The sequence below is a fragment of the Benincasa hispida genome, chromosome 4, assembly GCF_009727055.1.
Source record: "Benincasa hispida cultivar B227 chromosome 4, ASM972705v1, whole genome shotgun sequence".
Lineage (NCBI taxonomy): Eukaryota > Viridiplantae > Streptophyta > Magnoliopsida > Cucurbitales > Cucurbitaceae > Benincasa > Benincasa hispida.
In genome coordinates, this window is record NC_052352.1 from 56706527 (window position 1) to 56850643 (window position 144117).

Consider the following 144117-nt stretch of genomic DNA (forward strand, 5'->3'; position numbering starts at 1 on the left):
AATTAATTTTATATAAAATTAATTATAATTAAATAAAGAATTCAATTAATTAATTTAATTTAATATCAAATATTATATTACACCAATTCCAAACATGAATCCCTATTCATGTAATCAATATTTAAATCATATTCAAATATTTTTCAACTTTTCAATTTCGTTTAATTTGATAAATAAACCTATAATTATATCATATATAATAACAATTCCCTCAAATCGAATTTGAACATTTCAAATTTTCTCATCACACTATTCTAAGGTTTAGTCCATTTATGAGCTAGTAGGGGGACCAATGAACCTATAGATCATGAGCTCTAACGATCCGAGATTAATTGACTAAACTCTTTTAACCGAATTAATCAACATTCGTTAACTACCGGGTCACTCCATTAAAGTCTAATGCACTCTTCTCATTGTAGATATATTTCTGTCCATTTGATTTAACCATGATCAGTAAGTCAATCCTTCACAAGTTGTTTGTATTAACAGTTGGGTCAAAATTACCATTTTACCCCTGTAATACATCTTGCTCTTTAAGCCTCCACCGATCCACCAATGAACAATTTGTTGGGATTGATGTCCTAATTCTCCTGGTAGTCTCATAGTTTTGTAAACACTCTGTAAACATATTGTTATTAATAAAATAAGTGTTATTTTATAAGCATTTACTCAATCCAATAAACTAATATCCAAGGTTATTTTATGTAATTTAAGTATGTATATGGAGACATACAAGTGGATCATGCCTTAGGTAATAACCTAAATGGTCTGTAGTATAAGGATAATGGAGGGATACCTTATCCTAGTGACACTATGAATACAACCCGCTTTGTAGATGTTACAAGTGTTGTAAAGTGCTACAAATGGGCTGATCCTGACCATTCATGTTAAGACATGCGAGCGAGGGTATCCTATACAAAGAGTTTGTATAAGACCGGACCACGAAATGATTAGTCTCTTTATGTAATGCCATTATATAATTGAGACTTACATTTCATTAGGATGACCATAGGTGACATGACCTTAATCCTAAGTGAGTTGAGAACTCTTGCTCATAAGAGCGGTCCTTTGATTTGTATGGGTGAGAGTGGCTAGATTGCCAACTCAACAAGCCTATCATTTTGGGGATTCGTCTGATTGGGGAGTTGGGAACTCAGCTACACAAGACAGAATTCACTTCTTCCCGGAATCAGGGGTACGTAGATAAATTGTTCTCTTAAGGGCTGATTTCGGGTCTTGGACATAGTGGAAAGAGAGGACTCACTCATAGTAGGACTATGACTTATTGTTCATTAGAGGAATCAGTGGTACTTAAGGAGTTAAATGTAACTATAGGGGAAAAATGGTAAATTAGCCCAGCTATACGTACGAGCGATTTGTGAAGGGTCATCACACTGTTGACTGGTTATATCCAATGGACACAAAAATATATCTGTAGTGCGAAGAGTGCAATTGTCGGTCTTTAGTGGAGTGACCAACAGTTAACGGATGGTGGATCTCAGGATTAAAGAATTTAGTCAGTTATTCGCGTATCGTTGAAGCTTCAAGCTACATGTCCATAAGGCTCCTTTGGTAGATCAATAGGTTCAAGTTGAGAATCAGGTTTTGGATTAATTTGAAGTGTTCAAATTAACAAGAGGAAATTAATTATATGCGATATAATTCAATTAATTCAATTATATGTGATATAGTTGATATGATGTATTAGATACATTAATTGGAGGAATTAATATAAATATGATTTATATTAAATACCATAACATAGAAAAAAAAACTATGGTTTATATGTTTCATATGATGAAATATTAAAACTATAGGTTATAAATATAATATGATACCTGGTTATCATATTTATTTATAATATATTAATTATATGATAATTATTTAATCTTTTTCTTTAATAAACAACTTGAGTGGGAGGTTATACACGGTTATGATAACTGTGAGATAAAAGGAAAATGGTTTTCCAAAATCAGATGATTATTCATTTTTTGTCGTTTGACAAAAGAATTAACTATCGAGTAAAAGTGTTTTACTAAACGATAGTGTCTCACAACCTAAACAATCAAGTATCGAGTTTACTATACAATAGTTACTCAATACTACACGATCGAGTAGCAAGTTTATACGATAGGCTTCTTCTTACTAAACGATCGAGTATCTGGTTGAAGGAAATTGGTCAAGAGGATTTTCATGAGTAGCGGAATAATCATTCCAAATTCCAATTGTATTTGAACATAAACAATTACAGCACACAAATAGAAACATACAGGCTATGCACAAAACAAAATTACAACATGCTTTCAACAAGATCAAGGGGAAAATTATCATACCTTTAAAGACTCATCTTCAAACACCCTCGATCTCGAATGCTCGTACAATCAGCAAGACAGCAATCACGAATGCTCGAACACTATGACTGCAACACAACACGATCACTGCGACCACGAACACAGTGAACGCCCTCCAAAAACCTCAAACTATATCGAGTTGAGTACGACACCACCATAATGACTATCTTGGTATTCTCGGTGTGAGAATCCAGAAGTGTGGGCTCTGGACTTGGTTTGAGAAAGAGACTAGAGGAAGAACAATCGTGTAAATGATTGAGCAAGTGGGAGATGACAAAGGTATATCGTATAGACAATTCCCAATCATTTAACAAATGGTATGTGATTGTTTAGCAAAAGCTCCGCGATCGTTTAGCTAATGGCCAACTTAGTGAATTATCGTGTAGTGTCACTCCATGATCATTTAGTCTCTCTTTAGCTATCATTTAGTGAATCTAATCCACTTGACAGCTATTGTGAGTCTTCTTTAGAATGGAAACTCTTTCAACAACTACTAAATTTAGGAACACGTTTTTCCTTTTATCTCACAGTTACCATGAAACCATCAATAACCTCCCACTCAATTGGTTATTAGAGAAAAATATATAATTATCCAATAATTAATATTATTATAAATATATATGATAACCAACTTACCATATTATATTTATAACCTATAGTTTTAATATTTCATCTCATGAAACATATAAACCATAATTCTTTTTCTATTTCATAGTACTTAATGTAAATCTCATTTACATTAATCCTCCACTTGATGTATCTCATACACCACATCGATCATATCATATAAAATCGAATTTCCTCCTGTCAATTTGAACATTTCAAATCAACACCAAGAACTTATTCTCAACTTGAATCCATTGAGCTACCAAGGGGATCTTATGGACTTGTAGCTCAAAGCTCCAACGGTACGTGAATAACTGACTAACCTAAAGAGTCACGGGATCCACCATCCATTAACTGCCAGGCACTCCACTAAAGACCGACAGTTGAACTCTCCTTACTACATATATATTATGTGTCCATATCAACCAATCAATAGTGTGATAACCCTTCATAGATCGCTCGTAAGTACAGCTGGGCCAATAACCGTTATGCCCCTGTAGTTACATCTAACTCCTTAAGTACCACCGATCCCTCTAATAAACATAAGTCATAGTTCTACTATGACTGAGTCCTCTCTTCCAAAGAGAAGTTGTGGCCACTATGTTCAAGACCCCGAATCAGCCCTTAAGGGAGCAATCTATCTACTTACTCCTGCTTCGGGGAAGGAGTGAATTCCATCTTGTGTAACTGAGTTCCCAGCTCTCAAATCAGACAAGTCCCCAAAAAGGTAGTCATGTTGAGTTGGCAATCTGGCCACTCTCACCCATACTAATCAAAGAACCGCCCTCAAAGGCAAGAGTTCTCAAAACACTCAGGATTGAGGTCATGTCACCTATGGTCATTCGGGTGAGATGTAAGTCTCCAGTATCAACGGTGTTATATATCTCTAGTCATTTTGTGGTTTAGTCTTATACAAACTCTTTGTATAGGATACCCCGTTTGCATGTCTCCACATGAATGGTCAAGATCTACCATCTGTAGTAGTTCACAACACTTGCAAACCTTTACAAAGTGGGTCGTATCCGTAGTGTCACCAAGATCAGGTATCCCTCCTTAATCCTTATACTACAAACCTATTTAGGTTATCACTTAAGGCATGATCTAGACATGCTTAAGTTTACATACAATAACCATGGAGCTGATAGAAAATGATAGAATTCTATCAGTGTCTATCATTAATAGACAATGGTATACTTCTATAACTTCCTTAATTCTTATGTAACAATGACACATTACATTGTATTAATGCAGCAAAAAGAATTTGAAGATGAGGAATATATGGAAAAAATTGATCGTGTTCAGCAAAAGGATAAGGTAAATATATAGACACTATGAAATAAAATAAAGCGATAGGTTGTCTTCTAAAGTATTTTAGAATTTTAGATCTATTGCAGGAAGTTGAGCTTAAAAAAGAAGAAGAATTTGATCTATCTGACAAAGAAAAAAAAAACAAAAAAAGGAGGGAGATCAAAGCTAAAAATGAGAAAAAGGTAAATATAATTAATTAATGATATTTATAAAATACTATCAATGTCTAACACTATATTATTACTTTATTTATTACAACCTGTTGATGAAGGGAAAAAATGTTGTTGAACAAGAAGAGCATGTTGAAGAACAAGTTGTTGAGGAAGAAACTAAAGAAGAAAATGAGAATGAAAAGAAAAAAAAAAAAACTTGAAAATAAAAGAAAACAACCAAAAGAAAAGAAGGTAAATAGTTGCCTATTGTATCACTAGATATATGATATCGTGATAAATAGAATGATAGTGGTCTATCACTGTCTATCATTGATGATAGAGAGTGATAGACGACTATCACTATCTATCAATAGTAGATAGTGATATTTTTTTTATAAATCAATTTGTATATTAATATTATTATGTTCATATATTTTTTTGCTATATAGATCTAAATGGTTGTTGTCAATTATATCTAACTAGATAAGTACATATTAGTTGATATAATGATGGACAGAGTGATAATTGTCTATCACTTTTTATCATTGATAGAGAGTGATAGACCACTATCATTGTCTATCAATAGTATATAGTGAGAGACTTTATGACAAATCAATTTTAATGTTAATATTATGTTCATATATATATTGGTACATAGATACAATAGTTGATTATATCATGATATGTACTTTTCAAATTCCAACATTTAACTTTCTTTCTTGTTACTATTATTTTAGGTTATTGAAGATGAAGGAAAAGGGAAACATACAAAGTTTAAACCAAAAGTATTAGATGATGACAGGAAAATTGTCAATGAGAGGCCCAAGAGAGAAAGGAAACAAACAGCAAAAGCAAAGGAAATGAACAAAGCACCTCCTAAAAGAAGAAAAAGAACGAAACGACTTCATTGATGGATAGTGCTCTAAGCTTCAACTTAAACATCTCTCAACTAAACTCTCAGACTTAATCTCAACCTTCTCAATCTGAATCTCAACCTTCTCAAACTTAATGTTAAAACTTGATTTTAGAATGTTATTGAAAAAGATTACAATACTACTAACAACGAACTATGTTATTTTGTGAATGATATTTTGTGGATGTTTCAATACCAATGACAATGAACATTAATGATAGAACTACATCTATAAGAATTCTAGTTTATACTAATGATGTTATCTACTGTGATTTTATTAGTTTTATAATCTTTTGTATATATGTTGGATAAAATTCTATCAGGTACATGATGAATAAACCACTATCAAATATATGTTCAATGTAATTCTATTAGGTACATCATGAATTCTATCATTGATAGACAGTGATAAAAGTTTATTAATGTCTATTAGTGATAGTCTATTGAAAAGGAAAATGATTGTAAGCTTCAACTCACTTAGGGAAAGAACTGCTTGTTGGAAGTTACTTTTAATTGTAAGTTCAATCCAAGAAAATATGCAATGTTATTCTGTGTCATGGTAGGCCTTTGCTCTCCTCAAGTCCTCTCGACTTCACGAGACATCCCAATATTTATTCAATATCGGCTAGTTTTTGCATTATCTGTTGGACCTGTTTATGTAGTTTTGTTTCTGGTTTATTTTGTGTACGAAGAATGAGGAAATTCAACCACCATTTTTTGCTTGAGCTATTTACAAGAGTTTAAGCAGTCCTTTGGAACATTTTTGCAAGAGTTAGGATGTTGATATTGTGAATTTGCTTATCTCAAACTATTAGTTTTAACTTTTGAAACTTATTTTTGGTTTGACATAAATATATTTAAACATTGATAGACTTCAATAAATATTTAAATATATTATATACTTTTGAAGTCTACCAATTCCATAGTTAACTGATATACATTAATAGACTTCTATCAGTATCTATCAACTCTCAACTCAATTACTATAATGTTGTAATGCTTCTGTTTCCGGTATTTGATGCCAAAACTGAATCAACCATGCATAATCCTAATATTGAAACAACTTTTACATAAAAAAATGAAATCAATATATAACTTTTAATAACCAAAACTGATATACTGCATCATATGGTAAAGAAGAAACACTGACTTTCAAATTGACGATTAGACAAGTTCAGTATCAATATCCATGATCAGTTCATCAAGTATCTTCATTTTCAGAATAGCAGAAAAATAAATTACTCTCTATCAGTGATATACACTAATTAAAAGATATCAGTATATAACACAATGGTACATCAGTGTGTATAAATGATAGACATTGATAGAAATCTATCAGTGTATATCAGTGTGTGTATAAAATGTGTATATCAAGTGTTAGAAAAGAAATATAAACAAAGAAATTCAAGAATTTTATTCATATAAAGATATTGTTCCATTCACTTACAAACTCAATAATAGAACCAATCAAGGGAGAAAATAACTTTCATAAATTCTAATATCAATCCATTTGGCAATACAAGGGAAAAAATGCAACTATAATAATTATATCATTGATTAATTTGGCGAAGTTTGCAAGTCCTAAAATTGTGACCTTTATAATGACAATGATTACATCTTAATGAACTACTTTTAGCTTCATCTATAGATGAAAACCCTTTGTTTTTTAAGTCTTCCTGTTGAACGTTTAAAAATAGGAGGTAATGCTCTAATGCCATCATCTAAAACCCTCCAATTTGAATGGACTCCAACAGGATGAACACAACCCATATATATATCGATGAAAACGTGCTTGAGTAATAATAATTAGATACATAAGAATAATTATCCATGTTAAGCAGTTGAAGAATAGCAAGCACGTGAGAGCATGGAATTTCATCAAAATCCCATGCTTGACAACTACAAGATCCCAAATTAAGTTTTACTAGGAATTGTTTATTATCTTCTATTACTGAGTATTCAACGTTGTCAATAGGATGAAACTAATAAATAAAAATGGTAAAAGAAACTTGTACATTACAAACATATCAAATATAAAAAGTTATAGAAATCTATCAATGTTAGTGATAGACTTCCATCACAGTCTATCAGTAATAGACAATGATAAAAGTCATCATTGTCTATCATTCTATCACTGTCTATCATCTGTGATAGTCTATCACTGTCTATCAATGATAGATACTGATACAAATCTATCACTGTCTATCATACTGAATATCATTCTCTTATCAATTTTATAAAGAACTCTTACCATGAAACTTTTTTATTTTTCATGTTGGTTGTGTAATATATTCTCAGCCTAAGGAATCAAAATTGTTTTCATTGACAAACTAGCTTTCTTTCGATCATGAAACCATTTTTGCAATAAACCTCTAATTGCATCAAGTAAACTTGCAACAGGTAAGTTTCTATTCTCTTTCAAAACAGAATTTACACACTCTAAAGGCTTTCTTGTCATCATTTCATACCTTTTTCTTCGAGAATATGCACGAGACCACATCTCAAATCCTACATTAATAAGGTAACTTCAAATATTTTGAGAAATTGACTCCATAGATATCATATTAAACTCGAAGTCATCAAGAGTATAAGATTTAGCACAGCTATAGTAAAACTGGTCAATCAAAGGATCCTTTAACTTCTTCAAATTTCACAGAACATGTTGAATGCACACACAATACTCAACATTGTTAAACACATTTAAAACACCCTTTGGAATGGTCAAATGTCGATTAGAGACAATGACTAAATATTCTTTATCCCCTAAACTAGTTTGTATATGTTCGAAAAACCATTTCCATGATGCATCATTTTCAGAATCTACAATAGCAAACACAAGGGGGAAGATATTATTGTTACCATCTAGTATGGAAGTTGATAGTAGAGTACCACCAAACTTAGACTTCAAAAACGTGCCATTAATAGATATGGTAGGTCACAGTACCTCCACCCCTCAATAGATGCACCAATAGCCATGAAACAAAATTTAAAACGTCCATTTTCATCAATCTTTAAAGCAATGTACGTTCCTGAAAAAAATGAAAATAATTATATTAGTCACAATGGTAACAAATCAATCATTGTCTATCATTGGTAGATAGGCAGTGATAGATGTCTATCAACTTTTTGATAACTAATATTAACACCAAACTTAGTACAAGCCTTATGAACAATATCTCTAGCAAGGGAGTGATTAGTAGAGATAAACCTAAAATTCTCTTTCAAGCAGTCCCCAATTACAAATGAAGAAGCTTGCCTATGACAACTTTGAGTTGTATTCATTGAATAGTTATAGTCGAAAATATACTTTCTAAGCATCCACAACTCACTCTTCTTGTACCGAGATGCCCGAACATACCATTGATAGCCTTCTTGCAAACATTTCAACTCAAGTGACTTTGAATTTGACCGTGAAGTCCTGAATTGAAAATTCTTATTCGCTACTATTACATAAAAACACTTGGACAGTATCTCTTTACTTCCAAATACATCTTTTCCATCCAAATCACCATTAAAACCATCATTTCGTATAACTTGATCATTTGAAGAACTAGAAGAAGAACCTAAACATAGAAATCTATCACCTCCTTCATCACTAATACCACTACAAAATCCTTCTACAGAATGATGAGTAACATAAGCAACTAAAGGATGGTTGGTCCCTTAATCTTTAGGCAAAGACAAATACCAACTTACATCCTTATCTTGCTTTTTTTTTGGAATACAGATTTGAATATTAGTTTGACCAAAACCCAACAATACCGATAAATCTATTGAAGCATCCAACTAAATTTCACTCAATATCAAACTAACTAAACCATTGAAGTCTATCATTGTTGGGGTTGGTGCCCTAAATCTCGTAGGGTACTATAGTTTGTAAATATATTGAAAAGACTCATTGTCTATTTAATAAAATATTATTTTATTCCATATTTTAGTTGCATTAACCACAAATAAATAAACTAACATCCAAGGTTATCTTGTAACTTAAACATGTATGTAGAGACATACAGGTGGATCATGTTTAAGTGAAAACCTAAATGGTCTATAATAGATGGAAAAGGTTGGGTACCTTATCCTGGTGACACTACGAGTATAGCCCGCTTTGTAGGTATTACAATGTAGGATTGTATCAACAGTAGCGGAAGCACAAGGATCATCTAAGCACTCAAATTCACTAATTTTGGCAAAATGTAAAGCATGCTTTTGCAGAAACAAGTGAGTTTCAAGACATACCTCTTGTAAAACTTCTTCAAAGCTCCTCCACCAGCTGCTATCTTCTCCAAATCTTGTTGTAGACCACCTCAAGATCTTCACCCTATTCTCTTGGTGTTCTAGATTGAGTTGTGGGACTCAAAACAAGCTTGAATCAAGGGTAGAAGGAGAAATGCTCACTGCAGAAAACTAGCTGAAGAACTATTTCTTCAAACCCAATTTTCTCTCAAAATCTCTATAGATTACATGCCCGATTTTCACTCCAATCACTTCATTATATTGTAGATCAACATGCAAAGAAAAGAATTGCATGAGTTGCATGAGTTGCAGCTCATGCTTGGAGAAGACAAGGCCAAAGCAAATGTTTCATGTGTGAGCAACTACAAAGATGGATAATGGAAAAACTCTTTTTTCCATTTAGTATTTTGTTTGTTTGTTTGTTTGTTTGTTTGTTTGTTTGTTTTCTCTTTTAAATTTTATCATAAAATCAAATTTTGATTTTAAGAAAGAAAAATTAATTAATTTCATAAATTAATTATTAAATAAAACTTAATTAATTCAATATCAAATATTAAATTAATTTTAACACATATCCATCTTTATATATTTAAATCATATTTAAATATATATAAATTCTCCTATTCCGTCTAATTCTTAAATTAAAAACGTAATTATATCTCATGTAATTGCTAATTCCCTTAATTCTAATTTGAACATTTCAAATTAACTTATCACACTATTCTAGAGCTAGTCCGTTAGAGCTAGTAGGGGGACCTCGCGCACCTACAGATCATGGGCTCCAACGATCCGAGATTAATTGGCTAAACTCATTAGACCACATTAATCCCCATTTTTTAACTAATGGGTCACTCCACTAAAGCCCATAGTTGCACTCCCCTCACTGTAGATATATTATGTCCACATGATTTAACCATAATCAGCAAGTCAACCCTTCACAGATTGTTCGTAATAACGGCTGGGTAAAATATCTGTTTTACCCCCAAGATTACGTCTTATTCTTCAAGTCCCTACTAATCCTCTAATGAATAACTGGTTTGTTATCCAATTACCAAATCAAACTCTCTCAGCCCAATGAGAGGGTGGGGCCCCTTGTTCAAGATCTGGATTTAGTACTTGAAAGCACAACCTTTCTCCTATCCCTAAATCGAGTAGGCGTGAACTCCATCTTGCACCCTATGTCCCCAGCTATATATCCGGTCTTACCTCTGAAATGGGAGTCTTATAGTCGGCACTATTGAGCCAACCCTCAACTATGCAAATCTAAGGGCAATTCCGAATAAACAAGAGTTCATAGTTACTCAGGATTAAGATCGAGTTACCTAGGTTATCTAGGTGAAATAGTCAGACTTAAACTGTAAACAACGTTATAAAGTAAGAGTGACTTATTTCTTGGTCCTGATCTTATGCAAACTCATTGCATAGGACGCCCCCACGCCTCATGTCATAACATGTACAAATTAGGATCACATCGTATGTAGCACTTTACAACTCTTTGTAACAACTAAAGAGTATGTCGCATCTAATGGTGTTACCAGAATAAGGCACCCAACCTCATTCATGTACCATAGATCATTTTGACTATTTACTCGAACCCGATCCACTCTTATGTCTCCACATAAAGTTCAAGTACTCATACAATAGTCATGGGTCTTAGTTTATTGGATTTAGACTTTCATACAATTTATGAGATCAATAATAAGTATATTGATAATAGAATATGTTTATTATTTTACAAACTGCGAGTTTCTAGGATATAAAACCCAACAATACTCCCACTTGGACTAAAACTCCAGTGGATTAATATATACAAATATATACAATGTTGAGTTTATATGGAGAGAATAAAATGTACAAATACAATAAACTAGGGCATTACAATACCCACAAATTCTCCCACTTGCCCTAGTGATACAAAACTCGTAGACCTAGTCTTACTAGGTAACCCTCGAACACTTTAACCGAGAGGGCCTTCGTAAATGGATCAGCTAAGTTGTCTTGGGAAACAATCTGGGTGACGATAATGTCTCCTCTATGTACAATCTCCCTAATGAGATGGTACTTCCGTTCGATATGCTTTCCCCTATTATGGCTTCGTGGTTCCTTTGAATTTGCAACTGNCTCTATGTACAATCTCCCTAATGAGATGGTACTTCCGTTCGATATGCTTTCCCCTATTATGGCTTCGTGGTTCCTTTGAATTTGCAACTGCTCCACTGTTATCACAATAGAGAGTGACAGGCAGATGCAGATTAGGAACTACTTCCAGATCTATCAGAAACTTTCTGAGGCATACACCTTCTTTTGCTGCTTCACTTACAGTAACATACTCAGCTTCCATTGTGCAGTCTGCAATACAACTCTGTTTGATGCTCCTCTACACCACTGCTCCTCCGTTAAGAGTAAATATTGACCCCGAAGTTGATTTCCTCGAATCAATATCGGTTTGAAAGTCAGAATCAGTGTATCCAGTAAGGATCAGATCCTTAGCACCATACATGAGCATATAATCTATCGTTCTCCGCAGATACTTGAGAATGTTTTTAATAGCAGTCCAATGGTCATGACCAGGATTGGACTGAATTTGTTGACAATTCCTACGACATAGCATATATCGGGACGAGTACACAACATTGCATACATCAAACTCCCAACTATAGATGCATATGGAATTCGATTCATCTTCTCAACTTCTTGAGGTGTTTTAGGACTCTGTTCCTTAGACAGGTGAATTCCATGCCTGAAAGGTAAAGATCCTTTCTTGGAATTTTGCATGTTATACCTAGACAACATCTTGTCTATATAAGATGCTTGAGATAATACCAATGTTTTGTTCTTGCGATTCCGAACTATTTGGATTCCAAGAACATATTGTGCTTCTCCCAAATCTTTTATTTGGAATTGTAAAGCCAACCATCTCTTAACGTCAGCTAGATATTCTACCTCATTCTCAATGAGCAGAATATCATCAACATACAACACCAGAAAAACGACAGTTTTGTTGACGATTTTCTTGTATACACAGGGTTCGTTAACATTTTTTTCAAAGCCATAAGATTTGATCACAGTATCAAATCTCATATTCCAAGATCTAGAAGCTTGTTTTAATCCATAAATGGATCGATTATACTTGCAAACCTTTTGCTCTTGACCCTGCTGTATAAACCCTTATGGTTGAGACATATAGATACTCTCTTCAAGATAGCCATTCAGAAAATTTGTCTTGACATCCATTTGCCATATTTCATAATCATAAAATGTGGCTATGGACAAGAGTATTCTAATAGACTATATCATGGCAACTGAAGATAAGGTTTCTTCAAAATCTAGCCTCTCTCTTTGGGTAAACCTTTTTGCCAACAGTTTAGCTTTGTAGGTATGTACCTTACCAGCTTGATCTCATTTTCTCTTGTAGATTCATTTGCATCTGATGGGTTTTACCCCTTCAGGTTGATCTACAAGATCCCAGACATAATTGAAATACCTAAATTCCATTTCAAGGTCCATGGCTTTAATCCATTGGTCTTTGTTCACATCGTTCATTGCTTGATTAAAAGACAATGAATCCTCTAAACCATCATCTGGTATGATGACTTAAGTTTCAGTTCAACCCATGTACCGGTCAGGCTGTTGCATAATCCTCCCACTACGACGAGGCATTCCCAACTCTTAAGAAGGATGTAGAGTATCAGTTTCATCAACAACTCTTGTTGATGGACCTGCTCTATCAACAACTCTTGTTGAAGGACCTACTCGATCAACAACTCTTGTTGATACGTTTGTCGTTTCTCTGGACATTTCTTCTATTACTATTTTACTGCGAGGTTGATGGTTCTTTATATAATCTTCCTCTAGGAAGGTTGTATTTTTTGATACAAATATCTTATCTTCCTGAGGATCATAAAAGATACCACCTTTAGTTTTTTTCGGGTAGCCTACAAATAGGCACACTTTTGAATGGTGTTCCAACTTTTTAGGATTTTGCACCAACACATGTGTTGGACAACCCCAAATCCTAAAGTAATATAGATTTCCTCTACATCCTCTCCAAAGCTCGTAAGGTGTTTCAGAAACACTGTTCGAGGGAACCATGTTCAAAATATACATCACAGTCTCAACTGCGTGTACCCAAAAAGAATTTGGTAACTGAGTGTAACTCATCATGGAACGAACCATGTCCAACAAAGTTCTATTTCTTCTCTCTGCCACACCGTTCTGCTGAGGTGTGTCAAGGGCTGTGAATTGAGACTAAACTCCATGTTCTATCAAATAGTTCTGGAATTCTATGTCCATATACTTACCACCTCAATCCGATCGAAGCATTTTAATCTTTTTACCTAATTGGTTTTCAACCTTAGCCTTATACTCTTTGAACTTTTCAAAAGCTTCAGACTTTTAGTCCATTAGGTAAACATGCCCATACCTGGAATAATCATCTATAAAACTGATGAAATATTCATACCCTCCTCTTGCTCTAACATTTAGAGGCCCACATAGATCTGAGTGAATCAACTCTAGGGGTTCTTTGGCTCTAAGACCTTTTCCAAAAAAGGATCTTTTTGCCATTTTACCCTCAAGACAGGACTCACATGGTGGTAATGAACTATCTTCCAACTTGTTTAAAAGACTGTTCTTAACCAATCTCTCAATCTTGTTGAGATTTATGCGACCCAGTCTCAAGTGCCAAAGATAGGCATTTGGAGAAATCTTCCTTTTCTTATGAGTCCCAGCAGTTTTAAACATCTCTATGTTCAAAACAGCTTTGACCTCAGTTGGTTTTAACATGTACAAGTTATTTTCTAATTTTGCAGAGCAAATATGTTTATTTCCCATTTTGATGAACACTTCACCATTTTCGAAAAAAACTTTATAATTTTGTTCTAGCAAACAGGAGACAGAAATTAGATTCCTTTTCATAGAAGGAATATAATATACATTTTTCAAATAAATGTACTTATCTTCTATAAATAACTTCATATCTCCCACTGCTTTGGCTAAAACAATCTCCCCGGTCGGACCTTAAAAATTGTTTCACCTTCTGTCAATTGTCTCCAGGAACTTGTTTCCTGTGAGATAGTACATACATGATTAGCAGCATCTGAATCAATTATCCAGATTTGATCATTTCCCAACCTCATTCATGTACCATAAATCATTTTGACTATTTACTCGAACCCAATCCACTCTTATGTCTCCACAGAAAGTTCAGGTATTCATACAATAGTCATGGGTCTTAATTTATTGGATTTAGACTTTCATACAATTTATGAGATCAATAATAAGTATATTGATAATAGAAAATGTTTATTATTTTATAAACTGCGAGTTTTTAGGACATAAAACCCAACATACAATTGTTGTAAACTGCTACAAATGATCTGATCCTAATCATTCATGTATAGACATGTGAGTGGAGATATTCTATACAAAGGAGTTTGTATAAGATCGAACCACAAAATGTTTAGTCTCATTATAAAAACTGTTCATAATAGAGACTTACATTTCACCAAGATGACCATAGGTAACATGACATGAATCCTGAGTGAGTTGTGAACTCCTGCCTGTGAGGGTGGTCCTTTGATTTGTATGGGTGAGAGTGGCCAGATCGCTGACTCAACAAGCCTACCATTTTGGGGATTCGTCTAATTAGGGAGTTGGGAACACAGCTACAGAAGAAGGAATTCACTCCTTCCCCGAGGTCGAGGAAAGTAGATAAATTGCTTCTTTAAGGACTTATTTCGAGGCTTGAACAATGTGGTCGGGTTTAGACATAGTTGGACATCTATTGTTCACTACAGGGATCAGTAGTACTTAAGGAGTTAGATGTAACTATAGAGGTAAAACGATAATTTTGGCCCACCTGTACTTACGAGCAATTTGTCAAGGGTCATCGTAGTGTTGATTATTTATATTCAATAAACATAGAAATATATCTGAAGTGCGAAGAATGCAGCTGTCGATCTTTAGTGAAGTGCCCAACAATTAACGAATGGTGAATAATTTAATTAAAGAGTTTGACTAATTATTCATGTACCATTGGAGCTTCAAGCTACAGGTCCATGAGGTCCCCTTGGTAGCTCAATTAGGATTAAATGATAATCAGTTTTTAGATTAAGTTGAATTGTTCAAATTAATAGAGGGATTTAATTAAATATGATATAATTAAGATATTTTAATTATATGTGATGTAATAATTATGTATTTGATACATTATAGCTTAATTGAGAGGAAGAAAAAATTTAAATAAGAATTAAATATTAATAATATGAATTGGATCCATAATTGTTAAATTTAATACAAATGTGTTTTATATTAAATGCCATATAAGAGAGAAAAGAAATTATAGGTTATATTGTATGTGATACAATATTAAAACTATAGATAATTATGTTATATTTGAAATATAACATATAATTATATATATATATATATATATATATATTAAATATTTTTTTAAAAAAATAAGGAAGGAAGTTCCAACTCCCTTCCTCCTCTATTCTCTCCACCCACATAAGTGGGTGGTTGTTATGTTTGGCATGTTGAAAAAGAGAGTATCTTCTTCTTCATTTTTGATTGATTGAAATACAATAGAAGAGTTCTGTAAGTTTGAGTTATTGGTGAACAATCTCTACTCTTCCTCTTCTCTACTCAAATCTAAATTCACTCATTCCAAAATAGTCAGACCCCACCACTCCTGGGTTCTCGGCCTGAGAATACTGAGGAAACCATTGTGGTTGTGTTCTCATTCTTGAACGAGGTTTTCTTGAAGAAAGTCTTCAACGCATTCGTGTACTATTCGAGGGATTCTTGAAGAAAAGTCTTCAAAGGTAAGGTTTCTAAAACCTAATTATATAGCATGTTGTAATTTATGTGAATGCATATCTTGTCTTTAATTTACTGTAAAATTTATATTCAATGAAAAATGAGATTTGGGACAATCTTTCTTCTGCTCATGGTTCCCTTCAATTGGTATCGAAGATAGGTTAAAGGTTTTCTAATCCCAAGTTCCATTTTTTTGTTGAATCGATTTTACATTGATGGTTGGTTTTACATTTTCTGCATTCTGTTTAAAGTTCATGCGATGAATGGCCTTGAATGTGGTTCCGTTGATGGATGTTTTGGGATAGGATACTTAGCTTTAAGGTTTTAATTTCGTTTACAAATTTGGTTTGTAAAGGTCCCTGTTTTGGGCATTATTTTGCTATAGAGTCTGTATTCATTGTTTCGAGTTGCTCATGTTGTTCTGGGAGAGCTTCAAAGATGAATTTCAGAGCACTGCTTCGATGAAGAAGAAAGCATATCTAGAGGATCATTTAGTTTTGTGCCATACGATCGTGTAGCTTTTGCTAAATGATCGTGTAGCTAAATGCTACAAGATCGTGTAGCTTTTCCTACAAGATCATATAGCAAGTTTCTGCAGCATTTAAAATAAGTTTTCTACACGATCACTGCAGAGAGTTCGTTGAAGGGTAGTTCGATTCGAGCGGTTCAAGGCCTGATTCACCTGTTTCGAACCGGATGACTCTTTTTCATGTAATAGTTAGCCTTTAAATTTCTTTTAGGTGTCCTATCCTGGTCCATCAACTGTTTGTATTAAATATATATGATGTAAGTTTTATTAATTTATATGTCATATTTTATATCATATTGTATGTCATATAGATTTAAAATCTCACCATAGATTATGCATTTATACTCATGCATCATTTTATATTAAGTGTTATAATATATATGAATATGCATGATTTAAATTATATAGCATGCTCATGCATCATATAGTATAAATGTTATGTATATATATGCATGCATTATAGTATATCTATGCATCATTTATACTATAATGGTTATAATATATAGTTGAACGAATGTATGGAAAGTATGTTATAGTATGATTCATTACCTAGTTATATAATTGTTATATATATTAGTAATGAATGAAGATTGCATGAAGCATGACATTACCTTAGGTTAATTTATAAATGTTATGATTAATTGAAGTATGTCAAGCATGCAATGGATGTTTTAATTATTTCATTTATTTATAATTGTTATAACTAAATGAAATTAGAATTAAAATCAATAATTAAGAGTTGCATGCAAACCTTAGGTAATAATCATTTTTAAAATTATTTTCAAACATGATTGAGATAGACCTAAGTTCATATTTTTAATGAGAATAGAAAGCTTAGTTTAATCATTTAATTGATTTAATAGGATTAAATTGATTCTTAATAAAAGATTAAATATATAAAAAAATGTATCTATAAGAGACCTTTTGGCTAAGACGGGTTTGGCTAGGCTAGGGTACTTAAGTTGATGGAAACGTTGCACCGCTACATGGGAACCTACCTGGAAAGGTAAACTAGATAGATTTGTTACATTCATGCAAGTTTGATCAAAGTCTATTAAAAAAGTTTAATGAGACTTCAATCAAAATTGTTTATTCATCAAAGATAAGCGTTGTTTTTTTAGCAAATTAAACGAACACTTAGATAAAATCAGTAGCCAAATTTTTTTCCTAAGTTAATTAACCGTAGGTAAAATACTCAGTGGGAGGAATATGGGGTATATCATACTTCATTTATCCTTCACACGTTTCTCCCTATAAATTCACATAATGAGATCAACACTCGGCCTCGAGGCACCATGGGTGTCCCCCTACGGATGGCATTTGGGTAGGTCAAGAATAAGGTGAATGGATAGAGTGTTTATAGTAAGTGGGAGCAGGACGTGTGATAGCACATCCATCGGTCTCTCTCATTAGGTTAAATAAAGTTTCATGCATCGCCTCGTGGCATCGTGGGTGTCCCCTTAAATGATGGCAGTATTGCATGACGCTTTATTCAATCTCCAGAAATGGATAGGGTTGCTTTGGTTTCATGTCCCAATCAATTTTTCCCTATGGTTGGCTCATTGGGGCAGAACTCTAGAATCTAAAATGAGGGGTTACACTTACAAAAATTGTTAAGATGTTAACAAATTCTAGACCAAACAATGGTGAGTGTTAGTTACAGTGACAAGGTGTTTGTTTCTGTCTAATAGTTAAGAATGTCTTATTTCAGTGAAGGGGCACTTGATCATCCTACGGTGACTTTTGTCTTGGCTCACTGAAACATCATTACAAAATAGATTTAACTTAGGGTACACTAGACTATTTTGCTAAAAATCTAATTGGTTGTCATAAGTGGTTTAATGCAAGTAGACTAAATGTAAATAGTTATTCTTTTTCAGCAAATTCTTTAACATGGCTACCGCTACTTTAAATCTACTCGTTGCAGATAAATTAACAGGAGAGAATTACACCAGTTGGAAAAACACAATCAACATAATACTGATCATCGATGATCTTCATTTTTTCCTGATGGAGGATCGTCCTCCCATTCCAGCTCCCAATGCTCTTCAAAACGTTTGAGAAGCATACGAGCTTTGGACACGGGCAAATGAAAAGGCCTGAGCATATTGGCTAGTCTTAACGAAGTCTTGGCCAAGAAGCATGAGCCCATGCTCACAGCTTGTGAGATCATGGAGTCCCTGAGGGGAATGTTCAGACAACCGTCTGTATAGCTCAGGTATGACGCTCTAAAACACATCTTCAATGCATGTATGCAATAAGAGGCATCTATTAGAGAACATGTTCTCAACATGATGGTCCACTTCAACGTGGTTGAGATGAATGGATCGAGCATCGATAAAGCCAGTCAGGTTATCTTCATTTTGGAATCTTTACCTGAAAGTTTCCTACATTTCCGTAGCAATGCTGTTTTGAACAGGATTGACTACAACCTGACCACTTTGCTCAATGAGCTAAAGACTTTCCAATCCTTGATGAAAAGTAAGGAACAGAAGGGTGAAGCAAATATTGCTTCATCTTCCACAAAGTTCCATAAAGGTTCGACCTCTGGAATTAAGTTTGTACCTTCTTCCTATGGCACCAAAAAGTGGAAGAAGAAGAAGGGTGGAAAGGGAAAGTTGACCCTATAGTTGCTGCTCAAAGGGGTAGAAAACCTATCGAGGCTGCAAAGGAATTTGTTTCTATTGCATCCAATATAGGCATTGGAAGAGGAACTGCCCCAAAAACTTGGCAACAAAGAAGAAGGCCAAGCAAGGTAAATATGATTTACTTGTATTGGAAATTTACTTAGTGGAGAATGACGATTATGCCTGGACTATAGGCTCTAGGGCCACTAACCATGTTTGTTCTTTATTTTAGAGAATTAGTTCTTGGCGGCAACTAGATGCTGGTGAGATGACGATGCGGGTTGGAACTGGGCACGTCGTCTCAGCTATGGCAGTGGGAGGTCTCTGGTTGAATTTATAGAAAAAATTTCTTATTTTCGAAAATGTTTATGTAGTTCTTAATTTTAAAAGGAACCTTGTATCTGTAAAGTGTTTGCTTGAACATTCATATAATATCAACTTTCTTTTTACTAAAGTGTTTATTTCTAAGAATGGTGTTGATATTTGTTCTACAAAACTGGAAAATAATCTTTATCTGCTAAGACCGTTAGCAACTAACGCCCTCCATAACACAAAAATGTTTAAGACTGCAGTAACTCAACATAAAAGACTTAAAATTTATCCTAAAGAAAATGCCCAACTTTGGCACCTAAGATTAGGACACATCAATCTAAATAGGATTGAGAGGTTAGTAAAGATTGGACTTCTAAGCGAGTTAGAAAAAAATTCTTTATCTATGTGTGAGTCATGCCTTGAAGGCAAGATGACTAAGAGACCTTTTACTGGAAAGGGTCATAGGGCCAAAACACTTTTAGAGCTAGTACATTCAGACCTCTGTGGTCTGATGAATGTAAAAGCTTGGGGAGGTTATGAATATTTCATCACCTTTACTGATGATTATTCAAGATATAGGTACGTTTATTTAATGCAACATAAGTCTGAATCTTTTGAAAAGTTCAAAGAATTCAAGGTTGAAGTTGAAAATGCATTAAACAGAATGATTAAAACATTTCGATCCGATCAAGGCGGAGAGTTTATGGATTTAACTTTTCAGAACTATTTGATAAAACATGGAATAGTATCCCAACTCTCAGCACCTGGTACATCTTAGCCAAATGGTGTATCAGAAAGGATAAATCGAACCCTGTTGGACATGGTTCAGTCTATAATGAGTTACGCCTCCTTATCTGACTCGTTTTGGGGTTATGCAGTAGAGACTGCAACGTACATCTTAAACTGCATCCCATCCAAGAGTGTTTCTATACCACCTTTAGCGTTATGGAATGGCTGTAAAGCTAGTTTACATCACTTCAAAATCTGGGGTTTCCTAGCACATGTGCTTGAGGTGAATCCTAAGAAATTGGAACCACGTTCAAGATTGTGCCTATTTGTAGACTACCCCAAAAGTACGAGAGATAGTTACTTCTTTGATTCTAAAGAAAACAAAGTGTTTGTATCAACAAACGCTAACTTTTCTTGAAGAAGACCACATAAGGGAGCACAGGCCTAGAAGTAAGATTGTGTTGAATGAAATTTTCAAAGAAACTACTGAATCTTCAACAATAGTTGTTGAAGTTCCTAGTACCTCAACAAGGGTTATTGAAGTAGGATCATCTAGTAGGTCAAATCCACCTCAAATGTTGAGGGAACCTCGACGTAGTAGGAGGGTTGCAAAGCCACCTTTTCGCTATATGGGTTTAACAAAAATCCTGGGTATGGTAGTTGATGGTGAAGTTGAGGATCCAATGTCTTACAATAAGGCAATGGAGGATATTGACAAAGATGAATGGATCAAAGCGATGGATCTCAAAATAGAATCCATGTACTTTAATTCCGTATGGGATCTTGTAGATCAACCTGATGGGGTTAAAACCTATACGTTGTAAATGGATCTACAAGAGGAAACATGGTGCTTATGGGAAGGTACAAACTTTCAAGGCCAGACTAGTGGCAAAAGGTTACACCCAGGTTGAGAGAGTTGACTATGAGGAGACTTTCTCACCTATTACCATGCTTAAGTCTATTCGGATCCTCCTATTCGTTGCCTCATATTATGACTATGATATTTGACAAATGGATGTCAAGACTGCCTTTTTGAATGGCAATCTTAAGGAGGAGACCATTTACATGGAGTAGCCCGAGAGATTCATAACCTACGGTCAAAAGCAAAAGGTTTGCAAGCTTAATCGGTCCATTTATGGACTGAAGCAAGCTTCTCGATCTTGGAACATAAGGTTTGATACTGCGATCAATTCTTATGGCTTTGATCAAAATGTTGATGAGCCTTGTCTATACAAGAAGATCATCTAGTTAAGTAGTTTTTCTAGTGTTATATATAGATGATATTCTACTCATTGGGAATGATGTAGGTTTACTGACTGAAGTTATCTTAAGGCTTTGAACAAAATGTTGATGTGTCTTGTATATATGTAGATGATATCCTACTCATTGAAAAAAAATTATCTTGAATTGTTTGGGTATTAATTTACTTAATGGGGCCAGGTTTGATTATTTAGAGGGAGATAATTGGTTAATTTGAAGTTAATTATGAATTTAAAATTTTAAAGTTGGTGGATTTATTTTTGAGAAGATAATGAATTAAACTAAGTTGATAAGAGAAGTTTGATTTTCTTTAATGGAAAATTTACCATGAGAAAAGAGTTAGGAGTTTGATACCAAATTGGGGGGAGATCAATATTTAAAAAAAAAAAAAAAAAGAGATAAATATATAATATAAAAAAGGGACAAATTGGCTTTGACTAGTCAACTAAGGTTTGATGGAATTTATCATGTGGTAGGTGGGTTTTGGCTTGACTCAATTACACGTAGCCCAAGAAGGGATGGAAAAAAATCCCTTATTCTTCCTTTCCCCTTTCCTCTTTCGCGCCAGTCTCTCTCCCTCACCCAAAAATTTCAGCCTCCACATTTTTTGTAGAGAGCTCCGGCCACTAGCCCATCCACCGTCACTCGTCGACGCTACTCCATCACTGCTCATCAACCTCTGTCATGCTATCGCAGTTCGTCAACCTCTCTCGCCAACACACTGCCATGTGTGCCACCAATCTAAGTCACACAAATCTGCTCTATCAGCTCCTACAGGTCACACTCGTCGTGCGCCATCGTTTGTCACCATCATCGCTGATCTTGCCTCCACCCTCCATCACCGCCTATTTCAATTTGGTGTTGGGTAAGTCTCTAATTTTGATTTTTGGGTGGCTTTTTAATGGTTTTGATGAACCATTAAATGTTGATCTAAGATTATGTCTACCCAACATGTTTGAGCATTAGATTCAAGGTTCGAAGGGAATTAGAAGTTGGAAATGAACTGCCCAACATTATTAAGGTATTTATTGGTGGATTAAGGTGAGTTTTATGAGTTTGTGAAGTTATTAGCTTGGGGTTGATCACCCATAAATTTGTTGGACTAAAATTTGTTTACTCATATTGTTTCGACTCTGGATCAGAGTTTTGGAGGTTGTCAAAGTTGTTGTCTAGTAGGTGTTGAAGTTGGATTTTGGTGAAATTTGGAACATATTGGTTTGGAGCATTTGAGGTGATTTTTGGACCAACGCACCTTGGGTAAAAAGAAAAAAAAAAGTTATTAGACTTATTTGATTATTTTGTGTTTGAAATTTGGTCTTAATTGTCAATTTTTAAATTTGGTTTATGCCATAGGACTTGACTCAAATCTTATTGAACAAATAGGAGATAAGCTTGCTTGAACATATTTGGGCTTATTATCAAGGTAAGTGATTTACTATTGATTCACCTTCAAATCCCAAGTTGATGTTAAGCTTTGAGTACGCCGAATGCATGCATTTATTTTGATGGAATGATCTGCTATGATTTAATTGATGGATGGATTGTTGGTGGTGTTCTGGAAACCTTCGACCATGTTACTAAGGTTAGGATATCATGTTTATGGATGGTGCAAAATATGAATGTCGAATGTTGCATGATTAGACTGTTGGTGACTGTTAGTGTTCTTATTGAGCTGTGTACATCGCATATTTGTGAACCTTCAAGTTCGCATCTTATGATTATGTTCCAGTGTTCCTAAGGGATCACCACCTATGCCTATGATTGTGACCCTCTAAGATCACTACTTATGAAAGCGTTCCTTCGAGTTCGCCGCTTACGCTTATGCCTATGATACATGATGCACACCTGTGACTCGACAGGGAGGCTAATGGTCACCTAGGTCCAGTAGTGGGTCACTTACTAAGTATTTTTGTACTCACCCTTTCTTATGATATGTTTTTTAGGTTAGAGCAAGGACTAACCAACGAATGATAAGAAGAATCTGTAACCATGCCATTGGGACCAAACAGAAGCTTTCGCACATGTCTTTCACATTTCTCATGCTACAGTCGTTAACAGTCAAATGTTTGGGGTTTTAAATTATGTTTCTTAATTGAATTTTACGTTTTAAGGGGACCCCGATCAAAGATTTCTAGTTATTTTAATTTTTGTAAAAGAAATTTATTTTATGAAATTCTTTTGGTTTTGGTCATAATTTGTAAAGAGTCGTTTGAGAATATTCATGCATGTAGTAACAGTCCAATTTCACTCCTAGAAAGTTGGGTCATTACAGAGAGGACATGATTGTCACACAGATTGCTTTGGAGCACAACATTGCTTATCCGTTAACAAAGGCCCTCACGGCTAAGGAGTTTGCAGGTTACCTATAGAGTATGGGTCTATGGGACAGGCCACGTTTAGACGAGGGCAAGTGGGAGATTTGTACTGGGCACGTGTTATGCCCTAGTTTATTACTTGTGTACTTTGTATTTTGACTATATTGTACACCCCACTAGCTTTAGGTCAAGTGGGAGATTGTTGGGTTTGATGCCCTAAATCTCATAGGGTCCTATAGTTTGTAAATGTATTGAACAAACTCATTGTCTATTTAATAAAATATATGATATTTTATTCCATATTTTAGTTGCATTGACCATAAACCAATAAACCAACATCCAAGGTTATCTTGTAACTTAAATATGTACGTAGAGACATACAGGTGGGTCATGTTTAAGTGATAACCTAAATGGTTTGTAGTAGATGGATAATGTTGGGTACCTTATTCTAGTGACACTACGAGTACGGCCCGCTTTGTAGGTGTTACAATTGTTGTAAACTACTACAAATGATCTGATCCTGATCATTCATGTATAGACATGTGAGCGAGAATATTCTATACAAAGGAGTTTGTGACTAGACCACAAAATGTTTAGTCTCATTATATAACAACGTTCATAATAGAGACTTACATTTCACCAGGATGACCAAGGTAACATGATCTGAATCCTGAGTGAGTTGTGAACTCCTGCTTATAAGGCAGGTCCTTTGATTTGTACGATCTTGAAATAGCGGAAGCTAACTTGAGGGAAGCTCAGGGCAAGTGACAAACAATCGAGGCAAATTTAGCTCTCGTGAGAATGGCCAGATTGCCGACTCAACAAGCCTACCATTTTTGGGAATTTGTCTAATTGGGGAGCTGGGAACACAACTACACAGAAGGAATTCACTCCTTCCCCTACGTTGGGGTAAGTAGATAAATTGCTCCCTTAAGGGCTGATTCTAGGGCTTGAACAATGTGGTGCCACACCCTCTCCTGGCCTGATAGGGGTTTAGTCATTGTTGGACTATGATCTATTATTCATTAGAGGGATTAGTGGTACTTAAGGAGTTAGATGTAACTATAGGGGCAAAATGGTATTTTTGGCCCAACTGTACTTACGAGAATTTGTGAATGGTCATCGTACTATTGATTGGTTATATCTAATAGACACAGAAATATATCTTTAGTGCGAAGAGTGCAGTTGTCGTTCTCTAGTGGAGTGCCCAACAGTTAACGGATGGTGAATAATTTAATTGAAGAGTTTGATTAATTATTCATGTATCGTTGGAGCTTTAAGCTACAGGTCCATGAGGTCCCCTTGATAGCTCAATAGGATTAAATGAGAATCAGTTTTCTAATTAATTTGAATTGTTCAAATTAATAGATGGATTTAATTATATATGATATAATTAAGTTATTTTAATTATATGTGATATAATTATTATCATAATGTATTTGATACATTATAGCTTAATTAAGAGGAAATAAATATTTGAATATGATTCAAATATTAGTAATACGAATTGGATTTGTATTATTAAATTAATAAATGTGATTTATCTTAAATGCCATATAAGAGAGAAAAGAAACTATAGGTTATATTGTATGTGATACAATATTAAAACTATAAGTTATATGTTGTATTTGATATAACGTATAATTTAGTATGTATATATATGTGTATATGTGTGTGTGTGTGTGTGTGTGTGTATATATATATATATATATATAATAATAATAATAATAATAATAATAATTTTTTAGAAAATATATGTATGTAAGTGGGTGGTTGTTATATTTGGCATGTTGAAAAAGAGAGTATCTTCTTCTTCATTTTTGATTAATTGAAATTTAGCAGAAGAGTTTTGTAAGTTTAAGTTGTTGGTGTCTCTACTCTTCCTCCTCTCTACTCAAATCTAAATTCTCTCATTCCAAAATAGTCAGAGCCCACCACTCTTGGGTTCTCTGCTTGAGAATACTGAGGAAACCATTGTGGTTTTGTTCTCATTCTTGAACGAGGTTTTCTTGAAGAAATTCTTCAAGGCGTTCGTGTACTATTCGAGGGATTCTTGAAGAAAAGTCTTCAAAGGTTTTCTAAAACCTAATTATATAGCATGTTGTAATTTATGTAAATGCATATCTTGTCTTTGATTTATTATAAAATTTACATTCAATGGAAAATGGGATTTTGGACGATCTTTCTTCCACTCACGGTTCCCTTCAATATGGAATCCTTCACATATCATCAATAAAAGCTCCAGCAACACTATAATTCTCATAATAAATGTAATGAATCCACTATCCACCATAAAAAACGACTACAAGAATATTAACCATAGTATCAATTTATTGCAATAAAAGGAAAAGAAGATTGTATAAGAAAGATGTTAATATGTATATAGCTTTATAACTTTATATCAATGATAGACAGTGATAGAGCTCTATCACTGTCAATCAGTGCAAAGCTCAATCATTGTCTATCACTGATAGACAGTGATAGAGTGTTATCACTGTCTATAAGTGATAGACAATATAGAGCTTTATCACAGTATATCACTAGTGATAGAGCTCAATCTCTGTTATAGAGAGTGATAGAGCTCCACTATCCATCACTGATAAAAAGTGATAGAACTCTATCACTATCTATCAGTGACAGAGCTCTATCACTTTGTATCATTGATAGACGGTGATAGAGTTAGAGTTGGCAAAATTTCCCGGTGGGTCGGGTCCTCATAGGGACCCGCCCTGATCGAGGCAGGGAATCCCCGGTTTGACCAGAGATGGGGTCAAATCGAGGACCTCTTTAGGGTCCTCGAATCGGAGACAAGACGGGGATGAAGAGGGTTTCCCCGCCCCGTCCCCGACTCTAACCCTGCCTCGATTAGGTTTTTAAATATTTTTTCTATATATATATATATATTAGGTATTTAAGTTTTTACATTTAGCTTGGTTTTTAATTTAGCTCAATCTAAGCCCAACTAAAGTGTCCAAACTCAAACCAAAGATAATTTTACAAAATAAATAAATAAATAAATAAACTCCCCATAGGGAAATAAAAGGGAAACGGGGAATGGGTCCCCGCGAGGACCCGTTTCCCTGACAAGGAATCCCCGTCCCTGTCCCCGCCTTGAAATGGCAAGGATGGAGGCGGGGATGGAGATAAAATCCCCCATCAGGGATGGAGACGGGCAACCGTCCCCCACCTCGCCCCGCCCAGGCCCCATTGCCAACCCTAGATAGAGCTCTATCATTTTCTATCTATCAGTGATAGAGCTCTATCACTTTGTATAACTAATAGACAGTAATAGAGATCTATCACTGTCTATCAGTGGTAGAGGAATGTTCACATTCCATACATATTCACACCAAAAACTATCTATCTGCACAACAACAAATAAAAAATAAGAGTTCTATCACTTTCTATCTATCAGTGATAAATCTCTATCACTTTGTATAACTGATAGACAGTGATAGATGGTGTAGAAATGCTTACATCCATACATATTCAAAGATCCATAAATGAAAAAAATATGATATGATTTAGATTACTGCAATAAAAGGAAAAGAAGATTGTATAAGAAAAATGTTAATATGTAAATAGCTCAGTAACTTTATATCACTGATAGACAGTGATAGAGCTCTATCAATCTCTATCAGTGCAAAGCTCTATCATTGTCTATCACTAATAGACGGTGATAGAGTGTTATCACTGTCTATCAATAATAGATAATGATAGAGCTCAATCACAATATATCACTAGTGATAGAGCTCAATCAATCACAATTATAGAGAGTTATGGAGTTCTATAACTGTCTATCACTGATAGAAAGTGATAGAGCTCTATCACTATCTATCAGTGATAGAGCTTTATCACTTTGTATCATTGATAGATAGTGATAGAGCTCTATCACTTTCTATCAGTGGTAGAAAAATGTTCACATCCTTACATATTCACACCAAAAACTATCTATATGCATAACAAAAAATCCAAAATAAAGAATATAAAAATTATCAAAAGATTGAAAAGAACACAAATACAACAACTAAATTGATAGAATTCTAACATACTGAAAACCTAAAAAAGAACAACAAGAAGAAGAAGGAAGCCTACATCATATGCATGATCTAAAAACCTAGAAAAGAAGAGAAGAGAAAAAGAATAAGAAAGAGTGCAAGACAAAAGAAAAGAAATTGGGAAGAGCGAAGAATCCATTATCAACGATGGACAAAGGATAGAAGAATCCATTATCAACAGGGAAGAAGTCATAGACGGATGCGTGCAAAAAATCAAAGAAGAAAATCAAGAAAGAAACGCAGACCTACAAGCGCAGAAAATAGAAGAGGAAAAAAATCATATCGTGGTCGAGGAAGAAAGTATTCAACGAAGAAGATCGGCGAGGAAGAAGATCACGACGTCAAGGATGAAGATCAACGAGGAAGAAGATGGTGGTGAGGAAGATTGACGATGAAAGATTGGCGACTGAAATTTCAAATGGAGATGAAGATAACGCGCAAATTTCAAATGAAGGTTATTTTAGGGAATTTGAAAAAAAAAAAAAAGGAAACTTGATTTTTTTTTTTTTGCTATAAATTGTAAATAGTTTGATTTTTTCCCCCTATTTATAAGGATAATTATTATATATATAGGGTTGTTTTTAAATATAGAAAAATTTGTTTTTACATATAGAAAAATAAACCAAAATATTTACAAGATATAACAAAATTTTAGAACTATCAACGATAGTCGTTAATAGATACTGATAGACTTCTATCGGTGTCTATCAATATCACTGATAGACACTGATAGAAGTCTATTAGTGTCTATCAGCATCTATCATCGATAGTTGTAAAATTTTACTATATTTTTTAAATATTTTCTACAGTTTTACCATTTGAAATAATTTCCTATATATATACTATATTATATATCAAATATAACACATAACCTATAGTTTTTATATTGTATCAAATACAATATAATCTATAGTTTTATTTCTTTCACTTACTTTGATATTTAATATAAATCACATTTAAACTAAATTCAATTATATAAATCTCATCCATATAAGTATTTGAATCATATTCAAATATTTAATTCCTCTCAATTATAATGCATCAAATACATTATATTAATTATATCACATATAACTAATTTTAATTAATTATATCAGATATAATAATTTTCTCAATTAATTTGAACAATTCAAATTAATCAAAAAATAATTCTCAATAATCCCTGTTGAGCTAAAGATGGGACTTTATGGATATGTAGATTGAAGCTCCAGTGGTACTTGGATAATTAATTAAACTCTTTAATTAAATTACCCAACATCTATTAACTATCGGTGACTCCACTAAAGACCCACAGTTGCACTCTTCACTCTACAGATATATTGTCCATTGGATATAACCAGTCAACATGCGATGACCCTTTAGAAATTGCTCGTAAGTACAGTTGGACCAAAACTACCGTTTTGTCCCTGTAGTTACATCTAGAACTACTAATCCTCTAATGAACAATAAGTCATAGTCCAAGTATGACCAAGTCTCTCTCGGGCCAAAAGAGGGTGTGGCCACATTGTTCAAGCCCTAGAATCAGCCCTTAAGAGAGAAATCTATCTACTTGCCTGGACATAAGGAAAGGAGTGAATTCCGTCTTGTGTAGTTCTGTTCCCATCTCCCCAATCGTACGAATTCCCAAAATGGTAGGCATATTGAGTTGAAAATCTGGCCACTCTCATCCTTACAAATCAAAAGACTACCTTCATAGGTAGGAGTTCACAACTCACTCAAGATTTGGTCATATCACCTATGGTCATCCTGATAGATTGTGCAATGAGGAGACGTAATCGAGGAGACGTAATTGTCAAACAGATAGCCTCAGAGCAAAACATTGTTGATCGGTGTACAAAGGCCCTCATGGCTAAAATGTTTGAAGGTCATCTAATGAGTCTAGAACTACGAGTTATGTAAATCTAGGGCAAGTGAGAGAAGCCATGGGTATGTGAAGCCCTAGTTCATTGTATTTATGTTTTTCTCTCATGCTCAACATGATATGTAAATAACCCACTGGAGTTTTAGTCCAAGTAGGTGTTTGTTGGGTTTTATATCCTAAAACTCGTGGTTTATAAATAATAACAAATTCTATTTTACAATAAAGTTGTTATTGAGGTTTATTTAGTAAAGATGTTATGGAATATGTGAATTGCACTTAAAACCTAAATCCAATAAACTAAGAATCTCTGGCTATAATATGAATACTTGAATTATATGTGGACACATAAAAGTGGATCAAGTTTGAGTAATAGTTAAAATGGTTTATCGTATAAGAATAAGGTTGAGTACCTTATCCTCTAAGAAGTACAGACACAGATACGGATACATGATACGGATATGATACGATACGGCTATACGTTAATTTCTAAAAAACTAAGATACAGATACGTTGAAGATACGATATATATATATATAATGTCTAATTAATTAATATAATACTTATTTTAAGTTAGATTAAAATAGATAAAAAAGAGAGTGAAAACTTAAAAAAAAAATTCCAGTTATGTCAAGTGATTGTTGAGCGACTAGAGTAGACGGTAGGAAAGAAGTAGAAGATGAAGATTGAAGAATGAAATTGAGGATGACGGAGAATCATGATTTAAATAGTGAGAGAGAAGAAAAGAATGAAGATTTAATTACATTACGGGCTTTTTTTTAATTTTTTAAAATTTTTATCATTTTTAATTTATTTTTGTTATGGATTGCTCAATTTAAGTGGACTTTTATGTTTGGAAGTGATTTTAAAATGGTTGAAATTAATTTTGTCATTTTCAAAATCATCGTGAAACATGTTTAATCCTTCAAAACTAATTTTAGTGATATGAAAATTGCATTTAAAAGTGTAAATTTGAAAAACTAAATTAATTTTGAGTAATTAAAAAACATGTTTTCGAGTAATTTTAAAAAGGAAAAAAGTGATTTTTGATGATTTTAAAATCACTCATAAACATGCACTAAAATAAAATGAGTTGTGGGTTGGGTTTTTTAAGTGGTTGGGCTTAAATTTGAAAAAAAAAAAAAATTGACCCACATATCATTTTCACGTATCTGGAAGCAGATACACGTATCTAAAAATTAAAAATAAAAATAAAAAAACCAGATACTTCAAATCACGTATCAGACACATATCTATTACGTATTTGGACGTATCCATATCGTATCCGTATCTGATACCGATTCTCTGCACAATTAGAAGTATCTGTGCTTCCTAGCTTATCCTGAGGACACTATGGATGCGGCCCACTTTGTATTTAATAATAACGATGTGATCCTGAATTGTTCATGTGAAGACATGAGTTTGCATAAGACAGGATCGCGAAATAGTCACTTTTACTTTATTACACAATTTACTGTTAAGACTGACTATTTCAATACAGTGACCTAGATAAGTCGATCTTAATCATGAACTAACTATGAACTCTTGTTTATTCAGAATTATCTTTTAATCTACATAGGTGAGAGTGGCTCGAGTTCGCCGACTCAATAAGCCTCCCATTTTAGGGATAAGATTGGGTAGATAGCTAGGGACATAGTCCTGCAAGATGGAATTCACTCCTATATGATTCTAGGGATAGTAGATAGGTTGTTCTCTTAAGTGCTTACTCCAAGTCTTGGACAAGGGGCACCACCCTCTCATTGACCCATTGACCCAAGAGGGGCTTGGTTTGGTGGTTGGACCACAAACCAACTGTTCATTAGAGAATCAATGGGACCTAAGGAATAAGGAGTAATTACAGGTGTGAGCTCATGATCATTGGAGCTCATGATCTATAGGTCCATTAGGTCCCCAGCTAGCTCATATCGAACTAAACCTTAGAACAATGTGATGAGAGAATTTAAATTATTCAAATTTGGTTTAAGGAAGTAAGCGTTAATTATATGTGATATAATTAACGACTTATTGTTTAATTATGAAATGAACAATATGGAGAGTTTGAAATATTTAAATATGACTTAAATGTTATACATGAATAGGGATTCATGATCACGATTAGTGTTATTAATTAATTTAATATTTGATATTAAATTAATTTTATTAATTAATCATTTAAAATTAATTATTAGAATTAATTTTATTTAAAATTAATTTTACCTAAAGTTTATCATTTTAATAATTTTATAAAAAAATGTATTTAAATCTTGATTTTTTTAGATTCAAAAATCTTGGTTTTCCCACATTTGAACCACTTCAACATCTCAAGTCCCACTAGATTGAGCTTTAATTTGTCGTCACTCGGAGATTGATTTAATTTTGCATGATTTATTCTTTAAATAGAAGAAACATTGCTAAGATTTGGATCCTTTGGTTGACTTGAGAGCTGAAACTCTCTCTCAAAGTTTATAATTTCAACTCTCTCAAAGTTTTATTTTTCCTTCAAATTCATCACAAATTTGGTTCCCACAATCCGTTCTAAGGTCGAAGAATAGCGAAGAAAACTCTAGTAGTGGTCCACAAAATGTTCGTGATAAAAAACATCTAGTGGATCGTTTCAATTTTGAGCTACATCAAGGTTTACTCTTAAAACTCAGTTTTTCCAATTTTGAACTAGCATGCTTAATCCTTAAAATTAATGTAATTGAATGCTTAAGATCCTAATTGCTTCCCCTTGCATGTTCCTAATTCCAACAAAATGAAGATTTGCCTTGTATTTTTTAAAATGGGACTTTTTGATCTTTTGTTAACGACAATAGGAGTGAAACTATCGAAACGAAACCCTTGCAGGCACACAAAATAGCAAAACTCGCTCTCCTCTCTTGTTGTCTTACTCTATTGTTCTCTCTTAGTCTTCTCTCCAATGTATGGGTACTCGTTGCCAGCATGTGCAAATTGGTGCTTGCAGGATCTGGTATGGTCGCAAAAAAGAAAAAGACAGATCTGTAACTTCACTTATCCAGGATGTCAGTAAAATATCAATTAGCAATTTTCATTATTTTTTTTAAAAAAAAAAGGGATATTTTTCATTTTGAACCTCCAAAACAGGTTAGCTTTCTCGTAGAACTTCCCATTTCAAATTTTAATTTTTATATCATAAAATAATCTATCGATTTTTCCATGTTTAAAAAGAACTAAATACATTTTAGAGTAATTCTTATAACAATTTGACAATGTATGGTGAATTAAAAATGTCCAAAACCAAATAATATAGATTGAAAGTGAAAATCTGTCAAAACTGGACCAAATCGAACCAAAACGACACACCCATAAACTTTAGTGTTAAATAAAACCTAGTATCTACCACATTGTTTAAACGAATCAAACCAACTTGGTTCAATAGTTTCGTCTTGCATCTCTACCTTCATTAATCAAAACAAAACAAAACAATGCTATGTACATGAAACAAGCATTTTTTGCTACTTTGGTTGCTGTATAATGGATGGAGCATGCTGATTTATGGTTTAAGAGCTTTGCAATATGACTCCTCTCTCAAACAATCAACTTTATCTCAAACTGAGAGAGAACAGAATAAACACAGTTGAATTAATTCTCATTTTATAATTATTATTATTTCCAAATAATGTTAACAATTAACCTCAACTATGTTCTTTTATTTACACATTCGGAGTTTCACCTTTGGCAGTCTGAGCATCCACAAGCCTTTGCAAAGCAGCGTGACATCTGAAAAGTAAAGGAAGAGAGTTGCAGAAGAACAGCCAGAAGGGATAGAAACTGAATAATAATAATTAGGTCGAATGTTAGAAGTGTACCTCCAAGGAAGGTGATCTAAGAGCATTGAAGGCGATACAATAATTTCTTTGAAGTTCTCTCTGCTTGCAACATAAGCTTTATAATCATCTGTAACAGCTGGGCACCTTAAGCTGTTCAAGAAAGGTAAAGTGAACCTTCTTTCTTCAGGAACTATATGGATTAAAAGGCCTGGAAGATACATCTCTGAGAAATCCTCAGTCGAGTTTTTGTTTTCAGATCCTTCAACAGCTTCTATAATTTGAGATACCAGATCACTAGAATTGGAGAACTCGTCACCTTCAACTGTGATATCATTTGCTTTGATTTGATTCTCTGCAAGGAGAGAGGATTCTTGGCATTCCTTCTTGTCAGCTGCAGGCACGGCAAAATTCTTAAGGGTCATGTACTGCCCATTGGTGAAAACATTGCCAAATGTATAGCTTGAAAGGAAATAAGATGCATTCTTTTTAATTGCTCAAACTGATATTCTCAAATCAAAACTTGTTAATTTAACCAATTTCCTTTACAGATTAACAATTTTATTTCCACCACTAAATTCTTCCCCTACGATAGTTGATTAAATCTATGACTTTTTAACAATAATGCTCGATACCAAACCTTTGTTATCACATGGGAAAACACTACCAACCTCTAGTCTCATTCTGCTGAAAACTTGTGGAGATTCCCTGGTCATCAGCCTCAATTTGCGTAGGATACTTTTCTGATTGAGAATTCGTTCTTTCTGTTCCATCTCTCTGATAATTACTTAGATAAAGGAATCTACGAGCAAGCTGGAAAATTGGGGTTGACTTATCTTTGCTATCTTGTGACAGTGTTTTAATTGCAGCTGAACGAAGACGCATAATTGATCCAACCGAAAGTCTAGATGAAAATTCATTGTTGAACACAATACTGCAGAAATTTCAAAGCATGTGGTGTATAGAGTGGAAAAACAAATATTCATCACTAAAATCACCACGGGAACTGTAAAAGTTTACATTACCTTGTCACGAACTCTGAACAAGCATTCGCTATTATTGAATCAACACATGGAAGTGGCCCATATGCATAAACTTGTAAGCTGGGACACCGACCGTATAGCTGTGTACAGCAACATATGATATTGATAATGAAATAAGTGACTTAAAACTCTGGAAAATAAACAAATGTAAGAATAACACGGGGTTAGGACATTCATTGTAATAATCAAATGAGACTTTAAGAGATACTGAGAGCATCCAATCAATTTGCGGGTGTTTCACAATAAAGAATTAACAAAAATAGCATCCAGAGCAATATGTTTGACAGCCATTAGGAGTGAAGGTAGATCCTGTAGTTTCACTCCAAGGCTGTTAAAGTACACATCTCAGACATAGAGGTAAGCGGCTAAATTAATTGAAATGCAGATCAAATCTGAAAAATAAGTGAAGATGCTACCACCCCCCTCCTACACACACACACACTCTCTCTCTTCTCTATAAGAAGAGTCCAATCTTGCTAAGTGTTTTGGGCATGCTCGCCCAGTGCGTGTTTGCCTATGACCGCATGTCCAAACCATCCTCAACCACCTTATATTCAAGTCTTGTACATAGCTTAGCAAGCTGTTTTCATTTTCATGCTGATTTTCCTTCCAATGACATTTGGCTACTTTTGATGTGCAAGCCAGCTACAGTATAAAATGTTCAAAATGTAATATAGGGGAACCCACAAGTCAAACCGTCCACTAATTATTGTTGCACTCTTTGCAACCAAGCTTTCTTGCAATTGTCAGACCTCAATGCTTTCTTTAATGATGTTTTTAATGTTTTTTCTCTCTCACGTTCAATAAAAACCATTTTCTCTTGAAATGTGAGTGGAGGCTAGATCTTATAGAGAAATTGTCTGCAACTTTCTATTTTTTTTTTTTTTTACACGGATGACTTGATTGTCATATTAGAACAAGTGCCGCACAATCGTCCGTCCCGAGTTTGAAACTTTGTTTTTGTGACAATACCCCTAAAGAAAAAAAGAAAGAAAAAGAAGAGGACAAATAGTACATTTCTGATTATCAAAATTGAAAATTAAGGAATATTACAGGAAAGGTCCTGTGAAGGAGGGCCAATAGAAAACCACAAGAAATTTTTTTTTTTCCAAGCTTTTAAAATAACGAATAGTCTTCCAAATCCTCCAAGGCTCTAATTCCTGTCGTTCCAGATATTCTAAAAAGTCAAAGTGAGGAAAGTCGAACTTAAAATTGCTTCCTTGCTCTTTTACCCCTCACAACACACTGGATCAGATGCCGATCTACTTGCTCAAGGAAAACCCACCAAAGCTAAAAGGAACCCAGTCCAAAATCAGTAAGTTGAAGGGAAATTTGCCAGCCGAATGAAAAATTAATCGAAATCGAGAGAGAGAGAGAGATAGAGAGATAGAGAGAGAGAGAGATTATATCAAGTTAGTAATGTGTAAATGAAACTTGTTTGATACTCAAATCCCCCAACTACCATTTGTTGCATTACTTAATGTCGTGCCTCACTGGATATTATCTGTAGCCTTTTGGTTCCCCTTCGATATCATCGATTGACTTTAGTAGTCCTTCCTAGATGACTTGGAAGTCTTTTACAACATTCTTCATAATTGAGACATAAAACAAAAATTTCACGGAACAGACAAAAAAGAGGCTGACCAGAAACCCTACTTAGAGGTCAAAATACTATCATCCCTTACTGATCCCTAAAAAATGGCACATACATACAGGCAGGAAAAAAAAGGCATAGAAGTTGTAACATACTCTTAGTCCAAGTAATGCTGCAATAGCTCCTCCTAAGGAATGCCCTACAATGCGAACCTGGTAACCATCACACTCGCACCCAGGACCCAGCAATGAAGAAAGAAGGCCGCACGGTTCAGATCCTGCCCCTCAATTCACTCAACAATCATTCCAAATTGGTAAATCATACAGAAAATGTATCATACACCCTTTTGATAATTCTTCTAATGAAAGAACGGGTGCCATCCAAATACAGCATTATGATAACAAAAGTAAAAAAATAAAAAAAATAAAAAAATAAAAAAAGCATTAAATATTTTATGTCCAATTTGCACATCATGTTTATTTTAAAAGGCAATCAGATGCAATCATGCATTTTCAACTGGTTGGACTTGTTAATTTTATCATCCCTGCAAACTTTAAATTGTTGGGCCTGTATTTTCATTTTATATTTTGCCATTAGTACAAATGGCCCTTTATTTTATTTAATATTGTTGAAAATAAGGGGCTGTTATGTTTAGTCCAAAGGGCATTTTAGTTTTTTTACTTTGCCCAATATTTTTCCTTTTCTGTATTAGGATTTTCTACTATCTATATATTTCTTGGTTCTATCTTGTATATGGTGATTTGAGAATAATAAGAAATAGCTCTTCTATCGTGGTTTTTTCACCCTGTTCTAGGGTTTTCCACGTAAATTTTGTGTTTTCTGGTATCAGAGCATGGTGAAGAAATCCTAGCCGTCGTAGAGTTGGCTCCGCATTCTCCACCATCTACCTTAGCCGGCGACGAGACCACTGTCGAAACAGTTAATGCCGCCGCCATTCAAGCTGCTACCGACAAGTAACTTCGGGCAATCCACCTCAATCCGATGCAGGTGTCGCCGTCGCACGGAGTTCGGCCACCGAAAGGAACCGATCCAACAGCGCCATATGCAATCAAGACCAGTGCAATTGCACCTCAATCCGATGCAGGTTTCTTCCTCCAGCGCCCGACAGAGACAAGCCAGGTCTAGGCCCAATCAAAGCCCCAATCACGATCGGAACAATCGCAGCACCAGCGCTCGATTTCCCACCAACCGCAATCGATCCACCCGATCTCCCCGCCATTTTTGCTCCCGTGCCATCTGGTCTATCTCATCCAATCGTCGTTCTCACGAGTGAATCATCTTCTTATTTTGGTGGACAACAACCACCTACATCAGCCATTGTTAGTCCTCCTCAACATGTGCCTTCCAGCCATGGTGCTTTGGGTTTGATGGGTCTGTCTACAATGGTGGTCCAACAACAATTAGTTAGCATTCTAACAACAGATTGCTGCCCTTGGGGCAGCCCTTGGGACCACCACAAACCTTCAATCTAACCCTGTAAACTCAGATCTAATTGATGTATTCAGAGAATCCGGTAGCTGCTTTCCCTACTTTACCTACAACAAAATTTTTATCTGGATCTATGGGAAACTCTACAGGGTTAATTACAGGGGAGAAGTTGAATTACCAGAATTATTTCTCTTGGTCACAGTCCATCAAAATGGCACTCAATGAGTGTCACAATTTTGGGTATCTAACTGGTGAGATACCGAAACTTCGACCTGGAGATCCTCAAGAACATATTTGGAAGGGAGAAGACTCCTTGTTTCACTCGGTGTTAGTTAACAACATGGAATAACAGCGACTGCTCGAGATATTTGGGATGCAGTACCAAAATTGTATTCTAAGAGGCAGAACGCATCACGTTTGTACACCTTGCATAAACAGGTTCATGAGTGCAAACAAGGAACCATGGATGTGACTTCTTATTTCAACAAACTATCTTTACTCTGGCAGGAGATGGATATTCGTGAGATTGTTTGGGATTGACTGTGTGGTGGAGTTCAGGATTCAAAAATTGAGGAAGTTGATCGCATTTATGACTTCCTTGCTGGTCTGAACACCAAATTTGATATAGTTCGCAGTCGAATACTGAGACAAAGATTGATACCTTCTCTCATGGAAGTTTGTTCTGAGGTTCGTTTAGAGGAAGATAGATTAGGTGCTATGAATAATCTCATTGTCACTGGCATTGACTCTGCTGCGTTTGGTGTAAAATCATCTAAGCCTAATGGTGACAAGCAGAATGGTAAACCACCTCCAGTGTGTGAACATTGCAAGAAACCGTAGCATATTAAGGATCAGTGTTGGAAGTTACATGGTCGACTTCCAAATGGCAGACATCGCCCTCTAAATGATAAGTCAAATCCTGGCGGAGCACTTGTGAGTGATTCCACGAATGGTGCATCACAGTCTCAATCTCAGGTGAATAACCAGAATGACCCTCGTAATGTTGGGGTCAGTGCTATTGCCCAATCAGGTACTTCTCAGCCCTTCAATCTTCTCAATATTAATGGTAAGAAACCGTGGATACTAGATTCAGGAGCTACAGATCATTTGACTGGCTTGTCTAATCAGTTTCTCTCATATTTTCCCAATGCTGGTAATGAGAGAATTGAGATTGCAAATGGGTCCTTTGTTCTTGTTGCGGGAAAGAGTCATCTTTCTCTGTTTGAGGGTTTGACTTTACAGAATGTGCTGCATGTCCCAAAAAAATTTTACAATTTATTATCTATCAGTGTAAGATAACAAGAAATTTGGACTGTCAAGTTATTTTCTCACCTGATACTATTTTATTTCAAGACTTAAGCTCGAGGACGACAATTGGCACTGTCCGACACGATAAAGGACTCTATTTCCTTACAGACGATGCTTCCACTAGGAATTGTTATAGGACTAGTTTATTATCTTCTTGTTTTTCAACTTCTGACAAAGATCATATGTTATGCTATTTTCGTCTTGGTCATCCAAATTTTCAATATATGAAGTACTTATTTCCCCATTTATTTCATAATGTTGATATCTCTTCTTAGTCTTGTGATGTGTGTATTCGTGCATAACAGCATTGGATCACCTTTCCATCCCAACCTTACAAACCTTCCTAGTGATTCCGTCTTATCCATAGTGATGTTTGGGGTCCCTCAAACATCACTACTTCGTCCGGGAAACGTTAGTTTGTGACATTTATTGATGATTACACCCATCTTACATGGGTGTTTCTTCTCATTGATAAATCAGAGGTAACTTCTGTTTTCCAACAATTTTATACTACAGTGGAGACTCAGTTTAACACCAAAATTGTCATCCTTCGTAGTGACAATGGCCGTGAGTTGTTTAATAACACTTTCATGATTTCCTGGCATCTAAAGGCATTGTCCATCAAAGCTTTTGTGCTTATACTCCTCAACAAAATGGAGTGGCTGAATGGAAAAATCGCCACCTTATTGAGGTTGCTTGGTCCCTCATGCTTTTTGCTTCTCTTCCCTCTTATTTATGAGGAGATGTCGTCCTGACTGCAGCCCATCTCATCAATCAGATGTCTTCCCGTGTTCTCAAGTTCCAAACACCTCTTGAATGCTTCAAAGAGTCTTACCTAACCACGCGTCCTATTTCTTATGTTGCTCTTCGAGTATTTAGGTGCACTGCTTTTGTCCATAATCATGGTCCCAACCGCACTAAAGTTGCCCCTCATACTCAGAAATGTGTCTTTGTCGAGTATCCTCTTCACCAGCGAGGTTATAAGTGTTTCCATCCATCTTCACAGAAGTAATTTGTTTCTATGGATGTAATGTTTCTTGAGGATAAACCTTTCTTTCCTGTTAGTCCTTTTCAGGGGGAGAATACTAGTGAAGAGACTAATTGATCCACATATTTGTTTCCTACGGACTTTCTCCCTGAACCTATTCTGGGTGCAAATGATACTATCCTACCTACTAAATAAGTGTCATAGATAACATACTACAGGAAGAATCTTAGAAAGGAAATAGTGCCTCCTGTTGCTCCACCGACTACAATCCATGAGTCGAAACCGGCACCAGCTCAAGTCCAAGCATGATCTCAAGTTCAAGGTACTCTTGTTTCTGATGATACTGATGTGTGTGTTGAGGATGATATGTGTGAAGTGGTTGAGAATGACGAAACTGATATGATAGTTCTAGAGAATGACAAAGTTGCAGGTAGGGATGAGTCATCAGGAGAAACACAAGAAGATGAGAGTTTACTGCAGGTAACTGAGTGTAACCACCATCCTCTTACTGATGAGGGGTCAGACAAAACAGGGGGTTAAGATGCCTCTCTTGATATACCCATTGCCTTGAGAAAAGGGATCAGGTTATGTACTAAGTATTCCATGCATAGTTTTTTTATCTTACAGTAATTTGTCTTCTGAGTTCAGGGCATTTACTACTAGCCTGAATACAGTAACAATACAAAACAATATACATATGGTCATGGAAGTTCCTGAATAGAAGGATGCGGTCATGGAAGAGATGAAAGCCCTTGAAAAGAATAATACATGGGATCGTGTGGCTCTTCCTAAAGTGCATAAAACAGGTGGATGCAAGTGGGTGTTTACTGTGAAGTATAAGTCTAAAGGAACTCTGGATAGGTACAAGACCAAATTGGTAACTAAAGGGTTTACTCAGACTTATGGAATAGATTACTCGGAAACTCTCTCCTGTAGCAAAGTTAAACACAGTACGAGTCCTTCTTTCAGTAGCAGTTAACAAAGACTGGCCTCTCCACCAACTCGATGTGAAAAATGCGTTTCTGAATGGTGAATTAAAGGAAGAGGTTTATATGAGCCCACCTCCTCGTTTTGAAGCTCAATTTGACCATCAGGTTTGTAAACTCAGGAAATCCCTGTATGGTTTGAAACAATCTCCAAGAGCTTGGTTTGACAGGTTTACTATATTTGTTAAGTCCCAAGGTTTTACTCAGAGGCACTCTGATCACACCTTGTTCACCAAGAGATCAGTATCGGGGAAAATAGTTGTTCTAATTGTGTACGTAGATGACATTGTTTTGTGAGGAGATGATACTGCTGAGATTACCAAGCTTAAAAAGAAAATGGCTGATGAATTTGAGATTAAGGATCTTGGAAGCTTAAGGTATTTCCTTGGAATGGAGGTGGCAAGATCAAGAGAGGAAATTTCTGTTTCTCAATGGAAATACACACTCGATTTGTTGAAGGAGAAAGGTATGACTGGATGTAGACCTGTTGATACCCCTGTAGAATGCAATACTAAGCTAGGAGATTATGTTGACGAAGTTCCTGTTAATAAAGAGAGATACCAGCGTCTAGTGGAAAAGTTGATTTACTTATCTCATACTAGACAGGATATATCCTATGTTGTCAGTGTAGTTAGTCAGTTTATGCAAGCACTTTACGAGAAACATATGGAGGCTGTAAATTGGATTCTGAGATATTTGAAAACTACTCCAGGTAAAGGCCTGATGTTTAGGAAAACTGACAGGAGATGTATTGAAGCTTACACTAACTCCGATTGGGCAGGATCTATTACAGACAGAAAATTGACTTCAGGGTACTGTAGCTTTGTGTGGGGGCAATCCTGTTACCTGGAGAAGTAAGAAGCAAGGAGTGGTTGTTAGAAGCAGTGTTGAAGCAGAATACATGGCTATAAGTCTGGGAATATGTGAAGAGATATGGTTAAAGAAAGTTCTATCTGATCTTCATCGAGTGATCTTCCTATGAAGCTTTACTATGATAACAAGGCAACTATAAGTATAGCCAGCAATCCGGTGCAACATGATAGAACTAGACATGTGGAGATCGATAGACACTTCATCAAAGAAAATTGGATAGTGGCATATTTGTATTCCGTACATCCCTTCTAGTCAACAAGTTGCTGATATTCTCACTAAAGGATTACTCAAGCAAAGCTTTGAAACTTGTCTAATTGACATCTACGCCCCAACTTGATGGGGAGTGTTGAAAATAAGGGGTTGTTATGTATTAAGGGCATTTTAGTTTTTTTACTTTGCCCTATATTTTCCTTCTTCTACATTAGGGTTTTCTAATATCTATATATTTCTTGGTTCTATCTTGTATATGGTGATTTGAGAATAATAAGAAAGAGTTCTTCTATCGTGGTTTTTTCTCCTTGTTCTAGGGGTTTCCACGTAAATCTTGTATTTTCCTCTTCTTACTTTCAATAAATATAATTAAGGAGGAAATCGACAATATTCAACTAACTATTTGAAGTTTGGGATAAATCTTGACATAAACATACCTTTTTCGTACAAAGAATGTGTTACGAAATCGACAATTAAAGAACACAAAAGGAACGTAGAGATAGAGAAGATCGACACACAGATATACGTGGTTCACTAACAGTGTATTAGCTACGTCCACGGGCAACGAGACCCCCGTACTTGGTTGTTCGAAGCGCCAACAAACAGATTCAAAGCATTTCAACAGAATGATTGACATTATGATATAATTGCTATTAATTCAACAGAATGATACACAAGGTCACTCCTTTTCTTTTATGGAACCAGTTGAGCTATAACTTAGATACTTCTATTTTACCTTAAATTTCTCCAAAAACCCATTGATTAATGGAAGTTACTCGAAGGAATTGCTGATACTTCTTTCTCCATTTTGGAAGTTTCAAAGGCAACTAAAACACAGGTTCAATGTCTCATTAAATCTATTCACAAATAAGAAGAATTCTTAAAACCAAAAGAGATGGTTGTAGGAAACAACACAATCCCCAGGTAAAGATGACAAAATGGGGAAAGAGGATAAGAAATACACCTACTCTCAAATCACCAATTGATCCAAAAACTTAAGTTGATGGGTGAAGCCAAATTTTATGTCACATTATCTAACACTCCCCGTTACTTGTGGACTAGAAATATGAAGAAAATCTAACAAGTGGAATATTAATAGGGGATGAGAAATAACATTGCAAGGGTTTGAACACAGGACCTCCTTGAACCACTTGCTTTGATACCATGTTAAATCACCAATTGACCCAAAAGCTTAAGCTGATGAATGAAGGCAAATTTAATGTCATATCATCTAACAAATAGCGATAACAAAATAACTGTAATAGGACACAATAAAGAAGGCGGAACACTGGTCAAATCAACACTCTTTAATGCGGGTTATACATTCAATTCAAGGCCTTGCAGTTTCTTACAAACCAAATTTACCACAGAAGGCACAACTAGACATAGAGTTGCATCAACAAGTTTTAGCTTGCCCAAAGAAGGGGAGCATAGTCGGTAATTGCTCAAATTGAATTAAAATTGAAAAATAATTTGATTTTAATTAATTGAACAAAAAATAATTAATTAAATAAGAATTCAATTTGATTTTTGATTTTAGTTAATTTTGAATTAATTAAAATTAGAAATTGGAAAATTAAAACACCTTCCAGAACTTGTGAAGTAGGAGGTGATTCTCTTAATCCAACCACCTAGCCCACTTCCTTTGATCAATTTGAAGTGGCATCAGCAGTCTCCATTAGTGCCGACATGAAGAAGAAGGATAAAACTCTTCAATTTTGCTGATTGAAGAGAGATTTTGAGCTGCTGGAAAAGTTTTCTGCAGTGGTGTTCTTCTTACCACAAAAACCCACTCCATTCCCTTCACAAAAATCACATCAATCTTGAGTTCCACCACTCAAATTCAAGGTTGAGAATAGTAGAAAAGATCTCATGGTGGTTCACTGAGGACTTAAAGCTGAGAATTCGTGAAAAGCATCTTGGATTGGAAGATTAATCAAAGGTATCAATTCTGAAACCCTCTACTTTGATAAATGTTATGTTTGCCTGCTTTTATAACTCAAATTAAATGTAATTAGAGTGCTTATTGATTCTGAATACTTCCGTTGCATGCTTATTGTTATAATTCTATAATTAGGATTTTCCATTTTTGTAAATATTTTGTGATATTTTCCTTTTCTATGCTTTGTATACTTGTATATATTCATATCTTAGGGTTTTTGTGAACCTTAGGATTTGAGAATTTAGAACCCATTTGTGATACGTTTAGAGTTTTGTGGAGAGGTGAGTTTACACTTTTGCTCACAGTCGCCGTCTTCGGTTCGTTCGCCCTCGTTAGCCGCCGCCGCCACCGGAAAGAAAAAAAAAAAAAATAGGAAGCTGTTTTTTTTTTTACACCGCCCAGGCAAAAGAGGAGCCCAGCCGCCGATCTACAAAACCTCAAAATCAGGTTGCCATCTGACCAGCGCATGAGGCTCACGTGCCGATTGTTCTTCTTTGTCGTCTGTCCACGCGCCGGTGCGTGTAGGCGCGTGCGCCATCATTTTTTGTTCGTTTTCTGTGGGTTTCTTCAGTGTGGTTGACTCTTCTTGGTGGTGTGTTTGTTTAGGATATATAGATATTCTCACTGCTTGTAAAGACATCTCTTCGGTAAATTAGGGTTTGATTCTCTGCTGTCCGATGTCTATTGTTTTTTAGGAGCATGGAGATGGATGATCACATCACAGAAGAGCCACCGATTAATGCTAATAAGAAGATTTGGTGGCGGGACGATTCAAGGATGCTTCTACAAATCAAGAATTCTATTGACCGTGAAATTGTTGAACTAGTAAATCACTGCGAATCAGTCAAGGAACTATTGGAATATATGGATTTCCTTTATTCAGGGAAAGAGAATATTAATAGAGTGTTTGATGTTTGTAAGACTCTATATCAACCTGATCAAGGAGAAAAATCTCTTACAAGCTACTTTATGGAAGTTAAAAATACATGCGCAGAATTCAATGCCTTGATGCCAATCAGCACGGATCCAAAAGTTCTAATGGCTCAACATGAAAAGTTGTTTATCATGAGCTAGTAAGTCTTACACCTAAATATGAGATGGTCAAAGATAAAGTGTTGTCAAGCTCAAAGATTTGGGGAGACTCGCTCATTTGGTATAGAAGAAGCTCACTAAATCCATGTACTGCAAGTCTACGTATGGTTATTGGTTAATCTATATAATAGTAGCAAAAGTTATTTGAATATGCACATTGAAAGAAGGCCACTGGCCACCTTTTTCCAACTTGGGCTTTACAGTTGTTAATACGTGTATGGGCTTTCTTACCCATTAATTGTATTTCATTTTCCTTTGTATAATTATCTAATTTTCAATTGTAGGGCAGGAAAAAGACCCATATGGTTTTGTTTTGTTTTGTTTTTGGACTCAGGATCTCCTTTAAAATAGTTTAACCCAAGCAATCCTTTTTCACCCTTTTGAGCGTCTAAGGACTCCCATTCTCAGAAGGCTTATTTGGGATAGTGTCGTGTTGGGTAATAAAAACATTCACTGAACAAGAGAAAAACTAGTGTCGTGGTTTGAAAGGAACAATAGATCTTCAGAGATTTAACTCTACTCAAAGTTCTTTCTTGGTATCATCTTAGGTTTTATGCTTCTTACTTCTGAAGTTATTTTGTAATTATGAACTAGCTCAATTTTACACCAATTGGGAGAAGACCGAGAGATCCTTCAAATGTAAACAGTAAAGATATTGGTTAAAACAGAAACATTCACTAGTCTTATCTACTACAGTGGCATCAAGTGAGTCTCAAAACTTCAATACCAACATAAAGAAGGGGGATTTCTAGGTACCACTGACAAAATAAAATGGGAACACTAAAAGTCAGAACGTTTAAAAAGCAGTAATAAAAAAACATCCAACTTACCATCACAATCTCCTTCAATTTGCATATATAAATCCCTGGCAGCCTCAACGATCCCAGAATGGGCATGGTGCGGGAAGGATGATATAATCCTCTGCTTCACACTGGGTTGAATATGATCACAACTGCAAACAAGCAAAGGTTGGAAAAGGTTTCAAATCAAGAAAATATGCGCCCAGGAGAGTGTAAAGCCAGGAGAAAGAAACTTTGGAAAGACATTAGAACTGTATTAAAACAACCAATGGTTATGCTGAATCTACATTGGATACAAAACTAAAAAAAATACAGAGTTTGCAGTAGACCTTTCCATCAATAAGCGATCAGTTTAATCTGGCATGTTATAAACTACGAGAAAAACAGTTGAAACTTTTTTTTTCCATTCGGTTTTTTTTTTTTTTTTTTTTTTTTGGGAAAAAGGAAACAAAACTTTTTATAGAAACATTGAACAGATGCTAGTGCTCAAAAATATAATAACCTTCAAAAGATAAGAGAAACTAAAAAAACAAAAGTGAGGACAAAAAGTAGCTTAAGCTTGTTGCTCCTTTACGAGGTAAACACCTACTTGGAACACAACAGGATTAATCATTCAATTAATTCTTTTAATAAATTGTATGGTAAGCTCTAGGTGATCCAACGATTACCTTCCACATCAAACCCATTTATAACCCTTAACATGCTCCAGTCACATTTTCCCAAACATTTATTTTTTTTTGAAAAGGAAACATATTTCCATAACAATTTCTAAGTACTCTAAATCTTTTTAGTGATAAGTGATGTGTCTTTTTGGTGTTTGGGTGGGTGGATGGCGAGGGGGAGAGAGAGAGAGACTTAATCAGCCCATCTAAATCTTCCTCAGAAAGTGCGCACTCCCTACATAGACCATCAGTTATGAGATCTTCAGGTGTCTCAGTTCCTCTAACGGCAATTACTACACATTTCACATCATGAAGAACCAGAACGAAGTATGCAGCTTCACACTTTGCCTAAAAGGAGATCAGACAGCAAATGGTTAGAAAGATAAGGAGCCGGGCAATAATTATTCAATAATCACAAAATGATATAAAAAAGATTAAAAAGAAAAGAAAAATTAAAATTTTGATAACAATATTCCATATAGGAATGCAAAAACAAAATGAATAGCCATGAGCCAAGCAAAATGATTAATATGCAGCTAACAAGAAGCTATGCCGAATCAGAAACTGGTTTAATATTCTGGCAAACCATCACCGACTCTTCAAAATTTATTGTATCTTTTCACAAAATGCTAGCATCTTAGTTTAATATCCTCGTAGCCCATTGAAAGACCAAAGGTTTCACCATCAATATTTGCATTGGGAAAGGACAAGGCCTTCGATAAATTGTCGTTGTATAAGATCAGGCTTTTGAGGTGTGGTGCCAGCCTACAAACATGTTTAGAAAAATCTTCAAACCACCTTTGTTATAACCTTCTAGAACTATGAAACCAATATTTTATTCTTCCACGATCATCAAGTCTATAAATTTCAGCAATGCACCCCTTTATATTTGAAGTTTTTTCAGCCCAAAGCACATAATCTTCCTCCTTTAATTCTCTGAAAACCTGATACTTCTAGGAATATTTTCCTTATTACCCTGCTGAGTGGAAGGTTTCCCTTGCAATTTTACACACTAGGAATTTTGGGAATTCAAATATCAAACAAGGGGCTGCTGATATTAACGACCAATTTGAGAGGGTCGATTCTCTCCGCTGAAGTTCAACTACTACAAAATATTATCCATGCCCTTCCCCCTTACATAAAAGATACTAAATAGCAAAATACTGATGTAATGGGCTACACAACCCAAGCCCACAACATACTAAATAACTTTAAAAGCCCATAGGACTGACAAAGCCCAAAACTAAATAAAAGCCCAAACAAAATAACTTCGAAATACTTAATTTGGTATCTTTCTCTTCCTTCTTCCATATGTCTTCAGTATTGGTGGTCTAACACTGAGCTGACTGAGGCTAGTTCAATGAAGATTGAGAATGATTTGTAAGCACCGATCAAAAACAATAACCTCAAGAATGAGTATTCAACCTAACTTTGCTTTTCTTTATTGAAACAAGAATAGGGTAGATGAGAGTAGACCGCCATTGATGAATAAAGAAAAATAACCTTTGAAAACATTAAGAGAAAACTTCTAACAGAAATAGAACAGACGTGAGAGTTGAACAACTAGGAGAGAGAACAAAGGGAGAGAGCAGAGTGTGAATATCCAGAAATCATAAAGTCCATTATTTTTTTCTGGAGAGAAATAGATAAAATTTGAACATGTTACATACATCCTTTAATCTTTCTCCTTTAATTCCCTGGAAATCTGCTACTTCTAGGAATATTAATAAGATTATTTATTACACTGCTGAGCTGACCAAGGCTGGTTCAATCGACATTGAGAATGATATGTAAGCACCAATCAATAATGATAATCTCAAGGATAAACTTTATTTTTCTTTATTGATACAAAAACAGGGTAGATCAGAGTGGACCACCATTGATGACTAAAGAAAAATAACCGTTGCAAAACGTTGTTTAGCCCTAAGGGCATTTTAGTCTTTTATTTGGTGTCTACAGTCTAGGGTTTCTGACCAATGGCTATTTATATCCGTACCTATAACCTCCACCACCTATCATTACTAAGGTAGAGAACCTTCGTAATGAATGGATATTTTTTACATATAGCCATCAGACCATATGGATGATGGTAAGCAAGAAGGATAGTCTTCCAAAGGGGACAAATACCTCTCTCCTTACACTCGAGCTAGCTGTTCAATTGTTGGGCTAGATAGGCTTACAGGGAGGGTCAATGTAATTGACTGTCTAGGGATGGAGTTACAAGAGGGGTCCTGCTCCGGTATCGACTGCATTCCTTATCTGTCGTGGAGTTCGGTAGTATTAGCAGTATTAGTCTCAGTAGCATTTCTTATGGCAGCGGCAGAAGCACTGCACTATCAAGAATTAATAAAAAAAACTCTTATCGTGGTTTTTTTCTCCCTGGTCTAGGGTTTTCCACGTAACCTTGGTGTTTTCTCTTCTACCCTTTATTTTTCAATATAGTATCAGAGCACAGTGATGAGTCTGTAGCTGGGATAGAAGAAATTCAGTCGTCAACCCTAGCAGGAGATGGGACTCCGGTGGAAAATTCCCAAAGTACTGAAATCAGGGCTACGTCCGAACACTCAATTTTGATAAAAAGCTTCGATGCTCAGTCTTCACAGCCGATTGGACAGCTTGCAGCCGTATCCCATTCGACCTACCCACGCATTCTTCTGCTCGATTCCTCAAACCAATTGCCAGTCCAGCTGGTCCAATCGAACCAACCAGTCCAGCCGGTCACTTCCTCCATGCCAGCCAAAACGACATTTTCGGGGCTGTATGGGCAGAAACAACCCATGGCTACTACATTTCCAGTCGAGTCAGTGGGTTATGGCGGGACCATTGGGTACAGCAACTAGCTAATTTGCAGCAGCAGATTTCTGCGCTCGGGGCAACTTTTAGATCCACGGCAAATCCTCCGACCGATTTTCATCCAGATGTGTATTCTGGTCTTCCGTTATGTTCAGAAACATCGGTAATTGCTTACCCTACTTTACCTATTACAAACATTATGTCTAGTTCTGTGGGCAATTCTACAGGGATAACCATTAAAGAAAACTTAACGGCTAGAACTTTTTTCTTGGTCTCAATCTATGAAAATGGTCCTCGAGGGACGGCACAAGTTCGGGTATCTAATTGGGGAGATACCAAGATTGAACCCTAGGGACCCTCAAGAAACGTATATGGAAGGGGGAGGATTCCCTCCTCCGCTCGATTTTGATAAACAGTATGGAACCTCAGATCGGAAAGCCCCTACTTTATTCAGCGTCAGCTTGGGGTATTTGGAAAGTTGTCCAAAAACTATATTCGAAGAGACAGAATGCTTCACGACTTTATACGTTGAGGAAACAAGTACATGAGTGCAAGCAGGGGACTCTTGATGTAACGTCCTATTTCAATAACTTATCACTATTGTGGCAAGAAATGGATCTGTTTCGCGAAGTGGTTTGGAATTGCCTAGTCGACGGGGTTTAGTATTCGAAGATTGAGGAGGCTGACCGTGTCTATGATTTCTTGGCTGGCTTGAACTCGAAATTCGACGCCGTCCGGAGCTGGATTTTGGGACAAAGACCTGTCATCCGTTATGGAAGTATGCTCAAAAGTCAAATTAGAAGAGGATAGAACCAACGCTATGAATGGTACAACAATCACTACCTTGGACTCTTCTACGTTTGGAGCCAAGTCGTCTGAATCTGCCTAAAGCAGTCTCCTAGAACCCGGTTCGATAGGTTCATTACTTTTGTTAAGTCCCAGGGGTTTGTTCAAGGGCATTCTAATCACACCTTGTTCACTAAGAGATCGATACCAGGAAAAGTAGTTGTTCTGATTGTCTATGTTGACGATATCATCTTGTCAGGAAATGATTCAACGAAGATTGGCAGGTTGAAAAAGAGGATGGCAGATGAGTTCGAGATCAAAGATCTTCGTGACTTGAAATATTTCCTTGGAATGGAAGTAGCAAGATCAAAGGAAGGGATCTCCATGTCTCAAAGGAAATATACGCTGAACTTGTTGAAAGAAACTGGAATGACTGGATGCAAACCTGCAGATATGTCGGTGGAAGTCAATAGCAATCTGGTAGAATCTGTAGAAGATGTTCCTGTTAACAAGGAAAGATATCAACGTCTTGTGGGGAAACTGATCTATCTTTCGGATACCAGGCCTGATATATCGTATGCGGTCAGTTTGGTCAGTCAGTTTATGCAGGCTCCTTCTGAAAGACACATGGAGACGGTTACACGAATTCTGAGATATTTGAAGTCTACTCCTGGAAAAGACTTGGTATTCAAAAAGCATGACAAAAGATGCATTGAGGCCTATACAGATTCAGACTGGGCTGGTTCTATTACTGATAGAAAGTCCACCTCGAGATATTGTACATTTGGGTAGGGAAATTTAGTTACCTGGCGGAGTAAGATGCAAGGTGTCGTGGCTAGAAGCAGTGCCAAAGTTGAATACAGAGCTATGAGCCTGGGAATTTGTGAAGAAATTTGATTGAAAAAGGCTTTTGTAGATCTTCATCAGGAAAGTCATGACCCTTTGAGACTTTATTGCGATAATAAGGCTGCTATTAATATTGCTAACAATCATGTCCAACACGACAAAACCAAACATGTTGAGATTGATCGACACTTCATCAAAAAGAAACTGGATAATGGTAGTATCTGCATTCCCTATATTCTGTCTAGTCAACAGATTGCGGATGTCCTCACCAAAGGGTTACCGAGATAGACTTTTGACACCTGTATTAGCAAGTTGGATCTTATTGATATCTACGCCCCAACTTGAGGGGGAGTGTTACAAAACGTTGTTTAGCCCTAAGGGCAATTTAATCTTTTACTTGGTGCCTACAGTCTAAGGTTTCTAACCTATGGCTATTTATATCTGTACCTATACTGTGTAGTGTATATCAAAAATTAATAAAAAACTCTTATCATGGTTTTTTCTCCCTGGCCTAGGGTTTTTCATGTAACCTTGGTGTTTTCTCTTCTACCCTTTATTTTTGAATAATAACCATTAAGACCATTCAGAGAAAACTTCCAATAGGAATAGAACAGATGTGAGAGCTGAACAAAAATCAACGGAGAAAGAACAAAGGAAAAGAGAAGAGTGCAAGTATCCATAAATCATAAAGTCCATTATTTTTCCTTGAGAAAACACTATTCAAATTTGAACATGCTATATACATCAAGGAGATTTTCCTCTTTGAAACATATTTACAAGGACTAAGACTACTATTGATTCACCAGGGATTGCAACAACCACCAACAGCCTACCCAAATAAATCATAAACTCATATCCAGTATTGGAACCTTGAAACAATGGAAAGATAATATAGGAAAAAAGTCGAGAACATAAAACAAAGGAACACTACTTAATAAAGCAGACCAAATCATGCAACAATCTTCCATTCCTATAAGTACTTATCTGAATATGATCATGGAATAATCAATAAATAAGAGTAACAATAAATGATGTTCGTGAAACTCTTAGGTTTGAGAAAGAATCAAAATACTCTATTCATTCACCAAAGATATGAATATATACAAAGTGTACAAAGCATAGAAAAGGAAAATATCACAAAATATTTACAAGAATGGAAAACCCTAACTATGGAATTATAAACACTCCCCCTCAAGTTGGAGCATATATGTTAATCATGCCCAACTTGTTACATAGATAATCTATACATCTTCCATCCAATGTTTTCGTGAAGATATCTCCTAATTGTTCTCCCGTCTTCACATATCCTGTAGATACCAACCCTTGTTGAATTTTCTCACGTACAAAATGGCAATCAAACTTCAATATGTTTAGTCCTTTCATGAAATACTGGATTGGTCGCAATATGAAGTGTTGCTTGATTATCACACCACAACTTTGTCGGTGTGGTGATTTCAAATCCCAACTCAACAAGAAGTTCATATATCTAAATCAATTCACACACCGATTTGTGCCATTGCTCTATACTGCACTTGAACGTGACACCATTTTGCTTCTTACTCTTCCAAGAAATCAAATTACCATCAACAAAAACACAATACCCTGAGGTTGATCTTCTGTCTTCTTTAGATCCTGCCAATCAGTGTCTGAGAAACATTCAATATTAGTATGACCATAATCCTTATATAATAAACCACGCCCGGGAGCAGCCTTAAATAACAAAGAATCTGTTCCAATGCAGCCCAATGATCAACTGTAGGGCATGACATGTACTGACTCACAATACTTACTGAATAAGCTATGTCGGGTCGAGTCACTGTAAGGTAATTAAGTTTTCCCACTAACCTCCTATATCTTTCAGGATCTTTTAGCAATTCTCCATCTTTTGTGAGTTGTAAGTTGGGCATCATTAGGGTACTACATGGCTTAGCCCCTAGCTTTCCTGTTTCAGTCAACAAGTCAAGTACATATTTTCTCTGTGATAATAGAATTCCTTTCTTGCTTCTTATTACCTCAATTCCTAAGAAGTATTTCAACATGCCCAAATCTTTTGTATGGAATTGACTATGAAGAAAGGTCTTTAGAGACTGGATACCTAAAGCATCATCACCAGTAATCACAGTATCATCCATATATATGACCAACAAGATGACACCACCCTCAGATCTCTTAAAAAAGACTAAATGATCTGACCTGCTCTTCCACATTCCAAAGCTTTCAATCACCTGACTAAATTTACCAAACCAAGCTCGTGGGCTCTGCTTTAATCCATACAAGGATTTACAAAGTCGACACACCATTCCATTCTCCCCCTGAGCAACAAACCCTGGTGGTTGCTCCATATACACCTCTTCTTGAAGATCACCATGAAGAAATGCATTTTTAATATCAAGCTTATGTAAAGGCCATGATTGATTGAAGCTAATGAAATAAACAACCTCATAGATGCCATTTTTGCTACAGGAGAAAAAGTATCAACATAGTCAACACCATAAGTTTGTGTGTAGCCTTTCGCTACAAGGCGCGCTTTTAACCGAGCAACAAAACCATCAGGATTGACTTTAACTACAAACATCCATTTGCAACCGATAGCCTTCTTTCCTTCAAGGAGAGAAACTAAATCCCAAGTACAATTATCATCTAAGGCAGTCATCTCCTCCACCATTGTGGCACACTAACCAGGATGAGACAAAGCCTCATGAACAGTTCCCGGGATGGATACAAACTCTAAGGATACAATGAATGAACGTGTGGAAGGCGAAAAATGGTTATATGAAACAAAAGAGGAAATAGGATGAGCACATGTACGTTTACCTTTACAAAGAGCAATAGGAAGATCATCACTCGTTTTTGGGTCCAATGACGAAGAAGACTCTGGTACAGGGCATGGAACTGAAGGAGGTTGTCGTCGAGTATAGACCTTAACGATGGGTGGAAGAGTAGAGGTAGCCACAGGAAGAGGATCGAAAGGAGAAATAACTGTGTAGACAAGGAAATCATCCTCTAATTCCTTATGCTCCCCCTGACTCTTATTCGAAGAGAAAGGCGATGATGAAAAAAATGGGGTATGTTCAAAAAACGTGATATCAGGAAAGACAAAATATTTATTTAGACTAGGACAATAACATCGATACCCCTTTTGGACACGGGAATAACCAAGGAAAATACATTTTAAGGACTTTGGATCCAGCTTGGTATGCTGAGGCCGAACATCCCGAACAAAGCAGGTACAACCAAATATTTTGGGTGGAATGGGAAACAAATGTTGCTTGGGGCATAAAGTACGAAAAGGTATCTCACCCTTAAGAATGGAAGAGGACATGCGATTTATTAAGAAACAAGCTGTGGAGACAGCATCAGCCCAAAAGGATTTTGGAACATGCATCTGAAACATCAAAGCTCTGGCTGTCTAAAGGAGATGACGATTCTTTCGTTCTGCAACCCCATTTTGAGATGGAGTATCGACACAAGAAGATTGATGAAGAATGCCATGGGCATCTAAATAAGACTTGAGTGTATGAGAGAAATATTCCTTAGCATTATCACTCCGTAGGATTTTAAGAGCACAACTAAACTGAGTTTGAATTTCAACATGAAAGTTACGAAAATGAGAAAGTAACTCAGAATGACTTTTCATTAAATATAACCACATAACACGAGAATAGTCATCGACAAATGTAACAAAATACCTAAACCCTCCTTTGGACTCAACAGGACATGGACCCCAAACATCAGAATGGACTAATTCAAAAGGAGCACTCGCTCGTTTATTGACTCGAGGATACAAACTCAAACGATGAAATTTAGCAAACTGACATAACTCACAATCTAAAGAAGACAAATGTTGAAGTTGTGGACGAAGACTTTTCAACACAGAGATGGACGAATGACCCAAACGACAATGCTCTTCAAAGGGAGACGATACGCTAGAGCATGTGATGGCCGTAGGTGTTTGTGGTTCAAAGATGTAAAGACCTCCAAATTCACGCCCTTTACCAATAGTTTGTTTCGTTGTAAAATCCTGAAATAAGCAATAAGCCAAAAAAAATGAGACACAACAATGAAGATCACAAGTGAGTTTACTGACCGAAATCAAATTAAACGAGAAATGTGGTAAATTTAAAACTGATGACAAAAAATTGATTTAGTGAGATGGACGGTTCCTGATCCTGAAACAGGAGTGGAGGTTCCATCAGTTATAGTGACATTAGGTGAAGAGGTAGATGTACAAAGGTTAGAGAATAAACTGGGGTTACCTGTCATATGGTCTATAGCGCCAGAGTCAATGACCCATTTTGACGTGGAGGAAAGAAGGCATTTAGAAATGTTACCTGTCTCTGCGATGGTCATAATGGGAGTAGAAGATGATGCCCTCAATAACTCTTGATACTGCTGAAATTTAGCAAACTCCTCTGCAGAAATCGTAATTGACTTGTCAAGATTATCGGGAGTAGAGGCAACATGTGCAGAGGGTGATGGCATCCTCTGACTCTTATTCAGCAATCTTCTGCATTCACATTTCGTATGGCCAGGTTTATGACAATAATAGCAAACAACCCCACCTGGATTTGATCTCCATGAATAGTAGTTGGGTCCATTCAACTTGTGTTCAGTTACTTTTGACACCATAGGAACAATCTTAGACATTACTAGTTTCTTATCAGCCATTACCTCAAAAAATAGACACCGGACAGCAGAGAATCAAACATTAATTTACCGAAGAGATGTCTTTACAAGCAGTGAGTATATCTATATATCCCAAACAAACACACCACCAAGAAGAGTCAACAACACTAAGGAAACCCACAGAAGACGAACCAAAATCGATGGTGCACGCGCCGGCGCATGGACGGACGGCAAGTTGGAACAAGCGGCACGTGAACCCCACGCGCTGGTCAGATGAGATCCGGACTTTGGGGTTTTGTAGATCGGTATCTGGGCTCCTCGATGGACTGGGCGGTGTCGAAAAAATAGCTTTTTTTTTCCGCCGCCGCCGCCAGCTAACGACGGCGACTGTGAGCAAAAAGTGTAAACTCACCTCTCCACAAAACCCTAAACGTATCACAAACGGGTTCTAAATTCTCAAACCTTAAGGTTCACAAAACCCTAAATTTATTTAGAGAACTCTAATACCATGTGAAACTCTTAGGTTTGAGAAAGAATCAGAATACTCTATTCATTCACCAAAAATATGAATATATACAAGTGTATAAAGCATAGAAAAGAAAAATATCACAAAATATTTACAAGAATGGAAAACCCTAACAATAGAATTATAACAATGTTAAACCAAAAACTACTATGATCAGGTCTATCACTGCTAAAGTCTCAATAAGTTCTAGGAGATGTGGAAGACAACGATAAGAACTATAAAATGAAATCACCTGGTTAACACGCCCTCTGCGAAGTACTTCAGGAGGTAAGTTAACATATTTAAGAAAGGCCGCAGCATGGCCTCGCCACCAGTTATCGCCATGGAGTACAGGCCTCCTACAAAAGTGGGAAACAAAGCAGATAAATATATTATGGAGGAAAAAAAATAGAGGTAAAATTTTAAGAAGATGAAAGAGGAACATAAGCACTCAGAATATTTTCAACTGTATGTTCAAGCAAAGAATAATAGATCTACTTAACATACTGCATTGAACAAAATTCTAGATAGAGGAACTACTTGTTACGAGTCCATGGAGTCAATATCCCTTGTCGATATGCCCATGCACAAGGAAATGAGAGAGGGTTTCTTCCAAAATCAAGCAATGGCCCCTGCACAACATGCTTAGATTTAATTTTCTCATGACAAAAAAATTATCAGGGATCATTTGATATACCGTGTAAGCTGCTTCAGCAAATTTATGAAGAACAGCAGCCTCCTCAATTTTATCTATAGGTGCCTCCATTAGCTCTTCAGAAGTGTGTACTACTTGGCCATGCCTCTGCAATAAAGCAAGACCTAAAGCAACATATTTTGGTGTTATTGAATATTGCGTACATATTAATGGAACTATGAAAACTACTGGAAAGTTATTTAGAGAGTGGATACTATAACATTAATATATAAACATAATTCGATAGCTTAAATGTTTTTACCTTTTTCTTTTTCTAATAGAAAATAAATTTCACTATAGAATAAAAGACAAAAGAATAGATACACGAGCCAACCAGGCATCCAAACACCCAAGATAGATTAAAATGCTCACCAATTTCAATATGTAGGAAGCAAATAATTACAAAAAGTCCATAAAAGAAAATATAAATGGAAATGAAAAGGATTTTTGAAAAATGGAGAAACAAAAAAGCGGCCATAAAACTAAATAAAGGCCTTCCAATAGGCTTTATAACTATAGAAATAAAATAATAATAATAATAAAGACTGAAGCCAATAGTAAGATTCAAATTATCTCCAAAAATTCTCACTACTTGAAAGATTTTATATTATCACTCACACCTCCTAAAAAAATAGCAGAAATAACAACAGTGAGGCTAGGTAGAGGAAAAGATTTTTTCATATTCCTTGAGTGAAGAGGATTCTCAATCATATCGAAGTTTAAGAGTCCGAAAAGAATCAATATCTTGATTTGGATAATGTTGAATGGCAATCTAAATACCTCGTAGATTTTGCAAAAGAAGAATCCTAAGACTGTGTAATGCCATCTGATTTTCGACTGAGGAAACGCTTCTCCGTATCTTTTTTGATAGCTCTTATACCAGACAACTGATGCCAACAACTCTGGTCTCTTCTATTTACAACATTCAACTCTCATTGAGTTTTCTCGAATATTTCAGAACGAATGTCTCTTCTTTGCTCAATGGCTCTTTGCTACATTAAAAGGAATGCAGTTAAAGCAATTCTTTTAGAACTTCATCTACCATGACAAGCTTCTCAGGGACTTTGAGTGTTTTGAAAGGCTCGTTTGAAGGGTTCAACATGGTGCTCTCTGTCAAAATTATTTGGAGGTTTTTCTATGCAATATATTTGACTTAATGGGAAGGCCTTCCTCTCTTACCTAATTTTTTTATTGTTGCTGCTAAAGTGTTGATATAATATCAAATTCACCTTCCTCATCAGCTTAAGGTTTTGGACCAACGGGTGATTTAACATGGTATTAGAGCAAAGGTTCAAGAGGTCCTATAATCAAATTTGTGCAATGTTATTTCATCCCCAATTAATATTGATTTCCACTCGTTTGGTCTACTACAAAGTTCCAAGTCCACAAGTGCGGGAAAATGCTAAAGTGTCAATTTATCTTCACCCATCAGCTTAAGCTTTCGGGTCAATTGGTGATTTGACAATTGCTATCTCATAATGTCTCGATCATATTATGTTCTCTTTTCTTTTTTCACTCCTTTTTGGAGTTTGTATCTTTGGAGCACTAGTCTCTTTATGTCGTATCAATCAATGAAAAGTTTATTTCTTGCTTCAAAAAAAAAGTATTTTGTTCAGAACTATACAGCACTGCCAGAAGTCAAACTGATCCAAGTATAGGATTTCTTGAACTTGAATACTATCCAAAAGTTGAGTAATACTGTGAGTTTATCTTTTGTAGATATTAGCTCTAAATACCTATGTGAATTGTAATAATTTGTCGATCATATAATATTTATTCTTAATATTCCTCCTCATTTCTTGTGTTGGATCTTTCTCCCAAATATAAGAACCATGTATTTCTTGCACAATTTGGATTACAAATATTTTATCCCATCCAAATTAAGATGGTGTCTATACAACAAAAATCCCAATGGCATCTAGAAATTCTAGCCAATCATTGGTACCTTTAAACCCTTGCCACTATTGGCGCTGCTGAAATGAGTGAAGTCTCACAGCCAACTTCTTCAAGGTGTAGTAGTAAAAGCACTACCCGCTAACAGTTCCCTAAGCTCATATTCATCTAAGAAAAACATCCAAGAACCCAGGTTCTAGTGTATATATGGAGCAACCACCAGGGTTTGTTGCTCGGGGGGAGAATGGAACGGTGTGTCGCCTTCGTAAATCCTTGTATGGATTAAAGCAGAGCCCACGAGCTTGGTTTGGTAAATTTAGTCAGGTGATTGAAAGCTTTGAAATGCGGAAGAGCATGTCAGATCATTCAGTCTTTTTTAAGAGATCTGAGGGTGGTGTCATCTTGTTGGTCGTATATGTGGATGATATTGTAATCACTGGTGATGATGCTTTAGGTATCCAGTCTCTAAAGACCTTTCTTCATAGTCAATTCCATACAAAAGATTTGGGCATGTTGAAATACTTCTTAGGAATTGAGGTAATAAGCAAGAAAGGAATTCTATTATCAGAGAGAAAATATGTACTTGATTTGTTGACTGAAACAGGAAAGCTAAAGGCTAAACCATGTAGTACCCCAATGATGTCAAACCTACGGCTCACAAAAGATCGAGAATTGCTAAAAGATCCCGAAAGATATAGGAGGTTAGTGGAAAAATTTAATTACCTTACAGTGACTCGACCAGACATAGCCTATTCAGTAAGTATTGTGAGTCAGTACATGTCATGCACTACAGTTGATCATTGGGCTGCATTGGAACAGATTCTTTGTTATTTGAAGGCTGCTCCCGGGCGTGGTTTATTATATAAGAATTATGGCCATATTAATATTGAATGTTTCTCAGACGCCGATTGGGCAAGATCTAAAGAAGACAGAAGATCAACCTCAGGGTATTGTGTTTTTGTTGGTGGTAATTTGATTTCTTAGAAGAGTAAGAAGCAAAATGTGGTGTCACGTTCAAGTGCATAATCAAAATATAGAGCAATGGTACAATCTGTGTGAGAATTGATTTGGATATATGAACTTCTTGTTGAGTTGGGATTTGAAATCACCACACCGACAAAGTTGTGGTGTGATAATCAAGCAGCACTTCATATAGCCTATAATCCAGTATTTCATGAAAGGACTAAACATATTGAAGTTGATTGCCATTTTGTACGTGAGAAAATTCAACAAGGGTTGGTATCTACAGGATATGTGAAGGGAGAACAATTAGGAGATATCTTCACGAAAGCATTGGTGGAAGACGTATAGATTATCTATAACAAGTTGGGCATGATTAACATATATGCTCCAACTTGAGGGGGAGTGTTATAATTCTATAGTTAGGGTTTTTCATTCTTGTAAATATTTTGTGATATTTTCCTTTTCTATGCTTTGTACACTTGTATATATTCATATCTTTGGTGAATGAATAGAGCATTCTGATTCTTTCTCAAACCTAAGAGTTTTAGGTATTCTATAACCAACAAGGTATCTGTGTGGACATTGCTTGGGGCATGGGCTGTAGAGCTTTAATCTATTTAAGATCCAGCCTTTCTTTAATGGCACAAGTTGCTCATTTCTCAAACCAGCTGACTTCACTTATTTAACATTAGCAAAGTTGCTGAATAATGCATACTGCAACAAGAATGCCTGCCTATCTAAAAGGTCCAGATACTTAGCAAATGCGAAATGACATAAAAAGATGATTAAAAACACGCATAGAATTTCAAACTAAACCTGCCAAAAATTCCAAATGCCCAGTGCCAGTTGAGCGATAAGCAACAAGATCACCCAATAATTGTGCCACTGAGAAGACCTCATCTTCTTCCGTGATGCTCCTAAAACATGGCACCAGGATATGAAAATGAGGAGTGATAGTGTAACACAAATATAGAGCACATAAGAAAAACTCCATATCAGAGAGTGAGAGAGAGAGAGGAAGGAGGAGGAGAATGAGACATACAGGTATTTGGAACGTCCCAAACAGCATAATGCCTCACGAATCCCATGGTCAAATATCTCACTGTAATGTGCTTTCCATGCATGATCTTGAGTTGAATAAAATGACCTCCACCTTAGAACATCCATACCAGTAAAACACTGAACCAGTGCAACAAAGCACACCAAGGTTGTAAATAAAACCAGTAGCTTCCGTTTCCACCATCTATCATTTGAAGCCACCCCTGCATCACATGCGTACAACAGAATTTCTCAGTCTCAAACAATCATGCATATGGACACCACAAATAAACATACAGAAAAGGAAAAGGAAGACACAAAAGTCATTTTGATTTATTAGACAAACACAGGCTCCATCTCAAAAATAATCAGCTATGAGAGGAGTAACTCATGTATCTTACAAAGAGTGTGAGGTCTCCCCAGTTTTCAATGTGAGATCCTCAACATGTCCATTAAAAATGGTGCCTCTTTGGATTCGTCATTCTTGAATTGGGTCCTTTCTTTTTTGGACAGAGTACCCATTTAGGCTCTAATACCATATTAGATAAACATAAGGTTCCATCTGAAAATCAACGGCTATGAGAGGAATAACTCATGTATCCTATAAAGAGTGTGAAGTCCTTCCATTTTTTCAAGATCCTCAACATGACCACTAACTAGGGAGATAATAGACGAACTCTTCAAGTAGAGCTATGATTTAGGATGGAAGGAGATAACCTTTGATGGCATAAGAAAAAAAACGATTTGCATAAATAGCCCTTCCGCCATGCAACAAATTGAATCTTTTCCATCTTTCAAATTTCTTTTGTACTCTATCCATAACTGGCTGCCAAAAAGAGACCTTTTTCGGATACCCACCAAGTGAAAAACCAAGATATAGCAACGAAAGATGCTCAACCTTGCAATGAAGAAGAGCAGCGGTGGATAGTAACTTATCTTCATCCACATTTACTCCACATTCGTCTCTTTGGGCTTCAGTCTTGAAGACTTTTTGTTATTATCCTCTAGGTAGTATATTAGTTAGTAAAAAACCCTTTCTCTAGAGGGGTTTTGAGGGCTGGATTTTTTGTTGCCCTTGTATTTTTTCATAAAAGCAGTTGTTTCTATAAAAAAGAACATTTACTTCACATAAAGTTGACTTACATTACTCCACTAAATTTACAAGAAGCTTGATCGATGGAAATGATTCAATTTGTCCCAGGAAGGAAAACTTACATTACCCCACTAAATTTAGAAGAAGCTTGATCGATGGAAATGATTCAATTTGTCTCGGGGAAAAAGACTTGTATTATGTAAAGAAAACTTGGAGAATCTACCTATTTAGTATATGTCTCTATTCTTAATGCCCGATAAAGTGATTTCATCAATTGAGAGAAACATGAAATCTTTCTTTGAGGAAGGAAACAAAGGCAGTAAGGTAAACCATCTAGCCAAATGGGACTCGATACCAAATCTCTAAAGGAAAATGGTCTCGGTTTTAGAGGATTAAAAAATAGAAACTTGGATCTTCTCGCTAAAGTGGGGATGAAGATTTTCTCAGGAACCTGATTCACTTTGGAGTAAACTGGTGCAAAGTATCCATGGTAAGGGACCATTGGCACAGGGCTGAGAAATTTGGGCCAAGTCTTCGAAGCCCTTGGATTGGTGGAAATATTTGCTTCTTTTAAACTTGGTGATGGGAATGAATTTGGAAACAACTTTGGTTAGAAAATTTTGCATTTAATTTGTGTTTTCCTTGACACTACGTCATTTGGGAGAAAAACTATTTTTCTTATTATCTGAACCCCAAACTTAATACTAATACAAAGAAAAAATATAAAAGGAAATAACTCAAAAAGGAAAAAAAAATTCACAAAAAAGAATAGATCTACACTCCCCCTCAAGTTGGGTTGTATATAGAGTACAAGCCAAGCTTGAAGTTGAAATCTTCAAAAGTTCTCCTCGGTAATGCTTTGGTAAGAATATCAGCAATCTGATGACGAGATGACACACAAGATAATTCCACTCTGTTACTGTAGTCCTTCTAAAATATGAAATGACGGTCAAGCTTTATGTGTTTTGTTCGATCATGATGCACTGGGTTCTTTGCAATACTAATGGCTGATTGACCATCACAAAACATTTTAACTCATTTTAACTAAATTTTGGGTATCAATTTTCAATTTTTGTTTCTTGTAACTTGAGCACTAGACTCATTTCATTATATCAATGAAATGGTCTTGTTTTCTTTAAAAGAAATAAGTATCAATTTTCAGTTCTATCAACAGTTTTTTAATGCACTTTCCTTCGCAAATTCCCAAAGAAAGAACTCTATATTTAGCTTAAGCATTATTTCTTGCTACAGCGGCATGTTTTTACTTCTCCAAGTGCCTAAGTTACCCCAAACATAAGAGCAATAGCCAGTTGTGGATTTCGATCAGTTAATTCTCTTGCCCAACTAGCATCAGTTTAAAGTTCAACCAATCTATTAGTCTATTCAATGACCTTCTGAATAACAGTCCATAACCTGGAGTGCCTTTCAATACCTCAAAATTATGTTCACAACTTCAAGATGTCATTCCCTAGGGTTGTTCATATACTGGCTCACAATGCTTATAGAGTATGAATGTCTGGTCTACTATGTGAAAGGTAAATTAACTTACCCACAAGTCTTCGTTATTGTGTAGTAAAGTAGTCTCTTCACTTTGGTTTAAAACTATATTTGATCTGTAGGGGTTTCTGCAAGTCTACACCCAAAATTTCCCGACTCCTTTAATAAGTCCATAATGTATTTTCTCTAAGAAATTACAATACCATCTTTGGATTGAGCCACCTCCACGCCTCAAAAGTATCTCAAACTTCCCAGGTCTTTGATTTCAATCTCGATTGTAAGCATCCTTCTAAGGTTGAGAATCTCTTCACAATCATTCCCAGTAATAATACTATCATCTACATATACAATTAAAATTGCAATTTTATCATTTGAGGATTTCACAAATAAGGTATGATCAGCTTGACATTGATAGTAACCACCTTAAATCAGTGCTTTGGTGAATTTTTCAAACCATGCACTGTCACACCCCCTCCCAAGCCTTAGCCCAAAACTTAGAAGGAAGCATGAAGAAATATCAACTTGGCTCTAAGACAATCATTCTTATTATTAAAGATTAGAGATTTGACATGTCTACATTAGACAATCATTCTTTCTACTATACAATCCAAGACAATCATCCTCAATTTTGCTCGGATCCATTTCCTACAGTTGACATTATTCAAGTTACAATCTACTTTTCACTAGATCCGAGCAAAAAGACCATAGCGGGAAGAGGAGACCAAGTTATAATCCATTTCCTACAGTTGACATTATTCAAGTTACAATTTTCTTTTCACTGAAGAATAGAAGAGGAGACCAAGAAGAAATTTGTTGGGAAGAATTTCGAGAAGCGTTCTTCGAGAGATTCTATCCTCGATCGTTTCGAGATATGAAACGAGATGAGTTCCTACAGCTCATGCAGGGAAACATGACTGTAGCAGAATATGAATTAAAGTATACTGAGCTATCCAAGTATACTTTAAACATAATTGAGGATGAAAAGAAGCACTGTAGGAGGTTTGAATCGGGATTAATACAAGAGATTCGAACTCCTATGATAGCAACTGCGGAGTGGGGAGAATTCTCAAAATTAGTGGAAGCAGCAATGAGAGTAGAAAAAACTTTAGCGACAGAAGAACTAAGACCAAAAAGGGACTCATCAACGAACAGGTGGCGGAGGGAAGAGCGAAGAAATTTTACTCCCAGGATAGAAAGTAGAAGTGTGTGGAAAAGAAGAGGAATTACATTACAAATACTAAAGCAGACTCCGAACGAGAAAGCCAGATAAATGAGTCAATGGTGAGTGTAAATCAAAAACCTAGATGCCCGATCTGTAATAAATATCACTGGAGAAAATGTTGGGAGCAAACCCAAGGACGAACGCGTGCATGTTTTAAGTGTGGCAACCCAGGACACTTTAAACGAGAGTGCCCCCAGTTGATGGAAGCTGGAAATATACAGCTGCAGAACAACCCTGGAATGAAACCAACGATGGTCGAGGGAGGATGGAGTGTTGGAGGAAACAGGAAAAATGACGTTGGGACAATTATATGGGTTAACTCAAACTAGGGAGGAAGATATACCAGACGTGGGAAAAGGGAAAGAGAAAAATTTAGAGGACTAGGACAGAAGTTGTTATGTAATAAAACTGTATTAAGCAAATCAATTAATAAAATTTGTTTGTAAAATAGGATTGGTTTAATTTCGAGGACGAAATTATATTTAAGGGAGTGGTAAATGTAAGACCCTAATCCTAAATCTAGACGGTAGTGGGTTACTAAGAGGAGGAAAAGTTCTAAGTGGTTAAATGTTGTGCTAAGAAGTAACTAATAAAAGAATTTGGTTAAAAAAAATATTACTAAAAGAAGATATGCGTTGGATCAAGACAAAAATAGTGAATATTGTGTTGGTCTTGTGTTAAGTAAGATGTTAGTATTGGCTATGCGTTGGTTCTAAGTATTTAGAGGTTATTTGGATATTGAGAGAGTCAAAATGTGGCCAAGAGAAGCAAATGTCTTTTGAGACTAAGAACAGCGCATGCGATGGCTTTAAGTTGCGCTAAACGTTGGATGCGATGGATGCGTGGGTAGCAGCCGAAGGCTTGCAGTCAAAGGCACGCGTTGGTAGTCGCGGTGATGCAAGGGCGTGCGCTGACGCAAAGGCACGCGTAGCAGGGGCGTGCGGTGTGTGGAGGCATGCGTTAATACGGATCAAGGCATGCAGTGATGGAGGCTTGCGGCAATGGGAGAATGCACTGACTGTCGAAGGTATGCATTGGCGATGCGCGGCAACGTTATGCGTTGATAGCATACGACAAGGCTATGCATTGATGGTAATCTACGGCCCTGTCACATGAGAGTGTACAGCCAAGGACATGCGATGATTTATGGCCACACTATGCGTGGGTAGTGTGCTACGCGATGGATGTGTTATGCGTTGAACATTCGAAGATATGTGGGCGCATGGGCAAAAGGAAAGCTGTGCGAAGGAGGCCAAGGATGCGATGCTTTGAGTCGTGACTCAAGGGTTGCGTTGATGAAAAACCTCAAGGGAAAGTGGCACCATCCAAGTTAAGTCACATACGAGATATGCGCTCATAAGTGGTGCTAAATTATATGGATAAACATTCTTAGGCACTAAGTAGATGAGGTGGCGGAAGAATATTTCAGCAAAATGACTCTTATCAGCTTAAAGTAGGAGGTGTAAGGTTGAGATTACATGCAAAGTAAAAAATTTTGCTGGCAAACCAAGATTAATACAACTCAAAGCACTGCTGGCAAAGATTGAGTGTTGGCAGCTTAAAGGAGAGACATTTGGATTTTGAGTTGTCACAAGGGGGAAAGCCCAAGGTATCTATAAATAGAAGGGCTTGTCGTGAACAATCAACTCGTGCCATTTCCAAAATTTCAGTGTTAAAAGCTTATTTAGAGAGTTAAGTTTAGGTACTCAGGCTGCCATTATAATTAGAGTTCGGAGGAAGCAAAGTTGCGTTGACAAGCGTGAAGGCTCAGACAGACGCATAAGCCTGCACCAGCACAACGCACGGACGCATAAGCCCGCACCAGCCCAACGCATCGTCCGTGACGCTACGGCCATCAGAGCAATACAGCACGCGTGCCTCCTGCACAAAGCTTGACGCCGAACCGCTTGCCAACACTCTTGCACGCACGAGCCATGGTTGGAATAACCTCTAAAAGGCTTATTTGAGGTTCTGACTAAAGTTTTGAATAAGGTAAGCTGGTGTTGTTAATATAAAAATGTATTTTGAATGTTTTAACATTATTTAGTGACATAATGGTATTAATTGGAGATTTTCATTGAAATGGAGGAAATCTCAGGGAAACACTCCCAAAGTAAATTGCAGTAGGAAGCCTTGCAAACGGTGAGTGGTTATTAAGATTAATGCATTGCTGTATGTATAAATGCATAGGTATGAGCAAAGATGCATGATATTGATGTCACTATGCTTGCCATGATATTGCCTGCATAATTGTGATGGAAACTGAGATTATACCCGGAATATATTGTTAGCATGCTTGAAAGGGTACTTGGCGGGAAAATATAGTCGGCTTCGGTCGGCGTATTAGCTCACGCTTTCCAAATGTTTTTTTTTTATCCCCCCTCAAGGAAGCGAAGCGGAGCGTTCAGGGAAGAGTCATCCAACCACCAAACACCAAGAACTTGGTAATCTTTGAGAGCATGACTCGGATTGTATAGTAGAAAGAAAATCAGTAGAAGAGTTAGACTATGTATATAAAATTGGGTTGGCTAATGTAGACATGTCAAATCTCTAATCTTTAATAATAAGAATGATTGTCTTAGAGCCAAGTTGATATTTCTTCATGCTTCCTTCTAAGTTTTGGGCTAAGGCTTGGGAGGGGGTGTGACATATACCATATGATTGGGTAAAGTTTTTGGCGACAAATCTGGCTTTAAATTGTTCCACACTTCCGTCAGATTTGTACTTAACTATGAAAATCCATTTGCAACCAACTGGATTCTTTCCATGTGGTAGCCTTGTCAGAGTCCATGTTCCATTGCTCTCAAGAGCTCTAATCTCTTCATCCATTATCTTTTTCCATTTTGGATCTTTAAGTGCATCATGAATGGTCTATAGGATTTGAATGCTATCCAACTGAGTGAAATGCTCGATAAAAAGGACGCAACTTCCCATAGGCAACATATTTTGCAATAGGATGATTGGTGCAACTTCTAACACCTTTTCTCTGAGCAATTGGTAGGGTCGAATCATCAATTAAAGGTGTCATATAAGTAACATCCTCTTCAGTGGAATTCAGTGATAATCAATCTGGTTCGGGTGGTTGGCATTCTTGGTTGTGTGAACTGTGAGGCAGCCTCTCTTCTTCTCTTATAAACAATAGATGTTTGGTTTTGCAATGCTTCAAGGACACGAGACTGGTTAAATTTAGGAGTAACTAGCTCATTTATGGTAGGAGAAGAGACTTCGGTGGTGATGGGAATAGTTGGAGTGATGGAGTCAAACTCAACTTCCCATGGCTCAAATTCTCTCATATTCTCTCCCTAAACTTGGGACTTTGGGAAGTGTGGTTTTCTGGAGAAATATTATATTTTCTTATTATTCAAAAGGACCCAATAATGGGTAATTATAATACAAGAGAGATTCCAACTAAGAAATTAATTATTAAAAAAAAAAGGACATCTAATCATAATTAAAATAATAATTAATAAAATTATATACTATAGACAAATCTACACTCCCCCTCAAGCTGGGTTGTATATAGAATACAATCCAAACTTAGAATTGAATTCATCAAAATTTCTCTTCGGTAAAGCTTTGGCGAGATGGAACATAGTTTAGTTCCACTATGTTCTTGTTGACCTTCTCAGGTATGAAATGTCAATCGTTCTCTAAGTGTTTCATTCTGTCATGATGGACGAAATTCTTTGCTATACTAATTGCTGCTTGACTGTCACAAAATGTTTTGGACGAACTTTGAGTTGCTATCCTTAGTTCTTCCAAAAGCTTCTGAATCTACATCCCTTCACAAATTTCCAATGGTAGAGATCGATATTCAGCCTATGCACTACTTCTGGCTACAACTGATTGTTTTTTACTTCTCCAGGTGACTAAGTTGCCCCATACATAAGAGCAATATCCAGGTGTAGATCTTCGATCAATTAGCTTTCTAGCCCAACTAGCATCAGTATATAGTTCTACCATTCTGTTTGATGACTTGTTAAACAATAACCCATAACCTGGAGTACCTTTCAAGTATCTTAAAATTTTGTTAAACAGTCTTAAGATGATGTTCATTTGAACTGTTCACGTGGTGACTAACAATGCTCATAAAATATGATGTTTCGTTTGGTATGTGATAAGTAAATTAACTTTCCCACAAGCCTTTGATACATGTCTTTGTCAACTGGTCTAATCCCTTCACTTTGGTCTTGGCCTAGATTTGGATCCATAGATGTTTCAGCAGATCTGCACTCTAGATTTCCGGTCTCCTTTAGCAAGTCTAGAATATATTTTCGTTGAGAGATGACAATGCCATCTTTAGACCTCACCATCTCCATTCCTAAAAAAAAAATATCTTAAACTTCCCAAGTCATTGATTTCAAACTTAGTTGCAAGCATCTTTTTTAAATTAAGGATCTCCTACATATCATTTCTCATGATGATGATATCATCTACATATACAATCAGGATTGCAATTTTGTTGTTGGCAGATTTCACAAATAGAGTATGATCAGCTTGACATTCATGATAACCACCTTTAATCATAACTTTGGCAAATCCGTCAAACCACGCACGAAGAGACAGTTTTAATCCATATAAAGATATGTGCAACTTGCATAACAAGTCTGTGTTAGACTCATTTTCCATTCTAGAAGGAACCTGCATATAAACTTCTTCTTCGAGATCACTATTCAAAACGACAATTTTGACATCAAGTTGATGAAGGAGCCAATCTTGATTTATTGCTAAAGATAAAAGGACACGAATAGTGTTTAATTTGGCAACCGAAGCAAGTCTCTTGATAATCAATACCGTATGATTGAGTGAAGCCTTTAGTCACAAGTCTTGCTTTGAATCTTTCAACGCTTCCATTTGATTTGTATTTAACTTTGAAAATCCATTTACAGCCAACGAGGTTCTTTCTAGGAGGAGGTGTTGTGAGAGCCCACGTTCCATTACTTTTAAGAGCTTTAATTTCCTCATGTACAACCTTTTTCCACTTAGAATCATTAAGTGCATCTTGAATAGTGTGGAATTTAAATATTGTCCAACTAAGTTATGAAGGTTTTAGACGACGAATTTAATTTCCCATATGCCACATATTTTTTAATTGAATGGCTAGTGCATCTTCTAACACCTTTCTGTTGAGCAATTGATAGTGTTGTATCATCAATCACGGGCATCATAAAAGTGATGTTCTCATGAGTGGAATTCAAAGAAGATGTGTCTAGCTTAGGTGGTTGGCATTCAGTCTTGTAAGGAAGCCCCTTTCCTTCTCGAGTAAACATAGGAGTTCGACTTTGTGAGACTATAGGTTAATAAACTCGTGAGACTTCAAGTTCAAAAGCAATAGGCGGGACCGATACAAGATTAGGTACCTCATTTAGAGAAGGAGCTAAGACTTTGGATATGATATGATTAGGAAGTGCGGGACAAGTAGGTTGAACTTCCCATGGCTCAAATTCTCTCACATTCTCCCCCTGAATTTGAGACTTGGTGAAAAATGGTTGGTTTTCAAAGAAGGTAACATCCAAAGAAGTGTACATTTTCCTAGTAACTGGGAATATCATTTGTTCCCCTTTTGATCTGATGAATAACCTAGAAAAATGCATTTGATGGATTTTGGATCAAGTTCAGATCGATGAGGAGAATGATTGTGAATAAAAAAGGAACATCCAAAACCCTGAAAGGATAAATTTGAGAAAAGTTTTGTATTTGGGAATGAAGTTTGGAGGAAGATATCTCGAGGAGATTGGAATTGGAGGACTCAACTAGGCATTCGATTATAAGAAAAGTTGCAGTAAGAATGGCTTCTCCCCATAACGAATTAGGAACATTACTAGCAATCATAAGAGAATAAGTGACCTCAAAAAGGTGTCTATTTTTTCTTTCGGCAATCCCATTTTGTTGAGAAGTGTCCACACACGAACTAGTGTGAGATGAAAGAAATGACTCAAGAGTTGAATTGAAATAATCTTGAGCATTATCGGTCCTGAGGACTTGAATATTACTTTGAAACTTTGTGGAGATCATGGAGTGAAATGATTGAAAAATACTTGATGTTTCGGATTTCTCCTTAATGAGGTATGTCTATGTCAGTCTAATATGGTGATCAATAAAAGTTATGAACCAACATGCTCCAGATATATTTTTGACTTTAGAAGGCCCCAAATATCACTGTGGATCAATGAAAATGGTTTTCAAGATTTGTAGGGTACACTTGGATAAGGATTTCTAGTATGTTTGGAGAGTTGACAAATTTCGCATTGAAAGTGACTTGGTTTTTAATTAATGAATAGAAGAGGAAACAACCTCGCAAGATACAAAAGATTTGGATGTCCGAGGCGAAAGTGCTATAACATGACTTGATTTTCACTAGACAAAGACAGAGAACAAGAAGAGGACTTAGAAATGAAACTAACAAAATTATAGGAAGACTCACATGGGGTTGAAAAACAAGCATGGAAGATGTTTTCCTTGAAAAAAATAGAGGTCACCTTGCTGTTTAGCAATGTCAATCACTTTTCTCGAACCCAACTCCTGAAATTCATACAAGTTCGAATGGAATTTAGATATACAATTCAAGTCACTTGTAAACTTGCTTATTGACATCAAGTTACAACTCAATTTAGGAACATAAAGAACATTGGAGAGTATAAGATCATTTGATAATTTTACCGATCTTGTTTCTATAACTTCAGATAGAGATCCATCTATTATTCGGACCGAAGAACGACAAGGGTGTGATTTGAACTAATGGAAAATACTGATGTCACCAGTCGTGATTAGATATTCTTGAATCCACAATCCACAATTTTCGTTTATTGTGTTGTACAGAGAAGCAAGAAAAGACAATGTCCTGATGAGGAAAACTTATAAAAGATGTAACTATCTGCTTTGACATGATGTGAGAGACTGATTAATTGAGATTAAGCAACTCAACTAATGAGATTGGACCAAAAAAAAAGAAAAAGGAAGACAAATGGTACCCACAAACGGCCAAATTTGCAATCAGAACTGATGGAACCGGTCTGATGAAACCACTGTGAAACCAAAAAGATGGGATTCTATGATCGTGACTTCACGAGATGTGCACGTCGCAAAAAATCATGACTTCACGATCTTCAGGCTGAGGCGATGCGAGGAACTTAACACGGTGTCGACGGATCTACAACTGAAACCCACAAGCAAAACTAAAAAAAAAAAAAAAAAAAAAAAAACCCACTATGATTCGTGGCTTGTAACGACTGTGGAAGAAACCCTCAACGACGAGTTCTAACCCAGACGACGGCAAGAAGAAACTTTGACGCCGAGTTCTAAACCAAACGACAACTTTTGAGACAAGCCTTGATAATGCAAAGTTTGAGAATGAGAGGTGACCAATCATTTGCTATAAAACCTCAAGTTGTTCCTTCGAGAAAACAGCAGATGTAGTTGGATGTGAAGGAATAACAACATGAGTGTGGTTTTCAGTATTCACTTTCTTTGTTGGTTTCCAGTCTGTTGGTTTGCCATAAATTTTCCAACAAGTATCTCATGCATGTCCCACTTTCTTACAGTGATCACATCAAGTACAATAGTCTTTCTTGAACTTGTTATTTGAAATAAACAGTGTGTTACTGTGGCTGAAATGTCTGGTCCAACAGAAGGCCCAATCCCAAGCATCATTTAGTGTTTTCTACTCTCCTCCCGTCGAACTTCTACAAATGCTTCTCTAATAGATGGTAAATCTTGTGCACCCATTATTCTTCCCCTGACATCAACTAGCTCCTTGTTAAGCCCCAAAAGAAATCTTCCTCTCCTTTTTAATTATCTTTTTGAACAGAACCAAGTCGTCTGAACATTTCCATTCATATGTCTCATACATATCCAATTGTTGCCAAGTGTGTACAAGAAAATTAAAATACTGAGTGACATTCAGATCTCCTTAAAGTAAATCATACAATCGAGTTTCAATATCTAATAAGGCAGAGGAGTTTGCAGAGCTAGAATAAGTATCCCGGGCTGCATCCGATATCTCTTTTGTTGTTTTGCACAATAGGAAGTTTTTGCCAACATCTGTAGTCATGAAGTTTATTAGCCATGACATTACCAAATGATCATCTGTTTTTCATGATCTAAATTTTGAGTCCCGAAGTTTATGATTTGTCACCATTTGAGGAGAGAAATCATGTGGTTGAGGTGAATGTTCAACACTACAGCTTCCTAAACTGTGTTCTGTCATGTTCAGATGAAAGAAATAAAAAATTAGACACCAAAACAACCTTTAGAGGCAGGTCAGAGACAAGGCCAAACCCACGAAGGAAAATCTTGAAAAAGAGCTGCCGATTTGAATGAGACCCACGAAATGCTGAATAGCAGACCCACGAACTAACACCTTGCCGAAAAAGTGGATGGACGACGAATAAAAAATGGCGACGGTGATGAGGGGCGAAAACGAGGCGACCAACACCGAGAGGTGTGACCGAGGATGAAAAATGGTGCTGAAGACTGAGCACTAAATTTTCGAAGAGATGCCCTAATGCCGGAAAAGATGCAGAGGAAGGCCACACGGAGACGAAAACAGCACTGGAAAAGTTAAGGTTAGTGTTAGGGTTAGGTTAGGGCTGCCCAGAAACCATGAGGATATTTTTCTTCTTATCTGAACCCCAAACTTAATACAAGATATAATACAAAGAAAAATATAAAAGGAAATAACTCAAAAAATAAAATCAGAAAGAAGGAATAAATCTACACTACACAATTGCTATATTGCCCAATTGGCTCTCGGTCTTCAAGCATTGGGATGGTGAAATATAATCTTGGGATGCTTTTTCAGAAGGTTGCTGAAGGATACTGAAATTATACAATTCCAGCAGTTATTACATATCTTATCAGGCAAAAGAGTGGAGTTTCATCCTGATACTCGTATTTGGAGTTTGGATCCATCCGGAAGATGTCTCTACAGAGTCAATATTCTCATTTGGCCTATGATGTATGGAGCATGAAATTATTCCTCAGTCCTTCAAAGGAAGCTTCCAACTCACTACCTTTCTCCTTCCATTTGGACTCAGTGTATGAATGCAAATGCAGATCTCCAACATTTGTTTTTTGATTTTTGTTATTAGCTGGCATGCTGGAAGAAACTACTCTATGTGTTCCATCTTCAGTGGGTATTTAAAGATTCTTTCAAAGAAATTGTTATTCATATCCTAGTTGGGTCTTCAATGAAGAAAAAATCTCAACTGCTTTGGTCAAATGTTGTCAAAGATTTATTTGTTAAAATTTGGTTTGAGAGGAATCAAAGCTTCGGTGGTTCGATCGATTCAAAGTTCCAAGGGTTAATGCTTCTTCTTGGTGTTTTCTTTCTAAGCTTTATGATAATTTGTCTATTCAAGATAATTTCATCTATATGTATTTTGAGTATTAGACTATTTCCCATATGTAAATGAAAAGTTGTGTTTCCTTTCAAAAAAACAAAAATGTAAAAACTGAACCATTGATAGAGACAATCTGTGCCTAAAGATTCATTGAATTCCAATTGAACACAGCAGAACATAGAAATAGAGATCAAAGCAAGCAATGCAGTCAAAAGAAACAAAGCTGACATCATGGGCCTAGCCCAAACCAGATACCTTCACGCCACAACACATACTGAATAAGAGAATAAACTGCGAGAATGGATAAAGACATACGATATGAAGAATGAGAGATTACCCACCTTACCTAAAGCACAGCCACTTGAAGTTTCATCATGAGCAATGTAGTTAGTCATATGGAAGATTAAGTAAACTGCTCCCGCAAATTGCAGTAGTACAAGGATCAGAGCAAAACGGGTCCACCAAAGCCATCTTTTATACACCAACTGTTCATCAACCAATATATAATGAAAAAACACCAAGTTGCCACCATAGGTTTTAAAACAAGAAACAAAACTTTTCATTGACATATTGAAAAGAGACAGCTCAAAGAAGTACAAAAGATTACCAAAGAACACAAACTACAAAAGAAAGATAAATGTATTCCAATTTAGATATAAGTTTTGGAACGAAAAGTATGCATAACATTTATAAAGAGACAGGCCATAAAGAAGAAGCATTGAGACGAGCCGAACCGCAACAGGCTGACCATCCACGAAACTTATCTTAAAATAATCTTTGATTCTGTTCAAACTATTACTCCAAAAGGAGAGCTTTGACCAGAGGATTTAGGTAAAGTGATAAGAAGAAACCAAGAATTTCAGCTTCAATTTTCCTAAAAGATGCAAGTGAAGTAAGTAGATGTGAAACATATAAAATGCTGATAATCCTGCTGTGGAACAGGCTATTATTGCGAAAATCGGTGAATACAACCATCATTAAGAATTTCATCTTTGGACCAAAAGCAGGCAAGGGGTGGAATACCACAAAGAGAAAGGGTACCTAATAAAATAGCATTTTTTGTAGTTGGCACATGCTTTGTTAAACCACCCATAAGAACCATATTCTGACTTTTATCTGGAGAATATCCAACAACGGATTCCATCTGAAGAGCAAAGTTCTGAGATCATAAGTTTTATTCTCCGTGCCAAGAATTTTTTTAAAAAGCTAGTATTTTCATCTCCCCCTTTTAACCACTGTAGCTTTTTTTTTTTTTTAGAATCAAAATTCTTTGATCATCCATGTATAATTCCATCAATTCTCCCTTTACCACTGATCTCTAAATCTGCAAACCATATCTTGATAACTTTTTTCAAATTTCTAAGATTTGACGTAGTTACAAAACCTGTCCAACCAGAAAATTGGCCATGCTGGAGAGATTGCACAATAACTTTTTACAAACTACCAAATTTAGCCAGCTGTTATAAACAAAAAGGTGAAGCACCCCAATAAAAATTTCCAGCTTCCAAAAGTAAAGTGATCGGATGTAGTTCAAACTTGCCATGAGACTATACAATTATTAAATGTGTTGTTCCCCTGTTTTGAAATCAGAATATGATCAGTTAACGATCTGAAAAAGTTATCGCCCAAAGTAGACCAATTGAATCTACCATTTGATAAAGGAACTTCCAAATAGAATGATAAGAGATTGCCAACCAGCCCATAAATACTTTTTCCCTATAATCGTTTGATCCATTCGCATTTGTTATTCAACAAATTTTATGATTTGAAAAGAAAATTTAACCAAGATAGTGAACCCCCTTTGATAAACTCTAGCACTTGTATCTTGCTTTCATCCCACATAACAAGTAACCCTCCAGATCTTCCTATTGATGCAACAGGAAGCCAGCCTAACTCTCTTAAACTCCAGATTGACTTAATTAGTTGCATATCAAAACTGTCTTTTCTGGTCTCTTGAATTAATACCAAATCAGAACATTGATTTTGCAAAGGCTTCTTAATTGCAACCCTTTTAGTTATATCCCCAAGTCCTCTAGTGTTCTATGAATCATCTTCATTACTGTGACTTGTGGCAGAAGACATAGAGAAGGAGATAAAGGTGGAATAGTTTTAAGTCGTATACCACAAACCTACACCAAATACTCAAATTTAGTAGAAACCGGATGAGAAATCTGTAACCTTCATTTGCAGATTTCAGTGGCAATTCCATCTGATTATCCAATAATAGATTATCGTAGGCTTCAGCAAAATTTCATTAGATAATCATCCTTTTCTAATTCTATCTGATGGGTCTCTTCAAGATTTTGAGCTTCTTCCACACTGCTTAGGCTCGCCGCTCACAATTGAATGCTCATCCAAATCAATATCATGCCATTTCCTTTGGCTTGCTAGTGTCTGTGCTATTGTTTGGGTTTTATGGGGTGTTGAGGAATAGTAGGGTGTTTAGGGGAAGTTGGAGAGAAGCCACAGAAATTTAGTATCTTGTTCGTTTTCACGTGTCGTATTGAGATTCGATTTTGAAGGTTTTTTGTAATTATTCTATTGATATGATTCTGTATAGAGAAGGAGATGAAGATGGAATAGTTTTAAGTTGTATACCATAAACCTTCACAAAAGACTCAAATTTAGTAGAAACCGGATGAGAAATCTGTAACCTTCATTTGCAGATTTCAGTGGTAATTCCACCTGATTATCCAATAATAGATTATCATAGGCTTCAGCAAAATTCCATTAGATAATCATCCTTTTCTAATTCAATTTGATGGGTCTCTTCAAGAATTTGGGCTTCTTCCACTGTAACACCCCAAAATTTTGTTGTAATGTAATTTCAGTAATTTGTATTAATTGACGGCATTTTTGGAATTTTGGAAATCTAAATATAATTGCTGAAGTTTAATTATTGTGGAAATTGGACTTTTCATGTCACATAAGTCAGTTTGGGAATTAATGGCAGGAATTAATTTCAAATGGGGAAAGAAAGGAGTTTAATAAAATAAAGAAGAAATAGGAGAAGATAAAATAATTTAGTGTTGTTTTATTTTATGTTATTTCTTTCCTTTTTCCTTATTTTCCTTTTCCTTTCTCTTTCCTTCTCTTTTATTTTTTATTTCTTTTCCCTTTCACTCTCTCTCCCTCGTGCACGCCTCCCTAACCAAGAACCCCCTCCCGTTCCCTCTCGGTCTCGTGCCGTCAACTCTTCCCCTCACCCTCGCTCGCCGAGACCCCTCCCTGAGGCCATCACGTGCCAGATCTGACTGCCGCCACCATTCGAAGCCATCCGCGTGTCGTGCCTCCAGCTCAACCAATCAATTTCCTCCACGCGCCGCTCGTTCAGTCGGTCTCCTCTGCCGTCTTGCCTCATGTCGGTCGTACATGAGCACCCGCTTCAAGCCGCGACGTCGCTCCTCCGCACGTCCACCGCCCCAGCCGCACCGTTGCCGGTCGCCGTCGCCTTGCCACGTCGGGTCGTCACATCCACTGCTTAGGCTCACCGCTCACGATTGGATCCTTATCCAAATGAATATCATATCGTTTCCTTTGGCTTGCAAGTGTTTGTGCTATCATTTGGATTTTATGGGGTGAGAGGAATAGTAGGGTGTTTAGGGGAGCTTGAGAGAGAAGCTAGAGAAACTTGGTATCTTGTTCGTTTTCACATGTCATATTGGGATTCGATTTTGAAGGTTTTTTATAATTATTCTATTGACATGATTCTGTATAGTTGGAGTCCCTTCTTGTAGTGGGATTCCTTGTTTTATGGGCTTGGTTTTTTGTATACTCGTTTATTCTTTCATTTTTTTCTCGATGAATGTTGTTGTTCGTATAATAAAAGATCATTGGATGGTTGTGTAGGAGAATCTGAAATCAAAACACCCTTAGTGAAAGAAACTCCTGAATTTGAGGATGCAATAGATGATTGACTGAAAAAGCTCATGGTCGATACTTTTTCTTATGGGAGGCATTAAAGGTTATGGCTATCAATTGAATGCAAGATACTTCCAAAGTGTCTGGACTTAAATCAAATTGATCTGCCAATGAGTTTGCTTTATTATCAACTGCTTATGAATTGGAATCTTATTGAATAATTTCACTTTTTTCTTACTTTACATACATACATAGGTCTGTCTTAAATAGAAAGATCATAAACATAAAAGGAAAAATATCCTACCAAATATAATCACACCTAATTGACAAATATTAAAGAACAAATCAGCAATTAAAGCATAGATCAACATCAACTCATTTCTGATGCCACAAACGGTTCATTGCTGCTCGGCCAAATTTCTTCTTACAAATAGACCCTCTACACTACTGGATAACACTGTTAGATGACATAATATTAAATCTACAATCATCCATTAGCTTAACCTTTTGGGTCCATTAGTGATGTAACATGGTATTAGAGCATATGGTCAAGGAGATCCTGTGTTCAAACCTCTGGAATGTTATTTCTTCTCTAATTAATATTAATTTCTACTTATTGGGTTCCACCCTTTTTTTTTTTTTTTAGTTTAATCAACAACTTTCATTGAGAAGTAAAATGAAAGAATACAAGAGCGTACAAAAAAACCAAGCCCACAAAAACGCCCCATCTAAAGGAAGGGTTCCAGCTAAGTTAAATGTTGTCAAGAGAGTAATTACAAAAAAGCTTCAAAACCAAAGCCCAAAGGGAAATATGAAACCTCACTAAGGACCAAACCTCACAAGGGTCCCTGTCCCTACCTCTAAACACTCTATTGTTCCTTTCTCCCCAAATATCCCATAACACCGCACACACCCCAGCCAACCACAAAAAACGGCCTCTCTCTGAAAGGCGGATAGAGGAGGAACTCCCCAATCATCGCACAATCCGAACGTCAAACTCCTGCAACAAGCAACTCCAAACAGCTCGCACATACTGACAATTCCAAAGGAGATGATCCAAATCTTCCTCCACCTATTTAAAGTGTTCACCCGACCAAGCAAAACATGCCAAGTAAAGAACCTGATTTTCTTAGGTATCTTAATCCTCCAAACCACATAAAAAACTGACTCCCTAATGGGAGAGGGATCCAACAACAATCTGAAAAATTATTTACAAGAAAATCCTTCGCCAGGATTTGGACTCCAAACATGAACGTCCCTCCTCCCAACTCTAAAGTTACACTCCTCCAATAGTGACAGAAGAGACGCGACCTCCAACGTCTCCCTATTGGTCAAATAATGACAAAACCCGAAAGAAAAAGACACAGAGCTCCCAGTCCAAACCAAGAAGTCCGAGACCGAACAATTTTTTAAGGAAGACAAATGATAGAGACGTGAAAAAATAGAGGAGAGAGGGCTATTCCCCACCCATTCATCCTCCCAGAAGCACGTATCCTTACCATCCCCTGCAATACATCGAGCCAGATGAGAAAAAGTAGGGAACTCAAACGAAATATCTTTCCAAGGATTGCGTTGTGGGCCTTTAACCCCTTTAGCGACCCAATCAAAAGGGTGTTTGTCGTGCTTACTCGCAATAATTCGATGCCACAAATATTCGTGCTCAAGGGCAAAATGACAAAGCTACTTAGCCAATTGAGCTTTGTTTCGAATCCTTAAATTGCCAATCTCCAATCCCCCCTAATTAATAGGTCGGCCAACAACCTCCCAACTAACCAGATGAGAGCCCTTCCCTTTATTCACCTCTTCCCAAAGAAAATCTCTCATAATCTTCTCCATTTTCTGACATACTAGACTAGGGGCCCGAAAAAGGGAGAAATATTACACAGGGATGCCATTAAGCACGGATCTAATCAGAGGTAGCTAGAGAAATAACCTTTCTTCCACAATGCGTTTCCGGATCTTCTCATAGATGGGGTCCCAAAAGGAGGTGGCTCTCGGGTTACCTCCCAACAGAAGCCCTAGGTAGGAGGATGGAAAAGAAGCAACCTCACAACCAAACGCATCCGCCCATCTTCTAAGCTTATCCTTATCACTGTTAATCCCCAAAAATTGGCATTTACTCCTATTGATCTTAAGGCCTGACATGAACTCAAAAAAAACCCCACCATATGATTAAGGATCAAGGACTCCCCATTCCCCAAACAGAACAACATCGTGTCATCAGCAAACTGAAGATATGATAAGAGCACCTCATTCGAGCAAACCCTAACAAGCTCAATAATGTTCCCTTCAAGCCCCTTTAAAAGAAGCCGTCTTAAGACATCCACTACGAGCAAGAACAAGAAGGGGGTGAGAGGATCTCCTTGTCTTAAACCTCGATGAATTTTATCCAAAATATTTGGGATCTCAGACATGTTCTCAATGGCTTTTTTCAAAGATAATTGGGATCTCCTTAACGGTGAGTTGGAAGGGGTATTTCAAGAATTTTTTGAGAGAGGAATTTTGAATTACTCTATGGTGGAAACTTGTATGTGTCTAATTCCCTAAGAAGGAGAATGCCAATAGGGTGAAGGAGTTTATACCCATTAGTCTCATAATTAGCGTTTAGAAGATTCCGGCTAAGATTCTTGCTAACCATTTAAGGAAAGTGATGCCCTCAACCATTTCGAAGGAACAAGGAGCTTTCCTTGCAGGGAGGCAGATTCTTGATCAGGCTCTTATAGTCAATGAAGCCATAGAGGACTGTTGAACAAACAAGGAGGGCGTGGTTCTTAAACTTGACTTTCAGAAGGCCTATGATCATGTTGATTGGAATTTTTAGGATAAGGTGATGAGTAAGAAAGGCTTCTGGTATAAATGGAGAATGTGGATGTGAGGCTGTGTTAGGAATGTGAAGTACTCAATTCTCACTTATGGAACCCCAAAGGGGTCGATTCAGGCTTCCAGAGGTTTAAGACAAGGAGATCCTTTGTCTCCATTCTTGATCTTGCTCGTAGTGGATGTCTTAAGTCAGCTTATTTTAAAAGGGGTAGAAGGGAATATGATTGAGCCTTTTAGGGTTGAGTACTTGTTGCGTCTCCACATATTTTAAGCTCATAAGTGAGGGGGAGTGTTAGGTGATATAATATTAAATTTACCTTCATCCATAAGCTTAAGCTTTTGAGTCAATTGGTGATTTATCAAACACCTCCAAATGTGTCAAACTATGTGCACTTCTTATACTCAACCCCATCTAGCTTCAGCCCACCACAATAGAAAGCACATTCTCTTTTAGGTCTCTAAACCTCCCTAACATGGGCCTAAAATGTGTTTCACCTAGTAACTACAAGGATGCCTCATTTGAAAATTCACCCAAACCAAAGACAGAAACTTGTGGAGAGGACCCACTCATGTCACCCTCTTTCCTCTTACTAAGGTAGAAGTCTCTTTGAAAGTGTTGACAAAGATGTGGGAAGACAACGACTAAGGGTTCTCAATAGAGTTTCATAATATGCATCTAAGAAAACCAAATGGGAAAACAGTGGACCCTCCTAAGGTTGTTGAGGGAAAATAAGGACATATTTTAGATTACCTCCCAAACATGTTGGGGATCATCAGCTACCAATGATTGAAGGGCAGAGCCGAACATGTGACATTATAAATATGGTCATGTGGAAAAGGATGAGATAGAGCATCTAGTGGAGGAGATGTTGATGGTTGGGATTATTCGACCAAGTTACAGCCCATTCTCGAGTCAAATCTCATTGGTGTGGAAAAAAGATGAAGGGTGGAGGTTGTGTGTGGACTATAGGAAGGTTAATCAAGCCACCATTGCTGATAAATTTCCAATTCCAATAATAGAGGAATTGCTTGATGCACTACATGGATCTGCTTACTTCTCCAAGTCGGATTTACGGTTTGGATATCATCAGATACATAAGGAGGAAGATATTGCCAAGACAGCCTTCCATACTCATGAAGGTCATTATGAGTTCGTAGTGATGCCATTCGATCTCAGAAATGCCCCAGCCACATTTCAATCTTTGATGATTCAGGTAGTTCAATCTTTTCTTCATCGATTTATATTGGTATTCTTTAATGGCATCCTTGTGTATAGCCCAGACATGGACTCGCATGAAAAGCATTTGCCCATCGTATTTAATGTGTTGAGGGATTATCGACTCTACGCCGATCGAAAAAGAAAAGAGTTTTTGGGCAGTCAAAGATTCACTATTTGTGTCGCTGTTTTTTTTAATTTGGTGTCCAAACTGACGGAGGAAAGATACAAGCCATGGTTGATTGGTCATTACTGAAGAACATAATTGAGTTGCGAGGCTTCTTGAGGTTGACTGCCTATTTTTGCCATTTTGTTAAGGATGATGGGTCCATAGCTCCTAGAATGCTTTCAGTTGGAGTGATGAGTCGACTTTGACTTTTGATGAGCTGAACGAGCCATGATGACATTGTCAATCAGAGAGCCCGCGCTAAGTCAATATATGAATGTGAATTAATGGTCGTGGTTTTGGCCGTTCAACGGTATGGACCAATCTAAGGGGTTTAAGGGATGTAGGGGATGTGGAGCTTTTAGTTACAATGTTGGGGACCAATCCATGGGGTTTAAGAGAGGTTTTGGGGAGATATTTGCAAGGAGTTTCTCTTGAATCAACCCTTATCTTCGTTCTTTGCTTCTTTTATTCCTAGTGTATTTTCTCTGTTATTACTTCTTGATATCGTATAACTTATCATTAGGGAGATCTTTCCCTGTTCTCCATCTTGTTGTGTATTTTTCTAAGTGGAGGAGTATTGAGGATGCCTAACAAGTGGTTCCACCAGCTATTGCAACATTAGGTGAAGAATTAGATGGAAAAGGGTTAACGGTTACGTATCATATCATTTGTAGCGCAAGAGTTTTTTTTTTTTCAAAAAAAGGAAATCGAGAATTTTCATTAAGTAAATAAAAAGAGACTAATACTCAAAGATACAAGAAATTCGAAGCAAAAAGATAAATCAAACTTTAGAGACATAAAAGCTCCAAAAACATAGCCAAAACAACATAACTGAGAAAAAAATACAACCAGGAAGTAAAAACAAAACAGTAAACTTGATAAGTCTCAATAAAAACAATTTTTTTTTTTTCGAAAAAGAAACAACACTTTTCATTGATAAAATGAAAAGAGACAAATACTCAAATTACAAGAAACTACGAAATATCAAGAACTAGGGATCAGTACATGCATCCAGCTATCTCAACTAGGTTAACACACCCATAGCATCCTCATCACACCCCAAAACAAAATATGACAAATACAATAGAAAACTATGTGTCTTAAATACATCATTACATGGATGAATGAAAGCATTCCAATTAAGACAAATATTTTGAACAGAATAATCCGAAAATTTCTTAGAAAGGGAGCATCAAGAAGAAACTTTGACTCTTGCAATCTCATAACGATCAAACCATTGAAGTGACTTGTCTTAAAAAATACATTGATTTCTCTCAAAACAAATTTCTAACAAAACTGCTTTAACTACATTAATCCATAATTGAAGCGAATGAGTTTTTAGTGAAGGACCAATGAAAATCTAGGCTACATTCTCCTTAAAAACATTGCTAAAAATCCAATGAAGAGTAAATGTTGCAAATAACTTACTCCATATTTCCAAAGAGTATTGACAATCAAAGAAAATATGCTGACTGTCTTCATAATTCTGCATACGCAGGGGGCAAATTGAGCACAAGAGATAATGGTTGGCAGCTTTCTTTGAAGAGTCTGTGAACAATTAAGAGAACCATAAAGCTTTACCCAAATTATGATATTTATTCTCCTTGGGCAGGTTAATTTCCATAAGTTTTTGTGCAACTTACTATCCATCGGGGAAGATGAGTTCAAATTCACCAAAAATACACCTGAAGCATCTAAAGACCAAGATCTACAATCTGGCCTTTCAATTATCCTTTTCCCTTCTAATAAAAGTAAAAGATTCTGAAAATCCTTCATTTCTTCATCTTTTAACAATCTTCTAAAGTTAATTGACCATGATAAAGTAGTTGAATCCCAATGTTGAAGACCGATTGCTTGAACTCTTGAGAGGGCTTCACTGATTTTGCAGAATCAGCCCATTTGGAAGCTAGACTAGGAATTTGAACCTTCACACAATTTATTTCTACTACGTCTTGATTAATCTTTTGAAGTTTTGAGAATAATGGAGATGATTTCCTTCTTGAATTGTGAGGCTATCATTATGGAAGCCCATTAGGGTGGCCTAGCAGCTCATTTAGGCCGTGACAAAACCTATGAAACCCTTGCCACACAATTTTTCTGGCCTCAGCTTCGCAAAGATGTCAACAATTTAGTAAAAAGGTGCTTTATTTGCCAAATCTCCAAAGGTCACACTCAAAACACCGATTTGTATACTCCTCTTACAATCCCTACTAACATCTGGGAGGACTTATCGATGGATTTTATATTAGGGTTGCCAAGGACACAAAGGGGGTTTGACTCTATATTTGTCGTTATGGATAGGTTTAGCAAAATGGCTCATTTCGTACCTTGAAAGAAAACATGTGATGCTATGAACATTGCTAATCTTTTCTTTCGAGATATTGTCAGGCTTCATGGAATTCCAAAGACAATTGTGTCTGATAGAGATGTCAAATTTATGAGATTTTTTGGAAAAGTTTGTGGAAACATTTTAGAACTAACCTCAAATTTAGCTTTTCACGCCACCCACAAACAGACGGTCAAACAGAAGTTACAAACCGAATATTGAGTAATATGCTTCGATGTCTAAGTGGAAATCAACCAAAACAATGGGACACTAACCTTGCACAAGTGGAGTTTGCTGACAACAACATGCAGAATAGATCAACAGGGAAGTGTCCATTTGAGATTGTATACACTAGACCCCCTCGTTTGACTCTTGATCTTACAACTCTTCCTTCCAACGTAGATATTAGCGAAGAAGTTGAACAACTTGCTGAACATATTCAAGAACTACACTTGGAAGTCATTGACCACCTAGAGAAAGCAACCTCCACATACAAAGCTCAAGCGGATAGTCATAAAAGACATGTTTCATTCAAGCCGGGAGACCTTGTAATGATATATCTTCGAAAGGACTCCTTGCCAAAAGAAGCATACAACAAACTTAATGACAAAAAGCTTGGACCATTTGCTATCCTTGAGAAATACAGTGATAATGCTTACACGATCGACCTCCCATCTTCATTCAACATAAGCAATACTTTCAATGTTGCAGATATCTTCCCTTATCAAGTTTCAGATGAGTTCAAGCTTTCAACTTAAAACACGAGGACGAGTTTAATTTTAAGGGGGCCGAGTTGATGTAGGGATATTAAGAGTATTTTAGGTATTTCTTGTAAAAAGGGTATTTTGGATATTTCTTGTAAAATGACAAATTGTATTCTCTTTTTAAATTCAGTTTTAATTTTAGAATAGGTGTGACAAAACCCTTCTCCTTTGAGTCTATTTAAAGGAGGTTAGGTTAGGTAGTTAATTAGATGTGTACAAGCCCTTTCCTTTTGGGCCTATTTAAAGAGAACTCATCACTCATTTTAATCAATGAATAAAAACTTCAGCTCTAAGATTTTTCCAAGATTTCTCCAAGACTTCTTAGTCTTCACCAAAACTCCGACCTCATATGTCCCAAACACAAGTGTACAAGAGTAACCTAAGTAGAAGAAAGTAAACAAAACAATAAAGGACAATATAACAAAGATATTCATAATAGTGTTATAATGCTAATATTAGCACTATAACACACACCATCCTTTTTAAACAAAGATGAGGAGGACAAGCACCTTCATCCATCCATCCTCCTGCAAATGCTAACAATCTTCCCTAAACTGTTGCACAATTCAAGATAAAACCACCGCCAAAATTTAGAAGCCTAGGTTGAACTTCTCAATCCCTACAAAGGACGATAACCAAATTACCACAAAAAGGGTAAACATTCAAGAAGTCTCCAAAATTCGTATGCCGATCAATCCTAAGACAATGAAGCACTTTCTCCATTCCTTCGCCACCAAAATACTTCCTGAAATCTCAAAAGAAAACTCGTATTTGAAACATCAAAATAAAACTCTACTTCATCCTCCAGCTGAACACTGCCATCTCACACCCATATGTCCCTTTCCTTCACCATCTAAACAAACGAAGGTGTGGACGGAGCAAAGGAATTCAAAGGAGGAACACAAGCCCAATGGGGATGCATGACACATGCGATAGTACGAAATCCAACTTCTCTTTAAACATTTACATCCACCCATCCACTTTTTCCCATACCTTTTGGAACAATCAAGGTAGATCTTCCGTTCTACCCTACATTAGTGACACAACATTTTCCTAGTGTTAGACACAAGCTAAACCCGAACAAGAGCTTCCAATAGACAGCTATGCCTGAAGAAACCCACCACCTTCGAAAGAGAAACAATGATGGAGAGGCAGCCCCTCGCTCATCATGAAGTACTTCATCAAAGACTAAACTTTGATACTCTCCCCTTACATGCTTCCCTCTACCACAATGCTCTTCCCTACATATCTCTTACCAAATTTAAATTATTCCTATCAATCTTCTCAACAAGGGGAAGTCCTTCCAACTCGCATGCAAGAGAGGGAGAGAGAGCAAGTTATCCATCCCACCAAAGGACTTATAACTAAGCTACCTCCAACACTAAACACTAATATACATAACATTTCCCCTGAACTTAAAGCATCTACAATTAGTCTTGCTCAACTTGTTCCACCATTTTCTTCTATAGGAAACTTGTTCCACCGTTAATTTCGTAAAAGTATATATTAATTGCTTCTCAATCCTCACATATCTTGTGAACACTAAAATTTGTTGTATTTTCTCACTAGCAAATGACGGTAAACTTCATGACATATGTCTCTCCCTAAAACTTCTTGCTTAGTCAAATTCACAACACGAAACATGAAAGGGCATAAAGTGGCAAAATACCCGTCTCTCGCGGCGCATAACGGTGTCGACAACAGCAGCAGCATCACCTGGAGATTCGAGGATGGTTCTGGCCGTAGCCTCCTGAGCAATGCCGCTCTGAACCATGGTGACGATTCTGATGCAAGAAACCAAGGAAACGACCAGAAATGGAAGGACGTATTGGCGTTCACAAGAGGGATAAACAACGACTATGAGAAATCCGCCGAGAAGGGCGATGGCGGCATTGGAAATGCCCAAAACAATTGTGGAACAGCGAATATTCTCCAACCTTGACACCCCCATAGCCTCCGTTCTACTTCGACTTGGAGACCATGGCGATCGAAACGAGGGGATGGGTAATCGAATTTGATGGTTCGCATTCAGAGGGCAATTGGAGGGAATCAATGGTTGGTGTAAGGTGGAATTTTCTTGGTCCGTCCGCTCCATTTGTCCAACAACAATGGCTTCCCGATTCCACTTTTCGCGCGCATTTCCAATGGAAACAGCCACGTTGAATGAAGGGGGTTTTTTGTGTGTGTACGGATGGCTTTTTTTGGGACTAAAAGAAAAATGGTACCTTTTTAAATGGAATGAAAAGTAGTTGTATATAGTGTGATTTATAAGTTTTTTATATTTGATCCTTGATACTTTATGCTCTATGCTATATATTAGTTATATGCTACTCGATCATTGATCATTTATATTCGATACTTGATGCTTTACGCTCGATGCTCTATGTTATATGTTTTATGCTATATACTAACGACACGTTACTCGATCATCAATCCTCGATATTCTATGTTCTATTTTGTACTTTCTAGACTCGATTTAGAAGTTCGCTTGATACTCGATGCTCTAATGCTCTATATTCTATGTTTGATGCTCAATGCAAAGATACACAAAAAAAAACGTGGAAAGAAAGGAAAGAAAAATGCAAAAAAAAAACGAAAGAAGAAATGCAAAAAAAAAAAAAAAAGAATTGTAGAAAAAAAAAAGGAAAAAGGAAGAAGAAGAAACTTAGAAAAACGAAAAAAGAACAAAAATGTTGCAAAACAAAGAAAATAGAAAAGGAATGCATTTAAGGTTAAAGTGGTAATTTCACACAATGATGACATAAATAGAAGGCCGAAATTCATTGGTTTTAAAAAAGTATCCATTTTCATTTGTGCCCTTTATTATATATGTGTGTATGTATGTTATTTCAATTTTTTTATAAAATAGAGTTTTATAGTCCTTTTAAACAAAAAAAAAAAAGAATTATTAATGTAAGAACGAACATGTTGGTTTTCACCATTGTAATAGTTTTTCTTGGTCCCTCTAACCGAGATCAACCCTCGAGATTGAGTTACAATGTTGAAATTCTTCTTGAGCCACATGTTCGGATATATATTACTAAAAACATATATTTTACGTTTATATCCCTATTATTAAATTATTTTATTATACTTCATTCACTTTTTTTTGCAACCCCCAATTGCCTTGTGAAAGAAATTTTGCTTAGGCTTCCAAACCTTCACTCAATCTCACATTTGGGGTTTTGCTTCCATTTTCATCATTTTGCTTTACACGATACTGAGGCATTCTTGTAACTCGTTTTATTCTTTATTTGTTTTGGTTTCTGAAAGGCATGTTGTTGCACTAAGAATCTATTTGGTTGGATTTTATTTTACGTAATCTCGCTGAAAAGATATAAATTCAAGTTGGGATACACATAATTGCCTCAATATTTACGTAAAGAAAAGTATCTCGGGCGGGTTTTTTATTTTTACTGAGATTTACTATATGATCATGGGATTGATTATATTTAACTTTTTCGATATATTTCTTTGATTTTATTTGGAATGTCTCAAATATTTGTTTGCTTAAGTGGTTAATGAAAGGAGATTGAGAAAGAATATGTAGGGCCAATTGAAATGTTTGATAATTGATGTTGGAATAATATATGAAAACTTTTTACGCAGACTATATAAAACAAGTGGAATAAAATATGATGAGTTTGAGCTAGTTATTAGGTGTTTGTACAATATTAGGTCAAATATTTCTGCTTTTGTTGTTAGTAATCAAGAAGACCTATATTTTTCTTAACGGGTGATGATGTTCCTCATATGGCTCTTAGGGATCGTTTGGTTGGAGGGTTTTGTGTATTGGAATTGACATATACATCAAATTCCATATTCGTTTCACAATTTTCAACTATTTTCTTGGGAATAAGCTATTTCCAAGCATCCTCAGTTCTCATAGACAAGAGTATTTTATTCCCTTGCAAAACTGTGGGTTCTCTTTATCCCTCTCCATCTGTTTTTTCATTTTATAGATAATTTCATTTGGAATATAATTAATTAAATAATATTAATTTAACAAAATTAATATAAATAGTGAAGGAAGTTTTTGAAAAAATATCCTTTGCGCGGAAGTAAACGTTACACCCCCTCCCAGACTACTCTCTTAGCCTAGGAAAGAACATGACTACAGTAGTTATCAACCCTTTTGCTGACATTTACTGCCTATTAACTCTAGCTGAAATAATCTGATACCAACATGCAATCTCATTCACAGCGGCTGTCTCTATGGCCAAAAACATTAAGTATTAAACACAAAACATTTATAGAGATTTCATTACAAGTTTCATAAGTCCCGACACCCAAAACATAGTCCCTACGTGAATAATTATAACACATGTACAATATTTACAGTAACCACCTAGCAGACGGGTTACAATAACTCTTGTCTTTGAGTGGCAGAGAAGATGCAGAGCTACCTCCTGAGGGTTTGTCCGCTACCTAGGGAAAAGAAAAATATTTGAAAACGGGTGAGCTTACTAGCCCAATGAGTAACTTAAGAAAGAAAACTGATTCTCATGTATAAGTCTCAATAAAGAGATCATACTGGAATATAAATCTTTACAGTAACCTTGTCCTGAAATATAAATCTTAAAACATGGTTTCTTTAAAATATTGTAAACATTTAGTCACTCACAACTTTTAGGATTACTCCTCAAGGGTCGATATGATTCTAACACTGGTGTCAATTCTTTGGACACAAAAGCATATATTAGCTACTAGCATTGGTCTCCCTTTTGAGACTAACCCTCAAATAAGCTTTGTGTTTAGCCTTCCTCTAGAAGACTTTCACTCAATGCATACCTTGCTGTAGGTTTAGCACTTAGAAATTTCCTTGAGACTTTGGCTCTTGCAATGCTTCCAACTGCACATCACAAACGCCTCCCACTTGTACAACCAACACTTTGCTCTAAGTGTCCCTTCAGTTGCACATGGTCATCCACCAAGGCTGCTTATGCATCCAAGACTTCAATGCAAGCTCTCCTCAACCCACACAGCAGGTCCAACATATAGAAATGCTCAGCCCTTGGTCTATCCGAGCATTTTACTTCGAGCTGCCAGCTTATTCAATCCAAGCAGTTGCCTGCTTATTCATGAAATTCCAGATTCAATTTACGAAATTTATAACTCAAATTCTAGAGCTCGTCTCAAGAAATTTCCTTCTACAAACTTGTTTAGAATTGTCTCAAAAAGCTTACCTTGGTCAGCTTCAAACTCCTCGTGGTTCGTCTTGGAGACTCAATTCTTTATCGATGGCCCGGATTCACCCGAGAACAGAACCTCTGGTCACTTTTTCCCTTCTTTGGCCTTATTCTGGTGAGACCTTCTTCCGGAAGTGTCACTTCTGAAAGTAGACTCTCAGAGATTTCCAACGACACTAAGATCTCTCAATTTGCATGGAGGAAATGATCAAACTGATCGTTTGAAGTTCAACTTCCCCTTTTTATACTACATTCCACCGCTTCCCATTAAAGCTTAGCATAACACCTTCAGCTTACATGGAGTTAAATCTGGTGCTTAGGACAGCTAGTGCCCTTAATCGGTGGTTAAGACTAATCAACGCATGCTACAATCGTTTAGCTCATTGTCCATCGTGCAACTCATCATTTAGTGATCTCTCATTGATGCTTATCACCCAACGATCTCACTCTCGCTCAACGTGTAGCACACAGCCTATCGCACAGCACTCGCTGCCGCTCATCATGTAGCACTGACGCCTATTGTCCAACACATCACGCCCATCGTCTAACGCTCATGCCTATCATGTAACACCATCATCTAGCATTGATGCTGATCGTGTAGTGCCATCGCCTCATCATGTAGTGTTGTCGTCCATTGTGTAGCTCTATCGTCTAGCACATCACTTCGCATTGTTTAGCATCGCACATAGCTACACAATCGTTTAGCACATCGCTTAGCATCGCTCGTAGCTATGCGATCGTCTAGCGCATCGCTTAGCGCCGCTCGTAGCTACATGATCGTCTGGGCGTACAACTCCAATGCCCAGTGCCCACGCTCGCACACATCTGATGCTGCCGCATGCATGCTAACCTCTCAAGACTTGGTTGCCGCATGCCTTGTCTAAGAATAGCTTTTCTTCTCTCGGTCACATTTTGGTTTCCTCAAATGCCCAATTATCCTCTCAAATGAGCAAGGCCAATGACCTTGGCTTAACTCCAACGCCTAGCACAAGGCCAACACATGGGCAAATACTTAGCCAATTTTTCTAGCTTCACCCAAGAGTCAAGCTTCCAAACTTTAATTTTTCTTCTAACTTTTCACCCATTTTTCCCTACAATTGAACATTACTTCTCACCTTAACCTACTCACCATACTGTTTTTAGTAGGGAACATACACAAGTAGAGAAATTAAGGCTCAGGGTTTACATTTTCCTCCCCCCCTAAGAAAATTTTGTCCTCGAAATTCTACTACAAGTCCGTCAATTAAACAACTACAGATACTTGTTTCTCATTTGCACCTCAGCTTCCCATGTAACTTCTTCAGTCCTCTAGTGTCTAAATCGTCCGCTCAGACTGACCATCCGTCTGTAGATGAAAAGTTGTACTGAAAAATAGCTTAGTACTCATAGCTTTCTGCAAGCTAGGCCAAAACTTCGATAAAAACCTAGAATCTCGATCTGATACAATCAAAACTAGAGCCTCAAATTGACTCACAATTCTGTCAACATACAACTTAGCTAACTGGTCTAGGGTAAAAGTAAATTTAATAGGTAAAAACTTAGTTGTCTTTGTCAATCTATCCACAATTACCCATATACCATCATAGCTCCCTGGTGTCCTAGGTAAACCAAACAATAAATCCATCGTAACATACTCCCATTTCCACTCTGATACTGGCAGTGGATTAAGCAATCCTGCTGGCCTTTGTCGTTCAAGCTTAACTTGCTGACACACTAAACATCAGTCAACATACTATGTTATTTCTCTTTTCATACCAGGCCACTAGTACGACTTCTTTGATGTTTTATACATCTTCGTACTGCCTAGATGCATAGCATAAGCTGAACTATGTGCCTCTTTCAGAATAGCTTGTTTAAGTGCTAAGGTATTAGATACGCATACTCTACCTTCCTTTTGTAGCACTATATCTGCTCTTAATTGATCGTCCGTTCTCAGACCTTTACTTACTTCTTCAACTAACTTCTTAAGATCAGAATCTCTTAACTGTTCACGTAGAATATCATCTACAAGAGTAGAACGTACTTGAAATGAAGCTATTAAATCTTCTATCTGATCAATTGATAATTCTGCTTCAGCACTACAACTCATGTATCAGTACACCTCTTACTGAATAGATAACAACTTTGACTGACCCGGTATTTCTACTTAGAGCATCAGCCACAACATTTGCTTTACCTGGGTGATAATCAATTGTACAATCATAATCCTTGATCAACTCGATCCATCCTCTATATCTCAAGTTTAGCTCTTTCTGATCAAAGATATACTTTAGACTCTTATGATCAGTGAATATATGACAACGTTCACCAAACAAGTAATGTCTCCACACTTTAGAGCCAACACAACTGCTGCTAACTCTAAGTCGTGCATAGGGTAGTTACATTCATGCTTCTTTACGTGATGAAAAGCATAGGCCACTACCTTTCCTTCCTGCATCAGCACACATCCTAATCTTTGTCGAGATGCATCGCTTTAAACCTCAAACTCTTTACCTGGCATAGGTAAAGTCAGCATTGGTGCTATTATTAACCTATGTTTCAACTCTTGGAAACTATGCTCGCATTCTGGCGACCACTCGAACTTCACATCTTTTCTGGTCAGGTTTGTCAATGATAGAGCTATCTTAGAAAAGCCCTCTACGAATCTCCTGTAATAACCTACTAAACCCAGAAAATTGCGTACCTCTGTTACAGTTATAGGTCGTTCCTAGTTAACTATCACTCCTGTCTTTTGGGAATCTACACTGACTCCGTCTGCTGAAACTATATGCCCAAGAAATACAACTTGATTTAACCAGAATTCACACTTACTATACTTGGCATATAACTTCTTTTCTCTTAGCATTTGCAACACTAACTTTAGATGTTCCTTGTGCTTCTCTACTCTACTAGAATATACTAGTATATCGTCTATGAAAACTATCACAAACTAGTCCAGGTAAGGATGAAATATCTTGTTCATCAAGTCCATAAATACCGCAGAAGCATTCGTCAAACCAAACGACATTACTAGGAACTCATAATGTCCATACTTAATCCTGAAAGCAGTCTTTGGAACATCTATTTCCTTCACCTTCAACTGGTGGTAACCTGATTTCAAATCTATCTTAGAGAACACCATGGCTCATTTTAACTGATCAAAGAGATCATCTATACAAGGCAACGGGTACTTATTCTCAATTGTCACCTTATTCAACTGTCTATAGTCTATACATATTCCGAGAGTACCGTCTTTCTTCTTGACAAACAAGACTGCCGCTCCCCAAGGCCACACACTGGGTCTGATGTACCCCTTATCAACAAGTTCCTGTAACTGAACTTTCATCTTCTTCAGTTTTCGTGGAGCCAAGCTATATGGTGACTGCGATATAGGTGTTGTTCTTCGAACTAACTCAATAGTAAACTCAACTTCCCCGTCAAGTGGTAAACCTGGTAACTCTTTAAGGAATACATCTAATAATTCTTGTACCACAGGTACATCTTCAGGAATCATCTTTCTATTTTGTGAAACCGCCACATAGGCTAAATAAGCTTCACATCCCTTACTCAGCAGCTGCTAGCCTTCATTGCTGATATTAAACTTCTTAAAAGTATTCTTTTACTTCCTACCAGGGTTATCTCTTGTTCACCTGGCTTTCTAATACTATCTCTTTCTTAAAACAATCCACAGTGGCATAATGTTTACTTAGAAAATCTATGCCTAAGATAACATCAAACTCTAGCAACTCTAGTGGAATCAAGTCAACCCATAAACTCTAAATCCCAAGAATTACTTAACAATTCCTATAATACTCATGCACAACTAGAGTATCTCCTACAGGCGTAGAAATAAACAAGTCCTCATTCATACACTCAAGCACTCTGTCTATATGCAATGCAAACATGCTAGACATGAATGACTACATAGCAGCAGGATCAAATAACACATAAGCGGACTGATTACATAAAGTTATCGTACTAGTTACGACATCTTGAGACTTTTCCACTTCCTGGTGTGTCACCGCGTATACTATACTCTGCTGCTACTATTGCTGTTGTTGTTGTTGTTGTTGGGGTCGTCTTGCTATCCCTTTTTGTTTAGCTGCACCGGATCCCTAACCTCTAGGTTTGGTCGCTCTAGGTTGGTCTACAACTTGGGTAACTTCTCTCTGTTCACCCTGTGCTCCATGAACTAGCTGGGGACAATCTTTCTTAAAGTGCCCTGCTTGTCCGCACTGGAAACAAACATTTATGTCGCCATAACATACTTTTGCATAGCCCTTACCACAGTTTGCACAGTGGACTCCTCCTTGTACTAGCTACTGACTCGCTAGCACGACCTGTTACTGATTTACTACTCGGTCCAACTGTAGGTCTTGACCTCTTTCGACTCGAACCTTGCTGGTTAGCGCCTCTATAACTCTTCATACCTGTCTGTCAAGAGAACGGGGGTCTAAAACTCTTACCTCTCGTCTCTATTGGAGTTCTGTTCTACTCCACATCTGTCTAGAGTATGTTACCCCCCCCCCTTCCTATACTCCGCTCAACTCTAATAGCGGTCTCAACTAACTGAGTGAAATCCACCCAATTAGTTGTAGAGATAACGAGAGTACGTATCTTCCTTCTTAGGTCATTCTCAAATCTCCTACATCTCTCTTTCTTTTCCATAATGATTGAAAGGACATACTGAGATAACTCTGAAAATCTCTCTCATACTTAGAAACCGTCATCGATCCCTAAGTTAGCCTAAGAAACTCATCCTTCTTTATTTCTCTAAAAGCACTAGGGTAGTATTTTGATGGAACATGAGACATACGCAGCAGAATAAGGATCTAATTACACTATAATTTTTTTAAATTAAAAGGAAAATAGCATGCAAGTATAGGAAAAAACAATAAATTAAAAGGGATATAATACAACCTTTGTAGCTCCCGAAAAACGTTTTTCCTCGTTGAATCTCGACCCAAACTCTTCTGGACCACCACTAGAGTTTACCCACTATTCTCTAGACTTAGAACCAGGTTGTGGGACTCGGTGAATGAAGGAATGAAAAGGGGAAGAAGTGGTGGTTCAAAGTTAATGTGAGAAAAGGGGAATTTTTTGTGAGAATTTTGGAAACCAAAATTATAAAAATTCACCTTGCTTAAAGGAGAAAAAAAAAAGAAATTTGTTTTATAAAACTTCCTTTTTATAAAACAATTACATGCATCTAATGCATGTAAAAACTCACCAAAAATCAACACCTCACAAAGCATTAAACCAAAGTAGGCTATGTGTTATTCTATAATGTTACACATAGTCCACTTAAGTTAGTGGGATTATCCAACAAAAATGTTGGATAATTCCACTAACTCTTAGTCAAGGGCAAAATGGTCTTTTTCTATTTGATCAAAGTCAAACTTTGACTTTGAGCGAAAAAGTAAACCTTTTGACTTTTTACAATTTTGACCTTCTTGACTAATTTTGACTTCCCGAACATGAATCAACATTCATATTTTCGAAATTCAACTCACATTTGAAAATAGAACACCATACAAAAAATCGATAGCGATATCGCATATACTTGTCGGTTTTAATCCCTTTTCCTAATTCAAACAATTCGAATTAATACAACATACTGTTCTAAGTTTAATCCATATAAGCTAGCAGGGGGACCTAATGGACCTACAGATCATGAGCTCCAACAATCCAAGATTAACTGGTAAACTCTTTAACCTAATTAATCAATATTTGTTAACTAACGGGTCATTCCACTAAAGTCCCGTAGTTGCACTCCCCTCACTGTAGATATATTTCTGTCTATCTGATATAACCGTAACCAGTAAGTCAATCTTTCACAGGTTGTTCGTGGTCTTGGCTAGGTCAAAATATCGTTTTACCCCCAAGAACACTTCTTGTTCCTTTAGTCCCACTGAAGTAGAGAAATTACTTCTCACCTTAACCTACTCACCATACTGGTCTCAGTAGGGAACATACACAAGTAGATAAATTGCTCAGGGTTTACAGCAAAGATCGACCCAAATTTCATTTTTCATTGAATATAAGTTTTATAGTAAATAAGAATAAGATATGCATTTTCTTAAATTACAACATGCTTTAAAACAAATACTTAGGATTTCAGAAACTCTTATCTTTGAAGAACCCTTTCTTCAAGAACTCCCCCGTACAAGCCACGAATGGAACTCCTTCTCCACGTAGGTCTCCTTCTTCAAGAACGGACACCACCACTTGAGAGTCCTCTGTATTCTCTTGGGATAAAGGATTCAAGCAAGAGTTGTGGGTTTGCTTGAATCCTTGGAAAAGGGAAAGAGATGGAGAGGATGAGAGGAAGGAGAATAACTTTTCTTTTCTTTTCCTTGTTTTCTCAGAGAGAACTCTTCTCTCAGAGAGAATTGATGATCAATCTCCAACCACTTGAATCCCACGTATAATAATTGAGAACATGGGGGAAGGGAGTTGTAACTTCTTCTTTTTTATTGATTTTAATTAAATTAATAATACACACACACACACATATATAATAATTAGTTTATTATATATATACACTATATATTATATCAAATATAACATATAGCCTATAGTTATATTGCATCAAATACACATAACCTATATATTTTATTTTCTCTCAACAATACGTGGTATTTAATATAAATCACATTTATATTAAATTCACTTATATAAATCCCATCCATATAATTGATATTTGGATCATATCCAAATATTTAATTTCTTTCAATAAAAATCATATTTATATTAAATTTAATTACATGAATCTCATTCATATAATTAGTATTTGAATCATATTCAAATTCCTCTCATATTACCTTAAATTATAATGTATCAAATATATTATATTAATTATATCACATATATAATCAATTTAATTAATTATATCATATATAATTAATTCCCTCAATTAATTTGAACACTTCAAACTAATCCAAAACTAATTCTCAATTAAATCCCTGTTGAGCTACAGAGAGAACCTTATGGACCTGTAGATTGAAGCTTCAACGGTAATCGGGTAATTAATTAAACTCTTTAATTAAATTACCCAACATTCATTAACTACCGGTCACTCCACTAAAGACCGACAGCTGCACTTTCGCACTACAGATAAATTTATATGTCCATTGGATATAACCAATCAACAGTGCGATGACCCTTCACAAATTGCTCGTAAGTAAAGTTGGGCTAAAGTACCGTTTTGCCTGTATAGTTACATCTAACTCCTTAAGTACTACTGCTTCCTCTAATGAACAATAAGTCATAGTCCAACTATGACCAAGTCCCTCTCGGGCAATGAGAGGGTGTGGCCACTATGTTCAAGACCCGGAATCAGCCCTTAAGGGAGTAATTTATCTACTTGCCCTTGTATCGGGGAATGAGTGAATTCCGTCTTGTGTAGCTGTGTTCCCAGCTCCCCAGTCAAATGAATCCCTAAAATGGTAGGCTTGCTGAGTTGACAATCTGAACACTCTCACCCATACAAATCAAAGGATCGCCTTCATGAGTAGGAGTTCACAACTCACTCAGAATTCAGGTCATATCACCTATGGTCATCTTAGTGAAATGTAAGTCTTTATTATTAACGGCGTTACATAAAAAGGCTAACCATTTCGTGGTTTGGTTTTATACAAACTCTTTGTATAGGATACCCTACTCTCATGTCTCTATACGAATGATCAGAATTAGATCATTTGTAGCACTTTACAATACTTGTAACACCTACAAAGCGGGTCATATTCATAGTGTCACCATAATAAGGTACCCAGCCTTATCCATCTACTATAGACCGTTTAGGTTATTATTTAAACAAGATCCAGTTGTATGTCTCTACATACTTATTTAAATTACATGAAATAACCTCAGATCTTAGTTTATTGAATTGAGTATATGCTTATAAAATAGCACTTATTTTATTACTAACAATATATTTATACAAAGTTTACAAACTACGAGATTACAAAGAGATTTAGGACACCAATCCCAACAATCTCCCACTTCTCCTAAAGTTTAGGGAACCTAATGTACAATATAAATAAAGTAAAAAAATACATAAATTAAGGCATACACTATACCTCAATAACATCTCCCACTTGCCCTAGACAATTTTTCGTATATCACGTAGACCCAGACTTTCTAGATGACCCTCGAACAAGTTAGCCGTGAGAGCCTTTGTAAACGGATCAACAACGTTGTGCTTCGAAGCAATCTTCGTAATATTCACCTTACCTCAATGCATAATCTTCAGAATGAAATGATATTTCCGCTCTATGTGCTTGCCTCTTCGATGACTCCTAGGTTCCTTAGAATTTGCCACAGTGCCACTGTTATCACAATAAAGTGTGATGGGCAGAGACATATATGGAATAACTTCCAAAACAGTAAGGAACTTCTTAAGTCATATAACCTCTTTAGCAGCTACGTATTTGGCTTCCATAGTGGAATTTGTGATGCATCCTTGCTTGATACTTCGCCATAATATAGCTCCTCCATTTAGAGTAAGCACTGACCCTGATGTGAATTTCTGAGAATCCTGATCAGTCTGAAAGTCAGAGTCTGTGTATCTTGTAAGGATCAAATTCTTATCTCCATACATGAGTATATAGTCCCTCACTCTCCGAAGATACATGAGGATCATTTTCACCGTCGTCTAGTGATCTAATCTTAGATTGGACTTGATAGCAATCCAAACTGTATAGCAAATGTCAAGTCTAGTACATAACATTACATACATAAGGTTGCCAACAGCCGATGCATAGAGAATTCGTCTCATTTCCTCAACCTCTTGAGGAGTCTTAGGACACTGTTCCTTAGGCAATACAGTTCCGTGCCTGAAAGGTACTAAACCCTTCTTGGAATTGTGCATTGAATATCTGACAAGCATCTTGTCAATATACAATGTCTGGGACAAGGCCAACCTTTTGTTCTTATGATCCCTTATAATCTGGATCCCTAGAACAAATTGTGCCTCTCCTAAATCTTTCATTTAAAATTGGGCGGCTAGCCATTTCTTTATATCAATTAGAAAACCTAAATCATTCCTAATGAGTAGGATATCATCCACATACAGCACGAGGAAAGGTACTAAGCTGTTCATGATTTTCTTGTAAACTCAAGGCTCATAACCATTATGATCAAAGCCATAAGATTAGACCGTTAAGTATCTCTTTTAAAAAAAAACCTTTGAGCGGAAGCGGATCGTCCAAATCCCATTTCGATTGAATGCATACATTTACAGTAAAACAAACAGATTATGCATAAAACATAAATTACAACATGCTTTCTCATAATAAACAAAGGTTCAAGAGACTATACGTTTGAAGAACCCTTCTTCACGTTAATCCCTCGATCTAACTCGTTCACGAATGTTCAAACTCGGATTGATGTCGTTTTAATTCCCGAAAAGGAAAAGAAAATTTATAATATCACCGACCTAATCCTATTACTACTAAAACGTAGCAACAATGGTAAGTGTAGGGTCGAACCACAAAGAAGCGAAGAACTAATTTCTTTTGTGTTAGTTTCGACTGCGGGAAAAATAATAAAAACGAGGTTTTGGTTTTGATTTCTAAAGATGCAAGAAAAGTAAACTGCAAGTGATATATGGAATAGTAAAGGACTCATTAGTTCTCAGATCAAGTGCTCATTCAATGTAAATTAAATCATTGTTATATTTCAAATAACTAACTTTCGAATTATGCATGCATAGCTACTTAATTTGATAAGAACTAATTAATATCTACAAAGGCCGAAAATCAATTAATACAAACCAAATTGAGCGTCCTAATCCATAGTTGAGGCTGGAAAGACTATGCCCTAACTAACCTACATGCTTCTAGATGCAATTGGGTCCTTAGCAGCCATAAAGAACTAGAAACACATGCATGAAGATCGATGATTCAACTATGTTGATTAAGTGTCAGGAAAGCCATGTTCAAATAATCAAAGTATTTCTTTAAATTTAGATTAAATGTATGATGCACGGATTCAAGGTTAGCCTATATATCTAAGTATGCTCATCTAATCTGTGCTACAGGGGTAAATTCAAAGCATGAACGATTACTAGGATATGTGCGAGCTTGAATTTAGCTAGCAAAGACATGCAATCGTGATAGGGTCGTCAGTCCAACACACAAAAGTAAGTTTAATTCATGCGAAATTAAAGAAATACACAATTCTTAATTGAAGCGCAAAATTGAACACATAACTCATTAAATTACAAAGAACACTTAGTCCAAGAACTAATTAAAAATTACCTCATTGATTCATAGATAAAGCAACGGGGTACAGTCTGATACAAAACCATAATCCGAAAAAATAAATCTAACTTATGATACTGAATATATAGAGGAAAAAGAGAAAATCAAGGCCTCTCTTCGACCTCTTTGAAGAGTTCGACGTTTTTAGGGCCTTTTTCTCTACAATTCAACATATTTTTTACCTAGCAAAAGGAAATATTTATAGACAATTTCAGGGCAGCGTTGCAACGCTATAGTCAAGCGTTGCAACGCTCACTCACGCGTGAACTTTTCAGTCGTCGGTCAAATGTTGTAACATCACAATGCTCTAAAGGAGCATTGCAACACTATGCTATTGTCTTACAGCGTTGGGCTGAAGCATTGCACGGTATTGTGATGCTGTGGGGGTATTTTGGTCTTTTAACATCCATTGAAGCTTAGGTATTTCAAATCTACTCCAAATCGTTGTAAATTAGTCCCGATTAGCTTCAAATCCCTGATTCTACCTCTTGCTTGCTCGTTACCTACAAAATAGAGAAATAAACACATAAAATCCATTAACGAGCTCGCATTAAGCTAGGAATAATAGCTCTTTTTGAGAGCTATAAAACACCCCCAACTTAATTCTTGCTCGTCCCGAGCATGGTAGAAACAAATAATCAAACATTGTATAAAACACTCAAAGACATGCTAGCTTAATTGGCTAAGTTGTTACTCCAGTCTCAACAGTCAGATCGAACGAAAGTTGTAATAAAAAACAAAATTCAATTATGATTAATTGATGAAGAACAAGTTTAAGAATGTTCTCTATCTAAATATACATAAGTGAGCCAAGAGTTTTGCTAGTTAAGTTTGCACAGCCCGAGTTTTAAAGGTTCTCATCCCATTTTCCCCTAATTTGGTTTGGTTATCGACCCTGGACATACCATACTTGCAAAAAAAGGGGCAACACTAAGACAAAGGTGCCTAAACTCACACACACAAAAACATAAAGGGCATTTCTTTTACCTAGAGAACTAGCTTTCACACTCCATCGTTGGGAACCTATCACTCTTTTCTCGCGAGCCCTAACAGGACACAGCAGAGGTAGCTCTTTTCACCTCTATCCATGCACACGCACACTATTTTTTTTGCAGGCACAACGGTTATGCCTTTTTTATTTTTTTATTTTTTTATTTTCATAATTGTAATTAAATCGTTTTTCTTTGTTTTTCTTTCTCTTTATTTTTATTATTATTATTATTATTATTATTATTTTCATAGGCCACTTTTTTATCCACTTTGTCTAGTTTTGCTCTAAAATAAGGACAGTTACTCTTAAGTCAAAGGTGGACCTTTCGGGGTGACAATGGAAGTACAAACCAAATAACCCAATTCTAGGCATGCAAGGCTTTAATGTCGCAAAAGAATGACTTAAAAATGCAAGTGACAAGAAGATTTTTAAAAATGGGCTAAAAATCATGTTCATGCAATCTTAACGTTCCTTCATGCAAGTTTCATTACAGGAAGAGTGCATCATAGACTATCATGATAACAACAGAGCAAACATGCTAGCAAGGCAATAAAGACACACAGCATAGTCCGAGCACAACGCTCAAGGACCTCAAGTTAATATATAAAAAAACTACCCAACGAGTACCCCAACCCCAACTTAAAAACATACATTGTATCCAATGTATTCTAAGTAAAGCTCAAGAAGAATGAAAACAAGGGAACAAAAAATCTCACCTGATAACAATGTCTCGCATCAGCGGTGGTGGTGGTGTTGCACTTTCCTCCTACTCAGAAACAGATAAGGCTCTGGAGAGGCCTCCAGAAAGGGAACACCATAAAAAAAAACTACAAAAGAAAACCACAAAACAAAGAAATTAGCAAAACTAAAATAATAAAAGGAAAAGGAAGGAAAAGAAAAGAGACAACTGAGAGCACACAAAAAGAAATAAAATAGAGTAAAAAGAAAGAAACAAGCCTAAATTGGAATCGGGAGAGTCTGGGTCCCTCTAAAGGCCACTCTGGAAACTGATGCTGGTGTAGTAGAGACGATTCTCTTCAACAATGAAGTTCAATGTTCTCTTCATGCACCGCGCTCGACACCTCATCTTCTCCTCGTCATTGGAGATCTACACCATGGACCTCCGACACATCTTGGTAATCAGGCTCAGGTGACCTACAGCTAGACCCGTGTTGTTGGAACACCACCACAATGACGGATCGACGCCTTAATTACACGACCGATGTTAATGGGCATCCCCTAAATAAGGCAATAAAGGAGTTTGGCCCGGTCCCTCGTGATGTCATGAGACGCAACACTGACATCAACTGGAACACACAAGGCGTGCTAGATCTGACCAGAGACAGACATAATCCGTGCTTCTAAACCTCAGCGCACTCAAGACCTAGCCCACTGAACTTCTGGCCCACACAAGGTCTGAATAACTCCTCTTTAGGGAAATTGCCCGGAGTTAAACCTGTCATATACTCATCATTGAAGTCACGTAAATCGTAGACTTTGTTGATTCGTGATGATGAAAAGGGAGCCCTAACGCCTAACTGAGCGAGTTATCCTTGGTCTCGTCCATGTTGGAGTAAAACTCTCCTTGACTGTAGGTACAAACCGCCTCACCAGGACCGTCGGCTAAAGATTCCCCACCCTTGTTCATGGATCTGCTCAGTAATGTGATGGTAATAGTTAGCCTCTAGGCTCAAGGCTCTCTCAGGAACTAACCTCCTAGAAGAGACAACATAGTTCATAATCTATCTAGGGCTTCCCTAGAACTAAATCGAGGATGGTTGAATTCTGGCGCGGGATCTTGCCCACTAGTGCTAGCTTTCATTTCTAACGTCCCTTCTAAAAAAGACCCATTTACATAGCCATTTTTTTTTTTTTTTTTTTTTAAAAAAGGTTCACAAAATTGGTTCCTAGATAATATCCAACACCCTTCTTCTAAAACTCACCAGAACCTACCCCCAACTTCCAAAAATTACTCAAAATTTCAACCTGCATGCAGAAAAACCCCACACATTCATATAATTTTCAACAACTTCTCAAACCCGTACAAGAACCGAGTAACACATAAGTAGAAACATATTTCTTCATAGCCATACACTAGAAATAAGCAATAAGAAATAAGAATGACCAAAGATTCATAACTTTTGAATGACGAAATCTGAAAAAGGAACTCAAGAACTTGCTAGATCTTGAATGGACGAAAAACCCACAAAACTTTTGACGGATTCAAGGGAAAACCGTGAAGGGATGGGCGAAAAACGTGTGAAAGGTGAAAAATAGTGAAGAAATTCGAGGAAAGGTGAGAGAGTTGCCTCGAGGTTGAGAGAAAACTAAAGAAGATGAAGAAGAAAGGGAGATATTATAGCATTTTAACGCTGTTTTGTCTCGCAACATTGCGACGTTGTGCCCTAAATTCAAAATTATTTTTTTAAATAAAAAATTAATCTTAAAATAAAAATATCTTCCCTAAAGTTAAAAAAACGAAATAATAAAATAAAATAATATCTATGAAAAATTAGAAGTAAATAAATAAAGTTTGGCTGCCTCCAGGAAGCGTAAATTTTTAACATGGTTGCTCGACATGACCCATCCCCTGTCAAGGTACAAAAAAATTCTCGTATTTCTCTGGTTCTTTCTTAGATGAGTCGATATAGCCTGACAAGGTTATAAGGGTTCCTATCTTTTGAATCGAACCAAACAAGTCGATTTTTTTATTTTTGATTTTAAAAAACGGTGGAAAAATAAAGACTCTAAAACTAACACAACTGAAAAGAAAGACTCTGACTCAACTGACCGTGAGGTGAAGGCAAGTAAAATTCAAGAATAAAAGGAATACCGGTACAATGAATAGGGCAAGGCTTGGGAGCCTTTAACTCTTTTACCTGAAATCCTTCCAAATTAAGCTCATGCTCATGCTTAACTTCACTAACTCGTTCTTATTGTGGTAGAAGATAAACATCATCGTTCGAATCGATCCACGCATATTCCATCACAAGTCGATCTCAGTGCCACAAACACGAGATGACTCTAAATGATTTCCTGCGCGCTTAGAAAAATCATTAGTGCGTTCACATATTAGATAATCTAATGCCTTACCTTGCTCTAAAATTTGAGGGACTATTGGTCTTGTGGGATCATCTATGCTCATATCTCCACTGCTCGCCTCGGCATCCTAAGAAGGTGTTTCACAAGACTCCTCCAATTTCCTAACAGATTCAGCAATTTGAGCGATTTGGTTACTCAAATTTTGAACTTCAGTTCTGACTTCACGTTCGAAACAAAGGTCGTTCTATTGGAAATTGATAGTAGTAGGGGTGTTCCTGCACAAACTCACTAGAGCGATTAGAAAGTTCCCTAACTATATCTTCTAAAGAAATACCTGCGTGGGAGACTGATATGGCATTGGCAACGGTGTTTAGCCAGCCAACTCCCGAGGAGAATAATATCTGCATTTAGGCCTGTGCGAAATTTGAGTGCATATTAGCCAAAACTCGCACAATAGAGGTTAGTTAAATTTGCCCTCTAAGGCCACGAATCTCTCGTACCTCTGGTGATTCCAATTGCTCCGCATATGGAAGACCATACTTGTTAATATTTCCTACCATAAAAGAACAAATAGACACAAAAAAAAGGAAAGTATGTATATTTTTTATTTTATTTTATTTTATTTTTGTTTTTAAAGTTTACCAGTCAATTTTAACTAAAAGACATTAATTGGCTTGCCTCCCCGGCAGCGACGCCATTTTCTATTCAAACTCGGATCGGTGTTGTTTTAATTCCCGAAAAGGATCGAAGCAAAAGAAAATTTATAATATCACCAAACTACTCCTATTACTACTAAAACATAGCAACAGTGGTAAGTGCGGGGTCGAACTATAGAGAAGCGAAGAATTAATTTCTTTTGTGTTAGATTTGACTGCGGGAAAAACAGTAAAAACGGGGTTTTGGTTTTGATTTATAAAGATGCAAGAAAAGTAAACTGCAAAGGATATATGGAATAGTAAAGGACTCGTTAGTTCTCAGATCAAGTGCTCATTCGATGTAAATTAAGTCATTGTTATATACCAAATAACTAATATTCGAATTATGCATGCATAGCTACTTGATTTGATAAGAACTAATTAATCTCTACAAAGGCCGAAAATCAATTAATAAAAAACCAAATTGAGTGTCCTAATCCATAGTTGAGGCTGGAAAGACTATGCCCTAACTAACCTACATGCTCCTAGATGCAATTGGGTCCTTAACGACCATAAAGAACTAGAAATACATGCATGAAGATCAAGGATTCAACTATGTTGATTAAGTGTTAGGAAAGCCATGTTCAAATAATCAAAGTATTTCTTTAAATCTAGATTAAATATACGATGCAAGGATTCAAGGTTAGCCTATATACCTATGCTCATCTAATTTGTGCTACAGGGGTAAATTCAAAGCATGAACAATTACTAGGATATGTGCGAGCTTGAATTTAGCTAGCAAAGACATGCAGTCGTGATAGGGTCGTCAGTCCAACACACAAAAGCAAGTCTAATTCATGCAAGATTAAAGAAGACATAATTCTTAATTGAAGCGCAAAATTGAACACCTAACTCATTAAATCACAAAGAACATTTAGTCCAAGAACTAATCGAAAATTACCTCATTGATTCATAGACAAAGCAATGGGGTACAATCTGATACAAAATCACAATTCGAAAAAATAAATCTAACCTATGATACTGAATACATAGAGGAAAAAGAGAAAATCAAGGCCTCTCCTCGGTCTCCATGAAGAGTTCGACGTTTTTAGAGCCTTTTTCTATATACAATTCAACATATTTTTTACTAGGAAATATTTATAGAAAATTTCAGGGCAGAGTTGCAATCTCACTCGCGCGCACGCTTCTCATCCATCCATCAAATGTCGTAGTGTCGTGACGCTCTAAAGAAGTGTTGCAACATTATGTTACTGTCTTACAGCATTGGGCTGAAGCGTTGCATGACATTATGACGCTGATGCTGAGGGTATTTTGGTCTTTTAACGTCGCTTAAAGCTTGGATACTTCAAATCTACTCCAAATCGCTTCAAATTAGTCATGGTCAGCTTCAAATTCCTTATTTTACTTCTTGGTTACTCGTTACCTACAAAATAGAGAAATAAACACATAAAATCCATTAACGAGCTCGAATTAAGCTAGGAATAATAGTTCTTTTTGAGAGCTATCATAATCTTACTACTAGAACCGCCTTTGTGTCAGACGATAAGATTAAGGATAATTTTGTTGGTTCTGAGATTAAATGAACTGTTTAAAAATAATATATGAGCATGTGATAATATGTTTGAAGCATGTTATATGTATGAGCATGATTTAGAATTTTTACAAGGTATATTAAGAGAACGATTGAGCTTGGGCCTAAATTATTAGATAAGTACACTACCACTAAAATTTCATAGTGCTAGATGGAAATTAGATATATGTTGATGTACATATTTTCATGAGATTTATTTTTGGATGTATGAATGTATGTCATGTGATTTATCATGAAATTCTGAATGATCTATTATGTGAATGTTTTAAGGAGTCTAATGCATGAAACAAATGTACTATTCATTTTTACGAGATTATGCATGCTTGTCTAGACTGATCTGCATGTTATTATTTACATGATTTTATAGGACTCATAAATAGGCAAATGTTACATGTAATATGATCTTGGATGCCATTCTTTTCCTTTCCAACATTTGATTTATTTGAGTACATGAAAGTGATGCACGTCTAGGGGCACTAGTGCGTGAAAGAGATGTACCATGTGTACGAAAGAGGTGCATGCTCAATGGGTTATGTGTATACGAAAGAGGTATATACATAACCATGTGTACGAAAGAGGTGCATATCCCTGCATCTATAGAGAAGACCTGGGGTGTATGAAAGTGATGCATTCCCAAAGGGTTCAATGTATATGAAAGAGATATACATCAGACCTGATGTGTGTGAAAGTGACGCACGTCTAAGAGAAAGGTAAAAGAGTAAGCCAATTAATAGAAATCTTCACGCCCCACTAGTATAGAGTTTCAGTTCACGTAGCATTTATTGGACATAAATGCTTAGCCTGACCCCGGTAGTGGGGTTACTTACTGTATACTCATCCTTTCTCATGTTTATTTTTCAGGTAAGGGTAAGGACGTGCTGGCGAATGACAAGCAGAATCCGTGATTGAGTTACTGAGACCAGTCATATACTTCCACTCATGTTTTCAAGATTTTTCCTATATTTTAGTTTCTTGTCTTGACATTTAAAACCCACAGTTTTGTTATTTGCATTTTTTAGTTTTAAGGAAGTTTTCTAGTTTTATTTTATGGCTTTATGGGTACCTTGCTATTTGAATTTCAGTTATTTAGCTTTTAATGAAATTAATTATTTTTCATCATTTATTTGGTTTTTACTAAGTTACGAAAAGATATCAATTTAAATTCCATGCATGCATGTCTATTGTAACGATCTAGCTTAAGTCCTAGGGAGTCGGGTCGTTACATGACCTCTGAGAAAGAACTGACTCAGTGTTTTGGGCCTTAGCCTTGCCTTTCCAAGGATCATATATGAGGGTTAGGTCAATCACTCCTCTTCCACCATGCTAGAAGGAAGCATACTTTATCATGGTCTCCACTTGAGCAACAAATTGGGTCATCACCGCCTGGAAGCTGGACAAGATGTTGGAGGCTAGATTTGCTTAGTGTGCTTTTGTTTGGATTTTACGCAGCTTTCCTGCCCTCATAACAATGTTATGCTTTAGTCGTCCTATCTTGCAATGGTGTCTTACCTCATGAGGTTTGATTTTCCATCACATGTGTCACCTCTTCCTTGATTGGATTTTCTCATTTGAGCCTAGGCCTTTGAGCCATTAACAAGGTTGAGTTTGCTCTAGTGACATAACCTTCAAGCTTGATCAACTAGATTGACCTTGGTAGTGTTAGGTCGACTGCTGTCATTCCCACATATAATGTCAAACCTTGGTGCTCAAATTTTGTCTGCATTCTTTGTAATTGTAGGCCTATGTGGCCTTGAACTTCAACCTGCTTCTCTCGGTCTTGTCTCACTTTCCAAGTTGACCTGCATAAGAAATCCTCGCACCAGTGTGGTGATGAGCCTACCACATTTTGATGACTGTTCATGGAACGTATAGTCCAACTAAACACACAAGTAAGGTCAAACTCTCATTTGGAGATTACTTACTCTTCTCCCTTGGGAGTCGTCGAGTGGTATTATTTACAGGTCATTCCTCTGACACTTGCCTCTAGTTATATGTAACATCAACGATGTAAGAGTTTTTTCTGGCCTCGATGTTATAGGGTACTAGGTTGAGCACAACTTGGTTATTTTTCAATTGGTATATATTTATTGGATCGACTGGTTGGCCCAAACTTTGAGACACTTGACTTTTCCTTTAAGGGCATCCATTCTCTTTATGTCTCATCTTGGTACCCTATGGATTTAGGCCTGTCTGTGAGCTTTGGGCCTTACTTTAGGCAACTCTCAACAACCTCATATATCCATATAATCATCAAATAAAAGGGACAAAAGGGAAAATAAATAGTTTCCAAGCCTATTTTAGATAGTATAGATAGATTGTTTAAATTAGAAACTAATTTTTGACTCACTTATCAAAAAAATATATGAAAACATGAAATACAATCATGTTTTTATTGAATCTTTGTTTTCATTTTTCTTTACCAAATATACCATACAAATTTAGGAAAAATACCTTTTTGATTCCTAAATTTTGGATATATTTTCCATTTAGTTTATAAGTTTCAAAACGTTACAAATTTAGTTCTTAAGTTTTGAGTTTGTTTTCAATTTAGTTCATAGCTTTCAAAATGTTACAAATTTATCTTGAGGTTTGACTTTTGTTTCTAATTGGTCCATCGATTTCAAGATTTATACTTTTAACGTTGATTATTCACTAAATATTCACTTCTATCTATGACATTAATGCTTACTAATAATTAAAAATAATCATTAAATGAAAATTTAAAATTATTCTCATTAACAATAAAAGATAATGAAATTTAATTAATTATAATTATTTAAATTAAGGGTTTTTTTTTCAAATGTAGAAAACTGAAGTAAAATATTTACAAATAGAGCAAAATTTTATTGTCTATCTACGATAGACTGTGATAAACTATTATTTGTGTCTATCTGTAGTTTATCGCGATCTATCGCATATAAATTGTGATATTTTGCTATTATTTGTAAATATTTTCAACAATTTTGTCATTTAAAATAATTTTCCTTAAATTAATTAGTAGATATTAACACAAAAAATTGAAAAATGTGTATAAACCGAATAACTAATTTGAAATCCAACTCAAGACTTAAAAACTAAAAAGTGCAACATTTTGAAATTTAAGAACCAATTGAAACTAAACAAAAACTTAGGCTCCGTTTGGTAGCTATTTGATTTTTTGCTTTATATTTTTTAAAATTAAGCCTATATACACTACTTCCACCTTCAAATTTCTTTCTTTTTATCTATTTTTTTACCAATGATTTAAAAAACCAAGTCAAATTTTGAAAATTAAAAAAAGTAACTTTTAAAAACTTGTTTTTGTTTTTGGAATTTGACTAAAAATTCAACCATTATACTTAAGAAAGATGCAAATCATTTTAAGAAATGAGGAGGAAATAAGTTTAATTTTCAAAAACCAAAAAATAAAAAACGAAATGGTTATCAAACGGACCCTTAACTACCAAAAAAGTATTTTCCCCCCCTAATTTTTTGGTTACCAAACTGACCCTTAATTACCAAAAAAGTATTTTTCCCTAATTTTTTTTAACACACATATATATGGGGTATATGAGATTAAAAAAGAACCATCTCGACTTGGTTTTCTACTGGTTTAGTTCACTCTCTTTCTTGGATTAATTGCACATCCAACCTATTTTAAAGGCCCAAAATAGCAAATGACCCAGTTTTTTTTAAAAAAGCCAAATAACATTGATGTCATGGACAAGTGAAGTTATAAATATGCCATTTCTTTTTTCCTCCTTCCTTCGCATGATTTTCTTCTTCTCCTCTGGCTGAATTTCATTCTTCTCTAGGCAACTCTGACCAATTATGCGCAACCAACGTTTGAATCTCGGCTCTACCCTTTGAAGCGCGATTCTGTACTTCGAATGATTTGGGAATCCTAAAGAAGATTAGGGATGATGGGTGTTTGAGAGTTGAGGAGTTGAAGCCATGGGTATCGATTCCAATTCAAATAATGATATGTGAGAGCGAAAGATGAAGTGATCTAATGGAGGGAGAGCGAGAGTGAGACGTAGTAAAGAGCAAGAGATAGAGAGAGCGCAAAAGAGCGAGAAATATATATAGAGAGAGAGCGAGATATATATATATAAGCGAGAGATATAGAGAAAGAGAAAGATATAAAGAGAGAATGAGAGCGAGATGTTTTTCCACATGTGTGCGAGTATATTTTGGTAATTTCACTCGAATTTGACGTCAGCAAAGGGTCATTTGGTTTTTTTTTTTTTTTTATAATTTTTTTGGGTCATTCAATATTTTTTTACCCAATTTTTGGGCCACCCGTACACAAAATCCTTCTTTTTTCATCACTATTTAGGAAAATTGTCAGAAATAACACGTTTAAGTTTTCACTTTACAAAATTAGCACACTTATTAAAAAATCATTAGAATAGTTTTTCTCGGTCCACCTCGCTCGAGATTGGCCACTGAGATTTTGTTTAAAAAAATATTTTTTTCTAACTTATTGATTGTTTTGAACCTTCTCGGTATATCTCGCCAGAATTATACACCGAGATTTACTAATTTTTTCAAATGTTATGTAATTTTCCCAAATCTTTCCAAAATTAAAAAATCACACTACCAAATATTACACAATTTGGAGAAATTTGAAAAGATAATTAGTAAATTATTTAGATAATCTGTAGTTCAATTTAGAAATTCATGTAATTATGTGGATCTCAGTGTTAATCCCAGGCAAAATAACATCGAGATTTTATACATTTGAGCTTTCTCGGTGAAACTCGGACATAATTAACACCAAAATTCGATATACTTGAGTTTTCTCGGTGAAATATCAGGTAAGATTAACATCAAGATTTAGTATATATCCCAAATCTTACCCAATTTTTTTGCAAAATTTGATTTTTTTCCAAAATTTAAAAATGACAGTGCAATAATCAATTTGGAAAATCTATTTTGATAATTGGAAAACCCATTCGAGATTTGAAAATTCATACAATTGTGAAAACATAAACCATGCTAAAGATTGGAAAAATTACGAAATAATTTAATATAATATTTAGTAAAGAAAACCGAATTTAGAGAAAATTTGAAAAGATATAAAATTTGGTATAGAATTTAAGAAGACTACATTCTTTAAATTAACAAATGTCGGTGCGTAACCTCGATATACTGAAAATCTAAAACAATCTATTGAGTTAGAAAAAATATTTTTTAACTAAATCTCGGGCAATGTTGGGTAATATGACGGAGAAAAACTATTCTAACATTTTTTTAAAAAAAGTGCTAGTTATGTAACGTGAAATCTTAAAAAAGATTATTTATGATCATTTCCCCACTGTTTACTCCGTTGCTTCGTTGCTTAATCTGTCTGAAATGGAATTTAGGGTTCTTGTTACATCGCATTTCGACGTCTCGCTGTGAATTACAATTGGGAAACTGGACGAATCTGATCTACAAATGTTCGGAAGTCCCAACCAACCCATCTCGGAGCTCAACTCTGTCCTTCGAAAACCAATCTATCTCGGAGCTCACTCTGTCCTCACTCAAGTTGAAATGTAACAATTTCTTTTCACTCTTCGTCGATTTCTTCTTCATCTTATTTTTCATGTTTTACGAACTACAGTATGATAGACCTGGAAAGCGTTTGATTTAGAGGGGATGGGATACTGGATATTTGCTACCATTTGGTCCAGTAATTCAGTCTATTGCTAGGATAGAAGACTGTGATCTTACAGTTGGAACACACGTTACACACAATTTGAACAATCAATCGAGGGAGTAGTCTAAATAGGTGCTAGATGTTTGTCAGGCTAATGACTTTAAACAGTGGTGGGTATATCGTTGATCAGAATCTTAATTAGGATTCTAGATTTTAACAAAGATGGACTCTGGTTATAGAATTCAAGAAGTATTTTCATCTACTTTCTGTTGTACTTCCTATATGGGATATATTGTATGACTGTGAGGAAATGAACTTTATGTTGTCTGTGTATGGCTGAAGTCTGCTTGCAGAACAGTTTCTGGGTTAACCATTGCTCAATTTTGAACTGTAGCTAGGCAGGGGGTAGGAAGTTAAATTAAACGAAACCAACTCTATCATTACTCATTAGTCTTGGGGAATTGGTTCAGTGCAGAAGTTCTACTTATTTCTTTGCTTTTAGTCCACAAGCTTTTTCATTTCTTTATATATGTTATAACATGTTCTAAGTATTAGTATCGATAGCTGACTCTTGCGATTTGTTGGTATCATCATACCAGGTTTACTTATTTCTTACTCTGTGAATCGGTATCTGAATTTTGTTAACCCCAGTTTCTCTTAAAAAATGTTAGTTTTTGTTGTTCCTTAAATTTGGCAGCTGGTGCTTCTCTGTCTGACTGCCAATTCGAGTGCTATAACCACCAGTCACACAATGGCCTATGAATTGACTGAGCAAAAAAGTGAGCATTATATTGCAATTTATTGAAGCTTTAATGTGCTTCACTCATTTCTCCTTGGTTATATCAGGGGCACATCTTTTTAGTATTATATAGCACATCTTTTTAGTATTATATATTCTCAATTCTTTGAACATAGAATGGTCATCTTGAAAAAATAAGTTCATGGAGTTTCTTCTCTGTGTTGGTGGCTTCTTTTAGAAATTTGAGCATATGTGCTGTTGGTTTGGATCTGCAATATAAACCAGCTAATAGCTGTATTTTCTTTGGAATGCAGGAGTTGGACTTGGGCTGATTGGTTTTGGCTTATTTTTCACATTTTTGGGTGTAATCCTTTTCTTTGACAGGGGGTTGCTTGCTTTAGGAAACGTAAGTCTTTTCCATAGTTCGATGTTGCTTTCTGTAGTTATTAGGATCCGTATGATGTCCAACTTTTCTGATGCTTTTGTTCTCACGTTACCCCATCCTCTTTTATGTTATTAAAAAACATATTTTATCAGATATTTTGGTTAATTGGAGTGGCACTTTTACTTGGTTGGCGTTCTACGTGGAATCTATTTACCAGTCGAGCAAATTACAAGGTATTGCAAAGTACTTATCATGCCAGGAGGAGGTTTAGTCCCTTGCTAGGTTCCATGCCTCTCCTTAGGTTTTGTTTTTGTTAGATTCACCTTCTTTGTTTTACTTTGGCTCATGCATGTGTTGCTCTTTAGTTATTATTTATTTATCTTTTCAATATCCTTGTATTCTTTCATTCCTTCTCAATGAAAGCTTGGTTTCCATTAAAAGGAAAAAAGAAGGGACACAAAGTACTTATCATGTTAGATTTAATCTTGGTTTTACATTTGACCTAGATTGGACGATGTTATGGTGATAGAATGGCAGGATGCCAAGATGGTGGCATCAAGCATCATTAGTTAATTGCAAATGTTAACCATATAGATTTCTTCTAGATTGTCACGTAAATTATTATGAGACCTTCCAAAGCCTATAGATTTCTTTAATTTTGTTTTAGTGGCTTCCTTTTGGTGCTTTCCTCAATGATCATGAAATCATTTGAATGTACATAAATGAATGTTGAAAGGTTTTGGTGAAAGTTGAATAATTGGATAAAGGGTGCATTTACATAAATGAACATTTATGTGAATGCACAATATCGTGAGGCTCATTACTTCAACTAGTCCCCGTGTTCCTTGATGCACTTATATAGATATGGATATTATTTTTTGTAAGGATAGATATATCATCTTCCAAAGATACTTCTATTTCGTTATTTGTCAGCATTCTTTTTATTTAAGTTGCCCCATTTTTAATCATTACCAACTCGAGAGTTTTGTTTCAGTTTTTGTTTTTGTTTTTGTTTTTGTTTTTTTTTGTTTTTTTTTTTTTTGCAATCTCTTGACCTTCAGACTAGGGAGGATACTTAGTCATTTCCTTCCACTTTCTTAATAGGAATTGTCTGTGAAACCTTTGGTGTCAGGACACTACATTTCAAAGAATGAAGAATAAGGAACAAAAATAATTGTATATGTCGGAAATGTCGTGGAGTTGAAGTATCTTTTATGATTTTTCAGGGTTCTGTATCCTTTCTTCTCGGCCTCTTCTTCATTTTTGTTCGCTGGCCCATAATTGGTATACTCTTGGAGATTTGTGGCTGTTTTGTTCTCTTTGGGTTAGTGTCTCATTCAAATTTGAAACCATGCCCTTAATATCAGTAACATCTCTCTTACACCCGATGTTTCTAATGTAGTGGTTTCTGGCCCTCAATTAAAGGATTCTTGTACCAGATTCCAGTTCTTGGATGGATTCTTCCATACCCCATCATGGTAAGCTTTAGTTACATTGTTTCATATGCCTCTTAGATTTATTAGTTCATATGTCATGTCTCCCTGAAAATGATTTATTGATTTATTAGCATAATTTGTTCATGGTCAATATTGGCCATTACTAGAGGACAACGTTATATACTTCCCCTCATGGTTGAGCTGTTTTTTTTTTCTTTTTTTTTTTTTGTTTTTTTGTTTTTGTTTTTGTTTTTTTTTTCTTTTTTAAATAAATTTGGTTTCCTGAAATTAACTTTTGATGATTTATCTTTTAGTCATACTTGAGAGCTATTTGCTAATCACAACAGCCATTTGAGTTTGACTGCCTCGATGAGATTAAAAAATTTTGTAATTTTCCTTGAAATTACATAAGGAGAAGTAAAAAATTTCCTTCTCTTAACGATTTAAAATAATTTTTTTCCAAAATCTCCCGACGTCTTTCTATTGTAGATTGTGTTTCTGTCATTGAGTCTAATTATTAGTCTAAGATGTTTGGTATTCAATAAAGTCTTGATATTTAATATTTTAGATAGTTCAATAGATGATGCCAAATACGTTTCAGACTCATGACTGCTTGATTATGTTGAAGAGCCTTTGCTACTGTCTCCAACCCTCCGTGTTAATTTTCTAGGATCTTATTATTATTATTTTATTAAGTTTAAATGAAACTATTATGGCCAAATTCCACACCGCTCATTAGGTGTTATTAGTATCTACAGATTTTCACAATTATTTTCTCTCTTCTATGGCCTTTCATTGTAATTGTTAAATGTCTCTTTTATGTAGTTTTATTTTGTATTAGACTCTTTTTTATATTGTCCATTTGTTTACATCTGTTTTAGAGAAATGTGATATTTCATAATTAGGCATAAAACCAAAAGATAGAAAAGAGGTCACGAGGTGATCAAATCAACACATTCATAATACTGCTGGAATTTACAGAAAGATGATCCAATTGACTGCCATTGATTAAGGGAAAAAAAAGTCATGAAAAAAATAAAAAAGAAAAGAAAGAAAGAAAATTTAGAAATAGTAACATGAAAATGTGTTAAGAAAGTCCAAAAACACTTTATTTTTATTATTTTAATTAATCATTTATTTTTTCCCTTAGATGGAGAAAACTCGGATGCCTTTTCTCTAGTTGTCAAGTAGGCGCACAAAGACTTAGAAAGTAGTGACTAGTGAATTTACAGCCTCCCTAGACTTGTCGTCTATTAGGGTCCCGTAAGTTAAGGCAGATGACACAACCTACATGGGAGATCAGCCTAGTCTTAAACCTGTCCAAAAGATGTCTCCTATGGTCAATGCCTCACTTCAAAAATACCCTTTATTTTGTTTTACCTCACGATTGGATCAATTTTTGACGTGGAGGAATGGGGATATTGTCTATCCTTTGAACTTTTTGCTAACAATTTGAATTACTTTGGCCCTATTTGATACTGACTTTGTTTCCCTTTTCCCCCCTAATTTTGGGATTAAGTGGAGTTATTATCTCTCTCTCTGTTCTTTTCTCTTTTTATGCTCATTTTGAGATCTTAGCCAGATTATAAAAGTACATAACACATTGTTTTAACACTTAAGATTTAGCTTTGATGTTAAAATTATTTTTGAGACCATAGTTAAACAAAGGTTATTGTCAAACAGAGAGATTTTCAGATTTTCTTCTATGTATTGTACCCCTCAACGATTAGGTAGTTGGTCTAGCTCTAAAGTGCTGACAATTGATTATTCCAGATTCTCGAAAGTCTGTGGAGAGGCTCTGGTTGATCGCTTCAAATTGTTAAACTTATGTTCAAATAATAGTTGACAACACGAACTAATCCGATTGTAGATGTATTTCATATTCTTATGTTGCATCTGAATGGAAAATTCTGAAGGTTAGTACATTGATTCTCTGATCAAATTTTTTCAATTCTTGATATAGCTTTTATATGTTGTTTAGAACTTCTTAAATGTGTATATGTACACTTTTATTATTATTATTTTGACCTTCTCATTTTTTTGGCTTTTTTTTGGCTTTTTTCCCCCTTCTTTTCCCAACTGTTGTGTACCAAATCTTATTTTTAGAACATTCTTCCAGTTCATTCACATGGCAGGCTGTTTGGTTATATGGTTTTTGAGGTTATTACTTATCAAAGTTTGTTTGTTCACTATCTAATATTTGGTCACTTCTCTCTCTTCATATTATTTTTGTTAAAATCTCTTTGGCTTTTGATTAACAGGTGCTGTTTGGATGTGTTCTTTATGGAATGATTTTTAACCTTTCTTTTTACCTATACATTAAATAGTTCATAAACAAGATCTTGATTCAAATATATTGTATTCGATTCACAATAAATCAGAACAAAATGGTTATTTGTTCTGAGATTGAACGAAGATTTGAACCTCGAACCGAAGAAGTTTGAATAGAACTTCTTTTTGAACATCCCAAACCCTTAACTACCTCAGCTCTTGGGAGGCAAGAATAATGATGACCAACATTAATAACTATCATGGTTGGAGAAGTGCTTTAGTTTTGCATTTATTGTTGAACCTCCCAAAAAAAGTCATGTGGTTTTGGGTTTTAATGTATTCAGCTGCAAATTGTGGGACCAAAATTGATATGTAGAAGCAACATCCTTGTGGTTGAATGCAACCAAGCAATTGATTACAAACAAGCACAGACCAAAATGGTGCACCTACATCTTTGAATTAAATTCCTCCATCATTGTGAGCAGATGAATCTCTCTGTTCATGGCTGCCACTTTTTTTCATACTAAAATGTGAAATAATTCTTTTAATCCGGTCTTGTAGGCATAATATTAAATTTCCATTGCCTTGTCGATATTTCTATCGATGTTTTTACGTTTTTATGGGTTCGATATCGGCATGAGCGGTGAATTGATATTTTTATTGTATCATAAAAAAATCCATTAAACGTAAAAAAATAAGCAACAAAATTTCACTAATGTCCATCGAAATAATAGATAATTGGTATAAAAATCATAAAATGTTTATTTATTAATTTAAATCTATTTTTTTATTTTTTGTTTTTATAATTCTTCCAAAAATGTCCATCGAAATCGACATTTTATCGATATTTCTATTGAAATTTTTGTAAAATTAAGACCTCGATACTTTTGTGGAAATCAACATTTTTAAATCTTGTTTGTTGGTAGGCCAAAATTTTGTTCATTGCTGGTTGTTGAATGAAATGGTCCTAAAGTATAAAACTAGAGAAATTAAGTGTGGTGTAATTGCTCAAATGTTCCTATTGAATTAGGATTGAGTCACATTAATGTAATTTGATATTAAATAGACACTTTTCAATTTGGTTGGTGGCAATTATGGGTTAGTTTGAACTATAAAAACAAAAGTCAATTACAATTCTTAATTAAAAAAATTGTTAATTATGGCTATTTCCAAAATGTATTCTTCAACTTTGCTCTATATTTGAAAATAATTACCCTTGAAAAGATTTTTGTATTTTTTTTATTCAGAGAACTCTGAAATTTTGTATTTTGTTTAATTAAAATCTCTAAATTTTCAAAGGTTACAATAATACCCTTAAACTCCAAAAAAAAAAAAAAATAATAATAATAATAATAAAAAAATGCTCTTATTTAACGTTAGTATGGCGAAAATTGTTATTACCTTTGAACTTTGTATATCGTTTCAATAACACCCTTGGACTTTTAAAAATTTATTGATATCCTAAACTTTTCAAACAAGAAAAGAAAAGATAACAAATGCTCTCATTCTTATAGTATATAAACGAAAACAATTTATTTATATTCCATCACCTTTGTTGTCTACAATTTTCTCTATTTCTTTTGCTGCTATCTATGGCCTAACACATTCACACTTTTCTTTCTACCTTCTCTTCAATACCCTCTCAATTCCCACCTTCCATTCTCAAATCTCTATATTGAAACTAGTAAATAAACGGATGAAGCTTTCTCAAGTTTGAACATACTAAAAAGTATCTATATATGAAATTTCAACACCCAAACATTTAAGTTATCCTTAGTTAGAATAAAATGAATTAAAGAAGTCATAGAAAATATACTATTTTTTCTCATTTGTCGAATTCTTACACTAATTTCTTCAATTATCAAAGAGGACCAACAACTTCAAGTTCAAATCTCACATGGACCCAAAATAAAAGTCTCTTTTAAACTTAGATAAATTTAAATGTTTTCCTTTCTTTCTTTCACTAGCTGTCCTTTGACTTTTTTTTTGACTTCAAAATCGATAGTACATATACTATGCTAGTTGAGCTACGCTCATGTTGGTTATAACCAAAATTCTTAAAGGGTCTTTTATGTACATCAAAATCCAACCTTATTAACTTCCACTCAACTATAATAACTACATTATTGTTATAACATTTAAGTCTTAAGGATTCCTTGGTAGTTCGATTAGTCTCCTTTTCTTCGTGCTACAATATACCTTGATTGACGGGGTAGTTTCAGAGATTAGGGAATGAAAAGAAGGGGATTAAGAGGGTATGAAGAAAAGAGAGAAAAAAAGAAGGAAAATGAGCTGGTGTTAGGTCATACATTGAAGTCGATTAGAGAGAGCAAAAGGAAGAGAGCGCTGATAAGGTATAAATAAACAATTTACGTCCATGTACGAATGGTGTAAGAGATTTTTTGAGAGCTCAAGGGTATTAATGAAACTGTTGAAAGTTCAAAATTATTATTGAAACGAGGTATAGATAACGATTTATGTTCATATACACTAAGGGTAAAACCATTTTTGAACTTTTTTTGGAAAAAGTTAAAGGGGATTATTACAACATCATTTGAAATTTTAATGGTGTTACTAAAATAAAGAAAAAAGTTCAAGGGTATTTTCTATTAACCGACTTTTTTTTATTGGAGATAAAACCTGAAATGGTGTGACAGTGACATAGGATGCATGGCCGTATTTGGGTCCTAGTTTCCATTTCGAGCCAAATTTTCCAATAGTTTTTCATTTGAACATACAGGGGATTATGAAACAAAATAAAAAGTTCAGGAGTATTTTTTATATTTTAATATTTTTTCATGGAAGTTAGGATCCGAAATAAGTGTGACAACAACCCGAGATGATGTAGCAGTGTTTGGGTCCTAATTTTACATTCCCAGCCACCACCACACCATTATAGGTCCCAATTGTCATTTAACCTTCTAACAAATTTCTAATCCAATAGTAGTTTTGAAATGATTATGAAAGATCAAGATTAGTATTACGACTTTAGAAAAGAATAGAAGTAATTTTGACCCAAAAGACAAAGTTGATGGATATTTTTTATAACTTAGTATTTTTTTTAATAGGTAATATTATTATACAATAACAAAAGGGATCCCACAACCTGGGATCAAAGCATCAAAGCAAAAGGAGCACCTATAAAGACGCCCAGTGGTGAAAAAACAGAACCAACAAAAAGGACAAAACGAACAAATAACAAAACATCTAGAAGAACAAAAGACACCCATAATCTAGGGACCTCAGAAACTGAACATACAGAAGTAAAGTTTCCAAACAAAGAACGAAGAAATCAGACAAACTAGATAAGTCCACGAAGATCAATCCACTACCCAACTCAACTCCACATCCCACCCAGCAACACGATGAGACGAACCCAACAAGCGTACCAAACCCTCCCAAATTTCACGCCCAAACACATAGTCAAAAAACAGATGATCCCTGGACTCTACCTCACCAAAATAGAGCAGATAAGCATTGTCCACCGACTGATCTCATTTCCTCAACCAATCTCGAGTGCCCAACCTATCCTTCACCGCCAACTAGACACAAAATGAATGCCTTGGAATATTATCCCCAGACCAAACCAAACAAGCCCAAGCCACCCTAGGACGCCTAGGACGCAAACTCTCCCACACACTGGCAACAGTGAAATGATCATTACCATTCGGAACCCAAACCCAACTATTCTCCTCACCCACCCTTGGAACCACATCCTGAACCAAACCCCACAAATCACACAATTCCAAGATAACAAAGGCCAATGTCAACAACCATCATCAGATAAGAAATCGGAGAGTTTAGCCTCACGACAACTCGCAACATCATAGACCACCCCCTCCCCATAATTCTCCAAGATAGACTGCATAGACAACTATGGATCCTACCAAGCAAAACATCTCCTCTCATTACCAACTTGCATCTTGACCAGTGGCTTAAGCCTATCCTGACAACATAATATCGCCCTCAGACTGCGCCTGCCTCAACTCCGAGCGAATTAGCCATAAAGATCGCCCCCGAAGCACATACGCCTCTATCCAAGCAACTCATAAAGACCCAGAACGCACTAGTAATAACCATAACAATATCAAAATAGCTGCCACATTCTAGGAAGATGTGTGGTGAATACCCAAACCCCCTTTAGATTTCGACAAACAAACATCATCCCAAGCAACACACACACCCCCTCTACCATCAGCCCGCCCACACCACAAGTACGCCTGTAAGATAGGATCCACCTCCTGCCCAATAGAAACAGGCAGCATAAAAACGCTAGACCAGTAAACCTGGAAGCTCTGTAACATTGATCGGACTAACTGCATGCGCCCTACAAAAGAGAGATCTTGCAGCCTAACTCCTAATTCTCGCAGTAATCTTCTGAATCAACAACTAGTATTTTTCTAAAAATGTAAGACAAAAGACCATCCGTTACAAATGGGTCTGCACAATTTTTTTTAAGCAAAATTAATTCTAATGGATTACAAATCTCGAACTACACATCTTGTGTTTATAGATATCAAAGTCTCCCTAATTTTTCTAAAGAAGGGGTCGACTATTGCACTAATAGCATAAGTGAAATAAAATGCTTATAGAGTTCAAGCTTTTTTTTTTTTATTTTATTTTTTATTATTATTTAATATTTGTGAGTGTTTGAGCCTTTGACAAATCTCATGAGACAACCCGTTTGACCTTATAACATTTTGGTGTCAACCAAACTTGTAGGATATTAAATCCTAGATAGGTGGCCACCATGAATTGAACCCAGATCATGAGACAATGCTCATAGAGTTCAAGCTTCAAACATTGTAGAAGTCAATCTAGAAATCATACAAAAGGTAACCATTAATATATGAAATTAAACTAGCATCTTAGGACCCGTTTGATAACTTTTTTGTCAGTTGTTTCCATACTTCTGCTTCTCATTTTTTGTTTGAGAAACAAATTTAATTTATCTATCTTGTTTCTAAAATTAGGGTTGAACTTCAGAAACTACATAAAATAGTTTCTCCATTTCGGTTTATGTTTCCTATTTATTATTATAAGTTCTTAATAATAGAATATATGTGTCGTCTTCTTCGTTGGTCAAGGGATGTGCCTGCTTTGATTGTCTTGTAGGAGGTCCTGGTTTAATTCCATGGTAAAACAAGTTTTTATTTTATTTTCTTATTTCTTAATTTTATATTTTATATATTATTTCAATTTTTTTAGTTTTAGAATGTCCAATATATACCATATATATTACTTTAATTTTAACTAAAAAAAGCTTTTCTTTTCTTATTTCTTAATTTTATATTTATATTTATATATTTTATTTTTTAATTTAAAAATATCTAGTGTATACGAGTGTGTTTGGAACACACTTTCAAGTATTTAATTTAAAAAACAAGTCATCGTAGAATTAGAGCGTTTGACAACCATTTAAAATGATTTTTCAAATGTATTATAATTAATTTTATAAAAAATATTTAAATAAAAATGAGTTTTTTGAATTTTTTTTTCAAGTAAATCCAATCTAATCAGGCCCACATTTATATAATAGTTTAATTCTAAAATTTAAAACTTTCAACACGAACATTTATATATCATTTTTAATTTGCATTAATTTTTTCTATGTGTATATATATTATTTTAATTTTGCAATATATAATTTTTCATTTAAAATGTATTTAGTCCCCCTTAAACATTTACTAAACCAATATAATTGAATGAAATCTGAGTCGTCATCATTTAAATTTGACAAATAACATTGTCGATTAATTTTGGACAACATTGAAGGAGTGAAACAATTTATTATTGTTGTTAATTTTACATTAAAACTTACTTGTTGTTGATAATATAAAACTTTTGATAGTTGTATTATATATATGTATATATATATATTAATGTAGTTATAATTTTTTTTTATATTATATAACTAAATTATATTTAAACTTATAAAAAAAAGTAAGAAAAAAAATACCAGAAATGAAAGTTTTTTTTTCCTTTTCTTTTTCAAAAAAAAATAATTATCAAACATATTTATGTTTCTAGTTTTTAAAAAATAGAAAACATGAAATAAGAAACAAGAAACATGAAATAGAAACGTTGCCAATTGTGACCACTAACCAATTACCATCCACGATGAACATAACTTTTTTGGGTCATACTCTTGGTACTACTTGATCTCTTGAAGGTTACTCTCTATGTGAAAAAAAAATTACGTTTGTGGACTAAAAACAATATGGGATTTTAACCTACCTTTGTTTTAAACTAAGCTCTCAAATTAGGGTGGGTAAAAATTTCCCAATACATACTCTGATCGAAGTAGGGAATCCCCAATTTGATTCGGGGATGGGATCAAATCGGAGACCCAAACCGGGAATGCATGGGGAGGATATCCCGTCCCGTCTCCAACCCCAACCCCGTCCAAAATATTTTTTTAAATTTTTTAAATACATATATTTATTTGTATGTATGAATATTTATATTTACTTTTTATACATACATATTATATATATAAACAGTAGGCTTTTTTTTTTTTTTTTTTTTTACTTTTTTTTTAATTTAATTTCATAATATAATTTTTAACTTTTTATTAAATTTTAAAATAAAAAAATAAAAAAATATTTTTATTATTAATTTAAATAAATAAAACAATAATAATATGAATTTGTTACCCGAAAAGTATACAATTTTGATATAAATACAAAAAATTATTGATTTTAAATAAAAAAAATTAAAAATAAAAATAAAAGATGAGGAATTTTTCCTCACAGGGACCCGATCCTCGAATGGAGATTCTCCAACCCCGACCCCGACCCCGACTCTTCAAAATGGAGAATGGATAGGGACGAAGATTAAAAATTTCCACGAAGAGAGAGATGGGGAATGCTTCCCCGACCTCGCCCCACTCCATTGCCAACCCAATCTCAAATAAGATTAGAAAAATTTCGTAAACAAAAATTTCATTAATGAATTGGGACTACCATATATCACTATGTCCTAACCATGATCACTTTGATAAAGCATTGATTTTTAATCACATATATCCTTATAGAATTGTTCGACCTTGAACTCTCTAAAAAGTTAATTATCAAGGTCATACTTGATAACCATTTAATTTCAAGTTATTACTTCCATCCTATAGATTTCTTTGTTTTGTTATCCACTTTATAATCAACGTTTTCAAAATTCGAGGTACATTTTGAAAACTAATTAAAAGAAACAGTTTTTAGAAATTTATTTTTTGTTCTTGAAATAAAAATTCAAATGTTTCTTTAAGAAAGGCAAAAATAAAGGCAACAAAATTAGACAGAAACAAACACATTTATTTCAAAAATCGAAATCTACATCAAACGAGGTCTAAATGTTTCACAAAAAAATCGAATAAACACATAAAATCACTATCATAATGTCCTTGAAAATAAGAGCTATGTTAGAGATGGATGGATGTCGAGTCACATATACAGTGTTGGAGCTGTTAATTTTATTAGGAGGAGGAGGGGAAGAAGGAATAATGAAGTGGAAATGTGTAAATGAGAAGAAATGAATGTGAAAGTGGAAGACAATAAAAGGATAGGGAAGGAGTTAGGTGGTGAATGAATAGCAAATATATTATGTATAGTAGAAGGAATTGAAGAAGTTGATAAAGAGGGTGCAGCCATGCAAAGAGAAGACAGTAAGTCCTCCAAAATACGAGGTCTTTCATTCAATTCAATTCCCACTTTGGAAGGAAATTTTAAAAAAAGAATAAAAAAAAAATTAAAAAAAAGAAGGGCAAAATTAAAGGAGAGAGAGTGTCGGTATGGAGCAGTTAAGGAACATTTAAAATCCCATTCAATTGGGTTCATGCCTCCAACAACAACCAGAGAGAGATGTAGAGAGGGAAATTTTTCGTACTACACAAGTATGAAAAATCGAGTGATCAACGTGCTTTTTAAAAATAGAGTGAGATCGATTGACATTAACATGGAGTCCACTAAATTTATGAAGAAAAATTTTAAAGTGAAAATAAAGGGAGTATGATATTCGAACAATATTACTGGAGATTTTTTCGTTGTGAGGGAGAGAAAGAGGAGAGGAGAGGAGAGGAGGGAGATATGTTAATAGAGAGAGGAAAATTTGTATATTATGAGAGAGTATGAGTATGGTGATTAACTTTTCATAATCCATCTATTTATTGTATGTCACGTCAACATGTTTTTAGAAACAGAATGAGATTGATATTAATGTGGAATTCATTAATATTTATGAAGATAAATTTATAGTGTGAAATAAGAAGAGTGTGATATACTAACCCTTCTTTTGAACTCGAGAAAGTTGAAGAAATGATTTTAAATCATGTGATTTAAAATTTGGGAAATGATTTAAAATTAATTACTTTGTTTGGAATGAGGAAGATTTGAAATGAATGTATTTAAATTTTTTTGTTTGGATAATAACTGAAAAAGAAGAGAAAGTGAGGGATTTACTAATATAGGCTTTTAACTGTGATGTGTTAATTGAAAATTAGAATATGACAAAGGTAAAAGTAGTTTTCTTCTAGATCCTATAAAATTCAAACATTATATTAAGGAAAGTTTTTCTTCTTTTTTTTTTTTTTTAAAGTTAAAACATAATTTGAAATCACTCTGGATTTAAAATCATTTTCTTTCCTCTAATAACAAAGAATGAACTTCATTTGAAATCTGTTAAAATCGAAATCTTTCAAAATCTCGAGATTCTAAATAGACCATTAAAATTTTCTCCCTTGAAAGGGAGATAGGAGAGAGATGTTAGAGAGAGAAAAGGTGGTTGTGTGTGTGGGAGAGAGATCCTCTTCCAATTTATTGTTGTTTGTTGGATTTGTGAAGTAAATGAACTTAAAATATTGAAGAGAGGGTTGTTATTATTGTTGTTGTGTGGGAGAGAGAGAGACTTTCATTTTATTATAGTTTGTTGGATTTGGTAAGTTAAGAACTTAAAATCTCTCATTTACTTCCCTCTCCTACTTAAAATTTAGTGCTTTTGGTGAATCCTACTTTCTCCCACCTAGAAAAAGGGTTTTTTAACCATTTGAATAGTGAATTATAGTGCATTTCATTAACATTAGCGCATTTGTGGATTAAATTAGGTTGAGTTGAAACACTTTTTGCATTCAATTCAATTGTTTGAGTTGTTAATTTCTTAAACTAAAATAATCTTTATTAAATAATGAATCTAATCCAACCAAATCATTAAATATATGTGTTGGATTAGTTTAGGTTATTCAGGTTATTTATTTATTTATTTTTTAAATATGAAAAAATTTATTTATTTATTTTCATATACTGAATTAAGATTAACAACTCAATTTGAATTTATATTATAAAATTTTTCTTTCTAAAGTGCTTAAAAAATATTTTATGGAGTTGTTGGTGAATGAACTATAAAAAAAATCATAATATTAAATCTAATTAAAGTCAACATATGTAATATCATAAGTAAAAAAGAAAATCAAAATTAATAATAAATTTGGGTTGGTTTGAGTTATTTTAGATGAATCCAGAACCGACCCACCCATAAAATTCTTATTTATTTGAATCCAATCCAACCCAAATGAGTTGATCGATATAATTTTGTAAAAATTCTACTCTATTCTCTAAATTTTCATATTTATTCTATTTTGTTTTTCATATTTCTAAACATTCAATTTTGATCCTCAAATTTTCCAAAATACTAATTTTAGTGTCATTTTTCATCCTTTTTTTTTACATCAAACAAAATGCTATACAACATGTGTTTCTAATTTTATACCAAAATTTAATATATACTATATAGAATAAATACCTTTGAATAACTCAAGTCCCATGTGCAACATTCTTAATTATTATAACACAATAATGAAGCTGCCTTTTTTAAAAAAAAAACTATATAACAAGTTAAGTTCATATGTGATTTATTCTTAATTTAATACAACACAATAATGAAGCAACAAAAACCCATCACACATTGTAATGTAGAGTAAAATTTTAAGACAAAGACAAAATATTTAAAATTGTCACGATAAAAATAAGTCAAAATCAGAAGTTTAAGAACACTAATATGATTTATTATGTGAGAATAAGAAATTTGAACCTCTAATTTTTTGGTCGAAGAAATATCTTAAGTAGTTGAACCACTATTTGTCCAATAAATAGAAGTTCAATATTATTTATCGAGAAAATCATAGATTTGAACAAAAGCTTGCAGGCTCATGTTCACTATAATAAATTATTATTGAACCTAAAAGTGCTTTAGCTAAGGTAACATTAGGGTCCGTTTCGAGATCAAAATAACTTTTGTCGTGTTTAAAAGTATCTTGTAACATGTTTTTAATAATTCAAAATTAAATTTGATTATATAAAAATCGTATTTAAAAATATAAAATCAATCCCAAAACTGATTTTGAGTGAATAAAGACATGTTTCATAGTGATTTTGAATATGAAAAAAGTGATTCTAACTATTTCAAAATCACTCCATGTTGTTAATCTTTTAACTTTATACCCTTGTAAATGTCTAATTAAATTACATAATTTTCAAATATCTTTCTATTATCTATTTGCACACACATGCCTAAACAAAATACATTCATATGTAACTATCATACAAACACGTTTATATAATATTTAATAAAAGAAACTCTTATTGAGTTGATTATAAATCTATGAAATGACACAATTGAGACTAAAAAAATATTGTTTCTAATTTGAAAATAATTCAATAAATAAGATATCAATTACCAATAAAATATCGATAATTTGATTTTTATATCCAAAATTCTTGAAGTTAGAAAAAACTTGAAAACTTGGTAACACTTCTAGAACAAAAGCGAGTTCCTCATGATTTATTGAAGAAAAAAAATTTGGATGCTCTCTTCGCTCATTTATCTGGGTGTAATTGTCCAATAAAATTCTGTCATATGAAAAAAAAATTCAAAAAAATTGAATTGTTTTTTTTTTAATTTTTTCTTTGTGTCTAAAAAGAGAGATGCACATCATGTCTGTACCTAACTAAGGTTGTACATGAGTTGGATTGGATTAGATTAAGTGTATTTTTTGGACTAAGCCAAAAACTCGGGTTGGTTGGGTTGGCAACCCAAAGGACCCATATAAAGTCTCATACCCAACCCAATCCAACCCTTAAATTCGGGTTGGGTTGTATTGGGTTGTCGGGTTATAATTTATTTTTTAATTAATCTAAAATACATAAATTTATCTACAACACATGACTAATAATTAAAATCTCCTAAAATTCAAAGGTTAAATACCAAATATCTATGATATTTATTACAAATTTTGAATAAAGATAAATATCATAACAATTTTAAAAGAAAAAATATTAGAATATTTTAAAATAGTAGTCAAGCTTTAATCAAAGAGAAATATATATATTCATTTTATTATTATATATGTAATTCGGGTTTGGTTGAGTCCACCTGATTTTTACTCAACCCAACCCAACAAATATAGAAAAACTCAACGCAACACAATCCAAAAACAAAACGAACTCAATCCAACCCAACCCCTATAATTTAGATTGAGTAGTCCAGATTGTTCGAATTATCGGATTATTTGAACACCATTAATTATTATTGTTTATTGAGCAACCTACAAAAATCAGCCTCTGTTGGTTATCTCGTGCGAGCATGTTAAAGAGATTAAGTGAGGAATGGAATTTTGTTGTGCATCATAAAAATTGCTATAATAAAAAAACGTTTGAGATGAATTTCTATAAAGTTTTTCTAAGATTAAGAAATATATATATAACCTCCGGCTTGATGAATAGTTTTCAAATTATTATAGTCATCATGACAAATTTCTTTTTTAAAAAATCGATTGAAAATTATACCCTCTATAATCCCTCTATATTTTATTTCCAAATCATTATATTTTAAAAACGGTCTAAAACATTCTATTAGTCTAAAAATTAATAACGTTGGATTGATTCTAGTAGAGAGAAAATTCCTAACAATGTTTCCTTTCATAAGTTAAGCTCGATAACTTTGATCCATATTTTAACCTATCATAGACTCGTAACATGTGGACTTGTATATTTTAGTCTCTGAATTGATAGAAAATTTTTTAGTGCTACAATAGAATTACCATGACATGACCATTTAAAAATAACGTAGAGTCCACAAAATCGAATAATATAGGGTCTTATGAAACTTGAATTAATAGTAGAAATAGTTTTGAGTTTGTTAATCTCCCGACCATTTAAATCAAATTACATAAACCTAGACCTACGAACAATAGTTTTCTTATGAAGGCACATGTATATCTAAATGGCTAAATTATATATAAAAAATGTCCTTGAACTTTGTACTTTGTGTAAAAAATACCTTTAAACTTTTAAAAGTTTCACAAATATCCTTTATTGTTAGTTTTGGATGGAAATCGTTAGTATTTTGTTTAAAAAATATCTCTTAACTTTCAAAAGTTTAAAAAATACCCTTAAACTTAAAAAAATAGTTTACAAATACCATTACTGATAGTATGAGTACTTAAATTGTTAATACCTCATTACATAACATCTCTAAACTTTCAAAAGGTGCATGAGTATCTTTAACTTAAAAAAAAAAGTTGAAAAAATGTTATTATTTATCTGCACTTCATCACCTCCCTCTTCCAGTTCAGATCTCTCTCCTATAAATCTATGATCTAAAACTTCTTTAATTTTCCTCTATCTTCCCTCTTTTTTTTAATATTGGCTCTTGTTGAAAGAGTAAACTAACATGCAGCGAAAGAAATCAGATTTAATAAGCACTCTAGTTACACTTAATTTGAGTTTAAAAACATGCATTAAAACAATTTTCAAAAGAGGGTTTCATGAGCATATTACCTTTGATGAAAACCCTTCAAATTCTATCTGAATTCTACGAATTTATCATTCAATCTTTTAGTAGACCACTAAGATGATCTTCTCTACTATCCTCAGCTTGGATTGCGTGGTGGAAACACTGAATTAAGGGCAATTGATTAGGGAAAGGGGAGTTTTGGTGAGAATAGCAGATTTTCTGGAAAACCAGTTGCATGAATCACAAATCTGATCAAATCAGATGTATTTAAGGAGGTTTATCATGCAAGCACTTCAATCTCAACATATTGACACCTCAAAAGTTGATTATGAGTGGGCTAGGTGTTTATTAAGGGATTAACCAACAAATGTTGGATCAATCCACTAACTTTCATTTTTCTAATTTTAAAACCATTTTTCAATTTAATTTTAATTTACTAAAATCAAATTTAATCAAAATTGAAATATGAATTTCAATTTTGAATTTCAAAAATCAAAAATCAAATTTTTTTATTTAAATAATTAATTAAACAAAATTAATTAATTAATTAAATAATAATTTAATATCAAATATTAAATTAATTAAACACCTAATTTATACATGAATCCTATTCATGTTAATTGATATTTAAATCAATATTTAAATATATTAATCTCTCTAATTTCGTTCAATTTCAACAAAATTAAACGTTTTAATTGTATCAAATACAATTAATTAAAACCCTTATTGAACTTGAACACTTTAAATTCAAAACCCTAATTTCAAATTTGAACATTTCAAATCTGCTCAATTCACTAATCCAAAATATAATTTACGAGCTTGTAGAGGGACCTTATAGACCTACAGATCATGAACTCCAACGATTTGAAATTAATTAGCTAAACTGTTTAGACAAAATTAGTCAATATTCGTTAACTACTGAGACACACCATTATAGCTTGATAGTTGCACTCTCTACATTGTAGATATATTCCTGTCCACTTTAACCATAATTAGTAAGTCAATTATTCACAGGTTGTTCGTATTTACAACTAGGTCAAAATTACTGTTTTGCCCACCACTATAGCTTGATAGTTGCACTCTCTACATTGTAGATATATTCCTGTCCACTTTAACCATAATCAGTAAGTCAATTATTCACAGGTTGTTTGTATTTACAACTAGGTCAAAATTACTGTTTTGCCCCTATAAAAGCTTCTTAAGCTCCCATTGATCCTCTATAAAACAATTTGGTTTATAGTCCAACTAATGAACCAAGACCCTCTCGATCATGAGAGGGCGGGGCCCCATTGTTCAAGACCAGGAATCAGTACTTAAGAGAACAACCTATCTGCTAACCTTAAGTGGGGTAAGAGTGAATTCTATCTTCCAGAACTATGTCCCCAGCTATCTATCCGGTCTTATCCCTAAAATGGGAGGCTTATTGAGCAGTATTGTTGGACTACTCTCACCTAAGCAGATCAAAGAATAATCTCGAATAAACAGGAGTTTATAGTTAGCTTAAGATTAAGATCAAGTTACCCTAGGTCATCGAATTTGAAATAGTCAGTTTAACCAGTAAACAGTCATTATAAAAAAAATGAATATTTCAAGGTCTGGTCTTATGCAAACTCATGTATAAAATGCCTACTCTCACATATCTTCACATGAATGATTTTGGGATCACATTATTTGTATCAGTATAAAAAGTGGGCCGCATCTAATAATGTCACCAAGATGAGGTACCTAATCTCATCCATATACTTATAGAACATTTTGGCTATATACTTAAAATTTGATCCACTTTTATGTCTCCACTTAAAGTTAAAGTATTCATATTATTAAAGCCATGGATTTGTTTATTGGATTTTTATAACAGAATTCAATAACAATTTATTGAATGAAATAATCAATAATACTTTTATTGATGAATAGAATATGTTTTCAATATTTACGAATTGCGAGTTTTAAGGACATTACACCGTTCACCCAATGCTTCTTGACTTTTTTTTGCATAATAGCATCGCAGCGCTATTCTCAGAGTCGTGATGCTACCCCTACGAGTAGAAAAGGATTTCTTTAATTTTTTAGCAAAGGGAGGTAGAATTTCATATGGAGTCCGATGTTTCTCCCAATTTCTTCATCTCCTCTGTAATTATGTATCAATTAGGTTAGATTTTTCATTTTATTTCTGGATTGTAAGCAAATGAATGGATCTTCTTCATCGATTTTTCTATGGATTTATGAGGTAAACCTTCAATTTTGTTTCTAGTTCAAGAATTCTTTGCATATTTCTTGAGATTTCTGCTATTCTTTGACTAATTTCAACCTGAATCTATGTTCCTTTGAATCAATTTGAACTTCTAAAAGCATGTTTATAGATCTTTATCTCATGAGCATGTAATCCTAAGACTCTTAGTTTTGTTACAGTCTTGCATGAATATGTTGCTTTAAATGCATTCTTGCATAAGAATGTCTAGCTAAGATCTACTAAGTGGCAATAGTTAATTGTGTATTTGATGGCAATTCCTAGAATACATTAATTGCTAGATTCAAAGATAATTTCAACTAATTAAATATGGCTTTCTTGACAATTAATTGACACAATTGAATCCTTAGACTTAATGCATGTGTTTTTAATTCTATATGACTACTATCGAATCCAATAGGATTAAAAGCATATAGGTGGATTCGGGTTAGGTCTTTCCAACTTTAATCAATGCTTAGGACGCTTTCTTGATTAGATTTTTGTTAGTTGTCTGCCATTGTAGAGGCTAGCTTAGTCAAGTCAAGTGAGTAGTTGTGTGCATAATTCGATTGCATAATTAATTTGTGGGAATCAATGATAGAAATTACATTGAATGTCTAACTTGTTTTAGAAACTAGATTGGCCAATCTTTGTTTACATTTACCTCCATCTTTTAATTTTAAGCATGTTTCTCATTTTATCAGAACCCAAACCCCGCATTTTTATCGCTTTTATAATCGAATTTAGCGTAAGAAAAATCAGACATTAGCCTCTTTGTGGATCAACCCCGTACTTGCCACTTATGCTACTTGTTAGTATAAGATGTAGGTTTCAGTGATTTATAAATATCTTTGTTTCTGTTTGGAGTCGAATTAACGACATTGACTAAGAGTCGAACATATTGCAATAACTTGTTTACAACATTTTCTAAAATTATTGCGATTGATATTCATTGGAGCGATTTGCTAATGACGTATTTAAAAAATGTTACAAATATGTCTATTACAACGCTTACATTGCAACATTGTTATTAATTGTTGCAATAAAGTCTATTGAAACAATTAAATTATATTATAGCTTTAGATAAATGGTGCTTTGTTCTGTTAGTAGGGAAAATGGTGAAAAAGCTAAAGTTGTTACAAGATTCACCAACACTAGCAGATCCTCCAATCCTTTGATAAGAAATCAGGACTCCCATTTCTCTCTCTATATATTCTTTGATTCTCTATATTTTGTTTATCATGTATTTTTTTAGATGATAATATGTATATTATTTGAACATTCTTCTATTTTGAATGCTATTTTTATTTAAATTTCATGTAATATATTATACTTTATAAATATATACACACTTGAGAGATATCGTTTTTAGAAGCATATATTTTGTATCAATAATTAATTATAACCTTTCATTACTTTTTTTAAGATAGTAATGCGATATATTACGAGAAAAAAAAAGTTAAAATGATTGACCCATAGAAATTTGTGAAATTATTGTATTTAAAAAGTAGTTACAATATATAGAAAGCTGTTACTCGATTTCATAGACCACACAAAATGTTGTTATAGACTAAGATGTTTGTTGCTATAAACCAAAAACAATGTTACAATAGACATAACCATTTGTTGTTATAAACCAAAATAAGTGTTGTTATAAACTAAAACATTTGTTGCTATAAATCGAACAAAGTATTGTGTTAGATCAGGATATAGTCGTGGTTTTAATTTTGATTCCAATGATTTTGAAAAACACTACAATTGACCTTTCAACACTTGTTATACCAGAGGTTGAGAGACTATTGCTATAAATGTTACATAGTTAAAAATTGCTACTATAAACTAAATAAACCATTGCTATAGGTTGCTTTTTTTTTTTTTTTTTTTTTTTTTTTAAATTTTATTTGTAGTGTATTTTCAATATTCTAGCTTAACTAAATCAACCAAAGGACCCCACATAAAATGAATCAATTACTCGAGAAATATTTTAGTCAACACTTTTAACTATTACAAAATTGACCTATAAAAAACATAGAAAGGAAAATTATTAGAATAATACTCAACTCCTCATATCGAGAAGCTGTAAGTCTTTTCTTGTACAAATTACCATTACATTTTTTACAAATATTTTTAGATAAATTGTAAAAACCATCCCTCAAATATATTAGTAATTACAATTACATCTTCAAACTTTCGATGGTAAAAATCGAGCCCTTAAACTTTTAGGTATTAAAGTTGGACCCTTAAGCTTATAATAAATGTAGAAATTAGAATCACAAATGATAAAAATTGAACTCATAAACTTATACAAATGTTACAATTTATACAATTACGTAAGTTTGAAAGTCCATTTTGATCAAATTTTAACACTTACATAAATTTGTGGGCTTAATTTTTAAAATTGAAATTAGAGGTGGTTTTTGCAATTTGCCAAATATTTTTTCATTAGAAAAAGGGACAATTGTAAATATAACAATTAGACTCAAAGTATTAGCAGATATAGCACAATGTAAAATAATTTATAGATATAACAAAATTTAAATTCAGTCTCTTAGAATCTATCAATAATAGACTATATCGCTGGTAGAAGTTTATCTGTAAAAAAATCTATCACTGAAAGATTTTACTATATTTGTAATTCTTTAAAAATGTTGTTATACATTTAATTATTATATGTAAAAATGCTATACATTGCAATTACTCTCGTAAAAAAGAAAACAATAATCATCTCTCACCTCTTTTTTTCTACATTTTTCTTTTCTAGTAGTAGAAACCATAATGGTGATGAGTAAGGAGATATCTACTCACTTGTAAGGAAGTAAGCATATAATTTATTTGATTATAACATAAAATAGGAAGCAATCAAATATTAAAGTGGAAAAGAAAAAGAAAAAAAAAAAGATATGAACTTTAAAGAGAGATGTGGTGATGTGTGTAGATTTGGGCATAAATGCAAAAGGGAAAAAAATAGAAAGAAGAGAGAGTAGGATTTTTGAGGCATTAAAGTGATATCCACTTGTCAACTTAAATGCTTATCTAACTTCCAAATGGGTTTGATGGAACCCAAAATTTAATAAGGGAAAACTCTCTCTCTTTTGCATGTTTTTGATATAATATATATATATATATATATATATATATATATATAATGAATCCACAAAAACATTAGAAATGAGAGACTTTTTTCTTTCTCTTGGTCTCTTTTGTAAAGAGAGAGTGCTTTAATTTCATGATTATTGTTTTAATGTTGTTGGATATGGAAGTTCCTGAGTTGTCTTTAGCTCCAACAACCCAATTTGTGAAAGGTGATGAGATGAATTCTTCTTCAAAAAAATTAGTAGAAATTAGCAACACATGTTCTAGGAAGAGGAAGCTTCTTCACCATGATCATCAACACTATATTAAATCTCAAACAAGTGTTGATCTTCAACTCAAAGATCCTCTTCCTCTTCATTGGGAGCAATGTCTTGATCTTCAGGTCTCTCTCTCTTCATCTTTTTTCTTCTTAAAATATGACCTGACAATTGCAAGTTACTGATGTTTTGTCAATGCGATTATAACTTAATTGATATAGAGTATATGTTAACGACCAAAAATTCTATGGTTTAAATCCTTTTTTTTCGTTGTACGTGGCTTACACTCATAATTTCACTTTTTTCTTTTTAACTTTACTATTAATGTTGTTTTGATTCTCCTTGTTAGTTACATCTTTTATATTTTTCTTATGGGAAAACACAACATTATAATATAAGTGTGGAAATAGAGATGAATTCAAATTAAACTTTCAATCTTAGTTAAAAAAAAAAAATTGGGTGTGGCTTTTAACTTCTTTAGTATAAAAATTGTAGGAGTGAAGTTTTGAACCATCGTCTACAACAAAAAGAAATGATTGTCTCTATAAACGTTAAGTTAGGTTCATGTTGATGATATTTTTAATCGTGAACTATGCTCATATTGGGTAAACCTAACATTTTCTCTCTCTTCATTTTAACAACATTATAATCTAATTTTAATATAGGTTAATTGCAATGGGTAACATTTTGAGAGATAATAATTAAGTGTATAATAATATTTTTTAAAAAATTGCAAATATAGCAAAATCTATCAACACTCTTACCAGTGATATGACTTATCACTGATTGACTATCTAAATTTTGTCATATTTGTAATTTTTTTAATATTATGCTATATTTGCTAATACTTAAAACTTGATTACTATATTTGTAACTGTTCCTTTAATATATATATATATATATGTATATAGCTATATAGATAAAATTTGGGGGTTAGCTTGTGCAGTCAGGGAAAATGTACTATCTAAACAGAAAGACATTGAGGAAGAGTTGGAATTGGCCAAAAGATGAAGATCATCACCAAAAGCTAGAGTTGGAGTTGGAGCTCAACAACATTAATAGTACTTCATCATCAACAGTTGATAATTTGATGAATCTCAGACATGCAAGTTCTTCTTCTTCAGAAAGCAGCAACATGGTGGCTTTGCCTTGTATCAATTGCCACCTCCTTGTTATTCTCTCAAAATCTTCCCCATCTTGCCCTAATTGTAAGCACCTTCATACCCTTTTTCAAAACCCTTCTTCACCCAACTCCCCTCCCAACACCTTGCCCCTCTTGAACTAGCTAGACACAATATGCAACAACTCGACTCGACATGACACATCTTAGGTTTAAAAGAGGAGATATATCGTTTGAGTTGAGGTGAATTGGGTTGAATTGTATCGTAATTTATGATGACTGTAAAAAATTGGTGTAGAATGTTCTAGAAGCTAATTAAAAATTAGAATGTTGGAGTTTATTTATTTTTTATGTTGGATAAGAATTTTGTTTTTATTTTTCTAAACAAATTTAATCTTTTCTGATGCGCTTTTTGAACTCATTTAGATTATCTTTTCAGAGGAGAGTTTTTACCCAAATCAAAGATAAATCATAATGTATTAAAAAGGGAGATTTTCAAAAATAGAAAAATAATGAAAAACTATTTATACAAAATAACAAGATTTAATTATTTTAGGCTTCTATCAGTTTCTATCATTGATAGACACTGATAAACTTCTATAAACCTCTATCAATGATAGACTTTTATTAGTTTTTATCATCGATAGACGTTGATAGAAGTCTTCGGTGTCTATCAATATTTTTTTTTGCTATTTATATAAATAGTATGACATTTTTTCAATATATGAAAAGTTTTCTATTAAAAATTTAAAAATCTAACTAGAATTATAAAAAATGGCCGATTTAAGAGGAAAAAAAAGTAGGAATAAACAAGTTAAGAAATGAATACTTTTAAGAAGTGGTAGGTTTTTTTCTTTTTTTTTTTTTCAATCTTTTTCATTTTATAATTATCATTATATTAGCTTTTGAAGATGCCATCTATCAAGAAAGTTTTTCTTTTCCTTTTAACAAAATGATGGGTGAAAAATAAGAATCCACTGCAAAACAATTTAGGACAAATGATCAATTTTACCTCTAAACTTGGTCTAGTTGTAAAATTTAATAATGCAATATTGTCCTTAATTTAACTTAAAATGTGTTGAAATTTTTATCTAATGAAAATTTCGTTCCAAAAATTGTTAAAATAAAAATGATTCACATATGCATTCAATAAATCATAAAACATACAAAATTGATGATGAAATAATTATTTCAAACAAGAATGATATTAATTAAAGCTAAATTATTTTTATTGAAATTTATGTTTTGGAAAAGTTATTTCAAGTGATCATTTGTGCAACTAGTCAAACTTGTGCGTAAACTTGATATGTTATTGAAATAAGTTAGTTTATAAAAAATTTCACGTCAATTACTATTAAATTAGTGTTGTGTTAACTGAAAGTGAATATATGATGGTAAAATTTTTGTCAAACACTAGTCTAAATCTAGGATCATATTCAATTAACTTGAAAGTTTAGGCTCGTTTGGTAATCATTTTATTTTTTATTTTTGTTTTTTTAAAAATTAAGCTTATGAACAATACTTCCACCTCCAAATTTCTTCTTTTGTTATCTATTTTTCATTAATAGTTTGAAAAAACCAAGCCAAATTTTGAGAACTAAAAAAGTAGCTCTCAATTTTTTTTTTTTGAAATTCAGCTAAGAATTCAACCATTGTACTTTAAAAATATGCAAATCATTGTAAGAAATGTAGATAAATTAGGCTTAATTTTCAAAAACAAAAGTAAAAAAACATCAAATGCTTACCAAATGGAGCGGGTCAAAATTAAATCTACACAACTTAACAAAGTTTAGGGATTAAAATAAGTTTTGATGATAGTTAATGTACAAAAAGACTGGATGCCAAGGGATGAGAAAATGAGAAACATGAATGTTAAGTAAACATAACCTTTAAATTCAAATACAGATTTAAACATCTAATGAATTATTATAGGCTAATATATATATAGGAAGTATGTGGGTTTCATACAAAACAAACTTGAACTTTGAGGTATATCTCAGTTACCCCACTCTCTGAGCTATTTTTATGACCTATTTGTTGATAATTTTGATGATTAGTTTGCTATTTGCAAGCTATTTATTTGGTAAAAATTGAGCATTTTTGAAGCAAAATGAAGTAAATAGAAGGATTGATGAAAAAGACATATAAGGCAATCCAGCAAAAGTGTGGGAGGAAATTGAGCATTTGAAGAAGTAAAAGAAGCCAAATTCTCGAAGGCATTTGTCAGGGCGTTACGAAACATCGTCACAATGTTGCAACATAGATATCGTTTTATAACGTTTCCGTTTCTTGTTTTTTGTTTCCTGTATTTTAAGAACTAGAAACAAGAATATGTTAGATTTTTATTTTTGTTTCTTAAACGAAGGAAACAGAAATAGAGAAATATGTTTATTAATTAATTATTTCTTGTTTCTTGTTTTTTTTTTTCCTTTTTTATGGTTTAAATATAACTTAGTTATATAATATAAAAATACATCATATGCATCTTACATTATCTAATACAATGAGTCTTGAAACAAAATTAATTAACAACACTAATAAAATTATTTATATCTTTCAAATATTGTCCAAATTGTTAGTGTCAACAAGTATGTAGCAGAAGAAAACAGAATCATTAAGCACTCTAATTCATCAATTTTAACTTCAAACTAAGCATGTATATCAAATCACTACTACAAAATCTACATTACTTGACACTTGTAGTTTTTAATTACTTGATGTTTTAATGACTTTTTAGGAAAGAAAATGTCAAGTAAAATGATTAAAAAAGTGGAGATTGATGGAATGTTTAAGATATTTTCACGCGAACCATTAATTGGCATATTTTTTGTGTCAATGATATAAGGTCTTTATTTACACGTTTGTCGTGTCAAGTATAAGAAGCTCTTACTACATATTTTCCATGTCAAGTAAAATATAAAAAATAATATTTTTTTTAATCTGTATTTTTTGTTTCCCTCTCTCCTCCATCTTCATTTCCCTCTCAAATTTGGTTTCCCTCCTGCCAAAATTATCAAATAAGATTTAAAAAATAATTAACTTATTATTTTAAATAAGTAAATAATAATTATCAAATTAGAAAACCCCCCTTCTTCTTTCTCTCACGCTGCAAGCCCCCCTCACGATTCGTCTCCTTCCTGTAACCTAGCCCATTGCAGTCGATTTCAGTCACCACTTCCAGTTCCTCCGACGATCGCTCAGTGTTTGCTAGGGGTGTACATGGTTCGGGTTGGGCTGGGTTGGAAGAATTTTGTGGACCAACCCAAAAAATCGGGTTGGCTAATAATGAACCCTATCGGTTCATTTTTAAGGGTCAACCCAAACCCAACCCCAACCCAACCCAAAAATTCCGGGTTGGATCACCGTTTTTTTTTTTTTTTGAATTTGAATGTTCTTTTTCGTTACTTCCCATTCTATCGAACAATTTGATTTTTATAGGTCAATAAACTTCTATATTTACAAGAGTGAACTAATTCTAAATAATATTAACCAATTAATAAAAATTTAATAATAAGAAACCTGTAATATTGTAATCTATGTGAAATTTTAAAATTTACATTAAAATACAACCACCATAAATTCAATATAAATTTCAAAAGAAACTTCCTCAAATAATTCAATTCAAATGTTCAAGTTCAAAGTCTCTACTCAAAATATTCAAGTCTACATTCAAAATAGAAACAAAAAGTCTAAGTTTAATAATGACTAGTGGCCTATTACATAAAACGTCAAGTTCAATAATAACATTCAAGAGCACCAATGTACCATGAGGCATGACGAATGACTTGAGTGAGTTTTCTTCTTCATCTTTGGTCTTTTCACTTCTCATTCTCAATGCCTGAAAAAATGACAAATACATTAAACCAAGAGGATCATTTATAGGTAATAATAATAATATTTGATCTTATGATGGTAAAACTTACCATTAAAATCGTCATTGCCAAATCTAATTCCTTATTTCAAAAGAACAGAAGATGATGGACTTCCTACAAAACAAATCATGCAAAATTAAATATATTAATTATTTGAGCATAATACATGTTAGATATGTAAAATAAACATTTAGATATGTACAAAAAAAAATCATTTAATTACCTGACTCAATATTTTCACACGTCTCTAATTCTTCAAGTTGTGGATGGAGATCTAGTAACACTGAGCCACCATGAATCCAATTTTATGTACATATCAAGACCTCCACTGTTTTTGGAGTCAAAGAACTTTGAAAGGAATCAAGAATCCTCCCTCCTGTACTAAACGCTGATTTGGAAGCGACTGTAGATATCGGAACTGCCAAAACATTTCGAACAATTTTTGATAAAATGGGATATTTGTAGCCATTCATTTTCTACCAATATCTCAAAATCATCTTTATCTTCTATAACCTTGTCAAGCAAATAAGAAGTCAAATCATTCTCCACTTCCAATGAACTTTCTTCTTCTCTCAATCTCTTAAAAGTTATCCACAAATCTTCTATTTCTTCGTCTATCCCATGATCATCTTCATTTATAGTGACAGTCTTTGATTGTTGAGAATCATTGGTACTATGACTATATCGAGGAGAAGTATTATGTGATTTATAAAAGTCATATAGACGATACAAATATAATTTCACACTCTCAACCATATCCTTAACCACATCATTGTCATAAACATTGGAAAGACAATAATTCAAGTACTTTAACTTATACCGAGGATCAATCACCATAGCCACAAATATCAATTTATTCATTTTTTCAAGCGAACCTCAATACTTATGAAACTTTGTCTTCATATTCATAGCCATCATACTTAGAACAGAGTTGGTATTGTTGCTCTATTGTGGTGGTTTCATAAAATCTTTTTAAAAACTTAATAAGCGCACTTATAGTCAACCAATCCGATGTACTTAGGGGCCCCAATCTTTTATTTCCACGATCATCTTCCTCGAAATAATAAAAAAAAATCTGAGTCCTCTTTCTCCTCCTCTAAAGTTTTAAAAGCTTTCTCAATTTTAATTGCATGTTCAAGCATTAAATAAGTAGAGTTCCACCTAGTTGCCACATTTAAACAAACAAGAGCCTTACACTGAATTTTTTCTTGTTTAACACAAGCTTTAAATTTTTCCATTCTCTTAGGTGATGATCGAACATATCTCACAACATTACGAACACTGGCAATAGAATCATGCATATCTTTCAGTCCATCATTCACAATAAGATTAATAATGTGGGCACAATACCTCATGTGTAATAGTTCTCCATCTAAAACGATCGATTTCCAACTTTTAAGTCTTCTCTTAACATAAGAAATAGCCATATCATTAGAACTTGCATTATCAACGACAATGAAATTTTTTTTTTTCAATCATCTTCCCAAAAGTTTCCCCCTTATGATTAACAACTTGACAAAAACTCAAAATTTTCTTATGCAAAACCCATTCAGAATCAATAAATGTGCAGTGATGACCATGTAGTTCACATTTTGTAGCGATGTCCATGTGTCGGTAGTAAGACAAACTCTTTGAGAGCTTTTAACTAGAAATGATTTCAACTTTTTTTTCTCCTCAAGATAAAGTTGATATACATCTCTAGCGATTGTGACTCTCGATGGAACATCAAACTTAGGACACGAAATACTACAAAAGTGTCTAAAACCCTCTGTCTCAATAAATTTGAACGACAACTCATTCATACTTATCATTTTAGTGCATGCTAGCCTACACACTTGTTGGCTAAACAATGTCGTCACAAAATTACTAGCATTGACTTCTTTTCCATCATTTGAAGGTATGAGAGTTAGGGTGATTTGTCCTTTTTCTTCTTCTTTATATGGGTACTTTTTACATTGATTTCTTAAGTGCTTGCATAAAGTACTAGTTCCACAAGTATTACTACACATGCGTAATCTTTACCACAATAGTTACACTTGTACCTAGCTCCATCATTAGCATTTGCTTCCATTTTTTTGAAATGATCCCACACAGACGATGTTAGTTTATTAGGTCTCTTTTGATTGGACTTGGGAGGTAGAGGTAGTATATTTTTAGGAGTTTGGCTAACATTAGCAGGAGGAGGAGGAGGAGGAGGAGAAGACATTTCATTATTACTGGTTCCACTTGCATTACCACTACTACTGTCCATCTATAAAATAAATGAAACTAGTAAACAACTAATTACACCTACCTATACAATAAAAAAAAACAAAAACAAATACTAGCTTCTCAATTAACTCATAACAACTCATATATAAAGATCAATCATCAATCAATCACACATAAATAATATATGTACACAATAAAAATTAAATTATTCTACTCACGGGGAAGTTTGAAAATGGTGATTCAGCAGTGTTTGATTCCGTGTCCGTTGTGATGACTTTGAAGAATCAAACTGTTCTCAAGACACTGCGAGATTGAATAAAAATTAATTTATTAATCAATCACGGTTGAATGGAATAGTGATTTACAATTCAAATGAAAGCTCTAATAATCTACACTTGAATTTGAATGGAATAATTAAATGGCACAAAAAAAACTTGGAACTCCCAAAGTTAAGGGGTATAGATTGATATTTGCCCTTTTTTTTTATTTGTTTCCTAGTCTACTTTCAAATTTTTTTTTCGAAATCGTGGTTGAATTTAAAAACTAGAAAGAATTTGGTCAAGATTACTAGAGTGTTTATATACAAGTGAAAAACAAAACTAAAAGAAAAAAACACAATTATGCGTAGTTTTTATAATGTAATTTTTAAGAAACCAAAACCTAAAAACAAAATTGTCACAAAAAATGGCCTTGGCTTTATCTTGTTGAAATATTTGCACTCAACTAATCAAATTGTTGTTGGATAGCTTCAGGAGAAATGATAAGCATCATTTCTTTATTGAAGAAAATACCAATATGATGAGTCGTATGTAAAGCTTGGAGTAGTAGGTGAGGCAGAGACTGGATCTGACGAGGTGGAGACATGAGGTGTAGGCCGGATCTAATGAGGCAGAGACTGGAAGCGGCAAGTGGAGCAGCGACTGACTAGCGAGGGATCGAGGGTTTCGATCGTTTTAATCGGAAGCGGCAAGGGGAGCGGCGATTTGATCGTTTTGATTGGAAATGGCGAGGGGAGCGACGACTGTGAGGGAAAGGCGACTGACTGGCGAGGGATCGAGGGTTTCGTTTCTTCGATTCGAGTTTGGACTTCAGAGTCGGACTTCAAAACAATTTCGTTTCTTCGAGATAATTT

At 34.9% G+C, this 144117-nt stretch overlaps 5 protein-coding genes across 18 annotated transcripts; 3 read left to right on the forward strand and 2 right to left on the reverse strand.

Annotated features, from left to right (window-relative positions):
- Positions 1 to 22354: 22354 nt before the first annotated feature.
- On the forward strand, positions 22355 to 24095 carry LOC120076704. 7 transcript variants are annotated; one of them, XR_005481618.1, is made up of 4 exons: positions 22355 to 22707; positions 22809 to 23099; positions 23196 to 23265; positions 23786 to 24095. XR_005481618.1 is itself a non-coding variant. In XM_039030604.1 (3 exons), the coding sequence occupies exons 1-3, from the start codon at positions 22361 to 22363 to the stop codon at positions 23013 to 23015; spliced, it is 453 nt and encodes a 150-aa protein (XP_038886532.1). In that variant the 5' UTR covers positions 22355 to 22360; the 3' UTR covers positions 23016 to 24095. The 7 variants fall into 7 exon arrangements, 3 of the variants coding, with proteins under 3 accessions (XP_038886532.1, XP_038886530.1, XP_038886529.1); XR_005481616.1 differs by having other exon boundaries at positions 22809 to 23265; XR_005481615.1 differs by having other exon boundaries at positions 23196 to 24095.
- An 8670-nt stretch (positions 24096 to 32765) lies between these two features.
- Positions 32766 to 87472, reverse strand: LOC120075166 (diacylglycerol lipase-beta). 7 transcript variants are annotated; one of them, XM_039028352.1, is made up of 16 exons: positions 86931 to 87472; positions 83600 to 83719; positions 74452 to 74590; positions 60957 to 61176; positions 60731 to 60831; positions 57062 to 57183; positions 56905 to 56996; positions 56618 to 56723; positions 47002 to 47156; positions 46177 to 46298; positions 36654 to 36781; positions 34887 to 34984; positions 34533 to 34765; positions 33904 to 34255; positions 33768 to 33814; positions 32766 to 33041 (listed from the first exon to the last, which is right to left on the reverse strand). In XM_039028352.1, the coding sequence occupies exons 1-16, from the start codon at positions 87354 to 87356 to the stop codon at positions 32851 to 32853; spliced, it is 2652 nt and encodes an 883-aa protein (XP_038884280.1). In that variant the 5' UTR covers positions 87357 to 87472; the 3' UTR covers positions 32766 to 32850. The 7 variants fall into 7 exon arrangements, with proteins under 7 accessions (XP_038884280.1, XP_038884278.1, XP_038884279.1 ...); XM_039028350.1 differs by having other exon boundaries at positions 32776 to 33041; positions 34533 to 34795; XM_039028351.1 differs by having other exon boundaries at positions 32779 to 33041; positions 34533 to 34795; positions 36654 to 36775; positions 86931 to 87471.
- Positions 52996 to 56608, reverse strand: LOC120075167. Its single transcript, XM_039028358.1, has 2 exons — positions 55565 to 56608; positions 52996 to 55254 (listed from the first exon to the last, which is right to left on the reverse strand). The coding sequence occupies exons 1-2, from the start codon at positions 55899 to 55901 to the stop codon at positions 55226 to 55228; spliced, it is 366 nt and encodes a 121-aa protein (XP_038884286.1). The 5' UTR covers positions 55902 to 56608; the 3' UTR covers positions 52996 to 55225.
- Positions 87473 to 112256: 24784 nt separating the features above from the next.
- Positions 112257 to 117203, forward strand: LOC120076730 (vesicle transport protein GOT1). Its single transcript, XM_039030627.1, has 7 exons — positions 112257 to 112493; positions 113295 to 113376; positions 113651 to 113742; positions 113874 to 113954; positions 114948 to 115045; positions 115124 to 115199; positions 116931 to 117203. The coding sequence occupies exons 2-7, from the start codon at positions 113349 to 113351 to the stop codon at positions 116961 to 116963; spliced, it is 408 nt and encodes a 135-aa protein (XP_038886555.1). The 5' UTR covers positions 112257 to 112493; positions 113295 to 113348; the 3' UTR covers positions 116964 to 117203.
- Positions 117204 to 135592: 18389 nt separating this feature from the next.
- Positions 135593 to 137246, forward strand: LOC120076436. Of its 2 annotated transcripts, none has more exons than XM_039030262.1 (2): positions 135593 to 135907; positions 136720 to 137246. In XM_039030262.1, exons 1-2 carry the CDS (start codon positions 135659 to 135661, stop codon positions 137065 to 137067), a joined length of 597 nt encoding a protein of 198 aa, XP_038886190.1. In that variant the 5' UTR covers positions 135593 to 135658; the 3' UTR covers positions 137068 to 137246. The 2 variants fall into 2 exon arrangements, with proteins under 2 accessions (XP_038886190.1, XP_038886191.1); XM_039030263.1 differs by having other exon boundaries at positions 136729 to 137246.
- The last annotated feature ends 6871 nt before the right edge of the window (positions 137247 to 144117 follow it).

What these genes read in the sequence shown, in the direction of transcription:
- LOC120076730 (XM_039030627.1), top strand. Translation starts at nt 113,349, where the DNA reads ATGGCCTATGAATTGACTGAGCAAAAAA. An exon ending in TGAATTGACTGAGCAAAAAA is followed by an intron (nt 113,377 to 113,650) that starts GTGAGCATTATA and finishes TTTGGAATGCAG; the next exon opens with GAGTTGGACTTGGGCTGATT. An exon ending in GGTTGCTTGCTTTAGGAAAC is followed by an intron (nt 113,743 to 113,873) that starts GTAAGTCTTTTC and finishes ATATTTTATCAG; the next exon opens with ATATTTTGGTTAATTGGAGT.
- LOC120076436 (XM_039030262.1), top strand. Translation starts at nt 135,659, where the DNA reads ATGATTATTGTTTTAATGTTGTTGGATATGGAAGTTCCTGAGTTGTCT. An exon ending in AGCAATGTCTTGATCTTCAG is followed by an intron (nt 135,908 to 136,719) that starts GTCTCTCTCTCT and finishes TTTGGGGGTTAG; the next exon opens with CTTGTGCAGTCAGGGAAAAT.
- LOC120075167 (XM_039028358.1), bottom strand. Translation starts at nt 55,901, where the DNA reads ATGGCTGATAAGAAACTAGTAATGTCTAAGATTGTTCCTATGGTGTCA. An exon ending in TATGACCATCGCAGAGACAG is followed by an intron (nt 55,255 to 55,564) that starts GTAACATTTCTA and finishes TGCTTATTTCAG; the next exon opens with GATTTTACAACGAAACAAAC.
- LOC120075166 (XM_039028350.1), bottom strand. Translation starts at nt 87,356, where the DNA reads ATGGAGCGGACGGACCAAGAAAATTCCACCTTACACCAACCATTGATT. An exon ending in ATACTCTTTGGAAATATGGA is followed by an intron (nt 74,591 to 83,599) that starts GTAAGTTATTTG and finishes GTTGATGAACAG; the next exon opens with TTGGTGTATAAAAGATGGCT. An exon ending in TTGGGACGTTCCAAATACCT is followed by an intron (nt 60,832 to 60,956) that starts GTATGTCTCATT and finishes GCCATGTTTTAG; the next exon opens with GAGCATCACGGAAGAAGATG.
- LOC120076704 (XM_039030601.1), top strand. Translation starts at nt 22,361, where the DNA reads ATGGAAAAAAATCCCTTATTCTTCCTTTCCCCTTTCCTCTTTCGCGCC. An exon ending in CTATTTCAATTTGGTGTTGG is followed by an intron (nt 22,708 to 22,808) that starts GTAAGTCTCTAA and finishes TTTGAGCATTAG; the next exon opens with ATTCAAGGTTCGAAGGGAAT. An exon ending in AACTGCCCAACATTATTAAG is followed by an intron (nt 22,864 to 23,785) that starts GTATTTATTGGT and finishes TATGTTTTTTAG; the next exon opens with GTTAGAGCAAGGACTAACCA.